Genomic DNA, 144,179 nt, shown 5'->3' with positions numbered 1-144,179 from the left:
TTTGGGGGAAAGTATTGATTCAGGAATTTTTCTGTCAGCTGTTTCCATGTCCTTATGCTGGCCTTAGGTTGGTTATTTAACCACCTCTTAGCTTGGTCTTTTACAGCAAATGGGAACAGTAATAATCTGTAGACATCCTGATCTACTTCCTTATCATGTACTGTGTCAGCAATCTGTAAAAACTGTGCCAGAAACTCTGTAGGTTCTTCCTGTGGAAGACCGGAATACTGGTAACTTTGCTACACCATGATAATGAGCTGAGGATTCAACTCAAAGCTACTGACTCCAATGGAGGGTATGCAAATACTACTCCCATATGAAGCAGTAGAGGGGTTAGCATATGACCCCAGAGTCCTCCTGGACTATTCATTTCCACTTAGATCCATGATGGAGAAAGGGAGATGATGTAAAATAGGGAAGAAATATTTTTATTTATTTAATTATTTATTTATTTCGAAAATAAATTAAAATAAAATAAATAAAAATGGGTGAAGATTTTCGAAAAATTGAGGAGAGAGAAAGTGGTTAGGAAGTTTTGAAAAATATATGATTTGAAAAGGGTTTTAAATTTCGAAAAAAAAAGAGAGAAAATATATTTTTGAATTTTAAGAGGAAAGAAAAAAACAATAGGATAGCACAAGATTTAAAATTTTTAGATCTAATGCTCCTTGTTTTCGAAAATTTTAGAGGGAAAACACCAAGGAACACCAAACTTAAAAATTTTAAGATCAAGACACACGGAAAACTCAAGAACACTTTGAAGAGTCACAAGAACACAAGAACATGAAGAAAGAACACCAAACTTAAAATTTTTAGAAAACCAAAACAAATTTTCGAAAATAAAAAAAATCAACAAGAAAACACCAAACTTAAAGTTTGGCACAAGATTTATTCAAAGAAAAATTATTTTTGAAAAAGATTTTAAAAATAGGATAGCCAATTACCAAGAACATAAGCACCATGCTCTAGCTAATTGAGCTATAAATTTAAAGTGTTTTAACAAGGTATAAATAATAAAAGACTCTAAACTAAAAAGAAAAATTTTTCCTAATCTAAGCAACAAAATAAACCGTTAGTTGTCCAAACTCGAACAATCTCCGGCAACGGCACCAAAAACTTGGGGCATGAATTGTAAATCACACTTTTTACAACTCGTACCAATAACCAGCAAGTGCACTGGGTCGTCCAAGTAATACCTTACGTGAGTAAGGGTCGATCCCACAGAGATTGTTGGCTTGAAGTAATCTATGGTTATCTTGTAACTCTTAGTCAGGAAAACAATAAAATAATTCACTTATCAAATTTGATTGCAAGGAATAAAAGGGCAGAACACAAATTATACTTGTATGCAATGATGGAGAATATGTTGGAGTTTTAGAGATGCTTTGTCTTCTGAAATTCTGCTTTCTTCTGTTTTCTGATTCACGCACGCACGTCCTCCTATGGCAAGCTGTGTGTTGGTGGATCACCATTGTCAATGGCTACCATCCATCCTTCCAGTGAAAAGGGTCCAGATGCGCTGTCACCGCACGGCTAATCATCTGCAGGTTCTCAATCGTATCGGAATAGGATTTACTATCCTTTTGTGTCTGTCACTACGCCTAGCACTCGCGAGTTTGAAGTTTGTCACAGTCATTCAATCCCTGAATCCTACTCGGAATACCACAGACAAGGTTTAGACTTTCCGGATTCTCTTGAATACTGCCATCAATCTAGCTTATACCACGAAGATTCCGATTAAGAGATCTAAGAGATATTCATTCATTCTATGGTGGAACGTAAGTGGTTGTCAGGCACGCGTTCGTGGAGGAATGATAATGATTGTCACGTTCATCACATTCATATTGAAGTGCGAATGGATATCTTAGATAGGAACACGCATGTTTGAATGGAAAACAGAAATACTTGTATTAATTCATCGAGACACAGCAGAGCTCCTCACCCCCAACAATGGAGTTTAGAGACTCATGCCGTCAAAGAGTACAAAGTTCAGATCTAAAAATGTCATGAGATACAAAATAAATCTCTAAAAGTTGTTTAAATACTAAACTAGTAACCTAGGTTTACAGAAAATGAGTAAACTATGATAGATGGTGCATAAATCCACTTCTAGGGCCCACTTGGTGTGTGCTGGGGCTGAGACTTAAGCTTCTCACGTGCATGGGCTGTTTTGGGCATTCAACGCCAGGTTGTAACCTGTTTCTGGCGTTGAACTCCAACTTGTAACTTGTTTCTGGCGCTGGACGCCAGACAGCAGCATGGAACTGGCGTTGAACGCCAGTTTACATCGTTTATCCTTGAGAAAAGTATGAACTATTATATATTGCTGGAAAGCCCTGGATGTCTACTTTCCAACGCAATTGGAAGCGCGCCATTTGGACTCTTGTAGCTCCAGAAATTCCATTCCGAGTGCAGAGAGGTCATAATCCAACAGCATCAGCAGTCCTTTTTCAGCCTGAATCAGATTTTTACTCAGCTCCCTCAATTTCAGCCAGAAAATACCTGAAATTACAAAAAAATATACAAACTCATAGTAAAGTCCAGAAATATGAATTTTTCCTAGAAACTAATGAAAATAAACTAAAAACTAACTAAAATATACTAAAAACTATATGAAATTAACCCCAAAAAGCGTATAAAATATCCGCTCATCACCAGGGATTAGAAAAGATTAACAATGATTAAGTAAATGGTAGTTTATATTAAGCATTTTTCTTTTCTTTGTTAAGCCCACTAACTGTTTGAGATTTTGTTTCACTAACTTTAACTTCACTCTAGCAATAGAGTGCCTTACTTGTATTGTTGGTTTGTGTGTGTTGTATGTCTGAAGCAAGGAGAAAAGTAGTCACTTCTTTTGATCCTGAAGACGAGAGAACCCTCCGAAGACTAAGAAGAGAAGCAAGAGAAAAGGGGATAATTGGTGAAGAGGATTTCAAAGGAGAAAACCAAGTCACGGAGGGCAATTTGCACAACCCTCCTGATGGAGTTGCTAACAACAATGGACCACCTAAAAGGGTGCTGGCCTCATACACTATCCCTGATCCAAGGCATTGTAGAAGCAGTATAGTCACTCCAAATGTCCATGCCAACAACTTTGAGTTGAAACCCCAACTCATCACTTTGGTACAGAACAATTGCTGCTATGGAGGGGGGCCTCTTGAAGATCCTAATAAACACTTATTTGTTTTTTTGAGGATATGTGATACGGTTAAGACAAATGGAGTACACCCAGACATCTACAAGTTGTTGTTATTCCCATTCTCTTTGAGGGATAAGGCAACTCAGTGGTTAGAGACATTCCCCAAAGAAAGCATCAACAATTGGAATGATCTTGTGAGCAAGTTTTTAGCCAAGTTCTACCCACCTCAAAGGATCATTAAGTTGAAGACAGAGGTCCAAACTTTCAGGCAAATGGAAGGGGAATCACTGTATGAAGCCTGGGAAAGATATAAGGCACTAATGAGAAGATGTCCACCTGACATGTTTAGTGACTGGGTTAAACTCCAAAACTTCTATGAAGGCTTAACTTTAGAAGCAAGGAGAGGATTAGACTACTCATCAAGAGGATCACTCAACATGATGAAGACTGCTGAAGAGGCTCAAGACCTCATTGAGGTTATTGCAAATAATCAATACTACTACTCATCAGAGAGGCATTATAACTCAACCCCAAAGAAGGGTATGATGGAGCTTGAAGGTGTTGATGCTATATTAGCACAAAACAAATTGATGCATCAACAAATCCAATAACAAATGGAAATGATGGCGAAGAAAATAGATGGTCTCCCATTAGCCTCAGTGAGCACAACAAGTCAACATTCAATTGAATGGGGCCAAGGTGAAGTAGGTAATGTTGAGCAGCAACAAGAACAAGTTCAATACATGCAGAATGCTTCAAATTCTTCTTAGAATGAATTCCATGGTAACACATACAACTCATCCTGGAGGAACCACCCCAACCTGAAGTGGGTGAGAATCAAAATCAATGGCAAAAGAACAACAACTCCAATCACTTCTGCAACACAAACAACCAAAATCATTCATCTAACAACACTAACCAATACAAGAAACCACAAAACACATATCAACCACCCCACAACAATTCACAAATTCACCAAAATAACTTCTCCACACCACCATTCAACTCATAAAATGCCCACTTCAATGCTTCTAACAACTTCCAGCCACAACAATCACACCCTATCATACCACCCATTGACCATCATGAAACCAGAATCTCAAGTCTTGAAGCAGCCTTGCAAGCCCTTACCCAAAACACACAGTCACTTGCCCAGACCACTCAAGGTTTAGCCAAGGGGCAGGAGACCTTGATCAAAGGACAAGAGATACATGAAGCAACCATGAGGAGCTTTGAACGGCAAGTGGGACAATTGGCCAAACAAGCTGAACAGCCAGCCAATGGTCTCCCAAGTGATACAATTTCCAACCCAAGAGAAGAGTGTAAAGCTGTGCAGTTAAGAAGTGGCAAAGTGGTGGGAAAAGATTCAAAGGACATCAATGAGGAAGCAATAAAGTCTGAAGAAGAGGAGAAGATAGACAACAGGAAGGATAAAATAGCATCAACCTCCAAGAAAGGCAATGTGACTTTGAAGCCACAACAAGAAGACAATAAAGAAGGTGTAAAGCCCTATGCACCCAAACTTCCTTACCCAACGAGGTTACACAAAGGAATAAGAGACCAACAATTCCCAAAATTCTTGAAAATCTTTAAGAAACTTGAAATCAACATTCTATTGGCCGAAGCTTTGGAGTAAATGCCATTGTATGCAAAGTTTCTTAAAGAATTGATCACCAAGAAGAGAAGCTGGCAGGAGAAAGAAACCGTGGTTCTTACTCAAGAGTGTAGTGCAATCATTCAAAAGGGACTTCCACCAAAACTCAAGGATCCAGGCAGCTTCCTCATACCATGAACAATTGGGAACATGGCCATTGATAAATCACTTTGTGACCTGGGAGCAAGCATCAACTTAATGCCCCCTACCATGTTGAAGAAATTGATGATAGAAGAGGTTAAACCTACAAGGATGTCACTCCAACTTGCTGACAGATCTCTCAAAATACCAAATGGAGTAGTGGAGAATCTCTTGGTGAAAGTAGGAAACTTCATATTCCCAACCGACTTTGTAGTCTTGGACATGGATGAGGAGGGGAGTAACTCGGTTAGTCTTGGTAGACCTTTTCTGGCCACTGCTAGAACAATCATTGATGTGGAGAAGGGGGAGATGATCTTCAGAGTACATGATGAGCAAATGGCCATAAATGTCTTCAAGGCAATGTAATACCCTACTGAGAAAGAGAATTGCATGAGGATTGATGTGGTGGATTCCTTGGTTGAGGAAATATTTGAAGCAAAGCATCAAGTGAATCAGGAGGAAACTCAAGACATACAAGAGCAAGAAGTGGAAGAGACACAAGCATCAGAGGAACCAACTGAAGTTAAGAAAGAAGGTGCACCACAACAAGAACTGAAACCTTTGCCCCCTCATCTTAAATATGCATTCCTTGGTGAGAAAGGATAATTTCCCAATGATCATCAATTCCACTTTGAATGGAGAAGAAGAAGAGAAGCTTCTTGTTGTACTAAGAGCTCACAAAGATGCATTGGGATGAACCACTGATGACTTGAAGGGCATAAGTCCTGCCATATGTATGCACAAAATTCTCTTGGAAGAGAATTCTAAACCAGTGGTACAACCTCAGAGAAGATTGAATCCCATAATGAAGGAGGTTGTTCAAAAGGAAGTGATGAAGCTATGTAAAGCTAGGATCATTTATCCCATCTCTGACAGTCCATGGGTGAGCCCAGTTCAAGTGGTACCCAAGAAAGGTGGCATGACTGTCATTGTCAATGAGAAGAATGAACTCATCCCACAAGAACAGTAACAGGGTGGAGAATGTGTATTGATTACAGGAGGTTGAATGATGCCATACGAAAGGATCACTTTCCTCTCCCTTTCATTGACCAAATGCTTGAAAGGCTAGCTGGCCATGCTTACTATTATTTTCTTGATGGATATTTTGGCTATAATCAAATAGTAGTTGACCCCATGGATCAAGAGAATACCTCCTTTACGTGTCCCTTTGGAGTCTTTGCATACAGAAGAATGCCATTTGGATTGTGTAATGTCCTAGCTACTTTTTAGAGATGCATGCTATCAATATTCTCAGACATGGTAGAAAAATTTATTGAAGTTTTTATGGATGGCTTCTCTGTTTTTGGTGATTCTTTCAATGCTTGCTTGCACCTTCTTACCCTAGTCTTGAAAAGGTGCCAAGAAACCAATTTGGTTTTGAACTGGGAGAAATGCCATTTCATGGTACCCGAAGGAATTGTTCTTGGCCACAAAATTTCAAGAAAAGGTATAGAGGTTGACAAGGCAAAAGTAGAGATTATAGAGAAACTTCCTTTGCCAACTAATGTGAAAGCTGTTAGAAGTTTTTTGGGACATGCTGGATTCTATCGAATATTCATTAAAGATATTTTCAAAATAGCAAAGCCACTCAGTAATTTACTGGTGGTGAACAACCCTTTTTCTTTTGATGAAGAATGTAAACATGCTATTGAGACTCTAAAAGCTAAGCTCACCACAACACCAATTATCACACCCCCAAGTTAGAAATTGCCTTTTGAACTCATGTGTGATGCAAGTGACCTTACAATTGGTACTGTGCTGGGGCAGAGGAAGGATAAGAAGCACCATGTCATCTACTATGCAAGCAAAGTATTGAATGAAGGTCAAAGAAATTACGCTACAACAGAGAAAGAGTTACTAGCCGTGGTATATGCTTTTGATAAGTTTAGGCAATATTTGGTTGGATCTAAAATTTTGGTTTACACTGATCATGCTGCTCTTAAGTATCTAATGTCAAAACAGGATGCCAAACCAAGGTTAATTAGATGGATACTGCTTCTACAGGAGTTTGACATTGAGATAAAGGACAGAAAGGGTAGTGAGAATCAAGTTGCTAACCATCTGTCAAGGCTGCCACAAGGAACAAGTCAAGACACCTCTCAACCAGTAAATGAAAAGTTTCCAGATGAGCACATCTTGCAAATTCAACAAAATCCTTGATTTGCGGACATGGCCAACTACAAAGCAGGAAGGAGTATTCCACAAGAATATACAAGGCAACAAGTCAAAAAGCTGCTGCACGAGGCTAAGTTGTTCTTGTGGGATGAACCATTCTTGTTCAAAAGATGCCCAAATGGAATGATTAAAAGATGTGTGCCAGAGGTGGAAATAAAGGACATACTATGGCATTGTCACAACTCAAGCTATGGTTGTCATTTTGGAGCTGAAAGGACTGCTGCAAAGGTCCTCCAAAATGGATTTTACTGGCCTTCTATCTTCAAGGATGTGAGAGAATTTGTGAGCCATTGTAATGAATGCCAAAGAATGGGAGGTTTGACAAAGAAGAATGAGATACCTCAGAAGTTTATCTTGGAGGTGGAACTCTTTAATTTGTGGGGAATAGATTTCATGGGACCTTTCTCTCCATCCTACACATTCAAATATATCTTGGTGGCAGTGGAGTATGTTTCGAAATGGGTAGAGGCAATAGCCACCACTACATGTGATGCTAATGTGGTATTGCAATTTCTAAGAAGAAATATCTTCACTAGGTTTGGAGTGCCAAAGGGACTTATAAGTGATGGGGGAAGCCACTTCTGCAATAAACAATTGAACTCTCTCCTCCATAAATATGGAGTAACCCACAAAGTGGCCACACCCTATCATCCGCAGACAAATGGGCAAGCTAAACTTACAAACAGAGAGCTAAAGAGAATTTTGGAGAAAACTGTGGGAGCAACAAGAAAGGATTGGACAAGAAAGTTGGATGATGCACTCTGGGCATACAAGATAGCATTCAAAACCCCATAGGAAGATCTCCATTTCAGCTAGTGTATGGGAAAGCATGCCATTTGCCTATAGAGCTTGAACACAAGGCTTTATGGGCCACAAAACTCTTGAATCTAGATGCCCAAGCAGCAGGAGAGAAGAGATTATTACAACTCAATGAGTTAGAGGAGTTCAGACTTGAAGCATATGAGAATGCCAAAATATACAAGGAAAGAGCAAAAAAATGGCATGACAAGAAGATTTCTCCAAGGACATTCGAACCAGGCCAAAAGGTGCTGCTTTTTAACTCTAGACTGAAGATCTTTCCTAGGAAGCTTAGATCCAGATGGACTGGTCCATACACCATCACAAGAGTATCTCCCCATGGTTATTTGGAATTACTTGATGAAGCCTCAAGAGAGACCTTCACAGTCAATGGTCATAGGGTGAAACTTTACCTTGGTGGCCCCTAAATCAAGGAAGAAAGTGTGCACTTGTTAACATAAGCAAGGGAGCTGCAATGTCAAGCTAGGGACAATAAACAAGCATTTCATGGGAGGCAACCCATGCACAGGACTTTTTTATTTTATTTTCATGCTTTAGTGATCAACAATAAGAGATTGCATCATATACATCTAAGGGAATAAGGATTGAACTAGCATAGGGTGTGTGTAAGACACTAAGTTTGGTGTGGCCAATCTTGAAGCATGTGCAAAAGTTATTTTTACAACACTTAGTCACAAATTAAGTTTGGTGTCCACACATACACGAAATGTTAGATTATGGAGCAAAAGTATAGTCATATCTTTTAGGCATATGACAGCAACCATTAGATTTCAATTTTTTTTTCTGTCTCTTTTTGCATTATGATTCCTTTGAAATTGTAGCATAAGTCAAAACATTACAAGAAATTTCAAGGCTTTTGTATTCTTTCTACAGGGAAGTGAAAGAAAGAAGTGATGGGAGAATCTTGGAAGGAGGTTCACGGACACACACACAAGAAAGGAGAAGTCACATGTGCCTTGGGTTTTGTGCATTGGGAAGAACACCTCAACATGCATTAGCTAAGAAGATTCATGCTTCCCATGACTTGATCGAACCATCAAGACTAATCCTCCATCATCAACATTGCTTTAACCCCCCACAACAACCATCAAACCTCACTTTGTCCTCACCCCTATATATATGCCACTTACCATCACCACACTTCATCAATTCACATCATCCAAAATCACACCCAATCCTCTCATCATCTTTGTTTAACAAATTTTGGCCTTGATCCTAAGAATTGCTAAGCAAAACTCATAATGCACTATTTCCCTTAGCCTACCTGAACCATTCTCCCTCTTCACTCCTCTTCACAATCACTTTCAAGCTTATATTTCTTACCTTGTGAACCTATCCCTCTAAGCTTCACTCATAAATATTTCTTGTATGCTTGAGGACAAGCATTCCTCTAAGTTTGGTTTTGGAAGATTCGGCCGTTGCAAGTGAGACTCAATGGCCTCATCATCAGGAGCTAGAAAGGGGAAAGACAAGCAACTGGTAGAGTAAGCCACATTTGATCAGAGAAGGTTCAAATCCAAACACAATGAATGCACCTTCTTTGGTTGGATGATAGGCAAAGATGTTGTCCCGGAGGTGCCTTTCAAGCTAAGAAAAGATGAATACCCCGAGATATAAAAAGTGATTAGAAAAAAGAGATGGGAGCTTCTCTGTGATCAACCTTAAATAATGAGTATGGTTCTCATCCATGAGTTTTATGCCAATGTCATAAGAGAATTTAACGATGAAGAGCCATACATGAGCTATGTAAGAGGGATGACTATTGACTTTAGCCCAGACACCATCAATAGGGTGCTAAAGACCAAGCCAAAACGGTTCAAACAAACTAGCTATGAAGAAAGGGTTGAACATGACGCAAGATGTGAGGATATGCTAAGTGATTTATGCAAGATAGGCACTGATTGGGTGATGGATTCACATAAACTCCCACTCAAGCTTAGAAGAGGTGATCTCACACCGGAAGCCAAGGGATGGCACGACATAGTGAGGAGATCATTAATCCCTACTTCAAACAACTCCGAAGTGACAGTGAATAGAGCAATAATGATCCACTGCATAATGAAAGGAGGGGAGATCAATGTGGGAGAAGTCATAGCCAAGAACATTGTTGACATCGCTGAAAAGGTCACACCAGATAGTTGGCTAGGATATCCTAGTACTATTTTGCGGCTATGTGAAGAGGCTGGAGTGCCACTTGAGGAGTTTGAAGATACTGACATAGTGTCCATTGGGAAGCCTATCACCAAGGAAAGATTGGAGTATGTCACCACAATCCAATTGGAGAGGCAGCCTCTAGCAAGAAGAAAGAAAAGGAGGGAAGCAAGACAAGAGGAGGAGCAAGAAGAAATAGAAGAACCAAATGCCTTAAACATGAACCAACTTTAATTTGCCTTAGAAGGAATCAATAAGCAATACTCAGAATTCAACAAAGCCAAGAGGAACAAGTTCAGCAACAAAGGGACCTTTGGCAATTGATGGATCAGCAAAGAGGAGTTCAAGCTCAATGGATGGATCAGCATAGGGAATTTCAAACACATATAATGGAACAACAAAAAGAACAATATACCAAAATGTATGAAGCCATTAACAACTCAACTGCTGAATACGAAAGATCCATGAACAAGGTAATGCAAGAACAGGTTCAGTTAAGGGAAGAGCAGGCTCGACAAAGGGAGCTCCTCCAAAGGATGGATGATAGACAAGACACCTTTCACAAGGAATACAATGAAAGCAGAATGTTCAGAGAGGCTAGACACGGAGATAGAGTTGAGTATGATATGTGCACTCAAGCAAAACTCAGTTACCTTTGTGGAACACTCCCAGTGCTCTACCCACAAATCCAAACATTTCAATAAGCACACAAGGTATTAGAAGAATAAGAAATCTCAAGGGTGAAATTCAATGTTCAAAGGCTAAAAGATAAAATGATAAGCTCAGGGATATGGAAAGCAGAAGACTCAACAACAAAACAACAAAACAACAAGAAGAAGTAAGAAAGAAGAAGAGGGAGGATCCGAAAGACAAAGGAAAGAAAAGAGAATCAAGCAAAGGAAAGGGGCATAAAGCTTAAAGGAGGTGAAGTTCTTTTTAGTACTTTAATAAATAAAGAAGATGTGTGTCTGAAACATGTTACACCTTCTAGGCTGTTTTCTTTTACAATATGCATTGTCATTCATGATGCTTACTCCATGTATCACTCATTTGCTTGGAATGTATGCTTGCCTTAAGTTTCTTTTACTTTCTAATGGAATAAAAGATGTGGTTTGAACAAAAACAGAGAGGGAATCTAGCTTAAGAAGAATAAGTAGGCCTCATGAAAGTGTTAGTATATATGTTTTCATTGTGAATAGATCAAGGCTCAAGATGATTAAAAGGGGTTAAGATGCTTTCTCACATAAGACTAGTTGGTTAGTGGTAATAAGACTCTAGACAGTAGAGATATAAAGATCCTTGACAATGAAGTAATACAAAAAAAAAAAAAAAACAAGAGCTAAGAAGAAAAAGAGAAACAAAGAAAAGAACAAAAAAGTGGACAGCTAGGCATCAATGACAGAATTTTGGATATGTGTCTGTGGTGATTGATGTTAGGGGATATACTTGGGCAAGTAAATCCGAGGGGTGCTTTGCCACCCGGTAACTTGAGTTAACTAACTCGGAATTATCGATTGAAAACTCACCATCAAGAGTAGCCCCATAACAGAACATTTAGCAACCCAAAGAGGTGCTGGACACCACTATCCAAATAAAACTTCAAGTTATATGCCTGTAATTGAATGTGTTAAGGAGAGAGGCTTGAGTTAATAAATCTTTTAGAGTGTTTCAACGCTTAACAACTTAAACCAATTGGTTTGGGATTGTTGATTGAAAGCTTATGCTAAAAAGCCACCTTAAGACAGGATTTTTAGCTCAATTGAAACAGATAAATCTTGAAAAAAAAAGAGAGGAAAAAAGAACAGTTTGAGGACTATATGATAAGGCAATGAAAAAAAAGGTCTAGTAAAGCTAGCCAAACTAGTATTGAAGCAAGTGTCTTAACTAGAAAATTTAAATGAGCCTTGATCATTTGCACTAAATAAATGACTACACTAATGAGGATGATGACACATTCCATGAAATAAGTCTTCTCTGTTATGACATTTAATTCTTGCATCTTAAATTCTCTTGTCAAAGTCTTCTACCTTTTGCTTGAGGACAAACAACATTTTAAGTTTGGTGTTGTGATGCATTAGCATATTTGCTATATTAGCTAGCTAGTTTAGTTAGTTTTAGCTTATTTTCATTCATTATCTTTGAAATAAACAAGCACTTTGATAAGTTTTACTCCCATGCATAAAAATACCAAGGACTAGGTTAATTGCAGCCAAATTCATGCAAATGATTCAAGAAATGCATAAATGAATGAGTATCAATGAATCTCTTGAAATTGATTGCATGGATTGGTAAGACTTTCAAGCAATTTCCCTTGTTAATGATAGGTGATGAAACAAGAAGGCATTGAAGCAAGAATAAAGCAAGCAAGTGGCTAACAACTCCTTCAAGAAGAGCAATGTGCACGTTGCTAACTTGAAGCTACATTGGAGTGCTTGGCAACAACGCCAAGAAGCAAACTGAGCAAGGTTTGGCTGGGAAATAAAGGTTGCTATGTTGCCAACTCCAGGATACATTGGCGTGTCCAATGATAACGCTAGGGAGCTTGGAGGGTGATATCAAGCCACTCGAGCACGTTGCCCACCCAGGATACATGGGCGTGCTTAATGGAAACGCCAGCAACATAGGCAATCTTGGAGGACTACCCACGTTGCCAAAGAGAGAAGAGGAAAGCGTGCTTAGCAACAACGTCTGAGGCAAAGGTTCTGGTCCAGGGAAGGAGCTCGAGCACGTTGCCAATGTGCTGATTCATTGGTGTGTGTAATGGCAATGCCAGGGAGCAAATCCTGGAAGGAGGCAGTCTGGAGAGCACGTTGCCAATGCTGGTCCTAGAGGCGTGTTCCACTAACAACGCCAGGCAACCACGGAGAGTATTTCTAAACCCTCAAGCACATTTCCAGCCTAGAGATACATGGGCGTGCTCTATGATAACGTAGCAAGCAAAGTTTGGAGCCATAAGGAAGGCTCGAGCACGTTGCCAACGCCAGGTTCTAAAGGCGTGCTCAATGGCAACGTTGAAGCAAAGCCTAGAGGAAGGAAGCAGCCCTGGAGAAGAGCTTGAGCACGTTCCTAACGCCGGGTTCCAAAGGCATGTTCTAAAGCAACGCCAGAAAGCAAAGCGTAGAGGAAGGAAGCAGCCCTGGAGAGAGCTCGAGCACGTTGCCAACCTGAGGATGCATTGGCGTGTCCAATGATAACACCAAGGAGGAAGCCTGGTCCTGGGAATGAGGCTAGCACGTTGCCAACGCCAGATTCTAAAGGCGTGTTTAATGGCAACGTTGCAAGCAAGGTTTAGAGCTAGAAGGCAGTCTTGGAAGGCAATTCCAAGCTTCAATCACATTTCCAACACTGGGTTCATAGGCGTGTGTAATGGCAATGCCAGGAAGCAAGCATGGAGCAAGGGGGCAGAGGCTGGCACGTTGCTAACGTGCTGAAAAGGAGCGTGTTCAGCAACAACGCCGGCGACCATGGAAGCCTGACTTCACCTTCTTCAATGATGCATAACTTGATCTAGGAAGATCCAATTGAGACGATTTCAATTGTATTAGAAAGAGGACAATCAGAGCTTTCCAACGATGTATAATAGTCTATAGTGAAGCAGAGGATTGAAGCTGAAACTAGGGGCAAATTTGAGCATCAAAAGTGAGTTCATGAAGGAGAGGGTCAAGTGTTTGGCAATAACTTGGGCCAGCAACGCCCAAGCTACCAGCCCAGGACAATCACAAGCATGTTACCAACGTGCTACAACACTGGCGTGTTTGCCAGTAACGCCATTCACTGGGCCAGAATTGATGAGAACAAGCTCTGCTCTCTCTGTTCTCTTCAAAGGCCAGTAAACTCCACTCTAATGAGCCAGCCAATTCAACAGGAAAAAGCCCAAATTGCTAACCCAATTAAGAACCTCTCAAAGAGTTTTAGGACTAGTATAAATAGGGATGAGTACTGTAATTTAGGGGGCTTGGACACTTTTACCTTTATACTAGTTTTAATTACTTTTACTTTTACTGCATTGGAAGAGAGGAGATACCAGAAAGCAATTTTGTTTTATTTGGACGTGAACTTTCAGTTTTAAGAACTTCTTCTTCTTCATTCTTCTCTACACTTAGTTTAATTTTTATCTTTGCAATTGTTGTTGAAATTGGAGCTATGATTCACTAAACCCCATTTTCATTAGGGGGAAAAGCTCTATTTATTTGAATGAATTGATAACTCTTCTTCTCCTTCTTAATTCAAGGGGTTCATCCAAGAGGAAAGTCTTGTTCTTCAAAGATTCAATCACCATCGAGAGAGGGGTTGAATCTATGTGAATTATGTGATGAACTTGAGAAAGGAGTCACATAATTCAGTTTAGAGTTCATTCTTTCATAATTTCCTTGATCAATACACTTTGGGTTGGTATGTGAGATGTAATCACCCTTGGTTGAGATCCTGGGAATTGTGTGGCTTGAAAGATTAGTTAATGAGCTTCATCTCTTCTCATGAACAATTAGATCACGAGAGTGGCAATTGATTGTGTTGATGAGAAATTGAGTTACCAAGAGATTGGAATTCAATTATTCACAATTTGCCATGGATCTATACCTATGATTGAGAAGGAAGTGATCATCATCAATTCATGAGAATTTACATCTCTAATCCCTAATGATCTCTTCCATCATTAATTCTCATTTCCTTTGTTCTTTAGTTATTTTTTAATACCCATTACCCAACTCCCTTTTACATTCAAGCAATTTAACGTTCCTGCTATTTAGATTCAGTTTTAATTACTTGCAATTTACTTCTCTGCCCTCTACAATTCAGCACTCTACTTTCTTGCAATCTACTTTTTATGTCATTTAAGTTTCTTGCAATCTAAGTTTCCATTATTTACTTTCAGTCATTTAATTCGCCTCAATTACTTTACTTCTTTAAATTTCTTGTCATTTAATTCCTTGCAATTTCTTTCAAGCATTCAAATCTCATGAAATCAAAATGATGTTTGCTTAACTAAAAAAACCATTTAATTAAAGTTGCTTAATCCACCAATCTCCGTGGGATCGACCTCACTCAGGTGAGTTTTACTTCTTGATACGATCCGGTATACTTGCCGGTTACGTGAGAATTATTAATTTTCACGTATCACTTTGCCAAGATCTTTGGAAGCTTCTTTACCTAGGTTGTCATCTACTTCTACATTTGAGTGGGTAAAAGTCATCTCTATTAGCTTTATTGTCCCACTTGAGTATGGCTTGCTTGAAACGGATGGTCAACTTAGGGAACTTTGTGGGATAAAGCATAAGAAAAGGATGTTTCGTGGTTGGCGTTGCAAATAAAGGCTCATTTTGGTTGACACATCAAAGATGAGATACAAAGGTTGGACTAGTGCTCAATTAGGTGGGTCTAGAAAGAGAATTTAGCACTTCATTGAGAATTCATCTTCCTTGTCACCCGGATGGATTAATGATAATCAACTTGAAGACGGGTGTAGAAAGAAGATATGGGATTCGGGAATACATGAGGATCAATTGTGGGAGCCCTTAGCTTGTGCGGAACTCCATCAAGACTTGGTAATATTAATTTTAAAGAATGGAGCTCATTGGAAGTCTAAGCATCGGTGGTTGTTCAAGGAAGAGTTCAAGCACAAGCCACCTTGATGAGGAGCTCCCATAAGTCCAACTTAAGGACAATAAATAAAAGTGCTAGGTGGGAGACACCCCACCATGGTAACATCTTTTCATTTTTTCTTCTCTTTTGTAAATATTAGTAAAATTAGTTTAATTTCATGTTTTGATTGGTTTGTTGAGTTTAGTTGGTAGTCTAGTATGTTAAATAAGGTTTTAGGGTGTTTTGGTAGCTGTTTGGAGGTTTGGAATGCTTGGTTTGGTGCAAGAACATGGAAAAATTTTGAAAAATAGAGCACCATGCCACGCGTACGCATGACCCCAAGTCTTTTGCCAATCGCGCACGCGTCACTCATGCGTACGCGTGGAATCCAAAATTTCCAATTTCCATACAAATTCCAGAGAGTTGTGCGAGTTTTCTGCTGGAATTGTGCCTTTCGCACAACACCATCCATGCATACGCGTCACCTCACGCGTATGCATCGCCTCTCTGATTTTCCTATCATGCGTACGCGTGACCCACGCGTACGCGTGACCTACGCGTACGCGTCACTCCCATTTCACCTCACCACGCGCACGCGTCACACCACGCGTACACGTGGATTGCCCTGTTTCACCATTCTTCTTTTCTCGTCTTCTTTCTATTTCTTTCCTTCTCCTCTCTTCTTCTCTTTTATTTCCCATTCTTCAACCATCATCCAATACTACCGTACACCATCAACCATTTGTTAGTTTAGTTAGCTAGCTAGTTTAGTTAGTTTCATTTTTTGTTGTTAATTTTTGTTTTCATGATAAGTGTTGGATTATTAATTTTATTGCTGTATATTACTGCTTATTACTAACTAAATGCTATTTTAGCATAATTGTTTTTGGATATTCATTGTTGGATTCTCTTGTTGAGGTTACAATTTATTACTTGGTTTTGAATTTTTCATGCTTAACCTTTGTGAACACCAAGTACATGAGAATTGTCTTTAACGAATGTTAAATCTTTTTTGAATCACATGATTTGGCCACCATGTGATTTGAACCCTTTTCTTTGATTAGGAAATTTCTTGATGGATGTTGTGTATTTATCTTAATGCGTTGTATTTCTTGACCATATGCATCCATATGTTATGCTTATGCCTTAATGACATGATTGACCATTATTTGTTTACTTATGTGTTCTACACATATTTGAAACTAGTCATTTTGGCATAATGTTTCTTTTGTAAAATTGGATTGGAAGCTCACCTAGGGATATCCTTTTGAATTTCTCAAGCTATATAGACCATGCTTGCTATGTGATTGACTTTTCACCTCTAGTTCTCTTTTACTACATTGCATAGCAATCATATTTCCCATCTTATGTCCACTAAGTGAGGTGAGCCCAAATTCAAAGTATGTCATCGATTGATGTGTAAGTTTCATATATCACTTGGTCCATTAAATTCTCTTGCACATCAATCAATGTCCATTCATTATCAAATTCACAATTGCTTGATTTAATTACTTGAATGCTCTCATGTTTTTTATTGCTTGTTTGGTTGTCTTACCCTACAAGTTTTCTTTGAAGTATTTCAAGCACACTAGAATGAGTGAAGTGCATGTTCCTTTTGTGCAATTGTGACATAGCTCTCTATGTTAATGTGTGTGTTCTAAACGGTGCCCAATTTGAAATTCACACACTACTATTCATTGATATCACACTAATTCACTCACTCAATTCTGGTGGTTTCTACCTCATCTAACAATTTACGTTTCCTTGCTTTTACATTTACTTTTCTCACTATCTTGCCTTCTATTTTCAGGATGAATCCTTATAAGCAAAAATGGAAGTGGGAGAAAGAACAAGCAGCAACCGGTTGATCCACCAGCTGAAGGTGGCAACTCGGCAAATCTTCATACCCTCTTGCTCATCTTTGAATGCACCGAGGACGGTGCAAACTTTCAAGTGTAGGGAGGTCGTTCGACCAATCGGCATTTTTGGGTGACAAATTTCTAATCCCAACACTTTTGCATTTCATTTTTAGGTCTTCTAGGATTTTTTGTCGCATTTTCTTGTTTTGCATATATATATAATAAGCTTAGTCAAATAATAAAATTTTTCAAGAAATCTATCTGTAGGGCATCCCAATTGATTTGAGTACAATTTTTTTTTCATCGAACTTGCTTGAATTATATATCGTGGATCATGTTTTTGAGCTAAGAACACAAGCATGTGAGATTTGAGTCTAATTGTGTGGTTACATCATATAACCACTTATTTTCATTCTTGTGTGTATTATTCTCTTTCTATGATTGTAATCTTTGATTTGTTTGATTCTTTATGTCCATTATTTTGTGTATGAATGTATTTATATGATTGAGGCCATCATTTCAATTAGCTCACTTACCCAAATAGCCTTACCTTTTATCTTTCATTGTTAGCCAACTTTGAGCCTATGATAAACCCACTTGTTCTTAATTTTAGCACATTACAAGCCTTAAAGCGAAAAACATTAAATATCCTTTACTTGGATCTTTGATTAGCTTAGGCTAGTGAGTGTGTATCATTCAAGTGTGGGAAAACTTGGGACATTAGTTGAGGTAAAAGGGTAGTTTTGTATTTCTATTGAAAACATTGGGAATTGGGTACATACTCATGTGTTAATTAAATATAAAACCATATGCATTGATGCTCTTGTGTATATTGTAGTTTGAAAAAAAATGAGAAAAACAAATAGGAAAATAAAAAGAAAAAAATATGTAGAAAAAGAAAAGAAAAAATAGAAAAAGAAAAAGAAAGAAAAAAAAGCAATAAAAAGGGGACAAAATACCCCAAAGTAAAGTTTAATAATAATCAATGCATATGAGTTGTGATAGTGATGCACGGAAAATTTGTCTCTCAACAAATCTCCCTTCGGCAAGTGTACCGAAGTTGTCGTCAAGTAAAAACTCACAATAGAGTGAGGTCGAATCCCACAGGGATTGATTGATCAAGCAACTTTAATTAGAAGAATGTTCTAGTTGAGCGAATCCAGGATTTAGGTTGAGAGTTGCAGAAAATAAAATGGCGGGAATGTAAATAACAGAAAAGTAAATGCTAGAATTAAAGTACTGAAAGTAAATGACTGAAAATAAATTGCAGAATTGTAAATGGGAATGGGGGATTTGCTCATAAAAGTAAATGGCAGAAATTAAAGAGAATGGGTAAGATCAGAGATGGGGAGTTCATTGGGCTTAGGAGATGTTGCAATTCTCCGGATCAAGTTCATTTTCATCTCTTCCTCAATCAATGCACTCATTGATCTCCTTGGCAATCTTAAGTGATTGAATTACAATTTCTTGCAATTCAATCTCTCAAATCTTGATCAATAGCCAATTCCTTGGTCAATTGCTCATGAGAAGAGATGAAGTATGGTCACTGATTATACCACATGCATTTCCCAAATCAAGTATTGAGAGGGTTATAGTCACATACCCATCCAAACCCAATTTGATCCAGCATGAGAAAGCATTTCTAGCTTGATCTCTTCATTCCTCTTTCAAGGTTCAAAAGAGATCCAAGTTTGAATAGCTTCTCTTCCAAGATAACTACTCAATTGGATGAAGATCGAAAGCTTTCAAGTAAAATCAAGAGGAAAGATAGAAGAAGAATAATGAAAATTAGTATTGATCCATCAAATTACAACAGAGCTCCCTAACCCAATGAAAGGGGTTTAGTTGTTCATAGCTCTTGAAAATGAAAACAAAGATGGAGAATACATCATAAAACTAGAATTTGCAAAGAAAGTAAAATACAGAGAGTAGTTCTCTTTTTCCCAGCCTCCAGAGCTTCTTTACAATTCAAAGCTACTCCTATATATACTACTCTTCTCAGCTTCTAGTTTACTCTTCAAGTCTTGAGCCTTTGGATCTTGAGTTTGAAGCAGTTCTTTTCTTCATTTGGGCTTGGCTTTACTTGCAGAGAGAAAGTGCTAAGTGGGCAGAGACTTCAGCTCAGGACGTTAGGGGTGTTAATATTTAGTGAGAATATAAGTTCGAGAACGTTAGTGACACTTAACATTGTCACTAACGTTCCAATGCACCCCTTTGCCTTACGTTAAAAGCCACGTTAACCGACCCACGTTAACTAGGTTAACGTGGCTTTTAACGTTGCCTTATTAATCCTTCGAGAACGTTAGTGACACTCAACATTGTCACTAACATTCCAGTGTGCCCCTTCTTGTTTTACGTTAAAGCCCACGTTAACCTAGTTAACGTGGCTTCTAACGTGGTCCTTGCCAACCTTCGAGAACGTTAGTGACACTCAACATTGTCACTAACGTTCCAATGTGCCCCTGGGTCTCACGTTAGAGTCCACGTTAACTAGGTTAACGTGGCCTCTAACGTAGCCATCTTTAGCCATCCCAACGTTAGTGACAATGTTGAGTGTCACTAACGTTGGCTCATCCTTCATTCCTCATCGTTAGCTTCCACGTTAACTAAGTTAACGTGGATGTTAACGTGACTCTTGGGGGTTGTGTGGTTGCTTCAACGTTAGTGACAATGTTGAGTGTCACTAACGTTGTTGACAACTCTTCATCCTTTACGTTAGTTCCCACGTTAACCAAGTTAACGTGGGAGTTAACGTGGTACTTTGCACCATAGGCCAACGTTAGTGACAATGTTGAGTGTCACTAACGTTGGCTTCTCTTCCCCCCTTAACGTTAGAGGTCACGTTAACTAGGTTAACATGGCTTCTAACGTGGCCACTTATGAGTAATTGCCAACGTTAGTGACAATGTTAAGTGTCACTAACGTTGGCTCATCTTCTCTTCTCCACGTTAGAGTTCACGTTAACTTAGTTAACGTGACTCTCTAATGTGGGCATTGATGGCTTTTTGAGAATGTTATTGGCAATCACTTTTCTCATTAATCTTGCAAGTTACCTCCCCTTTTCTTGCTTCCTTTTTGGTTCTGAAATCAAGCAATAAAGTGCATCAAAGCTCTAGTCCAAGTCATGAGTAATGCAACATAATATTTGTCACTAAACTTATGCAAAATCCTCATGAAATTATGTAAAATGCACAATGTATGCTTGAATCAAGGTATAAGTGAATATTTACCCAAAACTAGCTTATTTCCTAAAGAAATGTATGAAACTATCCTAAAAACAGTAAAGAAAAGGTCAGTGAAACTGGCCAAGATGCCCTGGCATCACAACACCAAACTTAAAGCTTGCTTGTCCCTAAGCAAGTACTGGAACAAGAGAATGATGAATGGAATATCCAGAGGAATGAGTCATCCTTGTGGAAGTCATATTACTGATTTTATGGTGGTTTCATGCATAGCAACTTAGGTTCATTCCATTACTGGCTTTCAGACCTTTATCATGTCCCTAAACACTTACTTTGTTTATATCTCATGAGACTTTTATTCATTGACCCTTTTATTGTTATTTCAAGGGTTATTTGTGTTATTTAGGCTAAGTGCTCTGTAAGGGGGCAACTCTTTAAGATAAGCTTTGATGACAAGTCATCTTAGCCTATTTTCACTAGTTTTTTTTACTTATTTTCGATTGATTTATGCACTTTCTTGAGCCATAAGCAAGCCAATTGGGTAGATTTCCATGTTTCCTTTGATTCAATCAACCATGTATGAATTAATGCAATTTCATGAGATTTTATGCTATAATTGTCATATATTATGAAAGAATAACAAACTCATGATTTTAAGCAAAGCTTTGATGTGTTTGGTTGATTGATGATAGGTGAAAAGAGTTTTGAAGAAGGTTGAAGGAAGAAGGAATGGCTAGGAGTAAGAGAGAACAAAAAGTTTGAGCCAAAGTTTGCCTCAAACTTTAGCTCAAACTTTTAAAAGAGTTGAAAACATACCAGAGAAAAAAAGCTTGAGCAAAAGTTTGCCTCAAACTTTAGCTCAAACTTTTGGAAGAATTGAAAACACTCCAGAGGAAAAAAGCTTGAGCAAAAGTTTGCCTCAAACTTTAGCTCAAACTTTTGGGAGAAAAGCTTGAGCCAACGTTTGCCTCAAACTTTTTGGCAAACGTTGGCATCACAAAATCAATACCCTGGAGGAAAAAGCTTGCGCCAACGTTTGAGGTCAAACTTTTGCTCAAACGTTGGTGCCACACTTGCACACCCTGGAGGAGAAAAGCTTGCGCCAACGTTTGCCTCAAGCTTTTTGGCAAACATTGGCGCCACACACATTTACAAGGGGGCCAACGTTTGAGCAAAAGTTTGACCTCAAACTTTGGCTCAAACGTTGGTAGCAGCAAGCTTAAGCAATCTGGTATAAAAAGTTTGAGTAAAAGTTTGCCTCAAACTTTTACTCAAACTTTTATGATTTCAACCCGGTTCACAATGGATCTTTCTCCAACTCCAAGAGCAATCAACCAAGGCCTTTATCAACCCAATTCCATCAAGAACAAAGGCCCAATTCAAGGCTTGAAGACCATTTGAAGAAAGTGTATAAATAGCTTAGGATTTAAGTTTTAGGAGAGTTTTTTTCCTTTTAGAACTTTCCGTTTTAGTTTTGCTGAGTGCTTTTGGTTTTAGAATTAATTTGAGTTTCTGAGTTCGGGGAAGGAGAATTGAATTCTCTTCCTCTTAGTTTTCTTGTTTTTAATTTCAATTACACTTGTCTTGAGTCTTGGGTGTTGAGAATTGGGGAAATTCTGTCTCAATCTCACCTTGAGATCTCATTCTGTTTCTTTTACTGCATCATTGGAGAATTGAGATTTACATTCAAGCTTTCTTCTGTTTTGATCTTTAATTTCTTGCAATTGAATTCCACATTTGGATCTAGGAAGGCATTGAGATCTAAACTCGGTTATCTAGTCTCTTGGGTCCTGAGATCTGGAGTTTGCATTTTAACTTCTCTGTTCAAAGCTTTTCAAGTTCATTTATATTTCCGTTAGAGATCCGGTTCAATTCAAGTCACCTTCTACTTGTCTGATTAATGCAATTTACTTTTCCTTGTTTAATTTCTGCAAATCCATTTCCCAATTCCCTTTATAATTCAAGCCATTTACATTTCTTGCACTTTAAGATTCTGCAATTTACATTTCTTGCAATCTAAGTTTCTGCAATTTACATTACTTGTTCTTTAAGATTCAGCTTATTTACTTTCTTTGCTCTTTAATTTCCTGCAATCTACCCTTCTCCCTTTACATTTCAAGCAATTTAGTTCCTGCAATCACAAATCACCCAACCAATACTTGATTCGCTTGACTAAATCAACCACTAAACTAAAATTGCTCAATCCTTCAATCCCTGTGGGATCGACCTCACTCCCGTGAGTTTTTATTACTTGATGCGACCCGGTACACTTGCCGGTTAGTCTTGGGTGTTTTGGAAATTCGTTTTTCCACAAATTTTCCCATCAAGCTTTCAGCCAACACTCCCGAACCAGTTGGTTCAAGGTGCTAGGTGTTGAAGCACCCCTAAGGACTTACTCCCTCAAGTCTCTCCCCCATACATACACACCACAGGCATATAGTTTATTTATTTTCTTTTCTTGAGACCTTGGTGTCCAGCACCTCTTTGGGTTACTAAATGCTCTGTAGTGAGGGTTACTCTTGATAATGGATTTTCAGCTGATAATCCCGGGTTAGTTAACCCAAGTTACCAAGTGATAAAGCACCCCTAAGAGCTTATTCATCCAAGTAGATCCCTCACACAGGAGCACCACAGACACTTGCCTCAAGGGTAAAACCATTGATGCCTAGCCTTATTGCTTACTCTTTTTCTTTTGTTTTTCACTTCCATTGTTCTTTCCCTTTTTTCTTCTTAGGATCTTGTTATTAACATAGTCTCATGAGTATATCCAAATTCAAGTATTCAGGATAGATAGTTGTCCTCCTAACCTTGTGGTTGAACCAACTTAGCTAACTTATGACTACCCCAAAGATTCATGAGTGCACTTCCACAATATGAACTCTACTCTGGTCTTTTAATAACATAATCATTCTCTTCTTCAATTTGATTCAAAAGGGACAAGCTTACAAGTAAATAAGGGAATGATGCAGTGACATTTAAACCAGAAATCATGGACCTATTTAGAAGGACGATTTAAAAGACAGAATTTTAAAAAGTTTAAACATAACATGGAAGCAGGTTCTATTTCATACAAGATCTTCCTTATTTAAAGCATATAAAACAATGGACTAAAAAGAACTCCACCACCTTTCATTCATGTGGATGTCCCTGCTCCCCTCCTTGCTTGTCCTCATTGTGTCTCTCTTGAATGCTTGTGCTTCCACTTCCTTTGCCTTTTCCAAGCAGCTTCTTCCAGAAACCACCATCTTCCATCTTCTTCTTGAGTGTCTCCTTTTGCTATTTCACCTTCCTCACTTCTTGTTCTACAAAATCTTTTTGGACCTCATCATATGTAAGGATGGCATAGTGTAGCTGATGCATATTACTGGTCATGTAGTTCAACTTGGCTTGAGTATTTACATAGAACTCCTCCCTATGTAGTTGCCTCCCTTCATTGAGTACACTGAACTTATTGAAAGTTTTCATTTGGGCTATCTGCCACTGGTTGAGTTCTTACAAGTACTTCTCTTGAAGTTCTTACCTCTCATTCACTTGGTTGATGGCTTGAGTGAGCCAGGAGTAGTGTTCCTGCTGCTGCTCCATTTGTTGTTTTTGCCATGCTTCTTGTTGGTTCAGCCAGTTGGTTTGAAGGTTCAGCATTTGCTCTTGTCCTTCCATATGTCTCTGTCCCAAATCTTCAATGGCTCTTAGAAGGTGAGTCATATTCAAGTTGGCTGGGTCATGATGCTCTTCTTGTTGATATTCTTCTTGATTAGCTTCTTCCTGGGCCCTTTGCCTTCCTATATGTGGCCTTCTTAGTTGCTGAGCCGGTGTGGTATAGACCATTCGCTCGAGTGTGACTGGCCTCCCTGGGTTCACCCAGTCTGGGCTGCTGTCCTCAAATATTACTTTGGCCTTGTTGCACAAGCGGAGGATGGTGCTGGGGTACCAAAGTCTGGCACCTGAGTCAGCTTTCTCAGCTGACTCTTGAATCCCTTCGGCAATGAGCTCATGCACTTTGATTTCCCCACCTTGCACTAAGCATTGTACCATAGTGGCTCGATTGATGTTAACCTCTGAATTATTAGCAGCTAGTAGGATGGACCTCCTTACAAGCTCAAACCACCCTTTGGCCTCAGGGTGAAGGTCTCCCCTTTTTATGAATTTTGGTCTCCCATCTGAATACCTCTCCCAGTCAGCGGCTATGACACAGATATCTGATGCTATTTCTGAGAGCTCATCCTTATCGGGGCTTCTACTTATCCTTGCCTGATAACTCTCCTCATCAAAATGAGGTGATTTCAAGTGAAGAGCTCTTGTTATGGCACTTGGGCTGAAGTCCACCTCCCTTCCTCTCACATAGCTTTTGAAGGTTGGGGCTTTGGTCTTATCCTCTCTAACTGCATTTGCATAGAATTCTTTGATGAGGTTTCCATTGATCTTCCCCTCTGGACTGGTGAGCAATTGCCACCCCCTCTGTTCGATTTTTCTCCAAATCTGTGGTGATTCATTGGCATTGATTTGGAAGATTAATTCTGGCAATATCCTTCTGGCACTTATCCGCTCAAATTCATGCTCATGAAAGGCAGTTTTGAATCTCTTGTCATCAAAAGGAGCACTCTCCATAGGCCCTTTCCTCTTTTGCCTCTTTGAGCTTGATGATGCCATGACTTGAATTGTTGTTTGAGGGGATTTGGGGCTTCGGATAGATGAAGAGTGGGTTGGTTAAAGTAATTTGTGATGAAGAGTTTAGTGTGCCAATAGAAGTATGGAGAGTGGGGATTTGGATGTGAGGAGTGAGCATGCACTAAGGTTCACTTATATAAGAAAATCATGAGTGAGTGAAGGGTGTGGATTGCATGAATGTTTACTAGATGGGCGGATGGGGTTGTATATGAAGGAAAGACAAGGATCATCACTTTAATGAGAGTGATTGGTTCGGTCTTCAAGGGTTTTCTTTCTCCAATGTTGCATGGCAGCGTTTCCCCATGCGTTTCCTCTTGAGACATATGTGTAGTGCTCTTCATTAAGTGGCGAAATCTCCCCCATTTAATTGTCCAATCAATCCCTTTTTATGCTTCTTTTCCTTTTCTATAAAGATTTGAAACAAGGAAATTAATATCATAAAAAAAATCTACGGCTGGAAAAAAATGAAAGAAAGGATTTGATTATTTGTTTATGAATTCCAACTAACTAACTAACCATTGGTGGGTCCTTATATGCATTTTGGTGGCACCATGGGGTGACACCAAACTTAGTTTGAAGCAATGTGATGAAAAGTTTTGTTCAAAGCTTCCAAGACTAGCATGCATCTTGGTTTGCTTTGAACACCAAATTTGTTCCCCACTATATTTTGCATAAGAAGATTTTCACCAATTGTTTGTTAAGTTTGGATTGAAGCTCATAAAGATTGACTTATTCATTATCATCTGAAAGCATATAAAACATGGGTTGCCTCCCATGAAGTGCTTCTTTAGCGTCACTAGCTTGACATTTTTCCTTCATCATGGTGGTTGGTAGTGCTTAAAGTCCTCCCCTCTTGCTGTGGACTTGTATCCATTGGTTGGATCAATAATCTCCACATGTTCCAGGGAAAGAACTCTGTTGATAGTGAAGACCTTGGGTAATTGAGATGGCACAGTAGGGAGATTAGGGGGAATATCTGGGAAGTAGGCTGAGACAACTCTATCCCCTGGAGAAAAGTCTTCCGTAGGGATCTTCTTGTTCTTCCACCCTCTTGGTACCTTCTTCTTTGTTTCTTTTGAGGTTGCCTTCTCCTTGGTGACCTCTTTTTCTAAAGGAGCTGTGGTGCTGTCTTCACCTGCCTCTAGAGGTTTAGGTTCCTCCAACTTTTCCTTGAGCTGTGACAATTGCTGTTTTTCTTGTTTGTCAGTTAAGGGGGTCTCAAAATGAACTGGCTGTGCTTCAGTGCTTGTTTCCTCCTTCAGTGTCTCATTATCATTTGTGCTTAGTTCCTTGTCCTCTTGATTTGTTTCTTGTGAGAGTTTGAAAACATTGAAGCTGAGTCGTTCATCATGGATTCTCAATATTAGCTCCCATTTCTCTACATCAATAAGTGCTCTGGCCGTAGCTAGGAATGGTCTTCCCAATATAATTGGATGAGTGTGACTCTCTTCCATGTCCAGAATGACAAAGTCTGTTGGGAGAAAGTACTTCCCAACTTTTAGCAACACATTTTCCACCACTCCTATTGCTTGCTTTTGAGTTTTGTCAGCCAGTCTGATAATGACATATGTGGGCATTATCTCATTGATCTGCAGCCTCTTCACCAGGGATAAGGGCAGTAAGTTGATGCTGGCCCCTAAATCACATAGTGCTCTGTCGAACATGTTTTCACCTATGGCACAAGGTATATGAAAACTTCCTGGGTCTCTTCTTTTTGTAGGCAACTCAGGTTGAATAAGGGCACTACATTCCTTGTTCATCACTATAGTCTGCCCTCCCTTGAGTGAGCTTTTCCTTGAAAGAAGTTCTTTCATATACTTGATGAATGCAGGCATTTGTTGAATTGCCTTGATGAATGGTATGTTCACATGCAGAGATGCAAACAAGTCTAAGAACCTTGAGTATATTCTTTTTCTCACAACACCATTGAGCAGTTGAGGGAATGGTGCATAGAGCTTCAGCAGCTCTTGTTGTGAGATTTCTGGTTCTTTGTGATCTCTATCCTCCTCCTTTGTTGAGTTGTCTTCAGGTTGTTTGCACACTTTGCTTTGCTTGTCTTCAATCTCTTGATCACTTGTAGTGACCATTTTGCAATCTTCCCATCTTACTTTCTTTGCTTCTCCCTTGGGGTTTTTCTCCGTGTCACTTGGGAAGCTATCAGTAGGTTTGGGAATCTTCTCAGCTAAATATCCCACCTGAAATTCCAGCTTCCTGATGGTCTCTCCCTGGTTCTTAATATTGGCTCGCACCTCCTCTTTGAACACCTTATTTTCTTGAATCTCTTGGCATATTCCTTCAAGTAAGGATTCAATCTTAGAGAGCTTGTCATCAATTGATGAGTGATTCGGAGCAGACGTGTTGTTTTGGTTTTGATAAGTATGTGGAGAAGTGTTATTGTAGGGGTGTTGAGATGTCCTCTGGGTGAATTACTTTTGATCTTGCTCACTTCTCCACCCAAAGTTCGGGTGATTTCTCTATCCAGAGTTGTAAGTCTTGGAGTATGGATCATAGTTTTTCCTTGGTGAATTCCCAATGTAGTTGGCTTGCTCCTGACTCCCCTCTGTTTCTTCATTCACTCCTTCTTGGATTGTTGATGAAGATGAGATTGCTTCTACTTGGTTCCTCTCCATCTTCTTGGTGAGGTCAGCCAGCTGCTGGGTAATGAGCTTGTTTTGGGCCAACAGAGCATCTACATTGTTTAGCTCCATCACTCCTCTTGTGTTCCCTCTTTCGGAAGCATAGAAGTAGTCGTTTTCTACTACTGTTTCAATAACATCTATGGCTTCCTCAATGGTCTTCTTCTTGTTCAAGGATCCTCCAGATGAATGGTCTACTGCCTTCTTTGACTCATAAGAGAGCCCTTCATAGAAAATGTGCAGCTGGACCCATTTGTTGAACATGTCAGGTGGACACCTCCTTGTTAAGTCTTTAAACCTCTCCCATGCTTCATACAGAGTCTCACCATCTTGTTGCCTGAAGGTTTGAACCTCAGCTCTCAGCCTATTGATTCATTGAGGAGGGTAGAATCTTGCTAAGAATTTGTTCACCACATCCTCCCAAGTTGTCAAGCTCGCCCTTGGGAAGGATTCCAGCCACTTGGCTGCCTTGTCTCTGAGTGAGAAGGGAAATAAGAGCAGTCTATAGGCGTCATGATGAACACCATTAGATTTCACTGTGTCACATATTCTCAGGAAGGTGGTCAAATGTTAATTGGGGTCTTCTTGAACACCTCCTCCAAACGAACAGTTGTTCTGAACAAGGGTGATGAGCTGTGGTTTAAGTTCAAAGTTGTTGGCATGGATTGTTGGATTTTGGATGCTACTTCCACAATTGCCTGGGTTTGGATTAATGTAAGAGCCCAAAACTCTTCTATCCTCCCCAGCATGATTTGCTCCACCTCCTCTGCCATGGTTGTGAGTCTCTTCTTCATGATGATTTTTCATGTTTTCTTCCATGTTTGGTTCAAAGTATTCCTCAAATTGTTCCTCCTCTTCTTCAGCACCAACTACTCGTTTTTCTTTTGCCTCCCTCCTTAGTCTAAGGAAGGTTCTCTCCGGTTCAGAATCAAAGGAAGTTGAAGCCCCGCTTCTTCTCCCTGTCATACAACCAACAAGCAGAGAAAATAGGTGCAGACAGTATTTGTGTCAGAATTGTTGTTAGTTGTGGGTGATGCAATATATCAAACAGTTAGTGGGTTAGCAAACAGAATTGAAAATAACAAAGAAAAAACAAAAGAGTAGAGGGAGAAGGGAAGAAGCATAACTAAAACAAAAAGTAAATCACTCAAACAGAAAATGAAATTCACAAAATAAAATGCTCAATCTAGTGATCTTCCAATCTAATCATTGTTGATGCACAATCAATTCCCGGCAACGGCGCCATAAACTTGATGCACGAAAAACTTGTCTCTCAACAAATCTCCCTTCGGCAAGTGTACCGAAGTTGTCGTCAAGTAAAAACTCACAATAGAGTGAGGTCGAATCCCACAAGGATTGATTGATCAAGCAACTTTAATTAAAAGAATGTTCTAGTTGAGCGAATCCAAGATTTGGGTTGAGAGTTGCAGAAAATAAAATGGCGGGAATGTAAATAACAGAAAAGTAAATGCTAGAATTAAAGTACTGGAAGTAAATGACTGAAAATAAATTGCAGAATTGTAAATGGGAATGGAGGATTTGCTCATAAAAGTAAATGGCAGAAATTAAAGAGAATGGGTAAGATCAGAGATGGGGAGTTCATTGGGCTTAGGAGATGTTGCAATTCTCCGGATCAAGTTCATTTTCATCTCTTCCTCAATCAATGCACTCATTGATCTCCTTGGCAATCTTAAGTGATTGAATTACAATTTCTTGCAATTCAATCTCTCAAATCTTGATCAATAGCCAATTCCTTGGTCAATTGCTCATGAGAAGAGATGAAGTATGGTCACTGATTATACCACATGCATTTCCCAAATCAAGTATTGAGAGGGTTATAGTCACATACCCATCCAAACCCAATTTGGTCCAGCATGAGAAAGCATTTCTAGCTTGATCTCTTCATTCCTCTTTCAAGGTTCAAAAGAGATCCAAGTTTGAATAGCTTCTCTTCCAAGATAACTACTCAATTGGATGAAGATCGAAAGCTTTCAAGTAAAATCAAGAGGAAAGATAGAAGAAGAATAATGAAAATTAGTATTGATCCATCAAATTACAACAGAGCTCCCTAACCTAATGAAAGGGTTTAGTTGTTCATAGCTCTTGAAAATGAAAACAAAGATGGAGAATACATCATAAAACTATAATTTGCAAAGAAAGTAAAATACAGAGAGTAGTTCTCTTTTTCCCAGCCTCCAGAGCTTCTTTACAATTCAAAGCTACTCCTATATATACTACTCTTCTCAGCTTCTAGTTTACTCTTCAAGTCTTGGGCCTTTGGATCTTGAGTTTGAAGCAGTTCTTTTCTTCATTTGGGCTTGGCTTTACTTGCAGAGAGAAAGTGCTAAGTGGGCAGAGACTTCAGCTCAGGACGTTAGGGGTGTTAATATTTAGTGAGAATATAAGTTCGAGAATGTTAGTGACACTTAACATTGTCACTAACGTTCCAATGCACCCCTTTGCCTTACGTTAAAACCCACGTTAACTAGGTTAACGTGGCTTTTAACGTTGCCTTGTTAATCCTTCGAGAACGTTAGTGACACTCAACATTGTCACTAACGTTCCAGTGTGCCCCTTCTTGTTTTACATTAAAGCCCACGTTAACTAGGTTAACGTGGCTTCTAACGTGGTCCTTGCCAACCTTCGAGAACGTTAGTGACACTCAACATTATCACTAACGTTCCAATGTGCCCCTGGGTCTAACGTTAGAGTCCACGTTAACTAGGTTAACGTGGCCTCTAACGTAGCCATCTTTAGCCATCCCAACGTTAGTGACAATGTTAAGTGTCACTAACGTTGGCTCATCCTTCATTCCTCATCGTTAGCTTCCACGTTAACTAAGTTAACGTGGATGTTAACGTGACTCTTGAGGGTTGTGTGGTTGCTTCAACGTTAGTGACAATGTTGAGTGTCACTAACGTTGTTGACAACTCTTCATCCTTTACGTTAGTTCCCACGTTAACCAAGTTAACGTGGGAGTTAACGTGGTACTTTGCACCATAGGCCAACGTTAGTGACAATGTTGAGTGTCACTAACGTTGGCTTCTCTTCCCCCCTTAACGTTAGAGGTCACGTTAACTAGGTTAACGTGGCTTCTAACGTGGCCACTTATGAGTAATTGCCAACGTTAGTGACAATGTTAAGTGTCACTAACGTTGGCTCATCTTCTCTTCTCCACGTTAGAGTTCACGTTAACTTAGTTAACGTGACTCTCTAACGTGGGCATTGATGGCTTTTTGAGAATGTTATTGGCAATCACTTTTCTCATTAATCTTGCAAGTTACCTCCCCTTTTCTTGCTTCCTTTTTGGTTCTGAAATCAAGCAATAAAGTGCATCAAAGCTCTAGTCCAAGTCATGAGTAATGCAACATAATATTTGTCACTAAACTTATGCAAAATCCTCATGAAATTATGTAAAATGCACAATGTATGCTTGAATCAAGCTATAAGTGAATATTTACCCAAAACTAGCTTATTTCCTAAAGAAATATATGAAACTATCCTAAAAACAGTAAAGAAAAGGTCAGTGAAACTGGCCAAGATGCCCTGGCATCAGATAGAAAAAAAAGGAAAATGCATGAGTGTGGAAAAAGTGAAGAATGGGTCGTTAGGCTTGTATTAGATTTTTATAGGTTGTTATATAGGTTAGGTGGGAAGCTTAAGTTAATCAAAGATTCAAATTTCAAGTCCACTTGACCAAATGCATCCTTATCTTGACCCTAGCCTCATTACAACCCATGGATAAGTCCTCATGATATTTGTATGCATGCATGAAATAATTGTTGATTGTTAGATGAAAAAAAATCTTGGAAAGCATGATTAGGAGAGAATTGAGTGAATCAACCCTATACACTTGAGTGACTAGAGCAGATACACATCCGGTGAGGGTTCGATTACTCAATAACATGTTTTCACCCATGATCATCTCTTTTTTTGCAAGTTTGTAAAATCTTTCAATAACTCAATTCAATTGTGGGTTTGATTTGATTGCTATTGCTTGAGCCCTTATGCTTATATTAGTTTTTCTTGGGAATTGATCTATTTTGACCAAGTAATTGCATCTATTTAGATAGATTACATATAGGTATATTGCATCTAGTTAGTTTGCATTTAATAAATGATGATACCCTTTGTCTCTTTCTTGGTTTAGCATGAGGACATGCTTGGTTTAAGTGTGGGGAGATTTGATAAATCCCAATTTTATGGTTTATCTTGTGCTTAATTTAGGGGATTTTATTAACTTTTCTCACATTTATTCAATAAAATTGCATAGTTTCATGACTTTCTCCTAATTTGTGCTTAAGAGTGAAAACATGCTTTTTAGGCCTTTAATTTGCTAATTTTAATTCACCTTTGATTCCACTAGATTCCTTGATGTGTTCGTTAGTGAATTCAAGTTGAAAAGGCTAAGAATGGATCAAAGGAGTGAAGAGAAAAGCATGAAAAACGGAGGATTCATGGAAAATCAAGGATTTGGAGTGCATACATCGACGCGCACGCGTGACAGACGCGCACGCGTGGATATGAAGTCGCATGGCGATACGTACGCGTGATCCATGCATACGCATGACCCATGCGTACGCGTCGCAGTTCGCATGTGACCTCATTAAAGTGAAAACACTGGCGGTGATTTCTGAGCTTCCCAAGCCCAAATCCAACTCATTTCTAAGGCTATTACATGATGAATTTAAGAGGGGTCAGGGGGGAAGCAATGAGGAAAGTTTTGATCATGCTTTAGTTAGTTTCTAGAGAGAGAAGCTCTCTCTTCTCTCTAGAATTAGGTTAGATGTAGATTAGGATTTTTTTAGATCTTGGTTCAATTCATGTCTTGATTTACTTTTTCTTCACAATTTCTTGTTCCTTTACCTTTCCTTTCCTAGTGTAGTATTTTACTCCTTGTATTTGTTTACTTTGTTGTTGATGCACTCTTGTTTCTTCTATTTTTTGTTAATGCAATTAATGTTTGATTTATTTTATTGTTTAATTGCTTTGTTGTTGTTAATTTTTTGCAATTTTATTTTGCCTTCCTTTTATGCCTTCCAAGTGTTTGATTAAATACTTGGAAGGATGTTAGAGTAGATTTTTGTGTTCTTGGCTTGGGATGGTAACTTAGGTGAACTTGAGTTGCTAATGTCCAAGCGATTGATAATTGGTATCCATTGACCCTAACTTCTACTAAGTTAATTAGTGAGGTGGCTAGGACTTATGGATTAGGATTGATGTAGCTCATTTGACTTTCCTTCACTTGTTAAAGGATGACTTAATGGGATTAATCCATACAATTATCATATTATGGTTAGTGACAAGGATAAAGATCCTTAACCATCAACCCTTGCCAAGACCTTTTTATTATTTGAGTTTCTTTTACTTTCTTATCATTTATGTTTCTTGCCCCTTATTCCAAAACCCCAAAGATATACAATCCATAACCAATAATAAGAACACTTCTGGTGCGTGGCAGAAGTTACGCCAATTAAGAGATTTTAAATAAGAGAACAGTGTTGCAAGTATAGCCCTTAACCAGCTAAAATCCACTTCACCAATTTAGAAAGGTGTCACAAAAATTTAGAATAAAAATACTGGGAGTATGAATCCGAGGTCGTCTCCCAACGAGTTGCGAGAAAGGATGCTAATTTATTAATTAGGAATTTTCTGAGAGAGTTTGAGTTTGGTTGATAAGCAATTAAATAATTTTAAATTAAAGCAATAAAAACTAAGAATGATTATTAATATTCTAGATAAAAAAGCCTTGACTGGGGGAATGATTAATTGGAAGTTCTATCCTTGTTGGGGTCTCTTAAGTATAGTATTAAAAAGGTTGTTGTTTTCACTTAGTTAACCCTTACTAAATAAAGGAAAGTCAAGTGATTGAGCTAACTCTTATTCGCAAATCCTAGTCCTCTCCCTTGGGAAGGTCTAGCGTTAGTAAATACAGAACTAGCCAACAATTTCCAATTAATCAGCACTTAAGCCTTCCAACTCAAGTGTCTCCTTTTAATCAACCCCATGTCAAGTATGGAGTCTACTCCATTGACATGAATATAACGCTCATAAAAATATAAGAAGACATGATGAATTAAATAAAAATAGGGATTTAAAATTAATAAAAAATAAAAGTAATTCTCTGCATTAACAATCCATGAAAATAATCCAATTACTACTCTAAGAAAGAATTAAGAATATGTTATAATAAATAAAAGAGTAAGTAAAGAAACAAACTATAATAATGTCTTCAACGGAGGTAATGACTTCTTCAATATCCAAAAGCATAAAACTAATTAACTATGAATGTAAAGAGAACCTAGAGGGGAAGTAATCCTCTCTAAATTCAGATCTAAAAACCTAAAACTATCCTAATGAGAATATGTCAATGTGTATTGATGTGAATCTGATCTCCCTTGAGTCTCTGCATGTTCCCTAGCTTTATTCTGTGTTTCTGGGCCGAAAACTGGGTCAAAACGCGACCGGAAATCGCCCCCAGTGTTTTCTGTTAATTCTGCAGATCACGCAGGTCACGCGTACACGTCAGTCACACGTTCGCGTCATTCAGCGATTTTTCTTGTCACGCATACGCGTCGTCCGCGCGTTCGCGTCATTCGTGCAGACTCCAATCCGCGCGTACGCGTCAGGCACGGGCACGCGTCGCTGCAATTTTTTCCATTTCGCGCGCTCGCGTGAGCCATGAGCGCGCGTCAGCATTCGCTGGTCATCTCCTTAGTTTCTTGTGTTCCTTCCATTTTTGCAAGCTTCCTCTCCATTCTCTAAGCCATTCCTGCCCTATAAAGCTTGAAACACTTAACACACGGATCACGGCATCAAATGGTATAAAGGAGAATTAAAATATACTAATTAAAGATCTCTAGGAAGCAAGTTTTCAACCATTAAAACAATACTAGGAAGAAATTATAAAATCATGCAATTAGTATGAATAAGTGGGTGAAGACTTGATGAAACCATTCAATTAAACACAAGATAAACCATAAAATAGTGGTTTATCAACCTCCCCACACTTAAACATTAGCATGTCCTCATGCTTAGCTTTACGGATATAAAATAAATGAGTAGGGAAAAGTAAGACTCATGCAATGTAATGTAATGCACCCTATGTATATGAATGCAACTATATGCTTAAATGATTTTGTCTACTTGGTTAAAAATAAATAAGTTCTTTCAAGACAAAAATAGATCAAATTCCACTAACTCAAATTATACAATAAAAGCAAGTAAACTCGTAGGAAGACAGCTTATGAAAGCAGGAAACATAGAATTAAGCATTGAACCCTTACTGATGGTGTATATGTACTCTAGTCACTCTAGTGTATAGGGTAATCACTCTAATCTTCTCTAATCATGCTTTCTAAACTTTGTTCTTCACCTAACCAATCAACAAGTATTTAATGTACCAATGCAAACATCATGAGGTCTTTTCAAGGTTATAATGGGGCCAAGGTAAAGGTGAGGATATATATGGCTAAGTGAGCTATAAATTGAATCCTTGATTATCCTAAGCTACCACCAAACATACATACTCTATTTTCTTCTTAGATCATCCTTAACTACCCAAAATTCTCCCACTTTTGTTTTATATACTCATGCATCAACTTTTCTCTTAACTTGTATCACATATGCATTGATTTTTATTGAACTTAATTTAGCATTGGGGAAATTTTGTCCCCTTATTTATTTATCTAATTACTTATTTATTTGAATATTTTTGGATTTTTTATTGAAGCATAAAAATAAACATAACATTGCCAATGCACATGGATTTTTAATTTTTCTAGTTTCACATGAGTAGGTACCCAAATTCCCAACATTATATCATGACACATTCCCTTATTAACCCATGTTCCCACAGTTTCCCACACTTAATTGATACACACTTTCTATCTTAAGCTAACCAAAGATTCAATTTGGGGTATTACTTATTTTTCCATTTAAGGCTAGTAATGTGGTAAAATATAGAACAAATGGGATCAAAAGGCTCAAAGTGGCTAACAAAGGTAAATGGAAGGATAGGCTATTTAGGGTAGGTGAGTTAATAAAATAATGGCCTCAGTCATATGCATGCATATAACACATTAAATATTGGACATATAGGATGGAACAAAATATAGATTACAATCATAGAGAAGCAAACACACAAGAATAAAATATTATGGTTAAATAATGTAACCATGTCATTAAGCTCAAGTCTCACAAGTTGTGTGTTCTAACTTTTAACTATGTTCCAAATACAACTCCCAAACAAGTTTAACACAAAAATTTTGGTTTAAATTAGTGAAATTTATCAAAAATATGGTCTTAAAAAGAAACTTATTATTTTTCAACCAAATAGAACATGCATGCAAATAACCTATTACTATGCTATCTATCCTATCCTAAACAAAAGAAAAATTAATAAATATTCTATTTTATTGGTGCTAAGAAAAAGAAATTACCTCCGAAAGTCAGGTACTGACCGACCTCCCCACACTTAAAGCTTGGCACCGTCCTCGGTGCCATCAGTCAGGAACAAAGGGAGGCTGGTAGCAGCATCTCCACAATCGGAATTGTCATGGCTCCCTGTGCTGGTAAATGAAGTAGAGTCTGGGGTGTCTGGGTCTTCTTTAGGTGGGTGGTGACCAACAAGCAGCTCCTTGAGGTATGTAAATCGGCGCTTGTTATGGTTCTCCCTTTGCTTTCCTTTTCTGTCAATCTGGTCTAATCTCTCAATTATCTGATGGAGCAGTTAGTTTGTTGAAGGTGCTTGTGATGTGGAAGGAGTAGGAATATCTTCGGCCAGTTCTGCAGGCCGGCTAGTAGTGGCTGCTGGAGGTCTGATATACTTCCCATTAGGGACTATCTGATCATCTCGTGGAATCATGGCCTTGGTGTCCCCAGCTCTGTAGGAGACTCCGGCTGCTGAGACTAGATCTAAAACCAAAGCGGGAAAAGATAAGTTGTCTGCAATCTGTACATGTCCCATAGCATGCCGAATGTGTCTTGGTAAATTGAGGTGCTGGTCTGTAAGGATACACCAGAGTAGAACAACCATGTCTGCAGTGAAGGAGGACTCGTGAGTGCTCAAAAAGACGTAATGGGACATAATCTGTGCCCATACTCGAGCCTCCAAGGTGAGTGCTGAAGCCAATATGGTCTTAGGTCGAGATCGATGGTATCCATAGATCTATTTGCTACAAGGTTGTGCTATAACTCTGAGAACGGCGTCCCAGTCAAATTGGTATGTCTGGCGTTTGAATGAGGCTTCTTGGAATGTGTCCAATCCTTCTGGAGCAGGGGGAAGATCTAAAGCTCGTTGAATAGCCTCTTCTGTTATGGAGACTTGTTTCTGACGAACATAGACAGATTGCATGGTTTGCATGTGAAAGTTGGAGTAGAATTCTACTACCCATGAAAGATTTACCTGCCTTGGCTGTCTCCGTAGGAATCCCCAATGTCTTCATTCAATTTGCAGCTCAACAAATTCAACAATGTTAGTCGAGAGGATGAGAAGATATTCGTTATTATAATTCCTCTCAGTCAGGATAGGGAACATCTGCTCATAGTAGCGGTTAGGGAACTGCGCAGTGTCCTTTGCTGGGAAAGCTTTTTCTTTTTTATCGACCTTGACGATCCTCTTGATTTGTTTTGTTGAGGGCTTTACTGCTGTGGCTCCAGACTTCTTGGGTACCACTTGTACTGGACTGACCTATTCACTGTCTGAGATGAGGTAAATGATATCTGCTTCAAGTAACCTGGTTACTTCTTTCTTGACAACTTCTAAGATGGTGGGGTTCAATCTTCTTTGGGGTTGACAGACAGGTTTTGATTCCTCTTCTAAATATATTCTGTGCTTACAAACTTGAGGACTGATGCCTACTATATCCACCAAGCTCCATCCAATTGCTTTCTTATGTTTTTTCAGCACACTAAGCAGTTGCTCCTCCTGTTGAGAAGTGAGTTCCCTTGCAATGATGACTAGGAACTTCTAATTATCCTCAAGGTAAGCATACTTGAGGTGTGGAGGGAGGGGCTTCAATTCCAATTTCAGCTCATGGCTAGGTTCTGGATCATCCGGGGCTAGTGGTAATGGTAAAGTGTCTTCATTATGTTCAGAGGGTGTCCCCACACTTGGACCTTGCTCCATGTGCTTCTCTTCTAATTCTTCTTGGTGAACTTCAGCTATAGTTTCATCAATGATGTCACACTAGAAGATAGAATGATCTTCCGGTAGGTGCTTCATAGCTTCATTTAAACTGAAACTTACTGTTTTGCCATCTATCTCAAAGGAGTAAGTTCTTGAGAATGCATCCAGCTTGAACTTTGAAGTTTTCAGGAATGGTCTTTCAAGCAGGATTGATGATGGTCTTCCTGAGTCATTAGGGGGCATTTCCAGGATATAGAAGTCAATGGGAAATGCGAGCCCCTTAATGCTCACTAATACATCTTCAGCAATTCCAACTACTGTAATAATACTTTTATCTGCTAACACAAAACGAGTTGCCGACCTTTTTAAGGGATGGAGCCTTAAGGTATCATATATAGACAATGGCATTATACTAACACACGCTCCTAAGTCATACATGCAATCAGAAAATATCACACCTCCAATGGTACAGTTAACCATGCATGGACCTGGATCACTACATTTTTCAGGTATACTTCCCATTAAAGCAGATATAGAACTACCTAAAGGGATAGTTTTTAATTCATTAATTTTATCTTTATGAATGCATAAATCTTTTAGAAACTTTGCATATTTAGGTACTTGCTGAATAACATCAAAAAGGGGAACAGTTACCTCAACCTTTTTAAAAATTTCTACCATTTTGGGATCAAGTTCCATCTGCTTTCTGGACTTCCTTGCAAGGTGTGGGAATGGGATAGGGGTGGTGCCACTTGCAGCTTCTGTATCCTTTGGTACTCTATTCCTTTGCTTTGCTACTTCTTCTTCAACCTTATCTTGTACTTTATCTTCCTCTTCAGCATCTTCCATTTCATCATCTTCTACTTCCACTGAGTCTTCAATTGGGGCGTGTTCTATTGGGCTTGGCTCCTCCTTATTCCTCTCTGGCAGTGTGGTTCCGGACCTCAAGGTGATGCCATTGATGCCTCCACTGGAGCTTAAAGGTTGGTTAGTGGAAGTAGGTAATGAATCTATCTGGGCGGCGAGAGCTTATAAAGTAGCATTCAGACCATTTAAAGTAGAGTTCAGTGTAGTCTGTATGTCTTGTTGTCCTTGTGCAAGAGAACAAAGCATCTCGTCATTTGATGAGAAAGTAGGATAAGTGATCTGTGGTACTTGTTGCTGGTTATGCTGGGGTCCTTGTGACTGTCTTAAGTGAGGAGCTCTGTAAGGTTGGTTCTGATTCTGCTGTCTGTTGTTGTTATTCCACCTCTGGTTTCTACTGTTGTCTCTGCCTCCTCTGTTATAGTTGTCCCTCCAGCCATGGTTGAAATTATCTCTCCAACTTTGGTTGGAGTTGTCTTGCCATCCTTGGTTATAGTTTCCTCATTGGTTGTAATTGCCGCCTTGTTGGTTGTATCCTTGATTCGGGTGGTCATAGAAGTTATGAGTTGCTGCCACAGTATTGTCTTCTTGTTGGAGCTGCGGGCATTCATTAGTATAATGACTATAATCAGCACATATACCGCATACTCTTTGGGGAACTAACTATTGGCTCTATTGTGGTGGGGAAGGCTGAGCTTGTTGTTGTTGATTCAACTGTAATTGCTTCAGTAGGTTGGTCATTTCACATATACTCTGTGTAGGAGCAGAAGTCTCAGTGCTAGAGAAAAATTCTGCAACAGCTTTTGAATGGCTATTCCTGTGCCTGTGATTCCTGGTGGACTCAGCTAAGTCGTTGATCAATTGCCATGCTTCATCTGCGGTCTTGTACTTCTTCAGAGAACCATTACTAGCACCATCTAGTGTAGTTTTATCCCGAGGCTTCATTCCTTGAGTAAAATAGTTGATCAACACTAGTCTGTCAATCATGTGGTGGGGGTATGCGTCCAGAAGGTTCTTAAAACGCTCCCAGTACTCATAGAGAGTTTCTGATTCACCTTGAACAATGCATGAGATCTCTTTCCTTAGTCTGTCAGTAACTTCAGCTGGAAAGTATTTCTCCAAAATTCTCTCCTAAGCATATCCCAGTTAGTAATAGTCGCTTCAGGTTGGGAGTAGTACCACTCCCTCGCCTTTCCTTCAAGAGAAAATGGGAAGGCAGTTAACAGAATAGAAGTTTTATTCGCACCCTGACGCCTAACAGTAGAACAGGCTGTCTGGAAATCTCTGAGTTGCTTGATGGGCTCCTGAGCAGGTAAGCCATGAAACTTGGGCATTAAGTTGATTAGTGCAGTCTTTAGTTCGAAATCTGCAGCCAGAGTTGTGTGATGCACTTGATACGGCTGCATTGTAAAATCTGGGGCTCTAGCTTCCTGGAGAGTAATCCTCCTAGCTTCTGCCATTCTATCTGCACGTGAATTAACTAAATCAGTAGTAAAGGAGCTTGTTTCGCTCTCAGATGGAGGTTTAGATTCGCCCTCAAATGAGACTGGTGAATTGATAACAATCACTTCACCACCCTCAGAGGCTAACCGACGTCGAGCTCGCCTAATACGTGGAATAGTTCTTTCAATTTCAGGATCAAACGTAGCTAAGCTCGGATCAGGCAGTGAACGCGTCATTCAATGAAAGAAACATATAGCTCATGGTAATAAAATAAAAATAAAATATGCAAATAAAAATAAAAATATGTACACTAATTAATAATTTAGCACACAATTACAACTTCCCGGCAACGGCGCCAAAAACTGGTGCGGGGCAGAAGTTAGGCCAATTAAGAGATTTTAAATAAGAGAACAGCGTTCCAAGTATAGCCCTTAACCAGCTAAAATCCACCTCACCAATTTAGAAAGGTGTCACAAAAATTTAGAATACTGGGAGTATGAATCCCAGGTCGTCTCCCAACGAGTTGCGAAAAAGGATGCTAATTTATTAATTAGGAATTTTCTGAGAGAGTTTGAATTTGGTTGATAAGCAATTAAATAATTGTAAATTAAAGCAATAAAAACTAAGAATGATTATTAATATTCTAGATAAAAAAGCCTTGACTAGGGGAATGATTAATTGAAAGTTCTATCCTTGTTGGGGTCTCTTAAGTATAGTATTAAAAAGGTTGTTGTTTTCACTTAGTTAACCCTTACTAAATAAAGGAAAGTCAAGTGATTGAGCTAACTCTTATTCGCAAATCCTAGTCCTCTCCCTTGGGAAGGTCTAGCGTTAGTAAATACGGAACTAGCCAACAATTTCTAATTAATCAGCACTTAAGCCTTCCAACTCAAGTGTCTCCTTTTAATCAACCCCCATGTCAAGTATGGAGTCTACTCCATTGACATGAATATAACACTCATAAAAATATAAGAAGACATGATGAATTAAATAAAAATAGGGATTTAAAATTAATAAAAAAATAAGAGTAATTCTTTGCATTAACAATCTATGAAAATAATCCAATTACTACTCTAAGCAAGAATTACGAATATGTTATAAATAAATAAAAGAGTAAGTAAAGAAACAAACTAGAATAATGTCTTCAACAGAGGTAATGACTTCTTCAATATCCAAAAGCATAAAACTAATTAACTATGAATGTAAAGAGAACCTAGAGGGGAAGTAATCCTCTCTAAATTCAGATCTAAAAACCTAAAACTATCCTAATGAGAATATGTCAATGTGTATTGATGTGAATCTGATCTCCCTTGAGTCTCTGCATGTTCCCTGGAAAATTGGGTCAAAACGCTGCCCGAAATTGCCCCCAGCATTTTCTGTTAATTCTGCAGATCGCGCAGGTCACGCGTACGCGTCAGTCACGCGTACGCGTCATTCAGCAATTTTCCTTGTCACGCGTATGCGTCGTCTGTGTGTTCATGTCATTTGTGTAGACACCAATCTGAGCGTACGCGTCAGGCACGCACACGCGTCACTGCAATTTTTTCCATTCCGCGCGCTCGCGTGAGCCATGCGCGCGCGTCAGAATTCACTGGTCATCTCCTTAGTTTCTTTTGTTCCTTCCATTTTTCCAAGCTTCCTCCCCATTCTCTAAGCCATTCCTGTCCTATAAAGCCTGAAACACTTAACACACGGATCACGGCATCGAATGGTATAAAGGAGAATTAAAATATACTAATTAAAAATCTCTAGGAAGCAAGTTTTCAACCATTAAAATAATACTATGAAGGAATTATAAAATCATGCAATTAGTATGAATAAGTGGGTGAAGACTTGATGAAACCATTCAATTAAACATAAGATAAACCATAAAATAGTGGTTTATCAACTTCCCTGCAATTTCTTGAGAGACAACCCAAGGTTTAAATACTTCGGTTATTTTTATTGGGGTTTGTACTTGTGACAAACAAAATTTTGATTGAGGATTGTTTGTTGGTTTAGAAACTATACTTGCAACGAGATTTCATTGAGAAATTCTATACCGACGAAATTTCTCTCATCAGTAACCTGAGATAGGTGGATTGGGCTTGAAGGATTGGCCCAAGCGTCAATGGAGGGTGGTCTCGACTTGTTTACGATCGGGAGTTGCCGTCCGATTTGTGTGTTTTGGAGAATGGGGGGTGGTACCTGCAAAGACACTCCGATGCCTAAGTTAGCAAAAGGGATAAGCAAGTTTAGAGTATATTGGAACTTAGTTTTACATGAGTGTGTCAGTGTATTTATAGTGGTGATCTAATAACCACCGTTGGAGTAGTTCCACTTCCGAAGGTGGATAACCGTCCCTTTATCTTAGGGTTGTTGAGATATTGCTTCTGGAAGTGGATGAGAGATTTTAGGAGGTAGTTACTTATTTGAATAAGTGCTATCTGCCAGCTCATCTCGTGTCCGACTTCTTTGGGGAGGGACTTCTATCGAACCCGACCTCTTTCCTGGGAGGTCGGTTAGGTGGTAAAGACCAACCTTTAGATTGGACCTTTTTGACTTGTTTGAGGCTGGACCATAGTGTTAGGGCAGGACATGAAAAAGAACTATATTTTTTGTTAATATATTATTAAAATCACTGGTTTTTGGAATTTTTTACTAAATGAAATTCAATCATTATAAAAATGATATTTCTAATACACAATTATTTTGGCTCATTTTATTCATAGCTTGTAGTCTTGTACAAAGTGGTATTGTTGATATGTTGCACATATTAAGTGTTTGTTTGGATGCCATTAAATCGATAAAAAATATTATTTTTTAATGTAAATTTTTTTTTATTTTTTAGCGTGTTTGAAAAATTTTTAATAGTAGAAATAAAAGCACTAAATAGTAAAAAAAAATATTTTTTGAGAAGCTACAATTTACATTTTTTTTAAAATATTTAAAAAAATAGATATTTTTCACATAATAAATAAAAAAAATATTTTTATCTTATTTTATCTAATAATAATTGATAAATAAATAAATCTTTTTATATGAGATGACCAAACATAAAATATTTTTTATTTCTATAAAAAATATTTTAAAAATATTTTCTTTTTTTTTAAATCTTTTTTAAAAATTAAATCCTAAGAGCCCTTGGTTATATTTTAGTAATTAGTAAATAGTGACTAGTCTACTTAATATACTAAAATTGGGTTTTCTCCCAACTAATGAAGGTGAGGTGTCGATCTTTTGTGATTCTGTTTTTCCTCCAAAATGAACTTTCCTATTCTCTATTCTAAATTATTTTATAAAAAAAATATCTTTATTATAATTATATTATAATTAATATTTAATGAATAATATATAATTATACTAATTTAGGAACATATCTTCGTTATAATTATATCAAATCAATATTTAATACATTATTAAACTACTTATCAATTATCAATTAAAAATATTTTTAATCATTTTAATAATAATAATAATAATAATAATAATAATAATAATAATAATAATAATAATAATAATAATAATAATAATAATATATGATAATGATAATTACCTGTGATATCATTTATTGAAGAAAATATAACATAAAAAAATTATTTATTTAAAATATTATTTATTGTATATAATTTATAAAAAAATATATTTCAGTTTTGTTATTGATTAGAAGATAACCTATTTATATTTTGATTAATTTTATTTATTATTATTATTATATTTAATTTACAGAAAGATAAATTAATAACCATATTATTATTTATCAATATATTAATATTGATAATGATTACATACAAATTATTTAATATTTAATATTTTTATATTATTTATTTTTTATATATTTTTTTATATTTATAAATATTTTTTATTATTTTTATATGCTATATGTTTATCCCACTATTTAAAATTTCTAGATCCGTCACTACTTTTGAGCGTGTTTCTTAATTTATTTTTTATAATTCATTGAATACAATTTATTACAGTAAATTCATTATATCAACTAATTGATTTCATTAGATATTTAAATATCACATGATTTATTATAATTCATATCAATCAAATAATTGTAATTTATTATATCAATTATTTTAATTCATTAATTTATAAGGTACATAATAGCATAGATGATTTGTTACTTATAACGATTAAATACAATAAATACAGATTAATTTAGTTAAAAAAATTATTGTCTCATATGTTTTCTTATTATTTTTTTAATTTATTAAATCCAATCAATTATAATAAATTAATTATATCAACTAATTAATTCAATGAATTATTTCCTAATTTATTTTTTTGAATTCAATAAATCAAATAAAATCAATTATACTAATTATTTGTATCAACTAACTGATTTGATTAATTCTTAAAAAATATTTTTATTTAATTTATTTTATTTATTTAAATACATGAATTATAACTGATTAATTATTTAATTTTATTACGATAAATATTAAATTCTATTCCGAATATAAAAATATAAAATTTTATTCCTTCCATTTTTATTTTACCACTATAAAAGACCATATATGCTAGAAGAAAATATAATTTATTTACCAATTACTTTTTCATTAAGTAACTTTTACTACAATTCTTTTTCTTCCTATGAGGCGTCGTCGCAAGAAGTCAACTATCGTGGATACAAACCACCACACACTCTTCAACTCCCGTGCTCATCATTCAGAGCAATATATGATATGTTATCCATGAAGCATTTATAGACCATGGTGTTATCATGTATGCATAAATAAAAAAATTTTCGTAATTAAGCTTAAGTCATTTACCTGTTTGTGTGGTATATTATAGTGTGAAATTACTTTTAATTTGTGTTGTGCAATGATATTATGGTTTAATTTAAGCTTTTGTTTTAGAACTGTCTTATGATTTTATCTCATCATTTTCTATTAGATATCAAGTTGATATATTTTTATTTATTATTATTGAAACAGATGTGATACAAAATTTGTAAAAAAAAATAAAACTCTCACACTCAATTTATTTTATTGTAGTCTTTTATCTCTTCTATTTCTTTTTATTTTCTTCTTATTCATTTTATTTTTTTTTTAAATATCATATAATTTATTATAATTTATACCAATTAATTATTATAATTCATTATATCAATTAGTTTAATTCATTAATTTATAATATGCATGATAAAATAGATTATTTGTTACTTATACGTTTATTCTTCTAAAATCTAAATCTGAATAATTATATTTTTAGTTTTAGTTATGAACAAAATATCTACTTATAATATACTAAAATTTGGTTTTCTCCCAACTAATGAAGGTGAGGTGTCGATCTCTCGTGACTCCGTTTTTCCTCCAAAATGAACTTTCATATTCTCTATTCTAAATTATTTTATAAAAAATATCTTTATTATAATTATATTATAATTAATATTTAATAAATAATACATAATTATACTAATTTAAAAACATATCTTTATTATAATTATATCAAATCAATATTTAATGCATTATTAAACTACTTATCAATTATCAATTAAAAATACTTTTAATCATTTTAATAATAATAATAGTAATAATAATAATAGTAATAATAATAATAATATATGATAATGATAATTACTCGTGATATCATTTATCGAAAAAAATATAACATAAAAAAATATCTTTTATTTAAAATATCATTTACTGTATATAATTCATAAAAAAATATATTTCACTTTTATTATTGATTAGAAGATAACCTATTTATATTTTGATTAATTTTATTTATTATTATTATAATATTTAATTTACAGAAAGATAAATTAATAACTATATTATTATTTATCAATATATTAATAATGATAATGATTACATAAAAATTATTTAATATTAATATTTTTATATTATTTATTTTTTATATATTTTGATATATTTATAAATATTTTTTATTATTTTTATATGCTATATGTTTACCTCCACTATTTAAAATTTCTGGATCCGTCACTACTTTTGAGCGTTTTCTTAATTTATTTTTTATAATTCATTGAATACAATTTATTATAGTAAATTAATTATATCAACTAATTGATTTAATTAGATATTTAAATATCACACGATTTATTATAATTCATATCAATCAAATAATTATAATTTATTATATCAATTATTTTAATTCATTAATTTATAAAATACATAATAGCATAGATGATTTGTTACTTATAATGATTAAATACAATAAATACAGATTAATTTAGTTAAAAAAATCATTGTCTCATATGTTTTCCTATTTATTTTTTAATTTATTAAATTCAATCCATTATTTCCTAATTTATTTTTTTGAATTCAATAAATCAAATAAAATCTATTATACTAATTTGTATCAACTAACTGATTTGATTAATTCTTAAAAATATTTTTATTTAATTTATTTTATTTATTTAAATACATGAATTATAACTGATTAGTTATTTAATTTTATTGCGGTAAATATTAAATTCTATTCCGAATATAAAAATATAAAATTTTATTCCTTCCATTTTTATTTTATCACTATAAAAGATCATATATGCTAGAAAAAAATATCATTCATTTACCAATTACTTTTTCATTAGGTAGCTTTTACAAGAATTCTTTTTCTTCCTATGAGGCGTCGTCGCAAGAAGTCAACTATCGTGGACACAAACCACTACACACTCTTCAACTCCCGTACTCATCATTCAAAGCAATATATGATATATTATCCATGAAGCATTTATAAACCATGGTGTTATCATGTATGCATAAATAAAAAAAATTCCGTAATTAAACTTAAGTCATTTACCTGTTTGTGTGGTATATTATAGTGTGAAATTACTTTCAATTTGCGTTGTACAATGATATTATGGTTTAATTTAAGCTTTTGTTTTAGAACTGTCTTATGATTTTATCTCATCATCATTTTCTCTTAGATATCAAGTTGATGTATTTTTATTTATTATTATTGAAATGGGTGTGATATAAAATTTGTAAAAAAAAAATAAAACTCTCACACTCAATTTATTTTATTGTAGTGTTTTATCTCTTCTATTTTTTTTTTATTTTCTTCTTATTCATTTTATTTTTTTAAATATCATATAATTTATTATAATTTATACCAATTAATTAATTATAATTCATTATATCATATAATTTAATTCATTAATTTATAATATGCATGATAAAATAGATTATTTGTTACTTATACGTTTATTCTTCTAAAATCTAAATTTGAATAATTATATATTTAGTTTTAGTTATGAACAAAATATTATTAATAATAAATGATAATTAACCACTCATACTTTTAATCAAAGTGTTTGGATGATTTTTATATTTATTAATATTAATTATTGATTATTTTTCGTCAATAAATTGTATTATAATTTTATGTTAGTTCATAATTGATTAATGATTAATATTCATGAAGTTATGTTATTCTAAATTTTATATTTTATAAATATTTTATTTAGATGTATTTTAAACTTAAAAATGTATTATTTTTAATAATATCATACTTTTACTTTTTTTAATTATTCTAAATGAATATTTATCAAATACTAATTAAAGCCATCCTTCTATTTATTTTTACTAATTTATTATCTAACTATTATATAAAATTAAAATCGTATTAATGAATTTAATATTAAAGTTAATTTATATTTTTATTTAGAGTGTTTTTCGATTTTTTTAGTCTAATCAACCAAAACTATTCAATTATAAATAGTCATTTCTATCTTATTTTATATTATTAACTAATTAAAATTACTAAAATTTAATAATACAATTCTATTTTATATTTTTATATTTAGTTCAATCCATCTAAGCTATATAATAATTATTTTAATTTTTATATTTTATAATATAATACTACATACATTAATAGTAAAATAACATAGTAAATTTTCATGTTTTAATATTAAATATAAAATTAATACGTACAAAAATTTTTAAGCTTTTAAATCAATACGAATCATTGTAAATAATACTTATTTATGGCATAAACAAAGAAATACAGAATCTTAAGTTTAGCATTTAAAAATTTAGGAACATGTTATATGTACAAATGTAATTGCATAGTATTATTTTTTTAATGGTGTAGACCAACCACTCTAATTTTATTTCACAGTCAAATTTAAAAAAAAAGTCGTAATTTTAAAGGTAGTCAGAAAAAACAACAAAATTAATAAAAATAGTTAACTTATATTATTTTATTAATTTATTTAATATATTAAATTATTTTTATTTATATTAAGATTAATTTTAAATATTTTAAAATAAAAAGTATAATTAATTATAATTTGCATCTTAAATTATGTTGAGTACATGATATTCTATTGTGCTGCTAAAAGTAAAAATGAGATAACAAAGATAATTTTATCTCTTAATTCAGTATATTTATTTATATTTTATACTTTTTTTAAGATTAATTTTGTACGGTGTTGGTATATTAAATAAAAATACCTGTTATAATAACAAAAAATAAAATAAAATTTCAATCAATAATTTTTTATTCTTTACGTTGTTTTTTCAATTATATTTTAGATTTTAATTTATTACTAAAAGGTAGTGAAATTCTATTGATACTGAAATAAAGTTACAAAAAGGTCCATAGGGTAGAATAAGTAAAATAATGTGATACCCACATTACAACATCCAAATGAAACAACCTAAGATCTAAAATGTTTATCTTTCTCTTTCTCACCGTCTATTATATTATCGATTCTATTATATAAAAATCGATTTTTTACATTTAATGATAGAGTCAACGTAGCATATTTCTGAGAGTGTTTCTTAATTTATTTTATTTAACTCATTAAATACAATTCATTATGATGCATTAATTATATCAACTAATTGATTTGATTAGATATTTAAGTATCACACAATTTAAAATTATGTATATTGATTTGATTTTTATGATATATAAATTTAAGGAATAAATTAAAATAATACAACTTATTATTTATTTAATTTGAATATAACAAATACAAAATTAATTTAGTCAAAAGTTTATTATTTTCTAATCTTCTATACATAAAAATGACAAAGCAAAATTGTAAAAATAATCTTTTTATCGTTTTTGCTATTTTAATTTTATTTTCTTTGTTTTTTTTATGTGTAATTTTATTTTACATTAACTTTGTGTATTTAATAACAAAATATACTCATATTAATTCTATTATATAATAATATATTTTTCTCCTATGTTAGTTAAAGAATTTCAATAATTATCAACTACATCTAATAGAATGACTGAGAAGTGAGAACTACGACAAGTTAAACCCAGATTCAAAAGGCTGAAACGAAGGAAAGAAAACAGTGGATATATGATTAGAGAAAAATATATAATAACGAGAAATATACTAAAACTGAATTTTTCTTCCAACTAATAAAAGTGAGGTGTCAATTTCTCATGAATTCATTTTTCCTCTAAAATAAAATAACTATTTTCTCTTCTAAATTTATTTTAGAAAAATATATTTATTATAATTATATTACAATTAACATTTAACGAATAATGCATGATTATACTAATTTAGGAAAATATCTTTATTATAATTATATAAAATCAATATTTAATACATTATCAACTAATAAAAGTGAAGTGTCCATTTCTTATGAATTCATTTTCCCTCCAAAATGAAAGCACTATTCTCTCTTCTAAATTTATTTTAGAAAAATATCTTTATTATAATTATATTACAATATTACAATTATATTACAAGTAGCATTTAATGAATAATGCATAATTATAGTAATTTAGAAAAATAAAATAAAATCCAGTAATTTATCTTTCGACTGCACACGTATGTAGAATAACTTTTAAGAAGGAGTCACGTATAGTAAATACGGTCGATGATTGTAAAACTGTATACTAACATTGATATAATATTATTTCAGGTATATGTTTTGTAGGTATCAAAGAAAAGTGTTGAGTTATTTTTTAGTGGGTTTAAATTATTTATTGTTTATTAGAGACTTTTGTACATTATAATTCTCTAATAATTTATTATTTATTTTGAGCTGATTTTGATATGTTTTTACTTGACAGTAAAACAACATATAAAAAATTATTGGTGAGTTTAAGTATTATTAAGTTATTTATAGTCACATTGAGTATATATGTTTGATTTATTAAAAAAAATAAATTACTAAAACTAATTAATAACTATTTTAGAATTAATATATTTAATACTAAATTAAAAAAAATAAACAATACATAATATATTATATTTTTATTAATCAAATTATTATAATTTAAATTAATCTTAACAAAACAATTTAAAATTATAATTTTAATTTTATCACTCACATGGACGCGCTATTACACTTGTTACTAGTAATTGAGAGATATATTAGACAGGTCAATGGAAGATCTTGGCTCGCTCTCTCAAATCTGAGTTGGGTTATTCATTGAATCATTGTTGCTCCAACTCTCTAAACGAGAGAGTGGTTGGAGAAAGAGGGAGAGATGCTGGACAACGCTCAGGCAGCGATATTACCCCAAGCAGCGGAATCGGGCACTGTGGTCAAGCGCTACGCTCCTCCTAATCAAAGGTATTATTGATTATCTGAATCCGAATCCTTTTCCGTTTCCCTTTTCTTTTCCCATCTCATTTCTACTCATTCTTCTTTCAGGAACCGTTCTGCCAACAGGCGCAAGTCTTCTGGTTAGTTCACTCCTTCTCCCCATTCTTCATTGCTTTTATTTATGTCATTTGAATTCCTCCTAAACCAGCTCATCTCATCCAAATTGTAGCCTAGATAGCCCCTTCATTCTAATTATGCACATACCTCCTGAATCCAGATCATAGTTCCTTCCCTCTCATTTGCCCTGCTTTCCATGGACCATCATCTCCACCAACACCATAAAAGGACTCCCTTTTCTTTTTTTTCTTCAGACACGCATCTCTTCTTTATACCAAAAAAAAAAAAAAAAACTTACTGGTTATATATCCATGAAACAAGTCACGGAAGCAAAATCAGGACAAAGTCACGGCTCAGAGACTGAGTTTAACTAGTAACAAAATCTCACCAGAATTATCGTTTTTGTGCCAGAGTGATTCCCTTGTAGCATTTTAGAATTTCTTAACATGATATTTTATGATCTGCCTTTTCCATTTGTAAATTATGTTCGGCTCTCTGTCACTTGGGAGAAAGAAATGAACGTTTAATCATGAACTTGTTAATTCATTCCAGAGTACACAAGAAATGAAACATAAAAATGAGCGTTTTTATTGCCTTTTTGTGAAAAGATACATATATTTTCAACGTGAAACTGGAGTTTTTGTTGTCAAATTTCACCAACTGTTCTTTTGCTTGATTTCTCAGTACCGCAACCGAAAAGAAAAGAAAGAAAAAGTCAGTTGCTACTTGACCTCTTGATCTTCCCTAAAGAAATATTTCTACAATTAACCATCCTGATTAAATAGTTGGGGAGGAACATAGATTCTACCTGGCAAATGAGTTTGATGTCTCTGATATTCGAGAAAAGGAGGTCTATAATTCGGGTTTTGTTGGTGTATTCAGGCTTGTAAAATTGTGTTAATGAAGTCATATTGAGGGATGGTCAATTTGCAGTTAGTACAAAATATCAATGGGAAACCAGTGGCTGCTGTGAACAATACCTTTAGGTCTTAAAAGTTAGAATGTTTAGGTTTTCAAAGAATTCGTGTATAATCAAACCAGAAATAAACCACAACTTCTGGTGAATATTTAATGCTTTGTACCATAGAAAGTTCTGTGCATTTGATAAAATTGAAAGATCAAATTTATTTGGATTATAGAGGAAGAAATTGACCTAGGCATTACATGTCAGTGACAAATGCTTCCCTTTCTAGTAGCTGTGGTTTCCTTTGAAATTCCTTCATTAAGGTACTTACTTTTAGTGGTGTAAAGAACAAAAGTCTTAAAAAGGACAATTACTAGCGTTAGTTACAGTCTTCAGTGTATGTAATTCATTTTCATTTTGTGAGAAATGCAGACCTCACAATGTATTTGCTTCCAGTTCTGGTTTTGTTTGGTTTCTTTCTAATTTATAGATGTTGATTGGCTCCTGTTAGATCGGCTTGATCGAGCAAACAGTGCAGGAAATGATTCAGAAAAGAATCAAAATGCTTTGCCAAGAAATGCTCATGTTCCAGATCAGGGAGATATTGGTTGCTACAGTCTTGTTAATGAGAATCATTATTCAAGATTCATAGCTCTAGAAGGGTGTAGCTGCAGTGCTGCTTCCCAGCTTCTTAACGATCGTATGTTTACATCTTGTTCTCAGTACTTGTTCCTGTGGACTTGTGTCTGTTGATTAATTGCATATTCGTTTAATGTTGTGCTTTCTATATTCCTTAAGTTATTAGAATAATCCTTTAAGAAATGACATTCAGCTTCAATTGGCATACATTGCTTTGAGATACTCGGATTTAAAGGGATATATCAATCACATTGGTTTCTTTGAAATTGTTGATGGCAAGGGGATATGTAAAAAAGAGAGCGAGCCCTGTGAACAAGCATCCCACCTCACCCAAAAGGTGTGATGTAGGAAGCCAAACCTGATAATTTTATCAGCATCAGTGGTTGATTCCACTGCTTGAACTCATGTCTTGAAGTCACACAGAGACAACTCAATTATCGATTTCAAGTTTTATCTAATATTTTTGCTCATTCATTCTTGTGGATTTTGGAAATGCTATTGCCATCCCATTGAGTTAGTTCCTTCAAGATGGTTTATAGTTTTCACTTAACAACTGCATAGGCAAAGAAATCTAGAAATTGCTTTGTGGATATTGAATATATACTTTGATTTAACTGTCAACCCTATGGTTTATGCATACATGGGCCCATTTGCATATCTTTTTTCTTCTTCTTCTTGACATTAAAAGTTCTATGATTCATTTATCCATGATACGTAATATAAATTTATTGGATTACAAAGGGAAAGGGAGGAGGAAAGAAATGTCTGGTGGTGGTGAGGTTTCGAATGGGCAAGATTTGTTCATTTAGTTTTATGAGTCCACTATGTCCATATCCTTGGTTAACAGTACTTGTTATCCGTTGGCTGTAATTTTTTCCAGGTTGGTCAGCTGCAATACAGTCATACAATAATGCCAAAGATTCATCTGGTGAGTTGGCAACCTTCAATGCTGACAAGCTTTTCCTTTTATGAATGTTTTCTACTGTTTTTAATATTTGATGATATGGAACTCAAACTAGTTGAGTAAATCCCAGTCTTGGAATCGTAAGTTTTGCATGATTTGAACTCAATCATAAGCGATATTATGAATTGACTTGGACTAACTACTGTAGTAGACCGATTCTTTTTAGCACATTTGGCAGGCAGTGTCTTGTGAGTTTAATGTATTTATTGCCCCAAAAATCGCATAGTCGTATGTGTTGTATTGGCTACCCTTGTTAGGAGAAATACAGCATGCCAATGACAAGGTGTAGTTCATGCTGAGGATTCATTAAGTGGTGGATATTCATTATTATTTAATTGAAGAATTCCTCTTTAAGCAGCCTCTAGGTGTTATCTCTTTCTTTTGGTTTTCTATATTTCCATATTTTGTTTATGCATTTTTGTCGCTTTTGTGAATCTGGACAATTCCTCGGTAAGATCAAGTGATAATCAGTTTATGTTCTACTTCTGTATACAAACCAAGTAGTATGGCCATGTGATGTTGCTTTCTAATTTTCATTTCTTCCAACTTTGATATATCAGAAAAGCCAGAAATGTATTCGGGTGCTACATCATCAGTGTGGACTCAGTTCAGACTCCCTCATCAGGTAAGCTTTGTACTAATCTCATCCTCCATCTATCCATCCATCAATTGATATCTTGGTATATTTCCTTTCAGATTATGTCCCCAGGTCCTTCATCTTTTGGTTCACAGCTGGACTTCCTGGGAGAACTTCGCCGCCAAATGCATCGTGCAAATCCTAATCCTGGTTTCAGCCCGTGATGGCTGACTTGGATCATTTAATAAGTAGTTGACTGGGTCCCTTAAGAGCACTTGGCTGCTCAGGTACATGCTCTTGTTTGTCAAACTGTTTACATGTTTCGCGGTATATGTAGCTCGATGATATAAGAATCTATGCGCCACTCTGTAAATTCCATTCAGGATTCATATTTACTATGCCTTCGAAGAATGAGTTCCGTCGTTTTTGACTTTTCGCTGTATAACGTAAGCAACTTCAATATAATATGAATTAAATTATTCCCCAAGTCTAGAGTTTCTTTTCAAATTTATAATTAGGTTTTTAAATTTGTAATTAGGTATCTGACCTTAAAGTTATAAAAACATTTTTTTTTTATAAAAAAAATGTTCCTAAAATTGTCGTTGTGCACTAAAATCGTCCCTGAGATTGATAAAAGTGCACTATGTTAGTTCTGACCCAATTTCCATTAATGACGTGATGATATGACTTGATGACGTCGGCTGTTAGTGATATGCGTCACTCCACAATTTGGCCACGTGTAATTGTATGATGATGTGATGACCAGTGACACGTGGCATGCTGATGTGGATGGTTGTGTCATGTGTCACAATGTTATTTGGCCACGTGTCGCAACAGGATTCGTCCACATGTCTATTATGTCATCATTGTAGATGCACTAAATTAGTCTCTTACTTTGCATTAAGTGAACTTTTAGTCCCTGAAATTGAATGTCGTGCACTAAACTAGTCTCTTTACTAGTTTTTTCTCCTTTTTCTTTTTTGCAAATTTAAAATTCTCAATATCTTTAAATGTATCAATTTCAATTTTATTTTTTCACATATTATTCAAATACAAGTGCTTTTATAAAATTTTTTTTCTTGCAGATACCCCTAACTGCCGTCTTAGAGTTAACGTAAAGGCATTTCAAGCGCTCTCACTACCATTTACACACAAAAGAAACGTGTATTTTACAAGAACAAAAAAAATGTTTATTTTAATTATCGATTTCTTGTTAAAAATACATTTTTTGATGAAAAATGTGTCTAATCAATCATATAATTCTTTTTTTATAGTAACATATTTATAAAAAAAACGTTTTTTTTATGAAAAGATGTGTCTAATCAATCATATAATTTTTTTTTACAATAACATACTTATATATTAAAATTTACTAATGTTAAATTATTATTGAAAAAACTTATACAATTAAAACTAAAATTTTAAATTTTTTTATGAAAGAACTTGTATTTAAACGATTTATAAAAAAATAGAATTGAAATTAGTGCATCTAAATATTGAAAATTTTAAATTTAAAAAAATAAAAAAAATTGGTGAAGGGACTAGTTTGGTGCACGACATTCAATTTCAAGGATTAAAATGAGTCACTTAATTCGAAGTGAAGAACTAATTTGGTGTATCTATAATGATGACATAATGGACAACACGTGGACAAATATTGTTGCGACACGTGGCACAAACGGACGACACATAGCATAACCATCCACATCAGCATGCCACGTATCATTGGTTACCACATCATCATACTATTACACGTGGCCAAACTATGGAATGACACATGTCATTAATAGTACACGTCATCAAGCCATGTCATCACGTCGTTAATGAAAAATGGGTCAGGGACTAACATAGTAAACTTTTGTCAATCTTAGGAACGTAATTAATGCAATTGAAATATCAGAGACGATTTTAGTACAAAATGACAATCTCAGAGATTATTTTGAGGTTTAACTCCAACTATATCTTTTACGTTAAATATGGTTCATCTAAGGTCCTCAAGATTTTTCCCTCTCACCTTATGTTTTTGTGTGAACGCAATTGAAGTGCTTGTATCTTCGGCAATGACAATTTCCTAAATCCTAAACACACATGCGAAGCACCATTAAGTGACAGCACAATAGAATGGTTGTTAATAAGATTTTGAAAATTGAATCTGTCGTAAAACTATTGTTTTAGTTACTAGTTCAAAAGATTCAATTGTTGTTTAATTAAAACAATTAAATTATAATAAAATAACATATAAAATTGTTCCGGCCCAGCCCAGCTAGGTCGGAGTTTGGGATCGGACAAATCGCCGACCCAACATTGCACCTTACCTGAACCAAGGACGACCCGCGTAGGGCTGGCAATATATACCCTACCCATGGGTACCCGATCCGGACAACCGTTCGGGTAGGGTTGTCTACCCTACCCGCTGCGAGTAGGGTAAGGTAGGGTGCAAATTTGCTTGCGAGTAGGGTAGGATACGGGTTTAGGGTAAAAATTATTATATGATATATATGTAAAAATTATATGATATATATGTAAAAATTATTATGTAGTGAAGAAAGTAAGTATTGTCCTCACAATCTTCTTCTTACAAAAACTTGAAATAATCACTAAGTTAGTTGATGATCATATTATTTGTAATTTTATATTGAATTTCCTTACTATTTTATTGTTTTTAATTTTAATTTGAACTTAGTTTTTTATTTTCTATTTTATTAATATGTGTGAAATTTGGAATGGTTGAATTTTATATTTATTTGAATATTTTTTTGTTTCTGTGGGTAGGGTCGGGTAGAGTAGGGTTTAGAACTTTAGGGTGCGGGTAGGGTTAGGGTTGAGAGATTCTCAACCCGCGGGTAGGGTAGGGTAGAGTTTTAAGAAAGTTTTCAACCCACGGGTAGGGTTAGGATAGAGTCTAAACCCTACCCTACCCTACCCTACCCATTGACAGCACTAACCCGCGTGCTACCTCCCTATCTGCGTGAAACCAGCCAGCTGGAGGAGGGAAACTTCCTGGAAGGTGGATCTACTCCTGTGGGACCCACCCTAGTAGCAGGTATATATGGAGAGGGCCCTACCCTTCTTCACAGGTACATCACCAAAACCCTACTTTTTCTGTCACCTTGTACGGATCCTGACTTGAGCGTCGGAGTCCCTTTTACAGGTGGCTCCCTCACTTATCGTTCCATCAACTCGGGAGGTCGCGAGGCTCCAACCTTCCCCATCTTCAACGTCAGCTCGGGGGATCCGCTCACACACCAATAACCCAAACCCAGGTCCCCTTTTTTACCACCACACACATAGCATCTCCGACCTATTCAAAAAATAACGGATTGAACAAAAATAAATAAATAAAAAATATAAATACCAATAACTAAATTATATTCTTATTATATTAGTTAGTACGTTACATTATGTTAGTGTTATATTATAACGATAGTCATTTGACTAAAATCTTTTGCCAATTTATAATTTTTTAACTTGAATTAAAATTATTAAGTATTTGAAAATTTGAGTATTTTTTAAAATTATTTTTTTCTTTTTAAATAGAATATATCTTCTAGCATATATTTATTTTAGATTGTATTAATTTATCTATATTAGTATTTTAAATACATGTATACATTATAATAAAAATAAAAAAGAAACTAAAATAAATATTACAACAAAAAGAAATCTTAATAAAAGAGAAAAAATAATTTGTTGGGCTCAAATAGCTAGTTCAACTCCAACATAAAAGTGAAATAATAGGTCATGGATTCCTTACTTCTACATTTTTGTAGGAGTATCATTAACCTTTATGAAAATAATTACAAAATGTACTCTTTTTTTTTTCGAAAAATTTACTAATTAGATTTTGACCCCTCCAATTATTAGTTTATAACTTTTTTTCCTTTTCCTTTCATTTTCAGATTCAAAGGCATTCAGAGAAGAGAGGTCTGCTAGGGTTTTTCTCTCTTTATCAATTCCTGCTAGGGTTTTCAATCCCTGTCTTTCTCTCTTCCGCTTCCCCTGCTGCAAATCTCAATATCTATTCCAATAGTTTCTAGTAAGCCTGATAGATTTGGAACATTACAACCATATTGCTAATAGCGCTCTTTTCGTTTTTCGTCCCATCATCTGGTCACCGCCGAATGATGGCAACTAGGCCTGAAAGTCTTTCTCTCCGAACTTGCTTTTGTCCAAGGCTTCTAAACCTTCGATGAGGTGAAGGCACGTATTTGGATCTGACCTTCTTAGTATATAACTACACCTCAAACCAAGTATATCCTCGCTGTCGTAACCTGCGCCCGCCGCTGCGCAACCTGCCGCCACCGTGCAACCTGCCGCCGCCGCGCAAGACGCTACCTCAACACTTGGAGGTTAGTTAATCATTATTTTTTTCTCAATAGTCAAGAAATTTAATTATGCTTGCAATAAAAACTTAGAAATCTATTCAGTATTTTCACTGAAAATAATTTTATTTGTATATGTATCTGGTCACTACCTCTATGGTAAATACTAGATAGAGCAGCACTATCTAATCTAGTGTAGTAGATGTAGATCAACTCAAACTTTTATGAACAGAAAAGAAAAGAAAGTTGTGGAGGCACGTGAAGTGCCATCAACTTTTGTGTATGTGTTGTGGCCAATGGCAGTGAAGGGTGTCTTTTGGATGCTTGCTTTTCTAGCTGCATAAACGGGTAATTATTGGAGAAAGAGAAATGTGATGCGTGACAATGTAAAATTGACCTCACCATTGTTTGATATTATTCATTTAATGTTTTATTATAATGCTGTTGAATGGTCCTTGTTGCTAAAACATTATTATACTTTACTGCTATTACTGTTGTAATCTGTAAGTGATTAATCTTTGTTGAATGAGACTTGATTAGTAAGCTGAGTTAATTGGAATTTCTAAGGGGGGACAAAATCTAAGATAGCAGTAGCTTAGGCATGGTGGATGAACTCAATAAACTATTTATACTCAAATTGGTTTGGAATTTTGGTTTGGTTCGAGAAATCAATTCATTTTAAAATGTAATCAAACTAAACCATTTGGTTTGGTTGCTACTCAATTAGAACATATGATCAGCCATACCAAAACAGTTAGATCATATGATCAAAATGTGCTTTTCATTTCTAGAACTCCAATTGTAGTGGCAAACCACAAAAGGAAGCTCACAAAATGGCTTACATGCTTTTTTGAATACTCTCTATGAATTTTCACAGAACAATCACTGTTTCTGATGACAGAGTCTTCATAGCTGGTGGGAAAGCTCTTCCCTTTGGGCACTTTCAAGTAGGCTACTCGAAGAAAGATTAAGGACTAATTTAGGGCTTTATTCTCTATATTTTCAATGGTGCATAAATTGGCCTGATTAAACCATCTAATAACCCATCGGAGAAAATTATTTCCGTTAATGATTTTTTTTATTTGCATTGTATGAAAAGTTTTTTATTTGTGAAATTTATCATCACGATGTGAGATTGTGGATCATATAAAACTTTTCAAATACACCGGTGGATTTTAAAAGAAATATGCTAATCCCCTTTTTTCATGTTACCATGCTTGTATTGCTTAGGCTCCACTTAGAGGTTTTGCATAGTTCTTTGTCATTTATTGGTCAAAGGACAATATAAGTCCATGAATTGAGAAAATTCCCTGTATCTATATACTGGTTAGTCGTGTTCTGCTGTTTGGTCAATAACTCTTGTTTTTCTGCAGTATGAGTTATATTATATTGATCATTCAGATAGCATATGAGAATATAATAGCTTTTGGAGCTAATTTATAAGGGTTCTAATCTTTTAAATATCAAATAGGTGTTCTACTCTGACTTAATTATGCCGTGGATTTAATCTATTCGTGAATGACAAAATTCTATTCACAGAGAATTTTTGAAAAGCTCATGAGTAATGTTGTTGATGCCTAGGAACTGGACTTAAAAGGAGCTGTGTATGTAGCAATACTTGAAGTGCTTTTATGATTTCAGTATCTAATTTATAATTGAAGTTTGGTGTTTAAGTGTTGTTTTGTATATATCAAGTGCACCCTTATGACTCTGTTGAATCTTATATCAATTGCTGCTCTAAAAAAAATTAAGACTGTTGAAATTAAAGCTTTATCAAATTGAATTTAAGATTTCTGTTGTGATTGAATTTGTTTGTTTGCCATGCACAGAGGTGACCACATAGTAAAGATAATTGATTGTGAAATTGGAAGTTGCGTAAAGGTGCTAGGTGGTCATAGAAGGATTCCTTGGGTGGTAAGCTTGTAATCTGGCTTTCCATAGTAATTTATTGGATCTATGCCATTACTTTCTTTTGGTGCTTATTGTATAGAATGAATCCTCCAGCATGAATTTTGATAAGATATGCATTTAGGAAGTGACAATTCTATGAAATTCAGCACCAAGTTTTCATTATTATCCATCAAAACCATTGGTTGCTATTCAAATTGTGTGGTTTTTTAATGTTTTGTTATTTGCTTACTGTATCCTAAATTGGTATTTGAATAATTTGTTCAAGTGGTTAGTAGTTGAGTTCAAGTTGTTAGTATCTGAATACTGTATTATGAAAGTATGGGTTGAATCGAAAAAGAGATTTCCTTCAATTCAGTGTAGACATCTAAAATTAAATTGTATTCATTGTAATTAAGCATGATTCTCATGTTAACATAAGGAAACAAATGTTGGAAACCTACTCTGTTAGTTATTTAATATTTTATGTTTAGCCTTATATGTTCACTTAATAGTTTCCTACTCCTCTGAAATAGTTAAATTTATATTTTTCCTTCATTGCTTTGTATGTAAACAATGCTTCACCAATTAAATATCATATAATTGTGTTTGTTATGGACTTTAGGTCTCGAGTACTTCCCCTGATGCACGTATTAGATAATAAGTTTAGGTTATAACTTCAAGTCAAAAGCCGCATTTTAAACTTTTTATCTTGTTTTGCTACATAGCTTAGGTCTTTATTGGACATTCAAATTAAGTTATTACACATAAGTTGCTTTCACACAAGAGTTCAATTAAGTAATTTAACTGACTCTTAAATAAAATTGGAAGAGAGAAAAATGATGGTCCTGCTTTTTTAGTTGCATGTATCACTTAGGATTTGATTTTTCTTCTTTGTCAAAGAGAAAATGGCAGAGATGAATTGATGCTTTGACGACTGAAGGAAAGTATGCTCATATGTATCCGAAATCATTGGTGACCATTACAATGCTGTGGCACCTTGGCAGAATGCAATGTTGTACTTCTGATTACATGCCTTAATTTTTTTTGAAGGATCACAAGTTTGAGTTAATTTTTATGCTTTTTATTGTTATCCTAAAAGGAAAAAAAATTCTTGGATTTTTTTTCTCTTTTCTTTATTCTTTGCCTCCCCTTCCTATCCGTCTCCGGTAATTTAAACGTGGAGTTTGGCCATGAAAGTAGAGTTTGTTTCGGAACATACATATATAGAAATGAGTGAGGCTTACATGTGTACATTATTTGTTTTTGTTTTTTTATCATATACATTTTTATTGTGATAAACTTGTAAGTTCCAGAATCCAAACTACTTGTGATTGTGATGTTAATTTTTATATTTTTTTGCCCCTATGTTTCTTGCATTATAAGTACAACCACGTACTTGAAAGCAAACACATCATTCTCTTAATACACTATCAAGTACCAGTGCTGCGATGCAACTCTTTAAGGTGTTAACAACTTTGATAAGAGAAAAGAAAGGAACGAAAAAGTTCAACAAATTTCATTGACAATTTACTTTTTAAAAGAAATGTATTTATGAGTTTTTATTATTCTCAAATGCTATAACAAGGGCATCAGCCCAATGAATTCAGTGCATGCCAAAAGGTGCTTTTAATAAAATTAACATTGGGAGAGTACTTCTTTATCAAGTTGTATCTTATTTATTATTTTTTATATAACACAATAAATAAATATAATATTATAATTCAATGATTAAATATAAGAGATAAATATAAAAAAGAAAAAAATAGCTAAAGCATTCCAATTCTTTTTATATATAAGCATATATTATCTTCTTCTTTTACGAAAAAATTATCTTAGATTTAGGATAAATAAAATTTTAACATGAAAATAAGGGGAAAAAACTCCTTTTTTTGTTGATTATGGAAATTTTTTGAGTATTTTTAATTAGGTTTTTATATATTTTTTTAATAGAATTCTTACACTACTTTTAATTTTATAATTAGGTCATCAGAAAAGAAAAACTATATAACCGTATAATGAGCATGATTAGTGAACAAATCATTATTATCTAAATTTCAATATTTCAAGTAATTTTGTTGTTTTAGTTGTGAATATATATCTAAATTCATAACCTATATATTCCCGTTAATAATATCAGGGCCGAAAAATTTAAAAACTCCTACTAACAATATTGTTCTTTCTTGTTTACAATTGATCCAATGTCTTTGGTAGCAATTACCATCTTTTTTTGTTGGTGCTTTATTGTGCAAGATTATGGATGATCAATTCATATTTGAAGTGAGTCAATTCCTAATGCTACCACAATCATACCTGTCTAAGTTGAATTTGAATCATATGCACTGTAATTATATCTATCAGAAATATATAAACAGAACCAAATCCATATGCACACATACAGAACCAAACCAACCACCATAACAGGTATTATGCAGGGGTAAGAACCTCTACAGTATGGACAATGATCATAATGAACAGGAAAAAATTAAATTCAATTCTATGCTACTATGAACTTTAAGACACTAAAATTATAGCATTTCATCAGAATCCAATAGTCCACAAAGCATGTGAACACATACTTCTATTCTTACTAGAGAAATGTTCTCTGTACTCAACCTTTTCCTATACACCAAGCCAACTTATTCTTCTCTACCATAAGAGTAAATCCGCTCGGCGTGTGAGGGACGACGATTACATATAACACAACTCCTCTTATTTTCCTCGAAGAAGTATGACCATTACGAACATACAACTCGTCATTAAATCTAACACTGCACATTAATGAAAACACTACTACTGACCATTGTTGTGGTTTATTTATCTTAGCCTAGATTAGGCACAGTGAAATGCTCATCATCTATTTCACCTAAGACTTCAATCCTAGGCTTTTTGCTAGACATGTAATATTTATTAGTGGCTTTAAAAGTGTATGGTGCAAGAGTGCTAGTGTGTGACACAGGAAGCTGAGGAACTTCAGCTGCAGCTAGTGTTTCCTGAGGAAACTATTCACCAAAGATACCAACATCTGCTAGCCATTCCAACTCTCCAAATTCGTCTGCTTGTTTCTGAACATATATAAAAAAAGAATAACAGTAAATTACCAAAAAAGAAAAACATTGATATCATGAAATAATAGCATTGTAGGAATGTCAAAATTAAGTGGCTATTCGACTTTGTTTTTCCTTACCATTGCCCTCAGCTAGATAGATGTTGTGCAGGTATATGGTTCAAACTTTAGACTTCAAAGATGATCTTATTTTAAAACATAAAAACCAAATTGGAATGAAGACAGTGCATGTTAGTACTACAGATGAAGTAAATATTTATACTTCACTGTTTAAGTACAATTCTCAAATTTAAAAAATTTTCAATCACTGAAAACTTTTAAAAGAACTTTTTTTTGTTGAGTTAACATGAATTATGATGATTGCTGATAAACCCCATTTTTAGGGTTTATCTTGTGTTGAATTTAGAGGGTTTTGTCAACTTTTCTCCCATGTATTCAATGAAATAGTATAGTTTCGTAAATTCTCCTTTAATTGTGCTTAAGAGTAAAAACATGCTTTTTAGGTCTTAAAATAGTGAAATTTAATTCACCTTAATTCCATTAGATGCCTTGATATATTTGTTAAGTGATTTCAGGTTTATGAGGCAAAGATTAGATTGAGGGAATAAAGAAAAAGCATGTAGAAATGGAGAACTCATGAAGAAATGAAGGAATCGCAAAGCTGTCAAGCCGACCTCTTCGCACTTAATCGATCATAACTTGAGCTACAGAGGTCCAAATGTGGCGGTTTCAGTTATGTTGGAAAGCTAACATCCAGGGCTTCAAAATGATATAAAATTTGCCATAGTTGCATCGCGTTTAGGGACGCGTACACGCACTATACGTGTACACGCCGATGTTGCACGTGACTCACTAAAGTGCAACTCGTGGCCAGTGATTTCTGGCGCATTTTGGGCCCAATCCAACTCATTTCTGATGCTATTTAACCCAAGGATTGAAGAGGGATGAGACACCTAGTCATCATTAGTTTAGTTTAGATTAGTTTTGGAGGGAAAGTTTAGGCTAATCTCTTCTTAGATCTAGGTTTAATTCATGCTTTGATTTACTTTTCCTTTATAATTTCTTGTTTCTCTACTCTTCCTCTCTCTAATTTTGTATTTCAATTCTTGTAATTCTCTACTTTCATGTTGATGCACTTTTGTTCTTTCCTTTTCCTTTTAATGCAATGCATGTTTTGATTTTCTTTATTGTTCATTTGGTTTGTTATTGTTTAATTCTTTGCAATTGAGTAGTGTAGATTTACTTTTCTTGCAATTTTACTATGCTTTCCTTTTATACCTTCCAAGTGTTTGATAAAATGCTTGGTTGGATTATAGAGTAGAATTTTATGCTCTTGGCTTGGGAAGGTAACTTAGAAACTCTTGAGTTACTAATGTCCAAGTAATTGATGATTGGGAGCCATTAACTCTAGGTCTCACCAATTGAATTGGTGGAGAGCTAGGACTTATGGACTTGGATTGGTATAGCACACTTGACTTTCCTTTACTATTAGTTAGGGGATAACTTAGTGGGATTGATCCTTGCCAATTCTCATGTTGTGGTTAGTGATAGGGATAGAGATCCTTGACCACCAAACCTTGCCAAGACCTTTGTAGCTATTAGTTTACTTCCTTGCCATTTATCTTTCATGTCTTTTATCAAAACCCCAAACATAACTCACAACCAATAACAAGAATACTTTATTGCAATTTCTAGGGAGAACGACCCGAGGTTCCAATACTTCGGTTTATAATTTTAGGGGTTTGTACTTGTGACAAACAATCTTTTGTATGAAAGGATTATTTGTTGGTTTAGAAACTATACTTGCAATGAGAATTTATTGTGAATTCTATACCGTCAAAAAATCCGTTCATCAATTGACTACTGCATGGTATTGTCCTAGATGAAAAGTTAAATGAGGTAAACTTATGAGGACATGAAAAGAAATGTTATGTCCTAATATATATAGCAAAATCACTCTTATCATCCTATCTCTTCTATGCAACTAAAATTTCAAAATAAAGCTACCTTACTTTCTCTGGTGATCCAAACTCTGGTAAATCCAATAGTTGATCAACTGCCCAAAAGCTAGGGGGAGTGAAGCTAGGCGATTGCTGAGAAGGGACTTTCCTTGGAACTTATTGCGCAGCTGGATTAGATGGTTCCAAGTGGCTTTTCTCATCACTTTTGGAGCAGTCATTAGAACCCAAAGCCACCCGGATTCCAGTAGCGAGAAACCGCTGGTGGTTCGCAGAAAGGCTGCCAGCTAAATGAATTGGTTCATCACAATCCTTACAGAAGAGTGCTCTGTCTTCGACATCGAATATGAAAGCTGGCTTATCCTGTAGTTATAAGTAGGAGAACGGAGAGAACACAATTAGCAAGATTTATTTTAGTTAACAAGATCATGCATGATGAACAAGTAGCTTTTCATTTGGGATAAAAACCAGTTGTCAAGCAACATTTTCACCACTCACTCAGCAGAAACTATACACTATTTATCAAGATGGTGTTTTCTGTTTTCGTTTCATGTTTTACCACTTCTTCCTAGAGTCCTAAAAACTGAAAGCAGAAACAGAAAACAAGAACAAAAGCCAAACAAACACTAAGAATTTCACATGGTAACCTTGAGTCTGTTGGGCACAAAATTATGTGAAATCACGTAGTATTTTCTAACAAGCTCACATGAAAAAGTTGCAATGTTTTTAAATATCAACTAACTTCTTTCAAAAACTTTGCTTTTAATATAAAAAAATGCAAGATTTGCATTGGCATAAAGAAATATCGAAGACTTTAGACAGTATAAGCTGTCTGGAATATGGAATCAAATTAAAAGTTACAAAATCGCAGTCTTTACCTTGAGATGTGATCAAGTTGGATGGAACTACCTCCATAATGGCTTCAACAAAATCAACCAGGAATCCCCAACTTGATGACTTTCAAGGCATCATCATCGCACAGGTTCCCATGAAAAGATCGCACGAATAAAATCACAACAATAATAGCAAATTAACCACCAAGATTTAATTAGGGAAGGCTGCAAAAGTAAGGAGACAGGGAAACAGATTATCAGCAAAGCATTTGCTATGCAGCCAAAAAACTGGAGAACATACAGAGTTAGAATTGCTGTTATTGATAAACCACTATTTTATGGTTTATCTTGTGCTCAATTGAGTGGTTTTTATCAATTCTTCACTCGCTTATTCATACTAATTGCATGATTTTACATTTCCTTCTTGATTTTGTGCTATGATTGAAAACATGCTTCTTTGGCCTTATATTTGCTAAATATTAATTCCCTTTTATACCATTCGATGCCGTGATATGTGTGTTAAGTGATTTCAGAGATTACAGGGCAGGAATGGCTCAGAGGATGGAAAGGAAGCATGCAAAAGTGGAAGGAATACAAGAAATTGAAGGAACTGCAAAGCTGTCAGCCCGACCCTCTCGCACTAAAACGGTCATAACTTGAGCTACAGAGGTCCAAATGATGTAGTTCCAGCTGCGTTGGAAAGCTAACGTTCGGGGCTTCGATTTGATATATAATATGCCATAGTTTCTTTGACGATAAGTGACGCAAACGCGTGATCCATGCGGACGCGTCGCAGTGGCGAAAAACCAGCGTGTTTGAATTTGAAACCAGCGAATTCTGGGCTGTTTCTGACCTAGTTCTTGGCCCAGAAAACACAGATTAGAGGCTATAAAGTGGGAGAATGCATCCATTCATCAAAAAAACTTATCATACATTCACAATTCAGAATTTTAGATTTAGATGTAGATTTTAGAGGGAGAGGTTCTCTCCCCTCTCTTAGGATTTAGGATTAGGATTCCTCTTAAAGGAATTAGGATTTCTTCTTCTCAAATTCCAGCTTTAATATTCCTTTTATTTATTTTCTCAATTTAGTTTATGAACTCTTTATGTTTGGATTGATTTTCTTTGATTAATGCAATTTGAGGTATTTCAGAATTATGATTGCTTTCCTTTATTTATCTAAATAATTTAGATTTTTCCCTTTTGGCTTTGGTTGATTAATTGGTAACTCTTGAGTTGTCAAACTCATCGTGATTGATAATTGTTATCTTTGCTGATTGATTTAAATTCCTATAACTCTAGTCTTTCCTTAGGAGTTGACTAGGACTTTAGGTGTTAAATTGATTTATCCACTTGACTTACCTTCATAGTTAGAGGTTGACTTAGTGGGGAGCAAAATATAATTCTCATCACCATTGATAAGGATAACTAGGATAGGACTTCTAATTTTCATACCGTGCCAAGAGTTTTATTAGCTATTGATTTATTAATTCCTGCAATCTATTTTTCTCATTCAAATCTTTTTTAAAAACCCAAAAATACTGTTTTCCATAACCAATAATAAATCGTACTTCCCTGTAATTCCTTGAGATACGACCCGAGGTTTAAATACTTCGGTTATAAATTTTATTGGGTTTGCTTAAGTGACAACCAAAACTTTTCTACGAAAGGATTCTCTGTTGGTTTAGAAACTATACTTACAACGCGATAATATTTGTGAAAATTCTTTACCGATAGAAAATCGGATCGTCAAAAAATGGCACCGTTGCCGGGAAATTGCAAACGTGTGCCTTACTATTGGTTATTGTAAATATTTACTTTTAAATTGATTTTTTTTTCAAAAAAAAATATTCAGATTTTTATTTTAAAATTTTTTATCTTATCTTATTTTAGTTTTAAATTTCAAAATTCAATTTTTTTCCAAAAAAAAAAATCATATCTTTTTCAAAAATCTTATCTTATCTTATTTCAAATTCAAATTTCAAATTTCAAATTTCAAATCTTTTCTCTTATTTATTTTATTTTCCTTTGCTTGTTTATTTGTTTTTATTTTTTATTAGCTACTATGAATTCTCACCCCTTTGGCTATAAGTTTGGTTACAATCATGTTACAGGAAGAGGAGATTACAATGAAAGCTTAGGTCATGGATGGGACAATCAAAGATGGGAGGAGCCACAAGAATTTGATCAACCCTCTTGGCGAAAACCACCTCCAAGGCACTATTAACAACCATTCTATGATGCGCACCAAGATAATGGTTATGGTGGACCTCTTCATGACAATCAATACCCATCACAAAAAACCTATGAACCTCCTCCTCCACGTAATTTTGAACCACCATACTCACAAGCCCCTTACCACCAAACACCACCATATGACCCTAACCTATATCCACCACACCAACCACCATATGAACCACACCCAAAACCACCAGCTCAATATTCACCATCTCCATATCCTTATTAAGAAGAACCACCTTCCTATTATGAACCCTTTCTCCAAAATAATGAACCCTCATATCCACCCCAATCTCCAATGGATTACATCCTTCGTGGTCTTCTTTAAGGGCAAGCGAGGATGAAAAGGGATGTACTGGAATTAGCGACTACCTTAACTGAGGTAGTAAATCAATTAGCTTCCCAACATCTGAGCACTCAAGGAACCCCCACGGTTTTATCTGGAGAATCTACTGAAGAATGTAGCATGAAGGAGACACTAGAAACTCCGGTGGACAGTGAGCAGCACGACTTTGTATTGGAACAATTGGAGGAAGCCGTGATCGTTGAAGAGGAAGAAGTAGTTGAGGACTTGGGAGATGCGGAACCTCTATGGGAAACTCAAGTCATAAAGCCTCCTTCTAAGACGTTTGCAATTGATGTTGAGGAGGGTGTACAACCTCCAAAGCATATCATGGTTGAAGACTTTGAAGGGGATGATCAAGAGATGGATTCAATCATTAATGAATTCTTATCTACATTTGAATCCTCTCCCATTGGACTTGACATGGAGATTAAAGAAGAAGAAGCACAACCTCCTATGCCCTTGGTGAGCAATGAAGAAGAGATTGAATTGGAAGAAAGCTACCAAGAGGAAGAGTTTGAAATTGAAGAAGCTTGTAAAGAGGTGGAAATTGTCAAGGAAGAACCCAAGGGAATGGAGCTGAAAATCACCTTACCACAGTTGCTGGAGACCTCTTCCCCAAAGCCATCACCATCCATCCCTTCATTCAAGTGGGTAAATCTCTCATCTCTAAGCTTAATTAGCTCACTTGAATATGCTTTGCTTGAAACAGATGGTCAGCTTAGAGCTCTTTGTGGCTTTAAGAGTAAGAGGGAGATGGTTAGTGGTAGGAGTCGTCATGCAAGATTCAATATGGTGGAAAGCTCAAAGTTTAAATGCAAAGGTTGGTGTAAAGCTCAACTGAATGGGTCTAGGAAGTTGTTTGGCCGCTTTAGTGAGAATTCAGATTGCCTGCCACCCGGTTGGAACACTAATGATCAACAAGAAGACGGGTGAAAAAGCAAGGTTTGGGACCCCGGAATTCAGTCTAGCAATCAACATTGTTGGGGCCTTGTCACTTGCTTTGACTTGCTTGAAGGCCTTATACGCCTAGTTTGGAATTCCGGAGGATATTGGAATTGCAAACATTGGTGGGGATTCCTGGATCAGTACAAGCACAAGCCACCATGATAAGGAGCTCACCAAATGTCCAACTTAAGGACTATAACTAAAAGTGCTAGGTGGGAGACAACCCACCATGGTATATTCGTTCCTTTTTATTCTTAATCTTATTTTATTTCATTTTTACTAGTGTTCATTCATAATTTCTGCATATTCACCTGCATTTTGCATTTGCATATGCATATTGCATAAAAAAATAAAATGCACGCGATGCGTAAGCACCGCTGACGCGTCCGCGTCACAAGTGCATTAGGAAGAAAAGAAAAGTGAACAGAGAGTCACGCGAGAGCGTGGCTGGAGGCGTTCCTTAGGCACAAATATGCCCACGCGACCGTGTCGCTGGTGCGCAGAAATTGTGATGGTTCCATTCCTTGGTAACGGCGCTAAAAACTCAATACGCACGTTCATAATCTTAGTTCTTTGTCACAACTTCGCACAACTAACCAGCAAGTGCACTGGGTTGTCCAAGTAATAAACCTTACGTGAGTAAGGGTCGATCCCATGGAGATTGTCGGCTTGAAGCAAGCTATGGTCACTTTGTAAATCTTAGTCAGGCGGATTCAATTGATTATAGAGATTTAATAATTAAAAGATAAATAAAATATAAAATAAAGATAGTGATACTTATGTAATTCATTGGTGAGAATTTCAGATAAGCGTATAGAGATGCGTTCGTTCCTCCTGAACCTCTGCTTTCCTATTATCTTCATCCAATCATTCATACTCCCTTCTATGGCAAGCTGTATGTTAGGCATCACCGTTGTCAATGGCTACATCCTGTCCTCTCAGTGAAAATGGTCCAATGCGCTGTCACTGCATGGCTAATCATCTGTCGGTTCTCGATCATATTGGAATAGGATCCATTGATCCTTTTGCGTCTGTCACTACGCCCAGCACTCGTGAGTTTGAAGCTCGTCGCAGCCATCCCTTCCCAGATCCTACTCGAAATACCACAGACAAGGTTTAGACTTTCCGGATCTCAAGAATGGCCGTCCATGGATTCTAACTTATACCACAAAGATTCTGATTAAGGAATCCCAGAGATACTCATTCAATCTAAGGTAGAACGGAAGTGGTTGTCAGGCACGCGTTCATAGTTAATGATGATGACTGCCACGATCATCACATTCGTATTGAGGTGCGAATGAATATCTTAGAATCAGAATAAGCTTGAATTGAATAGAAAAACAATAGTACTTTGTATTAATTCATGAGGAACAGTAGAGCTCCACACCTTAATCTATGGTGTGTAGAAACTCTACCGTTGAAAATACATAAGTGATGAAGGTCCAGGCATGGCCGAGAGGCCAGCCCCCAAACATGATCTAAGGATCAAAAGACAATCTAAAGATGTTCCAAAAGATGTAAATACAATAGTAAAAAGTCCTATTTATGCTAAACTAGTTACTAGGGTTTACAGAAATGAGTAAATGATGCAGAAATCCACTTCCGGGGCCCACTTGGTGTGTGCTTGGGTTGAGCATTGAGCTTTACACGTGTAGAGGCTTCTCTTGGAGTTGAACACCAGTTTGTAACCTGTTTCTGGCGTTTAACTCCACTTTGCAACTTGTTTCTGGTGTTTAACTCCAGAATGCAGCATGGAACTGGCGTTGAACGCCAGTTTGCGTCGTCTAAACTCGGGCAAAGTATGGATTATTATATATTTCTGGAAAATCCTGGATGTCTATTTTCCAACGCAATTGAGAGCGTGCAATTTAGAGTTCTGTAGCTCCAGAAAATCCACTTTGAGTGCAGGGAGGTCAGAATCCAACAGCATCTGCAGTCCTTCTTCAACCTCTGAATCTGATTTTTGCTCAAGTCCCTCAATTTCAGCCAGAAATTACCTGAAATCACAGAAAAACACACAAACTCATAGTAAAGTCCAGAAATATGAATTTTATTTAAAAACTAATAAAAATATACTAAAAACTAATTAAATCATACTAAAAACTATGTAAAAACAATGCCAAAAAGCGTATAAATTATCCGCTCATCACAACACCAAACTTAAATTGTTGCTTGTCCCCAAGCAACTGAAAATCAAATAGGATAAAAAGAAGAGAATATACTATAAATTCTAAAATATCAATGAAACTTAGCTCCAATCAGGTGAGCGGGACTTGTAGCTTTTTGCCTCTTGAATAGTTTTGGCATCTCACTTTATCCATTGAAGTTCAGAATGATTGACATCTATAGGAACTTAGAATTCAGATAGTGTTATTGATTCTCCTAGTTCAGTATGTTGATTCTTGAACATAGCTACTTTATGAGTCTTGGCCGTGGCCCTAAGTACTTTGTTTTCCAGTATTACAACCGGATACATAAATGCCACAGACACATAACTGGGTGAACCTTTGCATATTGTGACTCAGCTTTGCTAAAGTCCCCAATTAGAGGTGTCCAGGGTTCTTAAGCACACTCTTGTTTTTGCTTTGGACCTTGACTTTAACCGCTCAGTCTCAAGTTTTCACTTGACACCTTCATGCCACAAGCGCATGGTTAGGGACAGCTTGGTTTAGCCGCTTAGGCCAGGATTTTATTCCTTTAGGCCCTCCTATCCACTGATGCTCAAAGCCTTGGATCCTTTTTATTTATCCTTGCCTTTTGGTTTTAAGGGCTATTGGCTTTTTGCTCTTGCCTTTTGGTTTAAAGAGCTTTTGGCTTTTTCTGCTTGCTTTTTCTTTTTCTTTCTTTTTTTTTCGCTATTTATTTATTTTTTTCTTTTCTCTCTTTTTTTTCTGCAGGCTTTTGTATTCCCTTCTTTTTCTTGCTTCAAGAATCATTTTTATGATTTTTCAGATTATCAAATAACATTTCTCCTGTTCATCATTCTTTCAAGAGCCAACATATTTAACATTCATAAACATCAACTTCAAAAGACTTATGCACTGTTCAAGCATTCATTCAGAAAACAAAAAGTATTGTCACCACATCAAAATAATTAAACTAGTTTCAAGGATGAATTCGAAACCCTGTACTTCTTGTTCTTTTGTAATTAAAACATTTTTCATTTAAGAGAGGTGATGAAGTCATAGGACATTCATAGCTTTAAGACATAGACACTTAAACACTAATGATCATCTAGTAAAGACACAAACATAATTAAACATGAAGCATGGAAACCGAAAACAGAAAATAAATAGACAAGGAGATTAAGGAATGAGTCCACCTTAGTGAGGGTGGCGTCTTCCTCTTCTTGAAGGACCAATGGTGCTTTTGAGCTCCTCTATGTCTCTTCCTTGCCTTTGTTGCTCCTCCCTCATAGCTCTTTGATATTCTTTAATTTCATGGAGGATGATGGAATGCTCTTGGTGTTCCACCCTTAGTTGTCCCATATTGGAGCTTAATTCTCCTAGGGAGGTGTTGATTTGCTCCCAATAGTTTTATGGAGGAAAGTGCATCCCCTGAGGCATCTCAGGGACTTCATGGTGGGGAATTTCCTCATGCTCTTGCTGAGGTCCATGATCTCTTGTTTGCTCCATCCTTTTCTTAGTGATGGGCTTGTCCTCTTCAATGAGGATGTCTCCCTCTATGTCAATTTCAGCCGAATTGCAGAGGTGGCATATGAGGTGAGGAAAGGCTAACCTTTCCCAAGTGGAGGACTTGTCAGCCACCTTGAAAAGTTCTTGAGGTATAATCTCATGAACTTCTACCTCCTCTCCAATCATGATACTATGGATCATGATGGCCCGGTCTATAGTAACTTCAGACCGGTTACTAGTAGGAATGATTGAGCGTTGAATGAACTCTAGCCATCCCCTAGCCACTGGTTTGAGGTCATGCCTTCTTAATTGAACCGGCTTGCCTCTTGAGTCAATTTTCCATTGAGCTCCTTCTACACATATGTCTATGAGAACTTGGTCCAACCTTTGATCAAAGTTAACCCTTCTTGTGTAGGGGCATGCGTTCTCTTCCATCATTGGCAAGTTGAACGCCAGCCTTACATTTTCCGAACTGAAATCTAAGTATTTCCCCTGAACCATGGTAAGCCAATGCTTTGGATTCGGGTTCACACTTTGATCATGGTTCCTAGTGATCCATGTGTTTGCATAGAACTCTTGAACCATTAGGATCCTGACTTGTTGAATGGGGTTGGTGAGAACTTCCCAACCTCTTCTTTGGATCTCAAGTCGGATCTCCGGATACTCATTCTTTTTGAGCTTGAAAGGAACCTCAGGGATCACTTTCTTCTTGGCCACAACTTCATAGAAGTTGTCTTGATGGACCTTTGAGATGAATCTCTCCATCTCCTATGACTCATAGGTGGAAGCAATTGCCTTCCCTTTCCTCTTTCTAGAGGTTTCTCTGGCCTTAGGTGCCATAAATGGTTATGGAAAAATAAAAAGCTATGCTTTTACCACACCAAACTTAAAATGTTTGCTCGTCCCCGAGCAAAAGAAGAAAGAAAGTAGTAGAAGAAGAAGAAAATGGAGGAGATGGAGGAAGAAGATGTATTCGGCCAAGGAGAAGAAGAGAGGGTTGTGTTGTGTGAAAATGAAGAAGGAGTGAGGGGTTTATATAGGAGTGAGGGGGGTGTAGGGTTCGGCCTTTTGGTCTTGGTTAAGAAATCAGTAACTCAGGAGTTATCAAACTCAAACATGATTGATAATTGTTATCTTTGCTAATTGAATTGAACTTCAACAATCCCAATCTTTCCTTAGGGATTAACTAGGATTTGAGGATCTAACTAATTAGTCACTTGAATTTTCTTTACTTTAAGTAAATACTAACTGAGTGGAATTAAGATTCAATCTTCATCATCATTGATAAGGGTAACTAGGATAGGACTTCTAATTTCTCATACCTTGCCAAAAGTTTATTCTATAGTTATTTATTTACTTTACAGTCTTTTACTTATTTCAATTGCAATTTAAATTACTCGCTCCTCATCTTCAAAACCCCGATTTACAATCTCCATAACCGATAATAAGAACATACTTCCCTGCAGTTCCTTGAGAAGATGACCCGAGGTTTAAATACTTCGGTTATCAATTTATTTAGGGGTTTGTTACTTGTGACAACCAAAACGTTTGTACGAAGGAATTTTTGTTGGTTTAGAAACTATACCTACAACACGACTGTCTTTATAAAATTCTTTACTGGCAAAAATCCTAACGTCAAAGAGTCCTCTGACTTACAGAAAAGCATTATAGCTAAGTATCCCAGGAAAGCACTCTCAGTGATCGTACCACCATCTATCTGACTGCCTCTCTACAACAGATTCTTACATAATCATTCTCATTATCATCATTCATTATCATTCTCATTATTCATCATTACTTTCACATTCTTATACAGTACCTCTTTCTTTCTTTGTTCAATCATACTGTACAAACTTTACATCTTTCAATTTTACAATATCCTGGCTCAAACCATTTCTCTTTATCATATTACTCTTTGTATCTCTTTACTTTACTCTGGTTACTCTGTGCTCTGTGTTACTTTATTTTGCTCTGATTACTCTTTTCTCTGCTTAACGTATGTATTTAAAGCTTATGTAAATTTCGATATGAATAGTTAGCCTGTCCCAAGTATAGGTTCATTAAGTCTATACTGAAACAGTTTAACTTTTTATATTATACCTAACCCTGGGTGCAACTCAAGAACTAACTATGTTGCCCTAGTTCGTTAGCTAGTCTCTGTTTGTTTTTTTGTCATTAAAATTTTACAGACTTTTTCTTTGATTTTTATCTTTTCTTCAACTTTTTATCTTTTATTTATCTTTGCCTCAATAATATGTTCTTACCACTCCCTAAGTGTTTTATGAAGGTAATTATGAAATTCTGTGCTTAAAGTTGTCTTTCTAAAGCTTTTACAGAAAACTGCCTTTTCCATATTATTTTATTATTTTTATTAAAATATTATTTTTAATTAAATATTATTATTTAATATTTTATTATTCTTTATTATTTTATCATTAATTTTCGAAAATTACCTTACCTTTTACTTTTAACCTTTAAAATTTACTTTTTACTACCAGTAACTTTTAATATTTCTACTTTAACCACCTTAACTTTCAAAAATTACTAAATAACCCCTTAAACACCAAAATTTTTACTTCCTTGCCCTTTTAAGGATCTAAAGCCCGTTCTTCATTGTTCTTCATCACACTCAAAGTGTTATTCATGTTTGATGAGCGGATAATTTATACGCTTTTTGACATTGTTTTTAGTATGTTTTTAGTAGGATCTAGTTACTTTTAGGGATGTTTTTAATAGATTTTGTGTTAAATTTACATTTCTGGACTTTACTATGAGTTTGTGTGTTTTTCTGTAATTTCAGGTATTTTCTGGCTGAAATTGAGGGACTTGAGCAAAAATCAGATTCAGAGGTTGAAAAAGGACTGCTGATGTTGTTGGATTCTGACCTCCCTGCACTCAAAGTGAATTTTCTGGAGCTACAGAACTCGAAATGGCGCGCTTCCAATTGCGTTGGAAAGTAGACATCCAGGGCTTTCCAGCAATATATAATAGTCCATACTTTGGCCAAGAATTGATGACGTAAACTGGTGTTCAACGCCAGCCTTCTGCCCAAATCTGGCGTCCAGCGCCAGAAAAGGATCCAAAACCAGAGTTGAACGCCCAAACTGGCACAAAAACTGGCGTTCAACTCCACAAATGGCCTCTGCACGTGCAACACTTAGGCTCAGCCCAAACACACACCAAGTGGGCCCCGGAAGTGGATTTATTCATCAATTACTTACTCATGTAAACCCTAGTGACTAGTTTATTATAAATAGGACCTCTTACTATTGTATTAGACGTCTTTTTGACCATCTTTGGTCTCAGTTTTAATCCATTGTTCATCTTTGGATTACCCTATGATCCTTTGATCACGTTTTAGGGGGCTGGCCATCTCGGCCATGCCTGGACCTTCACTTATGTATTTTCATACGGTAGAGTTTCTACACTCCATAGATTAAGGTGTGGAGCTCTGCTGTTCCTCAAAGATTAATGCAAAGTACTACTGTTTTCTATTCAATTCTTCTTATTTCTCTTCTAAGATATCCATTCGCACCCAAGAACGTGATGAAGGTGATGATTATGTGTGACGCTCATCATCCTTCCCCCTTATGAACGCGTGCCTGACAAACACTTCTGTTCTACATGAATTAAGCTAGAATGAGTATCTCTTAGATCTCCTAACCAGAATCTTCGTGGCGTAAGCTAGAATGATGGCAGCATTCAAGAGAATCCGGAAGGTCTAAACCTTGTCTGTGGTATTCTGAGTAGGATTCAATGATTGAATGACTGTGACGAGCTTCAAAATCGCGATTGCAGGGCGTTAGTGACAGACGCAAAAGGAGGGTGAATCCTATTCCAGCATGATCGGGAACCGACAGATGAATAGCCGTGCCGTGACAGGGTGCGTGAGCATAAGATTCACTGAGAGGAGGGGATGTAGCCACTGACAACGGTGATGCCCTTGCATACAGCCAGCCATGGAAAGGAGTAAGACTGATTGGATGAAGATAGCAGGAAAGCAGAGGTTCAGAGGAACGAAAAGCATCTCCATTCGCTTATCTGAAATCCCTGCCAATGAATCTACATAAGTATCTCTATCCCTTTTATTGTTTATTTTAATCTAATAAAATATCATGTTTAAATCCGCCTGACTGAGATTTGCAAGGTGACCATAGCTTGCTTCAAGCCAACAATCTCTGTGGGATCGACCCTTACTCACGTAAGGTTTATTACTTGGACGACCCAGTACACTTGCTGGTTAGTTGAACGGAGTTGTGTCCACACATACATAGAGCCACAATGAGGATTCAATACAATTATATATTGTTACTCTCACACAAGTACAAAGAACATGGAACACAATTTCGTGCACCAATGTTCTTCATAAATTCTTCAGATTCTTTCTCTGTTTTTACCCGTTTTTCAGTCTTTTCAGCAACCGATTTTTACTATAATTGATAATAAATTAGCAGCCACTAAAACCCCATATTTTTTACATGATTTCAACACAAATTGAACCTCAATTTAAGCCTAGGATTTCGTTTTTCCATCAGCCCTCAAGAACAACATTCATAGCTTAAATATCATCAAATTTCATCAAAATTTCAACAAACTTTCACCAAGAATAACTCATATAAGAAATCAATTTCAAGCATAAACAAACCATATCATAATCATACATCTCAAACACAATCAATCAAGATTAAATTTGTCACACCCTACCTGGTTTTGCTGCTCGTAATTCAGTTAGACTTTCAGGTGGTCCTTTAGCATTTTTTCCTCCTAAATCACATCAAGAACAACTTTAAATCCAAAAACCCTCAACTAACCAAATCTCCCTCAGAACGTTAGGAGGTGATTTATAACCTTAGACTTGCTGGAAAGTCACGTTTCTTGGCCCTCAAGTCAAGTTAAGCATGATTCCTAAGGAAGAACATCAAGAAAACACATGTTTAAGCATGTTTCCTTGAAAACCGAATTGAAAGGGGAAAGGAATAGCCATCTCACCTTATTTCCAGCCTTGATAAGTTACATGGTTATGTAGAGGAAGAAGAGAGGATCATTTTGGTGAAATCGGAGTTTTGATTTGAGTTTTGGTTCAGAAGAAATCAAGCTTTGAAGATTAAGTGTTCATGAAGTTTTCTCTCTTTTCTCTCCTTTCAATTTCGGCCAAAGGGAGTAAATGACCAGCCTTGGAGTGTCTTGGGGGTGTAAGGTGAGTTGTGATTGGTTGGCTTGGAGGTGGGTTAAAATAATATTAAAATATCTCAGGTGTATAACTACTAAAACTAGATGTATCGGAACACTTGTAAAAACATCTCTAAAAATTATTTGCTGAGCTACTAGCATAAATGACACTAGTAACATATTTATTATGAGAATAGAACATGTATGATGAGACCTTAGCATTGCTAAAGTCATTAGAGAGTGCTGGTGCTAAGCTGCACTAGTAAACTGTGAACCCGGTTAAACTGATTTCCTGTTTTTAACTAAAATAGACCAAGTAACCTTATAATATCATTCAAGCATCTTATAATACTAATATAATGATAATATTATACTATTATATCTCTTCTCTCATGAGTCGAGTCCGGTTCGTCAAACTGAGACTATTTACGAAAACTAAAATCAGAACTCCTAACCGATACGGTTCAAAAACTAGGTTCTTCGCGATTGCGTTGTCGGGCTTGTCTCAAATAAGGTCCTGAGTTAAAGATAATATAATGACAATGAGGATTGAGATGCTTGATGATACAGAAGAGGTGTTTCCTTTACTGATCTTTCGGAGAAATCCGTGTCTTCAGAAAAGATCTCGCGTACTCGAAAATTAGGGTTGTTACACTTGCTGCACTCCACGCACTCTGCTTGGATGGCTGTGCGTATGCACAGGTAGTTGTGCACACGCACACATCTCTGAGCTCACTCCTTTGATTTCTCTTGCTTCCTCCTCTTTGCATACTCTTCTTCCATTTTCTCCAATCCATTCCTACCTTACATACCTGAAAGAACTCACCAACAATATCAAGGCATCGAATAGAAGGAAAATGGAATAAAATAGATTAAATTAGGTTTAAAAGAGCATATTTTCATGATCAAGCACAAATTGGGAGGAGAGATCAAAAGCATGCTATTCAAGGGAGTAAGTGTGAGTTTATGTAATGAAAATCCATTCAATTCTAACCAAAAATCATCATCAAATATGGATTCATCAACTTGCCTTCCCAAGCATCATCCAATGGCTTTGTGATGAGGCTGGAGTAGAGAAGGTTATTCATGAAACACTGGTGGAGCAATATAAACCAATCATTGCAAGGAAGATGGAGAAAGTGGTGGCCATCAACCCACTACAAAGAGCCAGGAAACACAGGGCTCATGTGCAAGAGCCACAAGGGCCACCACAACAAGAAGAAGTTTATGTACAAGCACCATTTCCATAGTTCCAAGCACAATTTCCAGAAGGCTTTAATTGGGAGGAGATGCAAGGAAACATTCACCAAATGCAAGGGAACATCAACCACATGCAAGAAGACATTACTCAACTTAGGGAGCAACAAAAGCAATGGGAGAAAATGCAAGAGAGTATCCAGCAACTCCAAGGAAGTGTGGAGTGCATGAAGGTGCAGCAAGGCCAATTTTACTGGGGAGAAATGCAAGGCAGCCTCAACAAAATCATGGAGCAAAATCAAGTACAGTAGAGGAACCTTGCTAAATTTAGGTCCCTCTCTGAGGCTAGGACCACATCAAGGAGACAATATAACATAAACACACAAGCAAAGATGAATCACTTGTGTAATGTGGTAGCCACTCTCAACCCCAATTATCCAATATTCATGCAAGGTATGGAAGAGTTGAGTGCAAGGTAAGAAGAGATACTAACCAAGCACAAAGAGGATGAAAAGGACCTATATGAGGAGGTTGGGCTTTTGGAAGCCAAGGGATACCCCTACACAAGAAAGAGCTTTCCAAGAAGAAGGATGGTGATGGGTCCTCCAAAAAGAAGGATAAGGGAAAGGGACCTATGCATTGAAAGCTGCTCAAGGATACAAGGTTGTTGAGTCCCATGGTTGAAAATTTACTCTCTGAATTTCTGCTTGATAGTTTGTATTGATATGTTAGTTGTTGTTAGTTCTTCTATGTTTTAGAGTCTTTCTATGAGTCCTTTAAATTTCTGTTTTTAAATTGAGAAAGAAAAGGTCCTTTTATCAAGTTTTCATCACATCAATAATAAAAGTAGTTGTTTTCAAAAGAATCAATGATGAGTTGTTGCAAAAACAAGAGGAAGAGACTAAGACCCAAGTGGGATAATTCAAAATTTAGAGAAAAGGAACAAAGTATGGAATCATGAATGAAAATCTAAAAGTAAGTAGACCATAATGTACACTTGGACATAGAGGACACAACAAGTAGAGGCCAAAGATGACCCTTGAATATCCATAGAACCAAGGAGTAGTTAGCAAAAGACCCAAGGCTTTGAGCATTAACTACTAGGAATTAAGAAAGAAACAAGTAGCTCAAAGAGCCAAGATCCTAGTATATGCTTGTGGTGAAGATGTGTCAAGAAGAGAGACCTGAGCAAGTAAATTCTTAGGGGTATTTTAACACCTAGTACCCTAAAACCAACTAGTTTGGGAGTGCTAATTTAAAGCTTAACCTAAAGGGTCGTCTTGAGACAAAACACCTAGAGTCGTGGTCAATCAAAGAAACAAAAAGAAGAGGAATGAAAAGAAAGAACAATCAAAGAAAAATAACTAATCTTACTACTTCAAGGTGACAATCAATAGAAAGGGCTCTTAAGGCAAGCACTTAAAAGAGATCCTCAAAAGTCTAGGAGTTCATTGTGATATGATAATAACAAAGTTCATGCATGAATTGATTTTTGGCCTATATTTCTAATTGAGAATGCATCTTTTCAGGGTCAAGTCTCGATCAATTAAGAACAATTCACATTGATTTGCTTGGGGACAAGCAGAACTTAAGTTTGGTATTGTGATGACTTGCATCATCTACCTCTTTTTCTTATCTAAAAGGACCATAGAAATAGTGAAATCTAATCCAATTAATGCAATTTCATGAACTAAATGATGAATTTTATGGTACATTGCTTTGAAAAGAGTTTTGCTTGAATTTCAGGTGAAAAGAGCAACAAAAGAAGAAGGAAGCAAGAAAGAGGAGCTGGGCGTGTGTGCTGGGCATGCCACTTGGTGCAAATACGAACAAACTGAATGGGCGTTGCACACCAGCCAATGGGCATGGCATGCCAGTTAACAAGTCAAGAGAGCAGAGTGAAAGAAATTCAGTGGGCGTGGCATGCCAGCTAATGGTCATGGCACACTAGTTATCAGTTCCAGAGGAGAGTCCATGAAGCTTTCAATGGGCGTGGCACGCCAAGGTGGTGTGGGAAATCGTGATTCACACTTTTCACAACTCCGCACAACTAACCAGCAAGTGCACTGGGTCGTCCAACTAATACCTTACGTGAGTAAGGGTCGATCCCACGGAGATTGTCGGCTTGAAGCAAGCTATGGTCATCCTTCTAAATCTCAGTCAGGCGGATTCAAATGGTTTTGAGGTTTTGATAATTAAAAGATAAATAAAACATAAAATAAAATAAAGTTAGTTATGTAATTCATTGGTGGGAATTTCAGATAATCGTCTGCAGATACTTTGTTGTTTCTGAACCTTTGCTTTCTTACTGCCTTCTTCCAATCATGCATGCTCCCTTCCATGGCAAGCTGTAGGATCCTCTCAGTGAAAATGGTCCTTTACGGTTTCTGCACGGCTAATCAACTGTCGGATTTCTCGTCTCGGATGAAAAATACCAGGTACAGCTACCGCATGGCTAATCATCTGTCGGTTCCCACTAGCGTCGGAATAGGATCCATTGACCCTTTTGCACACTATCACTTGCGCCCAACATTCGCAGGTTTAAAGCTCGTCACAATCATCCCTTCCCAGATCCTACTCGGAATAACACAGACAAGGTTTAGACTTTCCGGATCCTAGGAATGCTGCCAATAATTCTAGCCTATACCACGAAGATACTAATCTTATGGACTCAGTCGGTGTATTAGATATCCAAGAGAGTATACTCCAGCTGTCGTCCAATGACTACGTTGAACATCATGTAGACCGCTTTGTGGTTGTCAGGAACGCGGATCTTGGCTAAGCGAGTAACGAAGATTGGGTGATTGTCACGGGTCACCCCTTCATTCTGACTTAACTGAATTAAGTACGAGAGTATATCTTGGAGAAGAAGTAGGCGTGAATTGAATAGAAAATAGTAGTAATTGCATTAATTCATGAAGAACAGTAGAGCTCCACACCTTAATCTATGGGGTGTAGAAACTCCACCGTAGAAAATACATAAGTGAAAAGAGGTCTAGGCATGGCCGTGAGGCCAGCCTCCAAACGTGAAAAGATGATCAAAGTTACATATGATTCCAAAGATATAAAATAAATCTCTAAAAGTAGTTTTTATACTAAACTGGTAACCTAGGTTTACAGAAAATGAGTAACTAAGTACAGATAGTGCAGAAATCCACTTCCAGGGCCCACTTGGTGTGTGCTTGGGTTAAGAATTGAAGCTTTTTCGTGCATAGGCTGTTCCTGGAGTTAAACGCCAGCTTTGTTGCCAGTTTGGGCGTTTAACTCCAATTCTGGTGCTAGTTTGGGCGTTTTACGCTAAGATGTTTTAGGCTGGCTTTGGATGCTAGTTTAGCCCATCAAATCTCGAGCAAAGTATGGACTATTATATATTGCTGGAAAGCCCAGAATGTCTACTTTCCAACACAATTGAGAACGCGCCAATTGGGCTTTCGTAGCTCCAGAAAATCCATTTCGAGTGCAGAAGGGTCAGAATCCAACAGCATCTGTAGTCCTTTTTTAGCCTCTGAATCAGATTTTTTCTCAGGTCCCTCAATTTCAGCCAGAAAATACTTGAAATCATAGAAAAACATACAAACTCATAGTAAAGTCCAGAAATGTGATTTTTAGATAAAAACTAATAAAAATATAATAAAAAGTAACTAAAACATACTAAAAACTATGTAAAAATAATGTCAAAAAGGGTATAAATTATCCGCTCATCACAACACCAAACTTAAATTGTTGCTTGTACCCAAGCAACTAAAAACAAAATAGGATAAAAAGAAGAGAAAATACAATGAATTCCAAACTTATCAATGAAGATTAGCTTCAATTAGATGAGCGGGACATGTAGCCTTTTTACTTTTGAACAGTTTTGGCATCTCACTTTATCCTTTGAAGTTCAGAATGATTGGCATCTATAGGAACTCAAAATTCAGATAGTGTTATTGATTCTCTTAGTTCAGTATGTTGATTCTTGAACACAGCTACTTTATGAGTCTTGGCCGTGACCCTAAGCATTTTGTTTTCCAGTATTACCACCGGATACATAAATGCCACAGGCACATAACTGGGTGAACCTTTTCAGATTGTGACTCAGCTTTGCTAGAGTCCCCAATTAGAGGTATCCAGAGCTCTTAAGCACACTCTTTTTGCTTTGGACTACGACTTTAATCACTCAGTCTCAAGCTTTTCACTTGACACCTTCACGCCACAAGCACATGGTTAGGGATAGCTTGGTTTAGCCGCTTAGGCTAGGATTTTATTCCTTTGGGCCCTCCTATCCATTAATGCTCAAATCCTTGGATCATTTTTACCCTTGCCTTTTGGTTTAAAGGGCTATTGGCTTTTTCTGCTTGCTTTTTCTTTTTTTTTCTTTTTTCTTTTTTTTGCATATTTTTTTCTTTTTTTTTCGCAAGCTTTGTGTTTCACTGCTTTTTCTTGCTTCAAGAATCAATTATATGATTTTTTAGATTATCAATGGCATTTTTCCTTTTCCATTATTCTTTCAAGAGCCAACAATTTTAACATTCATAAACAACAAATTCAAAAATATGCACTGTTCAAGCATTCATTCAGAAAGCAAAAAGTACTGCCACCACATCAAAATAATTAAACTAATTTCAAGATAGAATTCGAAATCATGCACTTCTTGTTCTTTTGCAATTAAAAACATTTTTTCATTTAAGAAAGGTGAAGGATTCATAGAACATTCATAGCATTAAGACATAGACACTAGACACTAATCATCATGTAATAAAGACACAAACATAGACAAAACATAAAGCATAAATTTCAAAAAATAGAAAAATAAGAACAAGGAAATTAATGAACGGGTCAACCTTAGTGATGGCGGCTAGTTCTTCCTCTTGAAGATCTTATGGAGTGCTTGAGCTCCTCTATGTCTCTTCCTTGCCGTTGTTGCTCCTCCCTCATGGCTCTTTGGTCTTCTCTAATTTCATGGAGGAGGATGGAATGCTCTTGGTGCTCCATCCTTAGTTGCCCCATGTTGGAACTCAATTCTCCTAAGGAGGTGTTGATTTTCTCCCAATAGTTTTGTGGAGGAAAGTGCATCCCTTGAGGCATCTCAGGGATTTCATGATGAGGAACTTCCTCATGCTCTTGTTGAGGTCCATGAGTGGGCTCTCTTGTTTGCTTCATCCTTTTCTTAGTGATAGGCTTGTCTCCTTCAATGAGGATGTCTTCCTCTATGACAATTCCAGCTGAATTGCATAGGGTACAAATGAGATGAGGGAAGGCTAACCTTGCCAAAATGGAGGGCTTGTCTGCCACCTTGTAGGGTTCTATGGATATGATCTCATGAACTTCTACTTCCTCTCCATTCATGATGCTATGGATCATGATAGCCCGGTCTATTATAACTTCAGACCGGTTGCTAGTAGGAATGATAGAGCGTTGGATGAACTCCAACCATCCCCTAGCCACGGGTTTGAGGTCAAGCCTTCTTAGTTGAACCGGCTTGCCTCTTGAGTCTCTCTTCCATTGAGCTCCTTCTACACAAATGTCCCTAAGGACTTGGTCTAACCTTTGATCAAAGTTGACCCTTCTAGTGAAAGGATGAGGATCTCCTCTCATCATTGGCAAGTTAAATGCCAACCTTACATTTTCTGGCCTGAAATCCAAGTAATTTCCCCGAACCATTGTGAGCTAATTCTTTGGGTTTGGGTTCATACTTTGGTCATGGTTCCTAGTTATCCATGCATTAGCATAGAACTCTTGAACCATTAAGATTCTGACTTGTTGGATTGGGTTGGTGAGAGCTTCCCAACCTCTTCTTCGAATCTCACATCAGATCTCCGGATATTCACCCTTTTTGAGCTTGAAGGGGACCTCAGAGATCACCTTTTTCTTGGCCACAACTTCATAGAAGTGGTCTTGATGGACCTTTGAGATGAATCTCTCCATCTCCCATGACTCAGAGGTGGAAGCAATTGCCTTCCCTTTCCTCTTTCTAGAGGTTTCTCCAGCCTTAGGTGCCATTGATGGTTATGGAAAAATAGAAAAGCAGAGCCTTTTCCACACCAAACTTAAAAGGTTTGCTCGTCCTCGAGCAAAAGAAGAAAGAAAGGAGTAGAAGAAGAAGAAATGGAGGAGATGGAGGATAGTAAAGGTTTCGGCCAAGGGGGATAGTAGTGTGTATGATGTGTGAAATTGAAGGTAGTGAGGAGGGGTATTTATAGGGTAGGAGAGAGGGGGAATTCGGTCATGAAGGGGTGGGTTTGGGAGGAAATGGTTTGAATTTGAATGATGAGGTAGGTGGGGTTTATGATGGATGGATGTGAGTGGTGAAGAGGATATCGGGAAGAGGGTAAGATTTGATAGGTGAAGGGTATTTGGGGAAGAGTGTTAGGAAAGGTGTGAAGAGGAGAGAAGAAGAGGTGGGGTAGGTGAGGATCCTGTGGGATCCACAAATCCTGAGGTGTGAAGGAATTCTGCTCCCTGCACCATTCTGGCATTCAAACGCCCACTGTGTGCCAATTCTGGTGTTTAACGCCAGCTCTGCTACCTTTCCTGGTGTTAAACGCCAGTCTGCTGCCCCTTTCTGGCATTTAATGCTAGGTAGATGCTAGACACCCATTTCTGGCGTTAAACGCCTAGAGTGCTGCCGATTCTGGCGTTTAACGCCCAGAATGCTGCAAGGCTGGGCGTTAAACGCCCATTCTGCTATCTTTACTGGCGTTTAAACGCCAGTAAGTTTGTCCTCCAGGGTGTGCTATTTTTGATGCTCTTTTTCATTTTGCTTTAATTCTGCAGTTGTTTTTATGACTTCACATGATCATCAACCTAAAGAAAACATAAAATGACAATGGAATATAAATAAATATAATTAAATAACATTGGGTTACCTCCCAACAAGTGCTTCTTTAATGTCAATAGCTTGACAGTGAGCTCTTAGAGAGCTTCACAGAGACTCAAAGCTTGATGATGGCCTTCCAACACCAAACTTAGAAGTTGAGTGTGGGGGCTCTGTTTGACTCTATACTGAGAGAAGCTTTTCATGTTTCCTCTCCATGGTTACAGAAGAAGATCCTTGAGCCTTAAACACAAGGTAGTCCTCATTCAATTGAAGGACTAACTCTCCTCTGTCCACATCAATCACAGCCCTTGCTGTGGCTAGGAAGGGTCTTCCAAAGATGATGGATTCATCTTCTTCCTTCCCAGTGTCTAGGATTAGGAAATTAGCAGGGATGTAAAAGCTTTCAACCTTCACTAAGACATCCTCTACAAGTCTATAAGCCTGTTTCCTTGAATTGTCTGCCATCTCTAGTGAGATTCTTACAGCTTGTACCTTAAAGATCCCCAGTTTCTCCATTATAGAGAGTGTCATGAGGTTTATACTTAAACCAAGGTTACACAGAGCCTTCTTAAAGGTCATGGTGCCTATGATACAAGGTATTAAGAACTTTCCAAGATCCAGTTTCTTCTGAGGTAATTTCTGTTGAACCAAGGTATTTAGTTCATTAATGAGCAATGGAGGTTCATCCTCCCAAGTCTCATTACCAAATAACTTGGCATTCAGCTTCATGATTGATCCTAAATACCGATCAACTTGTTCTTCAATAATATCTCCATCCTCTTTAGAGGAAGAATACTCATCAGAGCTTATGAATGGCAACAGAAAGTTCAGTGGAATCTCTATGGTCTCTATATGAGCCTCAGATTCCTTTGGTTCCTCATTAGGGAACTCCTTAGTGGTCAGTGGACGTCCGTTGAGGTCTTCCTCACTAGAAATCACTGCCTCTTCCTCCTCTATAGGTTCGGCCATGTTGGACATATTGATGGCCTTGCACTCTCTCTTTGGATTCTCTTCTGTATTGCTTGGGAGAGTACTAGGAGGAGTTTCAGTAACTCTTTTACTCAGCTGACCCATTTGTGCCTCCAGATTTCTAATGGAGGACCTTGTTTCATTCATGAAACTGTGAGTGATCTTAGTTAGATTAGAGACTATGGTTGCTAAGTCAGAGAGGCTCTGCTTAGAATTCTCTGTCTGCTGCTCAGAAGATGATGGAAAAGGCTTACTATTGCCAAACCTATTTCTTCCACCATTATTATTGAAGCCTTGATTAGTCTTCTATTGATCCTTCCATGAGAAATTTGGATGATTCTTCCATGAAGGATTATAGGTGTTTCTATAAGATTCTTCCATGTAATTCACCTCTTCCATTGCAGGATTCTCAGGGTCATAAGCTTCTCCTTCAGGGAAAGCTTCTTTAGTACTGCCTGATACAGCTTGCATTTCAGTCAGACTCTGAGAAATCTTATTGACTTGCTGAGTCAATATTTTATTCTGAGCCAATATGGCCTTCAGAGTATCAATCTGAAGAACTCCTTTCTTCTAAGTTGTCCCATTATTCATAGGATTTCTGTCAGAAGTGTACATGAACTGGTTATTTGTAACCATTTTAATGAGTTTCTGGGCTTTTGCAGGCATCTTCTTCAGATGAAGAGATCCACCAGCAGAGTGATCCAATGACATCTTGAACAATTTACACAGACCATCATAGAATATACATAAGATGCTCCATTCTGAAAGCATGTCAGAAGGACACCTTCTGATCAATTGCTTGTATCTTTCCCAAGCTTCATAGAGGGATTCACCTTCCTTCTGTCTGAAGGTTTGGACTTTCACTCTAAGCTTGCTCAACTTTTGAGGTGGAAAGAATTTGGCTAAGAAAGCATTAACCAACTTTTCCCAAGAGTTCAGGATTTCTTTAAGTTGTGAGTCCAACCATGTCCTAGCTCTGTCTCTTACAGCAAAGGGGAAAAGCATAAGTCTGTAGACCTCGGGATTAACCCCATTGGTCTTAACAATGTCACAGATTTGTAAGAATTCAGCTAAGAACTGATGAGGATCTTCCAATAGAAGTCCATGAAACTTGCAATTCTGCTGCATTAGAGAAACTAATTGAGGCTTAAGCTCAAAGTTGTTTGCTCCAATTACAGGAATTGAGATGCTTCTTCCATAGAAGTTAGAAGTGAATGCAGTAAAGTCACCAAGCATCTTCCTTGCATCTCCACCATTGTTGTTATTTTTGGTTACCATGTCTTCTTTTTTGAAAATTTCTGTTAGGTCCTTTCCAGAGTGTTGTGCTTTAGCTTCTCTTAGCTTCCTCTTTAGAGTCCTTTCAGGTTCCGGATCAGCTTCAACAAGAATATTCTTATCCTTGTTCCTGCTCATATGAAAAAGAAGAGAACAGAAAAGAATAGGAATCCTCTATGTCACAGTATAGAGATTCCTTTATGTGAGTAGAAGAATGAAAGAATAGAATGAAGAAGGGAGAAGAAGAAGAATTCGAACACAGAGAGGGAGTGGGTTTGAATTTTTAAGAAGAAGGGTGTTAGTAAATAAATAAAATAAATAGAAAGAGATGAGAGAGATAAGAGATTCGAATTTTAATTTAAAAGAAGAAAAAAATATTTTTGTTTTTAATTTAATTATAAGTTAGAATTTGATTTTATTAAAAGAAATAAAATAAAATTAGAATTTAAAACAATTAGTTAATTAAAAAGAATTTTGAAAAAGTTGTTAGTTAGTTTTCGAAAATTAGAGAGAGGAAAGTAGTTAGGTAGTTTTGAAAAAGATGTGATTGAAATAGAAAACTTTTTAAAATCAAACTAAAAGTCAAGTAGTTAATTGAAAAAGATTTGAAAATCAATTTTGAAAAGATAAGAAGTTAGAAAAGGATTTTGAAATTAAATTTTGAAAAAGATATGATTGAAATTTATTTTGAAAAGGATTTGAAAATGAAATTAAAAATATTTGATTTTTGAAATTAAAGTTGATTACTTGACTAACAAGAAACTAAAAGATATGATTTTATAATTTAAAGATTGAACCTTTCTTAATAGGCAAGTAACAACTTGAAAATTTTTTACTCAAAATATTAAATGTTAGCAATTAATTTGAAAATCATGAAATAAAAATAAGAAAAAGATTTTGAAAATTAATTTTGGGATTTTTGAAAACATGAAAGAAAATTGAAAAAGATTTGATTTTGAAAAAGATTTGAAAAGATAGAATTTTTTTTTATTTGAAATTTTGACTTGACTAACAAGAAACAACTAAATTTTAAAACTTTTGACTAAATCAACCCAAAATTTCGAAATTTATGAGTAAAATAAGGGAAAGATATTATTTTTTATTTTTGAAGTTTTAATGAGAAGAGAGAAAAACAACGAAAAGACACAAAACATAGGAAATTAAGATCAAAACAAAAATTGCATGCAAAAACACTTTGAATGTCAAGATGAACACCAAGAACACTTTGAAGATCATGATGAACATCAAAAACATATTTTTTGAAAATTTTTAAGAAAAGAAAAACATGCAAGACACCAAACTTAAATTTTTTTTTTTTAAACTTTAGACACTAGTAATTCAAGAATGCATATGAAAAACAAGAAAAGACACAAAAACAAGAAAATTTAAAGATCAAACAAGGAAAATCATCAAGAGCAATTTGAAGATCAAGAAAGAACACATGATGAATTTTCGAAAATTTAAAGAAAATTAAAAGCATGCAATTGACACCAAACTTAAAATTTGACACTAGACTCAAACAAGAAACACAAAATATTTTTGGTTTTTATGATTTTATTAATTTTTTTTTTGTATTTTTCGAAAATTATTTTGGAAAAAGAAATAAAGAGATACAAAATTTTTAATAAGAATTCCAGGAATCATGCAACGTTAGTCTAAAGCTTCGGTCCAAAAGAATTAGACATGGCCAGATGGCTAGCCAAGCTTTAAGTGAAAGCTTCGGTCCAAAAGATTTAGACATGGCCAAATAGCCAGCCAAGCTTTAGCATAAAATATACAAGCATGTCAATGAGAAGTGGAAGCCTCAGTCCAACAGATTAGACATGGCTTCACAGCCAGCCAGGGTTCAACATATCTCATGATACTCTAGAATTCAGTCTTAAAAATTCTGAAGAACACAATTTTTTTTATTTTTTTTTTGAAAATAAATAAAAAAATAAAGCTTAAACATAAAATAAAATTACCTAATCTAAGCAACAAGTTGAATCGTCAGTTGTCCAAACTCGAACAATCCCCGGCAACGGCGCCAAAAACTTGGTGCACGGAAATTGTGATTCACACTTTTCACAACTCCGCACAACTAACCAGCAAGTGCACTGGGTCATCCAAATAATACCTTACGTTAGTAAGGGTCGATCCCACGGAGATTGTCGGCTTGAAGCAAGCTATGGTCATCCTTGTAAATCTCAGTCAGGTGGATTCAAATGGTTTTGAGGTTTTGATAATTAAAAGATAAATAAAACATAAAAAAAAAAAATTTACTTATGTAATTCATTGGTGCGAATTTCATATAAGCGTCTGCAGATGCTTTGTTGTTTCTGAACCTCTGCTTTCCTACTGCCTTCTTCCAATCATGCATGCTCCCTTCCATGGCAAGCTGTAGGATCCTCTCAGAGAAAATGGTCCTCTACGGTTTCTGCACGGCTAATCAACTGTCGGATTTCTCGTTTTGGATGAAAAATACCAGGTACAGCTACCACATGGCTAATCATCTGTCGGTTCCCACTAGCATCGGAATAGGATCCATTGATCCGTTTGCACACTGTCACTTGCGCCCAACATTCGCAGGTTTGAAGCTCGTCACAGTCACCCCTTCCCAGATCCTACTCGGAATACCACAGACAAGGTTTAGACTTTCCGGATCCTAGGAATGCTGCCAATAATTCTAGCCTATACCACCAAAATACTAATCTCACGGACTCGGTCGGTGTATTAGATATCCAAGAGAGTATACTCCAGCTGTCGTCCAATGACTACGTTGAACATCATGTAGACCGCTTTGTGGTTGTCAGGCACGCGGATCTTGGCTAAGCGAGTAACGAAGATTGGGTGATTGTCACGGGTCACCCCTTCATTCTGACTTAACTAAATTAAGTACGAGATTATATTTTGGAGAAGAAGTAGGCGTGAATTGAATAGAAAACAGTAGTAATTGCATTAATTCATAAAGAACAGCAGAGGTCTATGGGGTGTAGAAACTCCACCGTAGAAAATACATAAGTGAAAAGAGGTCTAGGCATGGCCGTGAGGCCAGCCTCCAAACGTGAAAAGATGATCAAAGTTACATATGATTCCAAAGATATAAAATAAATCTCTAAAAGTAGTTTTTATACCAAACTAGTAACCTAGGTTTACAGAAAATGAGTAACTAAGTGCAGATAGTGCAGAAATCCACTTCCGGGGCCCACTTGGTGTGTGCCTGGGCTGAGCATTGAAGCTTTTTTGTGCATAGGCTGTTCCTGGAGTTAAACGCCAGCTTTGGTGCCAGTTTGGGCGTTTAACTCCAATTCTGGTGCCAGTTTGGGCGTTTTACGCCAAGATATTTTAGGATGGCATTGGACGCCAATTTAGGCCATCAAATCTCGGGCAAAGCATGAACAATTATATATTGCTGGAAACCCCAGGATGTCTACTTCACAACGCAATTGAAAGCACGCCAATTGGGCTTCCGTAGCTCCAGAAAATTCATTTCGAGTACAGGAGGGTCAGAATCCAACAGCATCTGTAGTCCTTTTTCAGCCTTTGAATCAGATTTTTGCTCAGGTCCCTCAATTTCAGCCAGAAAATACCTGAAATCACAGAAAAACACACAAACTCATAGTAAAGTCCAAAAATGTGATTTTTAGATAAAAACTAATAAAAATATAATAAAAAGTAACTAAAATATATTAAAAACTATGTAAAAACAATGCCAAAAGGGTATAAATTATCTGCTCATCACAAGGCCAGGCGTGGCACGCCATCTATAAATTCCAGAGAAGGAACAACAAGCTTTACTATGGGCGTTGTAACAACCCTGATTTTTGAGTATGCGAGATCTTTTTTGAAGGCACGGATTTCGCCAGAAGATCAGAAAAGGGAACACCTCTTCTATATCAACAAGTATCTCAATCCTCATTGTCATTATGTCATCCTTATGCTAGAACCTTTTCTGAGGCAAGCTCGATAACGCGGTCACGAAGAACCTAGTTTTTGAACCGTATCAGTTGGCAGTTTTGATTCTGATTTTCGTAAATAGTCTCTGTTTGACGAACCGGAGTCGATTCATGAGAGGAGAGAGATAATAGTATAATTTTCTCATTATATTAGTATTAAAAAATGCTTGAATGATATTATAAGGTTACCTAGTCTGTTTTAGTTAAAAACAGAAAAATTGGTTTAACCGGATTTACGGTTTACTGGTGCAGCTTAGCACCAACACTCTCTGATGACTTTAGCAATGCTAAGGCCTCATCATACATATTCTATTCTCATAATAAATATGTTACTAGTGTCATTTATGCTAGTAGCTCAGAAAATAATTTTTAGAGATGTTTTTACGAGTGTTCTGATACATCTAGTTTTAGTAGTTATACACCTGAGATATTTTAATATTATTTTAACCCACCTCCAAGCCAACCAATCACAACTCACCTTACACCCCCAAGACCTCCAAGGCTGTCTCATTTCATCATTTTGGTCGAAAATAACAAGAGAGAAAAGAGAGAAACTTTCATGAACACTTAATCTTCAAAGCTTGATTTCTTCTGAACTAAAACTCAAATCAAAACTCCGATTTCACCAAAATGATCCTCTCTTCTTCCTCTACATAACCATGTGACTTATCAAGACTGGAAATAAGGTGAGATGGCTGTCTCCCTCCCTCTTCAATTCGGTTTTCAAGGAAACATGCTTAAACAAGTGTTTTCTTGATGTTCTTCCTTAGATCTCTTGCTTAGCTTGACTTGTGGGCCAAAGATCTTTGATTGTGAGGATAACCTTCCTAAGATGCTGCTGAAGTTCGTTTAGTTGATGGTTTAGAGTTTTAAAGTTGTTCTTGATGTGTTTTAGGAGGAAAAAGTGCTTTAAGAACACTTCAAAGAGTAACCGGATTTGGAGCAGCAAATCAAGGTAGGGATTGACGAATTTAATCTTGATTGATTGTGTTTGAGTTGTGTGATTATGATATGGTTTGGCTGTGCTTGAAATTGATTGTTTGTATGAGTAATTCTTGTTGAAATTTTGGTGAAAATTTGATGAAATCAAGCTATGAATGTGCGTTCTTATGGCTGCTGGAAAATGAAACCCTAGAGCTTAAATTGGGGTTCAATTTGTGTAAAAATCATGTAGAAAGGATGGGGTTTTAGTGGCTGAGAATTTATTTTGAATTTTGGTAAAAATCGGTTCCTGAAAAACGGGTGAAAACAGAGAAAGAATCTGAAGAATTTACGAGGAACACGAAGAACACTTTGAGTGTGGTGAAGAACATTGAAGAACACCTTTTAGATCTTAAAAAGGGCAAGGTTGTAATTATTTTGGTGTTTGAGGGGTTATTTGGTAATTTCTGAAAGTTAGGGTAGTTAAAGTAGAAATATTAAAAGTTACTGGTAGTAAAAAGTGAATTTTAAAGGTTAAAAGTTAAAGTGGGGTAATTTTCAAAAATATATTAATAAAATAATAAATAATAATAAAATATTAAATAATAATATTTAATTAAAAATAATATTTTAATAAAAATAATAAAATAATACGAAAAAGGAGTTTTCTGTAAAAGCTTTAGAAAGATAACTTTAAGAGCAGAATCTCATAATTACCTTCATAAAACACTTAGGGAGTGGTAATAACATGTTAGTGAGGCAAAGATAAAAGAAAGATAAAAAGTTGAAGAAAAAATAAAAGTCGAAGAAAAAGTCTGTAAAGTTTTAATAACAGAAAATCAGACAGAGATTAGTGAACGAACTAGGGCAACATAGTTAGTCATTGAATTGCGACTAGGGTTAGGTATTATATGAAAAGTTAGACTGTTTCAGTATAGACTTAATGAACCTATACTTGGGACAGACTAACTATTCATACCGAAATTTACATAAGCTTTAAATACATATGTTAAACAGAGAAATCAGAGCAGAGTAGAGAAACACAGAGAATAGAGTAATCAGAGAAAAGTAAAGAGATACAGAGAAAAGAGTAACCAGAGTAGAATAAAGGGATACAGAGAAAAGAGTAATCTGTTAAAGAGAAATGGTTTGAGTTAAGATGTTGTAAAAGTAAAAGCTGTAAAGTTTGTACAGTATGATTGAACAGAGAAAGAAAGAGGTACTGCATAAGAATGTGAAAATGATGATGAATAATGAGAATGATGATGAATGATGATAATGAGAATGATTATGTAATGATCTGCTGCGTGAAGGCAGTCAAATAGATAGTGGTACGACCACAGAACGTTTTCCAGTGTTACACAGCTATTGAGAGTTGTACCTGCAACTGATAACCTGGGATCACTTGCAGAGGATATTAATTCATACACAGCTAGAATGCTGCACCTGTAAGGCAAGGATTGCTTACAGAGAATATGATTTCATACACGGCTAGAATGTCGCCACCTGTAAGGTAGAGTTTGCTTACAGAGGATATGACACATACGTCGGTTAGTGAGAACTGTACCTATGCTGACTGGAAAACCATACCCGTTTCAGCTGCTTCGGGTTACGTCGGGAGCGGGTAGAAACCGACAAATGAGCTCATTAACTGCGCTAGGGCTAGACATGCATCATACTTGGTTGTGCATTTCCTTTGTTATGATTGTGGTATGAATGTATGCTTTCCTTGTTTGTATTCCATTCTCTGCGCTTGTGTTATTTTCTTGTATTGTTCTATTTGTGTTCTGCTATCTATTTTCTCTATCTTCTCTACTTATCTGTGTTTTCTAATTACTGCTTCTTTGTATTTTGCTAATAGTCTGCTAAACAACATAGAATTAATGAACTTAACTAATAACCCCGGCCCTACTAAGAACTCCCTAGTTCTAACCCCTTCTCTCTCCCTTCCCCCTTCCGATGGAAGCATGAGTTTCCTTCCGTAATTCGCTGATGATCGTACGCAAAAAAAGGATTCCGCTCTAGGTAGTCTTCTGAGTCTAGAGTGAACTCCGTTTCTGTTTATATGTATATACTGTGAGACCAGCCAACATCTGCACCCCGTTCGTATGCGCACTTTAGCCTAAATCCTGTGTACGAGACTCCTGTTGTGTGGCTACTTGATGAAGTACCAGAGAGACATTATATGGCAATGTCTGACCGTGCAAAAGAGTAGTAGATGATGTTCTACCTTTTGCTGATGTTCCACCTGAGTTGATTTTTGAAGACTTAGAACGTACTTTCCCTCGCTCTAGTAGTTTAGAGGGACTAGGTGAGTATAGAGTCTAGGCTAGCCTGGGTACCAGCTTAGGCACTTCTTGAATAGGTCAGGGCCTAGGATGTTACATGTATATATATGTATATAGTTATTATCTAGCTATATCTAGGGGTGTTCTAACTAAAAGTCTATACTTACATAAAAATTGGATCACTGAATGTTGTTGACTGCTTGTGATGTATTTATGTGTGGTTGTTTATAACTGTTTTATCTATTATCAGTTGTGAATTGATTATGAATGATTCCGCCTATTAATCCAAATGTTTTCAAATATATATATATATATATATATACCCCGCAAATTAACTACATTTTTAACAACGAATCAGGCTCATATGATAAATAATAGATAATAATTAGGAAGACAAATTAGAAGCACTCAGTTTCCGGTATGATCTAGACATACTAAAAATTGGGTCGTTACAATTTGGTATCAGAGCAGTTCGTTCCCAATAGAGCCTGGGGAGTGGACTGACTATACTTCATTGCATACTCTGCTTGTGTGTCTCATGCTGTTAGGGTATCTTCAAGATACATTTGGCATGAATGTCTATGAGTGCTCATTTTGGGAATGATCGTGTCTAACTTGAGATATTAAGACTGATCACCTTAATATTGATTGTTTGGTGCGGATAAGACCTCAATGACTATGAATAGGCATGGTTTAATCGAGTTCCGAACGACAAATTCGTGTGAGGCACAACTATTCTTATAGCTGTTATGATCTCCATGGCCATGGCTATGTGATATTTAGATGCTGTAAGGAACGAACTGATATCTTTGTCAGGATGGCTTGAAGGAAATAGACTGCCTGAAGGTGGATTCTTGCATGCGGCTGAAATTTTAAAGGCAAACTTTTCTTTTAGGAGGGTAGAATGTAACAACCCTGATTTTCGAGTATGCGAGATCTTTTCTGAAGGCATGGATTTTGCCAGAAGATCAGTAAAGGGAACACCTCTTCTATATCAACAAGTATCTCAATCCTCATTGTCATTATGTCATCCTTAAGCTAGAACCTTTTCCGAGGCACGCTCGATAATGCGGTCACGAAGAACCTAGTTTTTGAACCGTATCAGTTGGCAGTTTTGATTATGATTTTTGTAAATAGTCTCTGTTTGATGAACCGGAGTCGATTCATGAGAAGAGAGAGATAATAGTATAATTTTATCATTATATTAGTATTAGAAAATGCTTGAATGATATTATAAGATTACCTGGTCTGTTTTAGTTAAAAACAGAAAAATCGGTTTAACTGGGTTTACGGTTTACTGGTGCAGCTTAGCAGCAGCACTCTCTGATGACTTTAGCAATGCTAAGGCCTCATCATACATGTTCTATTCTCATAATAAATATGTTACTAGTGTCATTTATGCTAGTAGCTCAGAAAATAATTTTTAGAGATGTTTTTACGAGTGTTCCGATACATCTAGTTTTAGTAGTTATACACCTGAGATATTTTAATATTATTTTAACCCACCTCCAAGCCAACCAATCACAACTCACCTTACACCCCCAAGAACTCCAAGGTTGTCTCATTTCATCATTTTGGTCGAAAATAACAAGAGAGAAAAGAGAGAAACTTTCATGAACACTTAATCTTCAAAGCTTGATTTCTTCTGAACTAAAACTCAAATCAAAACTCCGATTTCACCAAAATGATCCTCTCTTCTTCCTCTACATAACCATGTGACTTATCAAAACTGGAAATAAGGTGAGATGGCTGTCTCCCTCCCTCTTCATTTCGGTTTTCAAGGAAACATGCTTAAACAAGTGTTTTCTTGATGTTCTCCCTTAGATCTCTTGCTTAGCTTGACTTGTGGGCCAAAGATCTTTGATTTCCTGCACGTTTAAGGTGAGGATAACCCTCCTAAGATGCTTCTGAAGTTCGTTTAGTTGATGGTTTAGAGTTTTAAAGTTGTTCTTGATGTGTTTTAGGAGGAAAAAGTGCTTTAAGAACACTTCAAAGAGTAACCGGATTTGGAGCAGCAAATCAAGGTAGGGATTGACGAATTAAATCTTGATTGATTGTGTTTGAGTTGTGTGATTATGATATGGTTTGGCTGTGCTTGAAATTGATTGTTTGTATGAGTAATTCTTGTTGAAATTTTGGTGAAAATTTGATGAAATTCAAGCTATGAATGTGCGTTCTTATGGCTGCTGGAAAATGAAACCCTAGAGCTTAAATTGGGGTTCAATTTGTGTTAAAATCATGTAGAAAATATGGGGTTTTAGTGGCTGAGAATTTATTTTGAATTTTGGTAAAAATCGGTTCCTGAAAAGACTGAAAAACGGGTGAAGACAGAGAAAGAATCTGAAGAATTTACGAAGAACACGAAGAACACTTTGAGTGTGGTGAAGAACATTGAAGAACACCTTTTAGATCTTAAAAAGGGCAAGGTTGTAATTATTTTGGTGTTTGAGGGGTTATTTGGTAATTTCTGAAAGTTAGGGTGGTTAAAGTAGAAATATTAAAAGTTACCGGTGGTAAAAAGTGAATTTTAAAGGTTAAAAGTTAAAGTGGGGTAATTTTAGAAAATATATTAATAAAATAATAAATAATAATAAAATATTAAATAATAATATTTAATTAAAAATAATATTTTAATAAAAATAATAAAATAATGCGAAAAAGGCAGTTTTCTGTAAAAGCTTTAGAAAGATAACTTTAAGTGCAGAATCTCATAATTACCTTCATAAAACACTTAGGGAGTGGTAATAACATGTTAGTGAGGCAAAGATAAAAGAAAGATAAAAAGTTGAAGAAAAAATAAAAGTCGAAGAAAAAGTCTGTAAAGTTTTAATAACAGAAAATCAGACAGAGATTAGTGAACGAACTAGGGCAACATAGTTAGTCATTGAATTGCGACTAGGGTTAGGTATTATATGAAAAGTTAGACTGTTTCAGTATAGACTTAATGAACCTATACTTGGGACAGACTAACTATTCATACCGAAATTTACATAAGCTTTAAATACATACGTTAAACAGAGAAATCAGAGCAGAGTAAAGAAACACAGAGAATAGAGTAATCAGAGAAAAGTAAAGAGGTACAAAGAAAAGAGTAACCAGAGTAGAATAAAGGGATACAGAAAAAAGAGTAATCTGATAAAGAGAAATGGTTTGAGTTAAGATGTTGTAAAAGTAAAAGCTGTAAAGTTTGTACAGTATGATTGAACAGAGAAAGAAAGAGGTACTGCATAAGAATGTGAAAATGATGATGAATAATGAGAATGATGATGAATGATGATAATGAGAATGATTATGTAATGATCTGCTGCGTGAAGGCAGTCAGATAGATAGTGGTACGACCACAGAACGTTTTCCAGTGTTACACAGCTATTGAGAGCTGTACCTGCAACTGATAACCTGGGATCACTTGCAGAGGATATTAATTCATACACGGCTAGAATGCTGCACCTGTAAGGCAAGGATTGCTTACAGAGAATATGATTTCATACATGGCTAGAATGTCGTCACCTGAAAGGCAGAGTTTGCTTACAGAGGATACGACGCATACGTCGGTTAGTGAGAACTGTACCTATGCTGACTGGAAAACCATACACGTTTCAGCTGCTTCGGGTTACGTCGGGAGCGGTAGAAACTGACAGATGAGCTCATTACCTGCGCTAGGGCTAGACATGCATCATACTTGGTTGTGCATTTCCTTTGTTATGATTGTGGTATGAATGTATGCTTTCCTTGTTTGTATTCCATTCTCTTCTCTTGTGTTATTTTCTTGTATTCTTGTGTTTGTGTTCTGCTATCTATTTTCTCTATCTTCTCTACTTATCTGTGTTTTCTAATTACTGCTTCTTTGTATTCTGCTAATAGTCTGCTAAACAACATAGAATTAATGAACTTAACTAATAACCCCGGCCCTACTAAGAACTCCCCAGTTCTTACCCCTTCTCTCTCCCTTCCCCCTTCAGATAGAAGCATGAGTTCCCTTCCGTAATTCGCTGACGATCGTACGCAAAAAAAGGATTCCGCTCTAGGTAGTCTTCTGAGTCTAGAGTGAACTCCATTTTCTGTTTATATGTATATACTATGAGACCAGCCAACGTCTGCACCCCGTTCGTATGCGCACTTTAGCCTAAATCCTGTGTACGAGACTCCTGTTGTGTGGCTACTTGATGAAGTACCAGAGAGACATTATATGGCAATGTCTGACCGTGCAAAAGAGTAGTAGATGATGTTCTACCTTTTGCTGATGTTCCACCTGACTTGATTTTTGAAGACTTAGAACGTACTTACCCTCGCTTTAGTAGTTTAGAGGGACTAGGTGAGTATAGAGTCTAGGCTAGCCTGGGCAGCAGCTTAGGCACTTCTTGAACAGGTCAGGGCCTAGGATGTTGTATGTATATATATGTATATAGTTATTATCTAGCTATATCTAGGGGTGTTCTAACTAAAATTCTATACTTACATAAAAGTTGGATCACTGAATGTTGTTGACTGCTTGTGATGTATTTATGTGTGGTTGTTTATAACTGTTTTATCTATTATCAGTTGTGAATTGATTAAGAATGATTCCGCCTATTAATCCAAATGTTTTCAAATATATATATATATATACCCCGCAAATTAACTACATTTTTAACAACGAATCAGGCTCATATGATAAATAATAGATAATAATTAGGAAGACAAATTAGAAGCACTCAGTTTCCGGTATGATCTAGACGTCGTTACAATTTGGTATCAGAGAAGTTCGTTCCCAATAGAGCCTGGGGAGTGGACTGACTATACTTTATTGCATACTCTGCTTGTGTGTCTCATGCTGTTAGGGTATCTTCAAGATACATTTGGCATGAATGTCTATGAGTGCTCATTTTGGGAATGATCGTGCCTAACTTGAGATATTAAGACTGATCACCTTAATATTGATTGTTTGGTGCGGATAAGACCTCAAGGACTATGAATAGGCATGGTTTAATCGAGTTCCGAACGACAAATTCTTGTGAGGCACAACTATTCTTATAGCTGTTATGATCTCCATGGCCATGGCTATGTGATATTTAGATGCTGTAAGGAACGAACTGATATCTTTGTCAGGATGGCTTGAAGGAAATAGACTGCTTGAAGATGGATTCTTGCATGCGGCTGAAATTTTGAGGGAAAAATTTTCTTTTAGGAGGGTAGAATGTAACAACCCTGATTTTCGAGTATGCGAGATCTTTTCTGAAGGCACGGATTTTGCCAGAAGATCAGTAAAGGGAACACCTCTTCTATATCAACAAGTATCTCAATCCTCATTGTCATTATGTCATCCTTAAGCTAGAACCTTTTCCGAGGCAAGCTCGATAACGCGGTCACGAAGAACCTAGTTTTTGAATCGTATCAGTTGGCAGTTTTGATTCTGATTTTCGTAAATAGTCTCTGTTTGACGAACCGGAGTCGATTCATGAGAGGAGAGAGATAATAGTATAATTTTATCATTATATTAGTATTAGAAAATGCTTGAATGATATTATAAGGTTACCTTGTCTGTTTTAGTTAAAAACAGAAAAATCGGTTTAACCGGGTTTACGGTTTACTGGTGCAGCTTAGCACCAGCACTCTCTGATGACTTTAGCAATGATAAGGCCTCATCATACATGTTCTATTCTCATAATAAATATATTACTAGTGTCATTTATGCTAGTAGCTCAGAAAATAATTTTTAGAGATGTTTTTACGAGTGTTCCGATACATCTAGTTTTAGTAGTTATACACCTGAGATATTTTAATATTATTTTAACCCACCTCCAAGCCAACCAATCACAACTCACCTTACACCCCCAAGACCTCCAAGGCTGTCTCATTTCATCATTTTGGTCGAAAATAACAAGAGAGAAAAGAGAGAAACTTTCATGAACACTTAATCTTCAAAGCTTGATTTCTTCTGAACTAAAACTCAAATCAAAACTCCGATTTCACCAAAATGATCCTCTCTTCTTCCTCTACATAACCATGTGACTTATCAAGACTGGAAATAAGGTGAGATGGCTGTCTCCCTCCCTCTTCAATTCGGTTTTCAAGGAAACATGCTTAAACAAGTGTTTTCTTGATGTTCTTCCTTAGATCTCTTGCTTAGCTTGACTTGTGGGCCAAAGATCTTTGATTTCCTGCACGTTTAAGGTGAGGATAACCTTCCTAAGATACTTCTGAAGTTCGTTTAGTTGATGGTTTAGAGTTTTAAAGTTGTTCTTGATGTTTTTTAGGAGGAAAAAGTGCTTTAAGAACACTTCAAAGAGTAACCGGATTTGGAGCAGCAAATCAAGGTAGGGATTGACGAATTAAATCTTGATTGATTGTGTTTGAGTTGTGTGATTATGATATGGTTTGGCTGTGCTTGAAATTGATTGTTTGTATGAGTAATTCTTGTTGAAATTTTGGTGAAAATTTGATGAAATTCAAGCTATGAATGTGTGTTCTTATGGCTGCTGGAAAATGAAATCCTAGAGCTTAAATTGGGGTTCAATTTGTGTTAAAATCATGTAGAAAAGATGGGGTTTTAGTGGCTGAGAATTTATTTTGAATTTTGGTAAAAATTGGTTCCTAAAAAGACTGAAAAATGGGTGAAAACAGAGAAAGAATCTGAAGAATTTAAGAAGAACACGAAGAACACTTTGAGTGTGGTGAAGAACATTGAAAAACACCTTTTAGATCTTAAAAAGGGCAAGGTTATAATTATTTTGGTGTTTGAGGGGTTATTTGGTAATTTCTGAAAGTTAGGGTGGTTAAAGTAGAAATATTAAAAGTTACCGGTGGTAAAAAGTGAATTTTAAAGGTTAAAAGTTAAAGTGGAGTAATTTTCGAAAATATATTAATAAAATAATAAATAATAATAAAATATTAAATAATAATATTTAATTAAAAATAATATTTTAATAAAAATAATAAAATAATGCGAAAAAGGCAATTTTCTGTAAAAGCTTTAGAAAGATAACTTTAAGTGCAGAATCTCATAATTATCTTCATAAAACACTTAGGGAGTGGTAATAACATGTTAGTGAGGCAAAGATAAAAGAAAGATAAAAAGTTGAAGAAAAAATAAAAGTCGAAGAAAAAGTCTGTAAAGTTTTAATAACAGAAAATCAGACAGAGATTAGTGAACGAACTAGGGCAACATAGTTAGTCATTGAATTGCGACTAGGGTTAGGTATTATATGAAAAGTTAGACTGTTTCAGTATAGACTTAATGAACCTATACTTGGGACAGACTAACTATTCATACCGAAATTTACATAAGCTTTAAATACATACGTTAAACAGAGAAATCAGAGCAGAGTAAAGAAACACAGAGAATAGAGTAATCAGAGAAAAGTAAAGAGGTACAAAGAAAAGAGTAACCAGAGTAGAATAAAGGGATACAGAAAAAAGAGTAATCTGATAAAGAGAAATGGTTTGAGTTAAGATGTTGTAAAAGTAAAAGCTGTAAAGTTTGTACAGTATGATTGAACAGAGAAAGAAAGAGGTACTGCATAAGAATGTGAAAATGATGATGAATAATGAGAATGATGATGAATGATGATAATGAGAATGATTATGTAATGATCTGCTGCGTGAAGGCAGTCAGATAGATAGTGGTACGACCACAGAACGTTTTCCAGTGTTACACAGCTATTGAGAGCTGTACCTGCAACTGATAACCTGGGATCACTTGCAGAGGATATTAATTCATACACGGCTAGAATGCTGCACCTGTAAGGCAAGGATTGCTTACAGAGAATATGATTTCATACATGGCTAGAATGTCGTCACCTGAAAGGCAGAGTTTGCTTACAGAGGATACGACGCATACGTCGGTTAGTGAGAACTGTACCTATGCTGACTGGAAAACCATACACGTTTCAGCTGCTTCGGGTTACGTCGGGAGCGGTAGAAACTGACAGATGAGCTCATTACCTGCGCTAGGGCTAGACATGCATCATACTTGGTTGTGCATTTCCTTTGTTATGATTGTGGTATGAATGTATGCTTTCCTTGTTTGTATTCCATTCTCTTCTCTTGTGTTATTTTCTTGTATTCTTGTGTTTGTGTTCTGCTATCTATTTTCTCTATCTTCTCTACTTATCTGTGTTTTCTAATTACTGCTTCTTTGTATTCTGCTAATAGTCTGCTAAACAACATAGAATTAATGAACTTAACTAATAACCCCGGCCCTACTAAGAACTCCCCAGTTCTTACCCCTTCTCTCTCCCTTCCCCCTTCAGATAGAAGCATGAGTTCCCTTCCGTAATTCGCTGATGATCGTACGCAAAAAAAGGATTCCGCTCTAGGTAGTCTTCTGAGTCTAGAGTGAACTCCATTTTCTGTTTATATGTATATACTATGAGACCAGCCAACGTCTGCACCCCGTTCGTATGCGCACTTTAGCCTAAATCCTGTGTACGAGACTCCTGTTGTGTGGCTACTTGATGAAGTACCAGAGAGACATTATATGGCAATGTCTGACCGTGCAAAAGAGTAGTAGATGATGTTCTACCTTTTGCTGATGTTCCACCTGACTTGATTTTTGAAGACTTAGAACGTATTTTCCCTCGCTTTAGTAGTTTAGAGGGACTAGGTGAGTATAGAGTCTAGGCTAGCCTGGGCACCAGCTTAGGCACTTCTTGAATAGGTCAGGGCCTAGGATGTTTTATGTATATATAAGTATATAGTTATTATCTAGCTATATCTAGGGGTGTTCTAACTAAAAGTCTATACTTACATAAAAGTTGGATCACTGAATGTTGTTGACTGCTTGTGATGTATTTATGTGTGGTTGTTTATAACTGTTTTATCTGTTATCAGTTGTGAATTGATTATGAATGATTCCGTCTATTAATCCAAATGTTTTCAAAAAAAAAATATATATACCCCGCAAATTAACTACATTTTTAACAACGAATCAGGCTCATATGATAAATAATAGATAATAATTAGGAAGACAAATTGGTAGCACTCAGTTTCCGGTATGATCTAGACATACTAAAAATTGGGTCGTTACAATTTGGTATCAGAGAAGTTCGTTCCTAATAGAGTCTGGGGAGTGGACTGACTATACTTCATTGCATACTCTGCTTGTGTGTCTCATGCTGTTAGGGTTTCTTCAAGATACATTTGGCATGAATGTCTATGAGTGCTCATTTTAGGAATGTCCGTGCCTAACTTGAGATATTAAGACTGATCACCTTAATATTGATTGTTTGGTGCGGATAAGACCTCAATGACTATGAATAGGCATGGTTTAATCGAGTTCCGAACGACAAATTCGTGTGAGGCACAACTATTCTTATAGCTGTTATGATCTCCATGGCCATGGCTATGTGATATTTAGATGCTGTAAGGAACGAACTGATATCTTTGTCAGGATGGCTTGAAGGAAATAGACTGCTTGAAGATGGATTCTTGCATGCGGCTGAAATTTTGAGGGCAAAATTTTCTTTTAGGAGGGTAGAATGTAACAACCCTGATTTTCGAGTATGCGAGATCTTTTCTGAAGGCACGGATTTTGCCAGAAGATCAGTAAAGGGAACACCTCTTCTATATCAACAAGTATCTCAATCCTCATTGTCATTATGTCATCCTTAAGCTAGAACCTTTTCCGAGGCAAGCTCGATAACGCGGTCACGAAGAACCTAGTTTTTGAACCGTATCAGTTGGCAGTTTTGATTCTGATTTTCGTAAACAGTCTCTGTTTGACGAACCGGAGTCGATTCATGAGAGGAGAGAGATAATAGTATAATTTTATCATTATATTAGTATTAGAAAATGCTTGAATGATATTATAAGATTACCTGGTCTGTTTTAGTTAAAAACAGAAAAATCGGTTTAACCGGGTTTACGGTTTACTGGTGCAGCTTAGCACCAGCACTCTCTGATGACTTTAGCAATGATAAGGCCTCATCATACATGTTCTATTCTCATAATAAATATGTTACTAGTGTCATTTATGCTAGTAGCTCAGAAAATAATTTTTAAAGATGTTTTTACGAGTGTTCCGATACATCTAGTTTTAGTAGTTATACACCTGAGATATTTTAATATTATTTTAACCCACCTCCAAGCCAACCAATCACAACTCACCTTACACCCCCAAGAACTCCAAGGTTGTCTCATTTCATCATTTTGGTCGAAAATAACAAGAGAGAAAAGAGAGAAACTTTCATGAACACTTAATCTTCAAAGCTTGATTTCTTCTGAACTAAAACTCAAATCAAAACTCCGATTTCACCAAAATGATCCTCTCTTCTTCCTCTACATAACCATGTGACTTATCAAGACTGGAAATAAGGTGAGATGGCTGTCTCCCTCCCTCTTCAATTTGGTTTTCAAGGAAACATGCTTAAACAAGTGTTTTCTTGATGTTCTTCCTTAGATCTCTTGCTTAGCTTGACTTGTGGGCCAAAGATCTTTGATTTCCTGCACATTTAAGGTAAGGATAACCTTCCTAAGATGCTTCTGAAGTTCGTTTAGTTGATGGTTTAGAGTTTTAAAGTTGTTCTTGATGTGTTTTAGGAGGAAAAAGTACTTTAAGAACACTTCAAAGAGTAACCAGATTTGGAGCAGCAAATCAAGGTAGGGATTGACGAATTAAATCTTGATTGATTGTGTTTGAGTTGTGTGATTATGATATGGTTTGGCTGCGCTTGAAATTGATTGTTTGTATGAGTAATTCTTGTTGAAATTTTGGTGAAAATTTGATGAAATTCAAGCTATGAATGTGCGTTCTTATGGCTGCTGGAAAATGAAACCCTAGAGCTTAAATTGGGGTTCAATTTGTGTTAAAATCATGTAGAAAATATGGGGTTTTAGTGGCTGAGAGTTTATTTTGAATTTTGGTAAAAATCGGTTCCTGAAAAGACTGAAAAACGGGTGAAAACAGAGAAAGAATCTGAAGAATTTACGAAGAACACGAAGAACACTTTGAGTGTGGTGAAGAACATTGAAGAACACCTTTTAGATCTTAAAAAGGGCAAGGTTGTAATTATTTTGGTGTTTGAGGGGTTATTTGGTAATTTCTGAAAGTTAGGGTGGTTAAAGTAGAAATATTAAAAGTTACCGGTGGTAAAAAGTGAATTTTAAAGGTTAAAAGTTAAAGTGGGGTAATTTTCGAAAATATATTAATAAAATAATAAATAATAATAAAATATTAAATAATAATATTTAATTAAAAATAATATTTTAATAAAATAATAAAATTATGCAAAAAAGACAGTTTTCTGTAAAAGCTTTAGAAAGATAACTTTAAGTGCAGAATCTCATAATTACCTTCATAAAACACTTAGGAAGTGGTAATAACATGTTAGTGAGGCAAAGATAAAAGAAAGATAAAAAGTTGAACAAAAAATAAAAGTCGAAGAAAAAGTCTGTAAAGTTTTAATAAGAGAAAATCAGACAGAGATTAGTGAACGAACTAGGGCAACATAGTTAGTCATGGAATTGCGACTAGGGTTAGGTATTATATAAAAAGTTAGACTGTTTCAGTATAGATTTAATGAACCTATACTTGGGACAGACTAACTATTCATACCGAAATTTACATAAGCTTTAAATACATACGTTAAATAGAAAAATCAGAGCAGAGTAGAGAAACACAGAGAACAGAGTAATCAGAGAAAAGTAAAGAGATACAGAGAAAAGAGTAACCAGAGTAGAATAAAGGGATACAGAGAAGAGAGTAATCTGATAAAGAGAAATTGTTTGAGTTAAGATGTTGTAAAAGTAAAAGATGTAAAGTTTGTACAGTTTGATTGAACAGAGAAAGAAAGAGGTACTGCATAAGAATGTGAAAATGATGATGAATAATGAGAATGATGATGAATGATGATAATGAGAAAGATTATGTAATGATCTGCTGCGTGAAGGCAGTCAGATAGATAGTGATACGACCACAGAACGTTTTCCAGTGTTACACAGCTATTGAGAGCTGTACCTGCAACTGATAACCTGGGATCACTTGCAGAGGATATTAATTCATACACAGCTAGAATGCCGCACCTGTATGGCAAGGATTGCTTACAGAGAATATGATTTCATACACGGCTGGAATACCGCCACCTGTAAGGCAGAGTTTGCTTACAGAGGATATGACGCATACGTCGGTTAGTGAGAACTGTACCTATGCTGACTGGAAAACCATACCCGTTTCAGCTGCTTCGGGTTACGTTGGGAGCGGGTAGAAAACGACAGATGAGCTCATTACCTGCGCTAGGGCTAGACATGCATCATACTTGGTTGCGCATTTCCTTTGTTATGATTGTGGTATGAATATATACTTTCCTTGTTTGTATTCCATTCTCTGCGCTCGTGTTATTTTCTTGTATTCTTCTTTTTGTATTCTGCTATCTATTTTCTCTATCTTCTCTACTTATCTGTGTTTTCTAATTACTGCTTCTTTGTATTCTGCTAATAGCCTGCTAAACAACATAGAATTAATGAACTTAACTAATAACCCCGGCCCTACTAAGAACTCCCCAGTTCTTACCCCTTCTCTCTCCCTTCTCCTTTCAGATGGAAGCATGAGTTCCCTTTCGTAATTCGTTGACGATCGTATGCAAAAAAAAGATTCCGCTCTAGGTAGTCTTCTGAGTCTAGAGTGAACTCCGTTTCTGTTTATATGTATATACTGTGAGACCAGCCAACGTCTGCACCCCGTTCGTATGCACACCTTAGCCTAAATCCTGTGTACGAGACTCTTGTTGTATGGCTACTTGATGAAGTACCAGAGAGACGTTATATGACAATGTCTGACCATGCAAAAGAGTAGTAGATGATGATCTACCTTTTGCTGATGTTCCACCTGACTTGATTTTTGAAGACTTAGAACGTACTTTCCCTCGCTTTAGTAGTTTAGAGGGACTAGGTGAGTATAGAGTCTAGGCTAGCCTGGGCACCAGCTTAGGGACTTCTTGAACAGGTCAGGGCCTAGGATGTTGTATCTATATATATGTATACAGTTATTATCTAGCTATATCTAGGGGTGTTCTAACTAAAAGTCTATACTTACATAAAAGTTGGATCACTGAATGTTGTTGACTACTTGTGATGTATTTATGTGTGGTTGTTTATAACTGTTTTATCTGTTATCAGTTGTGAATTGATTATGAATGATTCCGTCTATTAATCCAAATGTTTTCAAAATATATATATATATATATACCCCACAAATTAACTACATTTTTAACAACGAATCAGGCTGATATGATAAATAATAGATAATAATTAGGAAGACAAATTGGTAGCACTCAGTTTCCGGTATGATCTAGACATACTGAAAATTGGGTCGTTACAGGCGTGGCACGCCAAGGCCAGGCATGGCACACCAACTATACATTCCAGAGAGCATTCTTGAAGACCCACAAGGGGCGTGGCAAGCCAGGCTGGGCGTGGCACGCCAACCCTATCATCTACAGGGGGGTGGCATGCCAGATTGAAGGCATGACACACCCGTTCAACTAAGCAGAGGAGAGTGGAAGTTTCAACACAATGGGCGTGCCACTAGATGTTTGAGGCATGGCACACGAACCTTGTTCATATTCTAGTCGTGCCACTTGAGATTGAAGGCATGGCACGCCAGCACAAACCTCCAAGGAAGAAGATCAATGGGCGTGCCACTTTGGATTTTAGGTGTGGCACGCCAAGGCAATATGAACAGGGGCGTGCCACTTGATGACTAGGGCATGGCATGCCAAACTTGCTCGCATGAGGGGCATGCCACTTGAATACGGGGCGTCGCACGCCAGTTCACTGGACTAGAGAAGGTTGATCTTGCATTAATAAGGGCGTGGCACCTGAGCGTGGCACGCCAATTCAACTCTCCAGAGAAGACAATGAAGGCCTTATTGAGGGTGTGGCACGCCACTGCTGGGTGTGGCATGCCAAATATATTTTCTAGAGGAGAAGGCTGAAGAGTCCATTAAGGGCGTGGCACGCCAGTTCTGGGCGTGCCACGCTAGTTCAAGTTTCCAGATAGGAAGAAGGGAGAAGTCACAATGGGCGTGCCACTTGAGCTCGAAGGCGTGGCACGCCAAGCTAGCTAAACAAAGGAGGCGTGCCAGTTGGAAGCTAGGCATGGCACGCCAAGCCAAGCTGAGAAGCTGGGCGCGGCACGCCGCTCACACGTCAGGCACATAGTTCATTTTAATGAGTTTTTCTTTTATTTTCAATTGTAATTTTCTTTTCCTTTTTGTATTTTTCATTTTCTAGTTATAGGAGTAGTATAAATACCTCCTGGAAGTACTGAAAAAGGGGATGGTTGATCAGTTGATTAGTGGGATTGGCTAGTGGTAGTTTTACTTCACTTCATCTTCTTCCATCTCTTGTACTTTTCTCCAAGCTATAAGTAGCTAAACTCCCTCTCATTGGGAGAGGGAGCTCTATTGTACTTGATGCATTAATGATAGTGAATTTCTTCTTCTCTTCGTCTTCTCTTTGATTTGCTTGAAGGAATTTTGTTTATCAAGTCTAGTGTTCAATCATCTTGGAAAAGAGGTTGAATGCAATTTGGGTTTCATGGGAACCTTGGAAAAGGAAACATGGAACCATGCTTGAAATCCCTTCTCACACTTGAGTAGATCTGGGTTTTGGGATTGGATACGGTGACATGAAATCCACCCACCATTTGGATCTATGAGGATGTGTGGTATAATCAGGGACTAAGCTTATCTCTCTTCATGAGCAATTAGACCAAGGAATTGGCTGATTATCAAGATTTGAGATATTGAAACACCAAGTAATTGGGGTTCAATCAATCATGATTGCCAAGAGGACAATGAGTTGTGTGATTGAAGAAGAGATGATCTAGATTTGATCCAAAGAGAGCAACATCTCCTAATCCTAATGAATTTCCCCTATTCTTATCTTTCCTATTCTTTATAGCTTTCCTTACTTTCTGCCATTATCCATTCCCCATTTACAATTCAGTCATTTATGTACCAGCACTTTAAATTCTTGTCATTTAATTTTCTGCACTTTATAGCTTTCCTTTATCTTTAAGTCATTTACATTTCTGCTATTTAGAATTCTGCACTCAACAATTCTTATCAATTAGCTTGACTAATTCACCCATTAATTAAAGTTGCCCAATCTATCAATCTCTGTGGGATTCGACCTCACTCTACTGTGAGTTATTACTTGATGACAATTTGGTATACTTGCCAAAGATGGATTCATTATAATTGATATAGTGAATTTGTACACCATCATGCCGCCAAGAAACGCCGCTGCCGCCGCTAAGATCCACTGTCGGTATCCACTGTCGGTAATGGTTTTAAGTTGGTTTTTGTTTCCTTTGAGTTTCTGGGAGCTTTATCATCACTGCATGTTTGTTACAGTTGCGATCGCCAGAGTTCTGGTCGCCGCTGTCTCTTGGGCTGGCTACTGGGGCTGCTGCCAAACCGGTTCAGTGATCGCCGCTATTTTGTTTTCTTATTACAATAAGTATTTATGTTTCGGAAATTCCTGCGTTAGTATTCTGTTATGGTTAGTTATAAACTCTGAGGTTCTTGTAACATAGGGTCGTGTTCTGAGCATTGCATGTCACTTTTAAGTTGCTATGATTACTGCGAAAGTGATCAGGGGCTGAGGTTTTGGTTGCTGTTGGTTTCAGGCTGAGAGAAAAGAGTTCTGTTGACGCGGTTGGGTTATGGTTTTGAATTGTCGAGGTAGGGGCTTTTCTAAATGCTTATTTATTTAAAATTTGAATTTTTATAAATAGATATGATGTGCAAAATGCATTTCTGGTGATTATGTAAGTTTTATGAATTGTCTGATTTGTTTTGGTTGAATATAGTTGTCTGTTTGATTGAAATATGGTCTGATTTTGTTAAATTGGAAATTTTTAAATAGTCTGATTTGAAATTATTTTAATATTTGAAAGTCTGAGTTTTGTTTTATTGGAAACTGATTTGGTCTTGAACCCGTTGGAAAGGGTTGATGATTGGTTTGGTTGGGACCCGAAAAGGGTGGCAAAGTCCAAGTTTTAGGGGAGATGCTGCCGAAATTTCTATAAAATCCGAGTCTTTGTTGAAATGTTATTTTGAAAATAACGAATTATGTTTGAACTTATTTATTAGGAAAATTATTATATTTTTTTTTAAAAGTAATTCATTTAAGAAAAGAATTATGTTTTAAAGTCGATTTAAATAAGAAAATACTTATGTTTTGGAATTTGATTAAATAAGCAGAATTTGAGGAGTTCTAGTGGATTTAAAAAAGAACTTGAATTTCAATCAATGATAAACCCTGATTTCGTGATTTATCTTGTGCTTATTTTGGGGGATTTTGTCACCTTTTCTCACATTTATTCAATGAAATAGCATGGTTTTGTAATTCTCCCTTGAATTTTGCTTAAGTATAAAACATGCTTTTTAGGCCCTAAATTGGTGATTTTAATTCACTTTATTTCCATTTGATGCCTTGATGTGTTTGATGAGTGAATTCAGGTCCATAAGGCAAGTATTGGATGGAAGAAATGAGGAGAAAAGCATACAAAAAGGGAGAATGCATGAAGAAACAAAGATTGGGGATGCACCAAAGGACGCGCACACGCACTAGGCGTGCACGCGCAAAAGCAGTTTCACCTATAGACGCGCACGCGTACACGCCGCATCTGCGCGGGTTGAGAATTTTCCAAGCGACGCGCACGCGCACATGGCGCGCACGCGCCGATACGCTCACGTGGCCCACTTGAAGGCAAAATGCTGGGGGTGATTTCTGAGCTGCCCAGGCCCAAATCCAACTTGTTTCTGAGTGTATTTCATGCAGAATTGAAGTCCAAGCAAGAAGAGAGCAATTAGTTTAGCCAACATGAGCCTTTAGTTAGTTTTCTAGAGAGAGAAGCTCCCTCTTCTCTCTAGAATTAGGTTAGGATTAGGTTAGACTATTTTAATTTCATGTTTGATTACTTGATCTCATCTTGTTTCTTTGATAATTTCCCATCTCTACATCTTGACTCTCTTAGTTTTTATGTTAATTTCTCATTTTGCTCTCTTTTGTGATGATGATTCATGTTGGATTTGTTTACATTTAATGCAATTTTGATGTTGATGTTTCTTTGATTGATGAATTGAGTTGTGATCTCCCTTTCTTGCAATTAATAGTGGTAAATTTTAGTAGCCTTGCAATTTATGATGTTGACTTTTATTGCATTCTAAGTGTTTGATGAATTGCTCTCTTTAGTTTTTGAGTAGTTTTGTCAACTTTTGGCCTAAGCAAAGGGACTTGAGTGATCTTGAGTTTTTTGTAATGGGTTTCGTGATTTGAGAACCCTGGATGATCAATTTGAAGCCCATTGACGCTAACCCACTACTAAGCCAATTAGTAGGTAGGTTAGGACTTAGGGGTGGATGTGATCAAGCCTGTTTGACATACTTCAAGTCTAGGAGTAAATGTTACGTACTTAAGGCTTCGAGAAGTAGACTTAATGGGTTGGTCTCTCATAATTATCAATAATTAGTTTGTTAACTAGGATGGTGATCTCAAGTACCCAAGTCTTAGCCAAGAGTTCTGTATTTTGCTTTCTTTACTTACTTAATCAGTTTACTTTCTTGTCATCTCATAAACAAACCCCCCTCCCCTCCCACCCCCCATTTTTCTACCCCATCATAGCCAATACGCATGCATTACATTGTTTCTTAGGGAGACGACCCGGAGTCCAAATACTCTGGTTAAAAATTCATTGGGGTTTGTTACTTGTGACAACCTAAATTTTTGTATGAAAGGACTATTGTTTGGTTTAGAAACTATACTTTACAATGAGAATTCATTAGTGGAATTCTAGACCACACAAAAGTCGCGTTCATCAAAATGGCACCGTTGCCGGGGATCCAACGGTGTTATGTTATTGGCTATTGTATATATTGTGAATAGCTTGAACTTTGGTTTGTTTACCAGTTTTCTACTAGTTAGGATTTTATTTTCTTTATTTTTTTATTGCCCTTTGTTTTTATTTTCTCTTTCATTATTAATTCTCATCTTTTTGGCTATGAGTGTAGTTTAAACTATGTTGTAGGAAATGGAAGCTCTAATGAGGATATGCATCAGGGATTTGAGAATCAAGGATGGGAGGAACCTCAAGCTTATGAACAACCTTCATGGCAACAACCTCCTACGAACTCTTATGGGTATAATTCTAATCCTAATGTATACCAGTCCAATGTGTGTGATGACCCTTATTGTGGTTGTCAACCACAATCATCATATGCATGTGACCCCATTCCTCAATATAGCCACACATCATACTCACAAGCCTCACACCACCATTCCACTCTACATGACCATAACTCATACACACCACATCAACCACCATTCGAATCATATATAGAACAACCATCATCCCAATACCGATATTCCCAAGAGCCACAATTTCCACATATACCACCTCAAGAACTCCACCAATATGAACCACCTTCCGAGTACAACAATCTTTCCTTAACCGATGAATTCTCTCTCCCACCACCACCCCCGACAAAGCCTTCATGTTAGAACTGAGAGACCTTGAATCTCGCATCTTAAGGCGGCAAGAGGAGGATGAAACTAAGTTTAAGGAGCTAAGAGCAAAGATAGCTAGCATGGTAGAAGCCGTAAATCGCCTAACATCTCACCTAAGTTTATGCACCTTAAGTACGCCCATTGTTAAATGTGGAGAAACAATCAAGGAGCTTAGTGAGGATATGAACTTGAAACTCCATGGTGAGGAAGGAGAATTGAAGCAAGAAGGACAACAAGAGGAGAAGATAGAGATTAGCGAACAAAAGGAAGTAGTGGATACGTTGAGCACATAAAGGAGTCCTGAATTGAAGAAACCTTTTCCAAGAAGTTTGGAGGAGATGTTGAAGAGAAGAGTAACGTTGCGGAAGTAAGCAAAGAGTTGAAGGAAATTGATCAAGAAGTAGGTTCCATCACTAGTGATTTTTTGCCCATGTTGATCAATCCCCTTGACAATCTTATTGAACCCTTCCCTAGTGGATTAGAAAGCAAGGTTGAGGAAGACTTGAAACCTCCAAGGCCTACTGAGGATGAAGAACTGGGAGAAGTATTCCATGCAACAAGCGCTTCTATCTATGATGATTCCGAATCAACATATGATCCTTTCGAGTTTGAAGAGTCCTTCCCCAATTTGACTAGACTTGATGATGAAGTAGATTTCACTATACCTCCTATCTATGATGAGAGTGATGGGGAAGAAGAGTGTGATCTTGAGGAAGCTTGGCATGAGGAGGAACTTAAAGAACCTTGCCAAGTGGTGGAAACCTCTAGAAGAGGATGGACGGGAGTAGAGCATGCTTTATCAAGATCTTTGGGAACTCCTCCACCTAATTCATCATCCAATCCTTCACTTGAGTGGGTAAAACTTCTAACTCTCAACTTTATTATCCCACTTGAGTATGGTTTGCTTGAAACGGATGGCCAACTTAGGGCGTTTTGTGGAATTAAGCGAAAGAGGAGGATGTTTAGTGGTTGGCGTTCTAAATCTAGGCTCATTATGGTGGGAAGCTCGAAATTGAAGAGCATGGATTGGTGTAATGCTCAATTAAATAGGTTTAGGAGAGTAGTTTAGTGCTTCCATGAGAATTCTGCTTTCTTGTCACCCAGACAAAGTCAAGGCAATCAACTAGAAGATGGGTGCGAGGACAAGATATGGGATCCTGGACTATCCTATGATAGTCAATTTCGGGAGCTCACGTCTTGGAGAGGACCTCACCAAAGCTTAATGAAAAAGGTTGGAACTTCTAACAACCGATTGAAGGACAAGCACTCTTGGAGGTTCAAGGATGGATACAAGCATAAGCCACCTTGACAAGAAGCCTCCCAATGTCCAACTTAAGGACTTAAACTAAAAGTGCTTGGTGGGAGACACCCCACCATGGTAAACTCTTTCCATTCTCTTGTAGATATAATGAATGAATGAATTGGGTTCCATTATATATAGTTTCTTTACTTCTTGGTATATTTTTCTTTGCTTACTAAGGTGTTTATACATTCTATGCCTTAATAAGGGATGAATCTTTGAATTGAGTGTTTGCTTGAATTGTAAGTTTTCTCAAGTTGTTTGGAAAAACCCCCTAAGTTTCAAAATGTGCTTAATCTTGCACTTTAGCTAGTTCTAGAGTCTTAGAGAAGGATGGAAAGTTATGAGGTCTTTTGATGCTCATTAAAAAAAAAAGAGAGAGAGAGAAAAACCCAAGCCACGCGCAAGCGTAAATCACGTGCGTGCGTAGGCTGCTCATCTCAACTATCTGGGCCAAGGACTAGAGAGTTGTGCCACTTTTGGGCCAACTCTGTGTCTCAACTCACGCAGACGCACAATGTACGCGTCCGCGCCACTCCCTGTTTCTTCATACACGCGTTGGCGTACTTCGCGCCTTCGCACCCATTCAATAAGCTCATACCATCCACGCAAACACGCACAGTGCGCGCGTGCGTCGATGCGTTTTAGCATCACCCAGGCCAAAGGACCCAAGAGTTGTGCCAACTCTGGGCCTCTTTTGTGCCTCTGGCCCAGCATACTTGTGCGGACGTGCACCGTACGCGTTCGCGCCAACCCCTAATTCTCCCATTTATGCGTAGGCGCGTACGGCGCTTCCGCGCCAACCCTTAATTACCTCCACCCACGCGGACGCGCATGGTGCGCGCACGCGTGGATTCGAATTTTTACTTACCCCAGAGTCGCGAAGCCCTAGCGCATTCGCGCAATAGTCCTCTTCACCTCCAACGTTCCGTTTCTCTCCATCTTCAACCTCTCACCTCTGAGCAACCACCACCGGCTGCCCTCCGGCGAGCGACCCGCAACCATTGCCACCACCATTACCGCCCAACCCCCTCTTCCTCTCTCCCTCTCTTCCACTCAACGCTCTCTATCTCTGCCTTCTCTTATAGCCAGCCTCAGTGCCGCCCCCAAGCACTACCGTGACCACCATTGTCGTCGATGGCGAGCTCTACGGTGACGTCGAACAAACGCACCACTTCATCTTCCCTTCAGTTGCCCCGTTCAGTTTCTGCATTCCAGGTTCCATACCCCCCTATTCTGCATCCTTTTTTACTACTTACTGTTAATTACATTAGTTTAGTTAGATTATCTTAGTTAGTTAGTTTAGTTTGATTTAGGTGGTTAGCGAATCTGGGCTGAGTAGTGGATTTAGGCTTGTTTGAATTTCTGCTGTTATGTGAATTTACTCTGTTTCATTGCTTTGCTTTTGCTGTGTGTTTATCGTGCCTAATGCTATTGCACACTGCTTTGATGCTATTCTGGTGCCATGCTGAAATCCAGTTTATCTGTATATTGTGTGAGGAAGGAATGCTTTCGTAGCATGCTAGTTTGGTTTGAATCGTTTTTGATTAACTGCTGCAAAAATATTGGCTCATTTGTTTAATTCATATGAATTCATACCTAGTGTTTGTGCTTTTGCTTTTCAATGAACTCATATGGAATCTAATTTGACTATTTGAATTTGGAAAATAGCCAATTTACTGCTGAAATGCTGCCGAATTTTTCTTAACCATAGTCCTTGAACTGACTTTATTTGATGGGTGTAGCAACTTCTAGTTGATGATTTCTGTTTAATTAGAATTTTGTTACCTAATTGGTTGTGGAAAATCTTCAGGAACAAGTTTTGGTCTTGCTTATACTCTTTGCTTGTTATGCATGATGATTTGCGTATAGGCATTGAATGGTTTGAATGAATTTTCTAATTGACCATAACTTATGATTTCCTTAAAATTTTGTGCCTCTTTTGCATAGACACACAAGTTTGAATGTTCTAATCTATGTGACCAAATAGTTCATTGTGTTCATACGTAGTCTCATTAAGTCACATAGACCATGAGGTTTCCAATTCATATTTGAACTTGTGACTTGTATGCATTGTTAGGATTCGTGTTAAATGTGCTTGATTTACTTGTTTCTCAAGGTCCTGATTTCACCAACACAAATTCATTTGATACTAGTGATCCTTGCATTGATTGATGGTTTGTTCCATATTATCTGCTTTCTAGCTATATCATATTTCATCATCAATGACTTGTTACATTTCATGATTGTGAACGTACTTACATCCCTGTTTTGTGCATTCCTTTCGAATTGAGTTAGTAACCACCATATCATTAATTTTCAAACTGATTTCTAACTTTAACCTATTTAACCGAGTAACTTCTTTTGGTTTTTAACTTAACTCTTTAGATAATTCTTTTGGATATGGTGCTTCCTAAGCTTAGTGAACAAGTAATGTGCAAGATATGGTTTGAATTCTTGGTTTGAAATTCGGTTTGAATTCTGAATTATGTTTGCTTGCATTCCAAGAAATCTCCTTTCTTTATTCACTTCATGAGTATGCTTTATACCTATTTGGCTATCTGCTTACATTGTGTCATCTCTGTTTTTCAGGATGTCAGATAGAGGAAAAGCTATAGCCACCACTTCCAAAAAGAGGAAGCATTCCAAGACCTCTACCCCCCACCATATGCTAACTATGCCAAGAATCCGCTAAATGAAGAAGACAAAGAAAATCAGTTACTTCCGTCCACTGATTCAATCAAATTCCCCAACCTCTACTGTGAGCTACGCTTTTCCCGTTATACAAAGAAAAATCTGAACAGTGAAAGGGAGCTAAATCTTCCCAATGACGTGAGGCGTGCCATAAACACCTATATTTCGGAGTTGGGATTGGATTTCATTGATAGGGACCTAGGAAGGATTAACATCTCATGGGTTAAGGAGTTTTACTGTAACTTCTTCCGAGTGAACTTGGATTCAATGCACGTAAGGGGTAGAGAGATTATGATCACTGAGGAGGCTATAGGGGATGCACTGCTTTGCAGAGTTGGTACTCCGGACACTTGTGCCTACCAGCAGGCAGAGGTGGCTATCCTCTCCATGACTTTTGACTATGAGGTGCTTAAGCGCGTGATTGCTACACCAGACGCTCCCTGGGTGATGGATTCGAACAACAAGAAGCCTAAGGGGATGCTATCTGCATATCTGTCTAGGGAGGCTAGGACCTGGCAGCAGATATTTGCCCACTACGTCCTGCCTACCACTCACTTCCCAGAAATTCCGATGGATATGCTAATTCTGATTGGGTGTGTCATGGAAGGGAAAGAGGTGTATTTCCCCCGGCTGATTAGGCATAGCATGTGGAGAGCTCATATCCGCGGCTTGCTACTGACGTGGTGGAAATTGGCGAGTCAAGAATTGTTATAAAATATGCGTTGCAAGTATAGTTCTTAACCAACCAGAAATCCGCTTATCAATTTAGAAGGGTTGTCACAAAAATTAAAATTAAAATACTGGGAGTATGAATCCCAGGTCGTCTCTCAACGAGTTACAGAATGGTGAGCTATTTTATTAATCAGATATTTTCAAAAAGAGTTTGAGTTGAATAAACAGGAAATTAAATTGGGGAAATTAAGTAATTTAAATAAAAGCCTTGACTGGGAGTAGATTTGTTGGAAGCCCTATTCTTGTTGCAGTACTCTCAAGATTAATTGATAATTGAAGGTTGTTTTGTTTAGTTATCCCTTACTAGGTAAGGGAAAGTCAAACAAGTTGGAGTGCTATTTCTATTCATAAGTCCCAATCCGCTTACTTGGAAGGACTGGCGTTAGTGACTAGATGGCAATCCAACAATAAACCCAATTATAGTTTCTCTTTTGAGCATTCCAACTCAAGGGTTCCTTTCAATCAACTCCCCATCAAGTTAGGGAACTACTCGCTCATTGTGAATGTAGAACTCATAACATAGGAAAGGGAATTAAAGAAAGACATGATAAATAAAACTCAAAGGAATCAATTAAAAATAAAAGTAACTCTTGTATTAATAAATTCTAAAATAATCCAATAGTAAAATTGAGTAAATTAAAGGACATGGAAGAGTAAAGCCAAGTAAAGAAAACGAACTAGAATGACGAAGTCTTGATGAGGTAATAACTCTTCTCAATATCCCAATGCAAAGAGCAATAGAAATAAAAATCCTAAGAACTATGAATGTGTAGAGAGAAAACCTAGAGGAGGAGTAAAACTAGATTTAAAAACTAAAAACTATGTAGAATGAATGTTGTTTTTGGTTTCCGCATGTTCTCTGGCTCTAGTCTACTTTTTTGAGCCGAAAACTGGGTCAAAACAGGGCCCAAAATCGCCCCCAGCGAATTCTGCAGATTATGCAGATCGCGCACGTCACGCGATCGCGTCATTCCTGCGGACGCGTCATTCGGCGTTTTGCTTTGCCACGCGGGCACGTCGTCCACGCCTCTGCGTCACTTGTGCTATTCCAATCCGTGCGGTCGCGTGAGCCATGCGGCCGCGTCACTGCGATTTCCTCTCTTCCGCGCGGTCGCGTGAGCCATGCGGCCGTGTCACTTCTCGCTGGTCATCTCCTTAATTTCTTGTGTTCCTTCCATTTTTGCAAGCTTCCTTTCCAACCTCCAACTCATTCATGCCCTATAAAGCCTGAAACACTTAACACACAGATCACGGCATCGAATGGAATAAAGGAGAATTAAAATACATAATTAAAAGTCTCTAGGAAGCAAGTTTTCAATCATGTAATAATTTTAGGAAGGAAATATAAATGCATGCTAATCATATGAATAAGTGGGTAAAGATCACGATAAAACCACGCAACTAAACACATTATAAACCATAAAATAGTGGTTTATCAACCTAACCACACTTAAACATTAGCATGTCCTCATGCTTAGTTAAAGGAGATAAAATAAATGAGTAGGAACATGTAAAACTCATGCAATGCAATGCAACCTATATATATAAATGCAAATATATGATTCTTGTCCACTTGATAAATAGTAAATAAGCTCTTCAAAATAATTACAAATCAAATTCCACTAATTCAATTCTCATGCAGTAAGAACAGATAAAAATGCAAGAAGATAGCTCATGAAAGAAGGGAACATAGAATTTCAAGCATTGAACCCTCACTGATGATGTATGTACACTCTAGTCTCTCTAGTGTATAGGGTGATCACTCTATCCTTCTCTAATCATGCTCTCTAATTTTTGTTCTTCTCCTAACCAATCAACAACATTTAATACACCAATGCAAACATCATGAGGTCTTTTCAAGGTTGTAATGGGGCCAAGGTAAGGGTAAGGATACATATATGGCTAAGTAAGCTTATAAATTGAATCTTTAATTAACCCAAGCTTTAACATAACCTATATATATATATTCTTTATAACTTTAGAATTCATACCTAGCTACCTAGAATTTCCCTTTCACATTCCATACTCATGTATCAACTTTTATTTTAATTTTATCATACATGCATTGACCTTTGAATTCTTAACTTAACATTGGGGTAATTTTGTCTCCTTATTTATTTATTGAATATATATATATATATATATATATATATATATATATATATATATATATATATATATATATATATATATATATATTCATAAGCATAAAAATAAACATAGCTTATCAATGCACATAGATTTTTAATTCTTATAGTTTCACATGAGTAGGTTTCTAAATTTCCATTATATTATCATGACACATTCCCTTATTATCTTTTGTTCCCACAATTTCCCATACTTAATTAACACACACAATTCTATCTTAAGCTAACCAAAGATTCAGTTTGGAATATATAATTGTTTTTCCACTTAAGGCTAGTAATGTGGTAAAATATAGAACAAATGGGATTTAAAGGCTCAAAGTGGCTAACAAAGGTAAGTGAAAGGGTAGGCTTAATTTGGATAAGTGAGCTAAACAATTAATGGCTTCAATCATATGCAAACATATAAATATAATAAATATTGGACATATAGGATGAAACAAAATATAGATTACAATCATAGAGAAGTAAACACACAAGAATAAAATAATTATGGTTAAATAATGTAATCATGCATAAAGGCTCAAATCTCACAGGTTGTGTGTTCTTTAGCTCAAAAATCATGTTCCAAATACAACTTCAAGAAAATTTAACATAAAAATTTTAATTAAAGTTAGTGAAATTTTGTTCCAAAAATAGAGTCTTAGAAGAAACTTATTGTCTTTTCAATCAAGTAGAACATGCATGCAACTAATCTATTACTATGCAATTTATCCTATTCTATAAAAGAAAAACTAACTAAATATCCTAATTTATTGGTGTTTAGGGAAGAGAAATTACCTCCGAGAGTCAGGTACTGACTGACCTCCCCACACTTAAGGCTTTGCACCGTCCTCGGTGCCATCTGTCAGGAACAGGGGTGGGCTGGTAGCAGTATCTCCACAGTCGGGACCATCATGGCTCCCTGTGCTGGTAAAGGAAGTGGAGTCCGGAGTGTCTGAGTCCTTGAATTTTCCCATGATCAGCTCCTTGAGGTAAGTAAATCGGCGCTTGTTACGGCACTCTCTCATCTTAGCTTTGTGTTCCTACCGATCCAACCTTTCGAGTATCTGATGGAGCAGTTGGTCTGTGGTAGGTGCTTGTGGTACTGAAGGAGGAATGTCTGCAGCCGGTTCAATAGGCTGGCTTGTAGTGGCTGCTGAGAGTCTGATATATTTCCCATTAGGGACATATTGATCATCCTGTGGAAGCATGGCTTTGGTGTTCCCAGCTCTGAAGGAGACTCTGGCTGCGGAGACGAGATCTGAGACCAAGGTAGAAAAAGGTAAGTTGCCCGTAATTTGTACGTGTCCCATGGCATTCCGGATGTGTCTTGGTAGGTTCAGAGGTTGGTCAGTAAGGATGCACCATAGTAGAACGGCCATGTCCGCAGTGAAGGAGGACTCGTGAGTGCTCAGAAAAACGTAATGGGACATGATCTGTGCCCATACGCGAGCCTCCAAGGTAAGTGCTGAAGCTGAGATTCCCTTAGGGTGGGTACGATGGTATCCGTAGATCCATCAGCTGCCAGGTAGTGCGATAACTCTGAGAATGGCGTCCCAGTCAAATTGGTACATCTGGCGCTTGAGTGCGGCTTTTTGAAAGGCATCCAAACCTTCTGGAATAGGAAGAAGACCTAGAGCTCTTTGAATGGCCTCTTCTGTAATAGGGACCTGCTTCTGACGAACAAAGACAGACTGCAGGGTTGGCAGGTGGAAGTTGGAGTAGAACTCGACTACCCAAGAAAGATTGACCTGCCTCGGCTGTCTCTGTAGGAAACCCCATTGTCTTTGTGCAATTTGTGGCTCAACAAAGGTAGCAATATGGTTTGGGAGGAGAAGAAGGTATTCGTTGTTGTAGCTCCTTTATGCCAAGATGGGGAACATCTGCTCACAGTAGCGATTGGGAAATCGCGCAGTATCCTTTGCTGGGAAGGCTTTTTCTTTATCATCAACCTTTATAATCCTCTTAAGTCTCTTTGTTGAGGGCTTTACCGCAGTTGAAGAGGGTTCTGCCACTAGTGCTCTTTTTGTTCCTCTTCTTGCTGTTGATTTGGGAGTAGCTTTCTCTTTTCCTTTCTTGGTGGCCATTCTGAAAAAGGGAAGAGAAAGTAAATTAAATTCAAAGAGATAGAGCAAGGAAGAGAACGGAAAAGGATGGTTATGAATGCACATTTAAAGGTAAATGATGTTAACTCATGGTCATGACTATATGTGAAAAGTCATTAATGGAAAATAGTTAGTGCATATGACGACAAGTGAATGCAAGGTGTTTATTGACATGCTGGCAAAGGCATGAGTAGCATAGATCAAGCATCACTTGTAATAAATCATCACATTTGTATTGACAATTATTTTTAACGAATAAAATATAAAAGGGGTTTTGTGAAAAATGGGCATTTAATAGTAGAATAGAATAACGTAGAAAAGTGCATAATGCCATATGGGCTTTTTCACAAACACATAGCATGCATGGTGGAATAATGTATGGAAAGTATGAAATTGAACATGCAAGCAACCCTTTAAAAAGTAATATATAATTGCCAAACAAATTTAGAACAATCCACAAGCATATAATGAGAAATAATGACTCAAATAAATTTCTAACACCAAGTAAAAAGGAAAAAAAAGAAAAAGAAAATATGAATAATGAAAGTAAAAAGAAAAGAAAAGAAGATAGCATATAAAAATAAGAAGAAAAATAGAATAGTAAGGAGAGGAGAAGAAAATAAAACCTTGTTAGTGGAGGTGAGAGAGAGAGAGACAGAGAGAGTAGAAAGTGAGAAAGAAGGAAGAAGGTAGAAAGAAGAAAGAAGGAGGGAAAAAGATAAAATAGGATTTGGGGAAAAGAAAAGATAAGAGAAGTGACAAATTATGGAAGCCGTGCGGCGCAAGCGACGCGGCCGCGTGGGGCACACGGTCGCGCGAATTGCGCTTAAACTGATTGACGCGGTCGCGTCGGTCACGCGGTCGCGTCGGTCACGCGGTCGCGTGACCCGTTTTATGCCACTGGCGCGAGGGCATCCTCGCACTCGCACAACTCTCTGTTCAAAGTCATTAATTGCCAAATATTGGGTGACGCGATCACGTGGGGCATGTGATCGCGCGAGTGGTCATGAGAAGGATATGACGCGGTCGCGTCGGTCACGCGGCTGCGTGGAAAGAATTTGTGCGTTCAGCACCAATCCAGCACCACTTTAGCACAACTTTCGGTCGTACACCCTTTTGACGTCGAATTCCAGGGCACGCGGCCGCGTGGGTGACGCAGTCACGTGGGAGGCCAATGTTCCCACTCGACACGGACGCGTCGGCGACGCCGTCGCGTGGGGCAATTTGTGCCATTGGCACGCCTCCAGCCACGCTCTTGCATGACTCTGTTCATTTTATTAATTCCTCCCGTCTCTTGCGACGCGGACGCATCAATGATGCAGTCGCGTCGCGTGAAATTTTTTTTTTTAGATAAAAATAAAAGTATGTAAATGCAGATGCACGAAATGTACTAATAAAGAGAAGAGTTTTTAAATAGAAAAACTAAGAATAAAGAAAAGAACGATCATACCATGGTAGGTTGTCTCCCACCTAGCACTTTGCTTTAACGTCCGTAAGTTGGACGCTCCATTAGCTCAATCTTCGGCTATGTGAGGATCTTCCAAGAGGAAGATCTCGAGCTCCTTGTTTTTCTGCATCCTCTCTCCATGTTATAGCTTTAAACGATGTCCATTAACTTTGATAAGTTCAGAGCTTGAAGGATGGCTTAGGTGATAAACTCCGTATAGTTCGGCCTTCTCTACTCTGTATGGACCTTCCCATCTTGATCTCAACTTACCTGGCATGAGCCTCAGTCGAGATTTGTAAAGGAGGACTAAGTCCCCAAGTTGGAACTCTTTTCTCTTAATGTGCTGATCATGTACAGCCTTCATCTTCTCCTTGTATAGTCTTGAGTTCTCATAAGCTTCTAGGCGAAGGCTTTCCAATTCTTGCAGTTGCAATTTCCTTTCAGCTCCAGCTTTCTCAATTCCCATGTTGCACTCCTTTACTACCCAAAAGGCTTTGTGCTCTACTTCAACAGGGAGATGACAAGCTTTTCCATAGACTAAGCGGAAAGGACTCATCCCAATGGGTGTCTTGTATGCGTTTCTGTACGCCCAAAGTGCATCTTGTAGCCTGGTGCTCCAGTCTCTTCTATGAGGTTTGACTATCTTCTGCAGGATACGCTTTATCTCTCGGTTTGACACCTCGGCTTGCCCATTAGTCTGAGGATGGTATGCTGTTGCAACCTTATGAATTATTCCATGCTTCTTCATTAATCTTGTTAGTCTCCTGTTACAAAAATGGGTGCCTTGATCGCTCACAATTGCTCGTGGTGATCCAAAGCGACAAATAATGTGGTTTCTCACAAAGGAAACAACAGTGTTAGCATCATCAGTGCGAGTAGGAATTGCTTCCACCCATTTGGAAACGTAATCCACAGCTAACAATATATAAAAATAACCATTAGAATTTGGAAATGGACCCATGAAGTCAATGCCCCAGACGTCAAAAATTTCACAGAAAAGCATAATTTGTTGAGGCATCTCATCCCTCCTGGATATATTACCAAATTTTTGGCATGGGAAACAAATCTACAAAATTTAGCAGCATCTCTAAAAAGTGTAGGCCACCAGAATCCATAGTCTAAGATTTTTCTAGCTGTTCTTTGAGGGCCAAAATGTCCTCCACTTTCAAATGAGTGACAGGCCTCTAAGATGGACTGGAATTCTGATTGAGGCACACACCGTCTAATTACCTGGTCAGCGCCACATCTCCATAAATATGGGTCATCCCATATATAATATTTAGACTCGCTTTTCAGCTTGTCTCTTTGATGCTTAGAAAAGTTTGGAGGAAAGGTGCGGCTAACTAGATAATTAGTTACAGGTGCATACCAAGGGATTACCTCAGATACTGCTTGCAGGTTATCGAATGGGATATTATCAGCTATAGAAGCGGGGTCATTTGTAATGTGCTCGAGGTGACTCAAATGGTCTGCCACTAAATTCTGGTTACCACTCCTATCCTTAATTTCTAAATCAAATTCTTGTAATAGCAGTATCCAACGTATAAGCCTTGGTTTGGACTCCTTTTTAGCTAATAGATACTTTAGAGCTGCGTGGTCTAAGTACACTACTACCTTCGTACCAAGTAAATAGGCTCGGAATTTATCCAGAGCAAAAAATAGCAAGAAGCTCTTTCTCAGTAGTTGTGTAATTGGACTGTGCGACATCTAGAGTTTTAGACGCATAAGCAATAACAAAAGGATCCTTACCTTCACGCTGAGCCAATGCTGCTCCTACTTCATGGTTGAAAGTATCGCACATTATTTCGAATGGCTGGTTCCAGTATGGTCCTTGGTGCACGAAATTGTGATCTCTGGTAATGGCTTATTAGGTCAGATACTCTGATCTAGTTTTACAGTCTGTCACAACTTCGATACAACTGACAAGCAAGTGCACTGGGTCGTCCAAGTAATACCTTACGTGAGTAAGGGTCGAATCCCACGGAGATTGTTGGATTGAAGCAATCTATGATTATTTTGTAAATCTTAGTCAGGAAGTCAATTATGTTTATCAGTTGAATTGCAAATAAACAATAGAGCATGGATTAAAGGTTACTTGTTATGCAGTAATGGAGAATATGTTGGAGTTTTGGAGATGCTTTGTCTTCTGAATCTCTGCTTTCCTCTGTCTTCTTGTTCACGCACGCACGTCCTCCTATGGCAAGCTGTGTGTTGGTGGATCACCGTTGTCAATGGCTACCTTCCATCCTTCCAGTGAAAACTACGCTCATGCGCTCTGTCACAGCACGGCTAATCACCGGTTGGTTCTCGATCCGGTTGGAATAGGATTTACTATCCTTTTTGCGTCTGTCACTAACGCCCAGCCCTCAGGAGTTTGAAGCTCGTCACAGTCATTCAATCCTTGAATCCTACTCGAAATACCATAGACAAAGTTTAGACTTTCCGGATTCTCATGAATGCCGCCATCAGTTCTAGCTTATACCACGGAGATTCTGATTAAGGAATCTAAGAGATACTCATTCAATCGGATATAGAACGGAGGTGGTTGTCAGGCACACGTTCATGGTTTGAGGAAGGTGATGAATGTCACAGATCATCACCTCCATCACAGTTAAGCGCGAATGAACATCTTAGATAGGAACAAGCGTGTTTGAATGGAAAACAGAAATACTTGCATTAATTCATCGAGACACAGCAGAGCTCCTCACCCCCAACAATGGGGTTTAGAGACTCATGCCATCAGAGAATACAAAGTTTAGATCTGAAATGTCATGAGATACAAAATAAGTCTCTAAGAGTTGTTTAAATACTAAACTAGTAGCCTAGGTTTACAAAAATTGGATAAACTATGATGGATGATGCAGAGATCCACTTCTGGGGCCCACTTGGTGTGTGCTAGGGCCCACTTGGTGTGTATTGGGGCTGAGACTTAAGCAATTCACGTGCAGAGGCCATTTGTGGAGTTGAACGCCAGTTTTTATGCCAGTTTGGGCGTTCAACTCCAGCTTTTGATCCTTTTCTGGCGCTGGACGCCAGAATTGGGCAGAGGACTGGCGTTGAACGCCAGTTTACGTCATCTATTCTTGTGCAAAGTATGGACTATTATATATTGCTGGAAAGCCCTGGATGTATACTTTCCAACGCAATTGGAAGCACGCCATTTCGAGTTCTGTAGCTCCAGAAAATCCACTTTGAGTGCAGGGAGGTCAGAATCCAACAGCATCAGCAGTCCTTTTTCAGCCTGAATTAGATTTTTGCTCAGCTCCTTCAATTTCAGCCAGAAAAATACCTGAAATTACAGAAAAACACACAACTCATAGTAAAGTCCAGAAATATGAATTTTTCCTAAAAACTAATAAAAATAAACTAAAAACTAACTAAAACATACTCAAAACTATATGAAATTATCCCCAAAAAGCGTATAAAATATCCGCTCATCACAACACCAAACTTAAACTGTTGCTTGTCCTCAAGCAACTAGACAAATAAAATAGAAGACTAATAGGTTGAGAAGCAATAATATCTCAGAGTTTTTGAATGAAGCTCAGATTCTAATTAGATGAGTGGGGCTAGTAGCTTTTTGCTTCTGAACAGTTTTGGCATCTCACTTTATCCATTGAAGCTCAGAGTGATTGGCATCTATAGGAACTCAGAATTCAGATAGTGTTATTGATTCTCTTAGTTCAGTGTGATGATTCTTGAACACAGCTTCTTTATGAGTCTTGGCCGTGGCCCTAAGCACTTTGTTTTCCAGTATTACCACCGGATACATAAATGCCACAGACACATAACTGGGTGAACCTTTTCAGATTGTGACTCAGCTTTGCTAAAGTCCCAATTAGAGGTGTCCAGAGTTCTTAAGCACACTCTTCTTTTTGCTTTGGACCTTGACTTTAACCGCTCAGTCTCAAGTTTTCACTTGACACCTTCACGCCACAAGCACATGGTTAGGGACAGCTTGGTTTAGCCGCTTAGACCAGGATTTTATTCCTTTAGGCCCTCCTATCCACTGATGCTCAAAGCCTTGGGATCCTTTTTATTTGCCCTTGCCTTTTGGTTTTAAGGGTTATTGGCTGTTTGCTCTTGCCTCTTGGTTTTAAGAGCTTTTGGCTTTTTCTGCTTGCTTTTTCTTTTTCTTTCTATAAATTTTTTTTTCTGCAAGCTTTGTTCTTTGCTGCTTTTTCTTGCTTCAAGAATCATTTTTATGATTTTTCAGATTATCAATAACATGTCTCATGTTCATCATTCTTTCAAGAGCCAACATATTTAACAGTCTTAAACAACAAATTCAAAAGACATATGCACTGTTCAAGCATTCATTCAGAAGACAGAAAGCATTGCCACCACATGTTACTAATTAGAATTTTTCTTATTAAAAACTCAAAATTTTATTACCTCTTATTCAAAAGATCTACTATTTTATTCATGTTTGCTGATGATGAGAAAAATAGACTATAACTTAATTGGGGATAAAATCAAACTAGACGCTAATTACTACTAATGATCATGTAATGAAGACACAAACATAGATAAGCACTTAACATAGAGAAAACGAAAAACAGAGAAAGTAAGAACAAGGAACGAGTCCACCTTAGTGATGATGGCATTTCCTTCTTGAGGCACCAATGATGTTCTTGAGCTCTTTTATGTCTCTTCCTTGCCTTTGTGGCTTGATTCCTAGTGATTTTTGGTATTTCTATCCTCAGTTGCTTCCAATAATTATGTGGAGGGAAGTGCATCCCCTGAGGTATCTCTTGATTTGCAGCCACATGTTCTACCACTGAGCTATAGATCCTTCACATAATTGTGATGTCCACACCAAACTTAGAATGTTGCTCGCCCTCGAGCAAAAGAAGAGGGAATAGATGAAGAAGAAGATGTGGAAATAAAAAACTAGGATTATGAGGAAGGAAGGTGGGGATCCTGTGGGGTCCACAGATCTTGGAATGATCCTGTGAGGTCCACAGATCTTGAGGTGTCAAGGCATTTTCATCCCTGCACCAATTTGGGCATGCAAAATGCCCTTGCACACAACTCTGGGCGTTCAGCGCCAGGTTGGTGCCCATTTTGGGCGTTCAACGCCCCTTTGCTGCCATTTCTGGCGTTGAACGCCAGAACCATGCTTGTTCTGGGCGTTCAGCGCCAGAACTATGCTCTGTTCTGGCGTTTGAACGCCAGACAGATGCTCCTCCAGGGTGTGATTTTTTTTTCTTTTTTTTTTGTTTATTTTGTGACTCCACATGATCATGAACCTAAGAAAACATGAAAAACAAATAAAAATCAGAATTAGATAAACATTGGGTTGCCTCCCAACAAGCGCTTCTTTAATGTCCGTAGCTGGACCTTGCTGAGCTTTTAATCTAGCTTCAGCCTTGAGCATTCTTGCTCAATGTTGCCTTCTAGATAATGCTTGATTCTCTGTCCATTGACAAGGAACTTCTTATCAGAATCACTATCTTGAAGCTCCACATAACCATATGGTGATACACTTGTAATCACGTATGGTCCCCTCCACCGGGATTTTAGTTTCCCGGGGAATAGCCTGAGTCTAGAGTTAAACAATAGAACCTTCTGTCCTGGTTCAAAGATTCTAGATGACAGCTTTCTGTCATGCCACTTTTTTTATTTTTCTTTATATAGCTTGGCATTTTCGAAAGCTGTGAATCTGAACTCCTCTAGCTCATTTAGCTGGAGCAATCTTTTTTCTCCTGCTAATTTGGCATCAAAGTTTAGGAATCTGGTTGCCCAGTAGGCCTTATGTTCCAGTTCCACAGGCAGGTGGCATGCCTTACCATACACGAGTTGGTATGGAGAGGTCCCTATAGGGGTCTTGAATGCTGTTCTGTAAGCCCACAGAGCATCATCCAAGCTCCATGCCCAATCCTTTCTACAGGTATTTACTGTCCGTTCCAGGATTCTTTTTAATTCTCTGTTAGAGACTTCAGCTTGCCCATTGGTTTGTGGATGATATGGAGTGGCCACCTTGTGGCGAATTCCATACCGAACCATGGCAGAGTAAAGCTGTTTATTGCAGAAGTGAGTGCCCCCATCACTGATTAGTACTCTAGGGACACCAAACCTGCTAAAGATATGTTTCTGGAGGAACTTCAGCACTGTTTTAGTATCATTGTTGGGTGTGGCAATAGCCTCAACCCATTTTGATACATAGTCAACTGCCACCAGAATATAAGTGTTTGAGTATGATGGTGGGAAAGGTCCCATGAAGTCAATTCCCCATACATCAAACAACTCTATTTCCAAGATTCCTTGTTGAGGCATGGCGTAACCATAAGGCAGATTACCAGCTCTTTGGCAACTGTCACAATTACGTACAAACTCTCGGGAATCTTTATAGAGTGTGGGCCAATAGAAGCCACATTGGAGGACCTTGGTGGCTGTTCGCTCACCTCCGAAATGGCCTCCATATTGAGATCCATGGCAATGCCATAGGATTCTCTGTGCTTCCTCTCTGGGGACACACCTACGGATAATTCCGTCTGCACATCTCTTAAAGAGATAGGGCTCATCCCACAAGTAGTACTTTGCATCAGTAACTAATTTCTTCTTTTGTATTCTATTGTACTCCTTGGGTATGAACCTTGCAGCTTTATAGTTTGCAATATCGGCAAACCATGGTGCTTCCTGAATGGCAAATAGATGCTCATCAGGGAACGTCTCAGAGATCTCAAGAAAGGGGAGGGACGTCCCTTCCACTGGCTCTATCCGGGACAGATGATCAGCTACTTGGTTCTCTGTCCCTTTTCTGTCTCTTATTTCTATATCAAACTCTTGCAGAAGCAATACCCATCTGATGAGCCTGGGTTTTGAATCCTGCTTTGTGAGTAGATACTTAAGAGCAGCATGGTCCGTATACACAATCACCTTTGATCCTACTAAGTAGGATCTGAACTTGTCAATGGCGTAAACCACTGCAAGTAATTCCTTTTCTGTGGTTGTGTAATTTTTCTGGGCATCATTTAAAACGCGACTGGCATAATAAATGACATGCAGAAGCTTGTCATGCCTCTGTCCCAATACTGCGCCAATGGCATGATCACTGGCATCACACATTAGCTCAAATGGTAATGTCCAGTCTGGTGCAGAAATGACTGGTGCTGTGACCAGCTTAGCTTTCAGCATTTCAAACGCCTGCAGGCACTCTGTGTCAAACACAAATGGCGTGTCAGCAGCTAGCAGATTGCTTAGAGGTTTTGCGATTTTTGAAAATCCTTTATAAACCTCCTATAGAATCCTGCATGCCCCAGAAAGCTTCTGATTGCCTTAACATTGGCAGGTGGTGGTAATTTTTCAATTACCTCTATTTTTGCTTGATCCACCTCTATTCCCTTGTTTGAGATTTTATGCCCAAGAACAATTCCTTCAGTCACCATGAAGTGACATTTTTCCCAGTTTAAAACTAGGTTGGTTTCTTGGCATCTTTTTAGAACAAGTTTCAGGTGATCAAGACAGGAGCTGAATGAGTCTCCATATACTGAAAAGTCATCCATGAAGACTTCCAGAAATTTTTCCACCATGTCAGAGAAAATAGAGAGCATGCATCTCTGGAAGGTTGCAGGCGCATTACATAGCCCAAATGGCATCCTTCTATAAGCAAACACTCCGGATGGACATGTGAATGCTGTTTTCTCTTGATCCTGGGGATCTACTGCAATCTGGTTATAGCCTGAGTAGCCATCCAAAAAGCAGTAATAATCATGACCTGCTAGTCTTTCTAGCATCTGGTCTATGAATGGTAAAGGAAAATGATCCTTTCTGGTGGCTGTATTGAGCCTTCTGTAGTCAATACACATGCGCCACCCTGTAACTGTTCTTGTAGGAATCAGTTCATTTTTTTCATTATGAATCACTGTCATGCCTCCCTTTTTTGGGACGACTTGAACAGGGCTCACCCAGGGGCTATCAGAAATGGGATAAATAATCCCAGCCTCTAGTAATTTGGTGACCTCTTTCTGCACCACTTCCTTCATGGCTGGATTTAGCCGCCTCTGTGGTTGAACCACTGGTTTGGCATTATCCTCCAATAGGATTTTGTGCATGCATCTAGCTGGGCTTATGCCCTTAAGGTCACCTATGGACCACCCAAGAGCTGTCTTGTGTGTCCTTAGCACTTGAATAAGTGCTTCCTCTTCCTGTGAATTTAAAGCAGAGCTTATGATCACTGGAAAAGTGTCACCTTCTCCCAGAAATGCATATTTCAAGGATGGTGGTAGTGGCTTGAGCTCGGGTTTAGGAGGTTTTTCCTCTTTCAGAAGAAAGTTCAGAGGCTCTTTCATGTCCCCTGAATCCTCCAAATCAGGCTGAACATCTTTAAAGATGTCTTCCAACTCTGATTCGAGACTCTCAGCCATGTTGATCTCTTCTACCAAAGAGTCAATGAGATCAACTTTCATGCAGTCTGTTGATGTGTCTGGATGCTGCATGGCTTTGACAGCGTTCAACTTAAACTCATCATCATTGACTCTCAGGGTTATTTCCCCCTGTTGGACATCAATGAGGGATCGTCCAGTTGCTAGGAAGGGTCTTCCTAGAATGAGAGTAGCACTCTTGTGCTCCTCCATTTCCAGCACAACAAAGTCAGTAGGAAAGGCGAATGGCCCAACTCTGACAATCATGTCCTCAATCACGCCTGATGGGTATTTAGTGGAACCATCAGCAAGTTGGAGACATATCCGGGTTGGTTTAACTTCATCAGTTAAGCCAAGCTTCCTGATAGTGGATGCAGGTATCAGGTTGATGCTTGCCCCAAGATCGCATAAGGCTGTCTTGGTGCAATCACCTTCCAACATGCATGGTATCAGAAAACTCCCAGGGTCTTTAAGCTTTTCAGGAAAGCTTTTCAGAATGACTGCACTGCATTCTTCAGTGAGGAGAACTCTTTCTGTTTCTCTCCACTCCTTTTTATGACTCAAGATCTCTTTCATGAACTTGGCATAAGAAGGTATTTGCTCAAGTGCCTCTGCAAAAGGAATCTTTATTTCAAGAGTCCTTAGATAATCTGCAAAGCGAGCAAATTGCTTATCCTGCTCCTCTTTTCGGAGTTTTTGAGGATAAGGTATCTTGGCTTTATATTCCTCAACCTTAGTGGTTAAAGAAGCCTTTTTAGAGGGTTTGTTATCAGCACTTGTGTGTGTCTGATCCCTCACTGGCAATTGAGTACCAGAGTCAGAAGCTGGAGTGACGTTAGACGTTAGCTCACTGTCTGTTCCTGGCGCCTGAACGCCAGAAATGTGCCCATTTTGGGCGTTCAACGCTGGATTCTGCCCCATTTGGGCGTTCAACGCCAGATTCTTGCCCATTTCTGGCGTTGAACGCCAATCCTGCCTTGTTTTTGGCGCTGAACGCCAGTTTTGGGCATGGTCTGGGCGTTCAGTGCCAGCCTTCCACCCATTTTCTGGCGTTTTAGTGCCAGAATTATTTTTCCCTGGGCTCTTACTGTCCTCAGGGGAATTTTTGGTGGGTCGCTCATTTCTTGAATTTTTGATGCCTTGAGGTGGGGTATTTAATGTTTTCCCACTTCTTAATTGAACTGCTTGGCATTCTTCTGCTATTTGCGTTGATAGCTGCTGCTTTGTTTGCTTAAACTGTTCGTCCATATGTATATTAGCTATCCTTGTCTCCTGTAACCTGTCTTTGAATTCAGCTAGCTGCTTTGTTAGAAAATCTAATTGCTGATTGAATTCAGCAGCTTGTTTTACAGTACTGAATTCAGCAGTTACTGTTTTAACCTCTTCATTCATGGAAGGGTTGCTGCTTAGATACAGATGCTGATTCCTGGCAACTGTATCAATGAGCTCTTGAGCTTCTTCAATTTTCTTTCTCATATGGATAGATCCACCAGCTGAGTAATCTAAAGACATCTGAGCTCCTTCTGCAAGCCCATAGTAGAAGATGTCTAACTGAACCCACTCTGAAAACATTTCAGAGGGGCATTTTCGTAGCATCTCTCTGTATCTCTCCCAGGCATCATAAAGAGATTCATTATCTCCTTGTTTAAAGCCTTGGATGTCCAGCCTCAGCTGTGTCATCCTTTTTGGAGGGAAATATTGATTCAGGAATTTTTCTGTCAGTTGTTTCCATGTCCTTATGCTGGCCTTAGGTTGGTTATTTAACCACCTCTTAGCTTGATCTTTTACAGCAAATGGAAACAGTAATAGTCTGTAGACATCCTGATCTATTTCCTTATCATGTACTGTGTCAGCAATTTGTAAAAATTGTGCCAGAAACTCTGTAGGTTCTTCCTGTGGAAGACCGGAATACTGGCAACTTTGCTGCACCATGATAATGAGCTGAGGATTCAACTCAAAGCTACTAACTCCAATGGAGGGTATGCATATGCTACTCCCATATGAAGCAGTAGAGGGGTTAGAATATGACCCCAGAGTCCTCCTGGACTGTTCATTTCCACTTATGTCCATGATGGATATATGGATATAACTTGGACTGATTTATCTTTTTATTTATTTTATTTTATAAGAAATAAATACTTAAATAAAATAAAATAACTAAAAAGAATTTGAATTTTGAAATAAATTTTTTTTAAATAAAAATTAATTAGTAAAAAAAACGAAATTTTTGAAAAAGAGGGGAAATATTTTCGAAAATTAGAGAGGGAGAGAGTTAGTTAGGTAGTTTTGAAAAAGTTAAGAAACAAACAAAAAGTTAGTTGGTTAGTTGCAACAAATTTTGAAAAGATAAGAAGTTAGGAAGTTAGAAAAGATATTTTGAGAAGATATTTTTGAATTTAGTGAGGAGAGAGAAAAACAATAAGATAGTACAAGATTTAAAATTTTTAGATCTAATGCTCCTTGTTTTCGAAAAATTTGGAGGGAAAATACCAAGGAACACCAAACTTAAAAATTTTAAGATCAAGACACAAGGAAAACTCAAGATCACTTTGAAGACTCACAAGAACACAAGAACATGAAGAAAGAACACCAAACTTAAAATTTTTTGAAAACCAAACCAAAATTTTCGAAAATCAAAGGGAAATCAACAAGAAAACACCAAACTTAAAGTTTGGCACAAGATTTAATAGAAAAAATGTTTTTGAAAAAGAAGGTTTTGAAAAGAATATAAAAGACTCTAACCCAATTACCAAGAACACAGATTGACGCTCTAGCCAAATGAGTTATGGGACCTTCAAAAATTTTGAGAAAGATTATTTTTGAAAACACCAAACTTAAAGTTTGGCACAGGATTTAATAGAAAAATTATTTTTGAAGAAGGTTTTTAAAAAATTATGATAGCCAATTATCATGAACATAAACACCACGTTCTAAATAACTGAACTATAAGTTTAAAGTATCTTAACAAGGGATAAATAATAAAAGACTCTAAACAAAAAAAAAAGAAAGATTTTTCCTAATCTAAGCAACAAAATAATCCGTCAGTTGTTCAAACACAAACAATCCCCGGCAACGGCGCCAAAAACTTGGTGCACGAAATTGTGATCTCTGGTAATGGCTTATTAGGTCAGATACTCTGATCTAGTTTTACAGTCTGTCACAACTTCGATACAACTGACCAGCAAGTGCACTGGGTCGTCCAAGTAATACCTTACGTGAGTAAGGGTCGAATCCCACGGAGATTGTTGGATTGAAGCAATCTATGATTATTTTGTAAATCTTAGTCAGGAAGTCAATTATGTTTATCAGTTGAATTGCAAATAAACAATAGAGCATGGATTAAAGGTTACTTGTTATGCAGTAATGGAGAATATGTTGGAGTTTTGGAGATGCTTTGTCTTCTGAATCTCTGCTTTCCTCTGTCTTCTTGTTCACGCACGCACGTCCTCCTATGGCAAGCTGTGTGTTGGTGGATCACCGTTGTCAATGGCTACCTTCCATCCTTCCAGTGAAAACTACGCTCACGCGCTCTGTCACAGCACGGCTAATCACCGGTTGGTTCTCGATCCGGTTGGAATAGGATTTACTATCCTTTTGCGTCTGTCACTAACGCCCAGCCCTCAGGAGTTTGAAGCTCGTCACAGTCATTCAATCCTTGAATCCTACTCGGAATACCACAGACAAGGTTTAGACTTTCCAGATTCTCATGAATGCCGCCATCAGTTCTAGCTTATACCACGGAGATTCTGATTAAGGAATCTAAGAGATACTCATTCAATCGGATATAGAACGGAGGTGGTTGTCAGGCACACGTTCATGGTTTGAGGAAGGTGATGAATGTCACAGATCATCACCTCCATCACAGTTAAGCGCGAATGAACATCTTAGATAGGAACAAGCGTGTTTGAATGGAAAACAGAAATACTTGCATTAATTCATCGAGACACAGCAGAGCTCCTCACCCCCAACAATGGGGTTTAGAGACTCATGCCATCAGAGAATACAAAGTTTAGATCTGAAATGTCATGAGATACAAAATAAGTCTCTAAGAGTTGTTTAAATACTAAACTAGTAGCCTAGGTTTACAAAAATTGGATAAACTATGATGGATGATGCAGAGATCCACTTCTGGGGCCCACTTGGTGTGTGCTAGGGCCCACTTGGTGTGTGCTGGGGCTGAGACTTAAGCAATTCACGTGCAGAGGCCATTTGTGGAGTTGAACGCCAGTTTTTATGCCAGTTTGGGCGTTCAACTCCAGATTTTGATCCTTTTCTGGCGCTGGACGCCAGAATTGGGCAGAGGACTGGCGTTGAACGCCAGTTTACGTCGTCTATTCTTGTGCAAAGTATGGACTATTATATATTGCTGAAAAGCCCTGGATGTCTACTTTCCAACGCAATTGGAATCACGCCATTTCGAGTTCTGTAGCTCCAGAAAATCCACTTTGAGTGCAGGGAGGTCAGAATCCAACAGCATCAGCAATCCTTTTTCAGCCTGAATTAGATTTTTGCTCAGCTCCTTCAATTTCAGCCAGAAAAATACCTGAAATTACAGAAAAACACACAACTCATAGTAAAGTCCAGAAATATGAATTTTTCCTAAAAACTAATAAAAATAAACTAAAAACTAACTAAAACATACTCAAAACTATATGAAATTATCCCCAAAAAGCGTATAAAATATCCGCTCATCAGTCCTCTCACAATTGGAGCTTGAGTCAGGGCGATCTTCAGCTTATCAAATGCTTGTTTGCAATCTTCACTGAACTCGAACTCAATATCCTCCTGCAGTAGTCTGGATAAGGGAAGTGCTACCTTACTGAAGTCCTTAATGAATCTCCTGTAAAAACCTGCATGGCCAAGGAACGAGCAGACTTCCCTCACAGAAGAGGGGTAAGGTAAACTAGAAATAACATCCACCTTTGCTGGATTTACAGAAATGCCAGTATTAGACACAACATGTCCTAGTACAATCCCTTGTTTAACCGTAAAGTGACATTTTTCAAAATTTAATACAAGGTTTGTATTGACACATCTATCTAATACTCTAGATAATCCATCTAAGCAAAGGCTAAAGGAATCGCCATAAACACTAAAATCATCCATAAAAACTTCCATACAGTCCTCAATAAGATCAGAGAAAAGACTCATCATGCACCTTTGGAAAGTAGCTGGTGCATTACACAAGCCAAAGGGCATTCTCTTGTAAGCATAAGTCCCAAAAGGACACGTAAAAGTAGTCTTTTCCTAATCCTCAAGAGCTATATGAATCTGGAAATAACCTGTATAACCATCTAAAAAGCAATAATGTGATTTACCTGACAGGTGATCCAGCATTTGATCAATGAATGGAAGAGGATAGTGATCCTTACGGGTTGCTTGGTTGAGGCGTCTGTAATCAATGCAGACCCTCCAAGCGTTCTGTACTCTGGTTGCTATAAGCTCTCCATGCATTCTTCACTGTAGTGACTCCAGACTTCTTTGGCACTACTTGTACTGGGCTTACCCATTCACTGTCTGAGATAGGATAGATGATATCTGCCTCTAGTAGTCTGGTCACTTCCTTCTTGACAACCTCTAAGATAGTGGGGTGCAGTCTTCTCTGGGGTTGACGAACGGGCCTTGTTCCCTCTTCTAAAAATATTCTGTGCTCACATACTTGAGGGTTGATGCCTACTATATCCACCAAACTCCACCCAATTGCCTTCTTGTGCCTCCTCAGCACACTAAGTAACTACTCTTCTTGTTGAGAAGTGAGTTCCCTTGCAATGATAATTGGACACTTTTGCTTGTCCTCAAGGTAAGCATATTTGAGGTGTGGAGGAAGGGGTTTCAACTCTAACTGCTGCTCATGGTCAGGCTCTGGATTGCCTGAAGCTAGTGAAAATGGCGAAGTACCATCATTGTCGTTCAAGAGTGTCCCCACACTCGGACCTTGTCCTGTGTGCTTCTCTTCTAACTCCTCCTGGTGAACTTTAGCTACGGTTTCGTCAATGATGTCACACTGAAAGATAGAATGATCTTCTGGAGGGTGCTTCATAACTCCATTCAGATTGAAACTTACTAATCGGCCATCTATTTCAAAAGAGTATGTTCCTGAAAAAGCATCCAATTTGAACTTTGATGTCTTCAGGAAAGGTCTTCCAAGTAGGATTGATGACGGCTTCTCTAAGTCATTTTGGGGCATCTCCAGAATATAAAAATCAATGGGGAATGTGAGCCCCTTAATGCCCACTAATACATCTTCAGCAACTCCAACCACTGTAATAATGCTTTTATCTGCTAACACAAAACGAGCTGCCGACCTTTTTAAGGGAGGGAGCCTCAAAATATCATATATAGACAAAGGAATTATACTCACACATGCTCCTAAATCACACATGCAGTCAAAAATTATCACACCACCAATAGTACAATTAACCATACAAGGACCTGGGTCACTACACTTTTCAGGTAAACCTCCCATTAAAGCAGATATGGAACTACCTAAAGGAATAGTTTCTAATTCATTAATTTTGTCTTTATGTATACATAAATCTTTTAGAAACTTTGCATATTTAGGTACCTGTTGAATAACATCAAAAAGAGGAACAGTTACCTCAACCTTTTTGAATATCTCTACCATTTTGGGATCAGGTTCCAGCTGCTTCCTGGGCTTCCTTGCAAGTTGTGGAAATGGAATGGGACTGGTGTCTTCTGCAGTATATGCGCCCTGTGGTGCTTCCTCCTGTGGTTGAACTTCTTCTTTTTCAGCTATGTCCTGTATGTCCTCTTCCTCTTCAACATCTTCTATTTCCACTACCTCTTCAGCTGAGGCGTGTTCTGGTGGCTTGGCTCCTCCTGATTCCTCTCCTGCAGTGTGGTTCCGAACCTGAGGGTGATGGCATTAATGCCACCCTTTGGATTGAGTAATGGTTGAAAGGGGATTCCACTGGAGCTCATAGGTTGGTTATTGGAGTTATTCATTGATCTAATCTGTGAGACAAGAGCTTGCAAAGTAGCGTTCAGACCATTTAGAGTGGCATTAATGTTATTTTCCATGGTCTGTTGTCTCCAATCAATGGATTGTAGTAAATCATCAATAGAAGATGAGGAAGGATAAGTAATTTGAGAGGTCTGCTGTTGGGTATTCTGTGGTCCTTGGGATTGTCTCAAGTGAGGTGCTCTATAAGGCTGGTTCTGGTTCTGCTGCCTGTTGTTGTTATTATTCCACCTTTGATTTCCCTGATTATCTCTGCCTCCTCTGTTGTTGTTGTTGTCCCTCCAATTCTGATTAGAATTGTCTACCATCTATGGTTGTAATTGCCACCTTGATTGTACCCTTGGTTGGGGCGGTCATAGAAGTTATGAGTGGCTGCCACGGTGTTGTCTTCCTGCTGGAGCTGCGGATATTCATCAGTATAGTGGCTATAATCAACACAGATTCTGCAAACTCTCTGTGGGACTAACTGTTGGCTTTGCTGTGGTGGAGAAGGTTGAGCTTGCTAAACTTGTTGTTGATTCAATTGCATCTGCTTCAGCAAGTTAGTCATTTCACAGATACTCTGAGTTAGAGCAGCAGTCTCTCTGCTAGAGGATACTTCTGCAACGACTTTTGAATGGCCTTGTTTCTGCCTGTGATTCCGAGTAGATTCAGCTAAGTCACTGATCAATTACCAAGCCTCATCAGTGGTCTTGTACTTTTTCATAGACCCATTGCTAGCACTTTCCAATGTGGTCTTATCTTGGGGCCTCATGCCCTGTGTGACGTAACCGAGTAACACTATCTTGTCAATCATATGGTGGGGGCATGCTTTCAGAAGATTATTGAAGCACTCCCAGTATTCATAGAGAGTCTCAGATTCATCCTGAACAATCATGGAAATGTCTTTCCTCAGTTTATCAGTAACTTCAGCTGGAAAGAATTTTTCTAAGAATTCTCTTCTCAATTTATCCCAGTTGGATACAGTTGCTGCTGGTTGAGTGTAGTACCACTCTCTTGCCTTCCCCTCAAGAGAAAACGGGAAAGCTTTCAGCAAAATTGAAGTTTCATCTGCACCATCACGCCTGACAGTAGAACAGGCTGCTTGGAAATCTCTCAGGTGCTTAATAGGCTCTTGAGCAGGCAAGCCATGAAACTTGGGCATCAAATTGAGCAGTGCGATCTTTATTTCAAAGTCTGTAGCCACCGCTGGGTGATGCGCTTGAAATGTTTGCATTGTAAAATCAGGGGCTCCAACCTCCTGGATAGTAACTATCCTAGCTGCTGCCATGTTACCTGCATGTAAATCAACCAAATCAGTAGAACGGGGGCTGGTTTCTTTCTCAAGTGACGTTTCAGATCCGCCCTCAGAGAGGACTAACCGACGCTGAGCTTGCCTTATTCGTGAAATAGTTCTTTCAATCTCAGGATCGAATACTGGCAAGTTTGGTTCAGGAAGTGAACGCGTCATCTAACGAAAGAAACAAGCAGCTCATAGTAGCAAAATAAAATAAAATGCAAATAAATAAAATCCAATCAATAACTTTAGCACTCTATTGCAACTCCCCGGCAACGGCGCCAAAAATTGACGTGGTAGAAATTGGCGAGTCAACAATTGTTATAAAATATGCGTTGCAAGTATAGTTCTTAACCAACCAGAAATCCGCTTATCAATTTAGAAGGGTTGTCACAAAATTTAAAATTAAAATACTTGGAGTATGAATCCCAGGTCGTCTCCCAACGAGTTGCAGAAAGGTGTGCTATTTTATTAATCAGATATTTTCAAAAAGAGTTTAAGTTGAATAAACAAGAAATTAAATTGGGGAAATTAAGTAATTTAAATAAAAGCCTTGACTGGGAGTAGATTAGTTGGAAGCCCTATTCTTGTTGCAGTACTCTCAAAATTAATTGATAATTGAAGGTTGTTCTGTTTAGTTATCCCTTACTAGGTAAGGGAAAGTCAAACAAGTTGGAATGCTGTTTCTATTCACAAGTCCCAATCCGCTTACTTGGAAGGACTGGCGTTAGTGACTAGATGGCAATCCAACAATAAACCCAATTACAATTTCTCTTTTGAGCATTCCAACTCAAGGGTTTCTTTCAATCAACTCCCCATCAAGTTAGGGAACTACTCGCTCATTGTGAATGTAGAACTCATAACATAGGAAAGGGAATTAAAGAAAGACATGATAAATAAAACTCAAAGGAATCAATTAAAAATAAAAGTAACTCTTGTATTAATAAATTCTAAAATAATTCAATAGTAAAATTGAGTAAATTAAAGGACATGGAAGAGTAAAGCCAAGTAAAGAAAACGAACTAGAATGACGAAGTCTTGATGAGGTAATAACTCTTCTCAATATCCCAATGCAAAGAGCAATAGAAATAAAAATCCTAAGAACTATGAATGTGTAGAGAGAAAACCTAGAGGAGGAGTAAAACTAGATCTAAAAACTAAAAACTATGTAGAATGAATGTTGTTTTTGGTTTCCGCATGTTCTCTGGCTCTAGTTTGCTTTTCTGGGCCGAAAACTGGGTCAAAACAGGGCCCAAAATCGCCCCCAGCGAATTCTGCAGATTATGCAAACCGCGCACGTCATGCAATCACGTCATTCATGCGGACGCGTCATTCGGCGTTTTGCTTTGCCACGCGGGCGCATCGTCCACGCCTCTGCGTCACTTGTGCTATTCCAATCCGCGCGGTCGCGTGAGCCATGCGGCCGCGTCACTTCTCGCTGGTCATCTCCTTAATTTCTTGTGTTCTTTCCATTTTTGCAAGCTTCCTTTCCAATCTCCAACTCATTCATGCCCTATAAAGCCTGAAACACTTAACATACAGATCACGACATCGAATGGAATAAAGGAGAATTAAAATACACAATTAAAAGTCTCCAGGAAGCAAGTTTTCATTCATGTAATAATTTTAGGAAGGAAATATAAATGCATGCTAATCATATGAATAAGTGGGTAAAGATCATGATAAAACCACATAATTAAACACATTATAAACCATAAAATAGTGGTTTATCAGCTACCGTTTCCTACACTGGTTACTAGTTTAGCTGAGCTAGCTGATGTCCTGTGGGAGGACGATGATGCGACACCACCACCCCCAAATGACGACGATAAGGAAGTTACTATTCTATGGGGTGGATGGGTGCAAGAGAAGCCCCCGACCAGACATCGTTCTCGGGCTAGAGCGGTAGTTGAGGCAGCAGGACCCTCTTCCTCCACAGCAGCCACAGCATCCTTGCCACCACCACCACCAGCACCTAAGCCGACTTATCTGTAGTGCAGCACCTTCTTCGCTTCATGGTGCGCTTCGAGCGTCGTGTCATACGACGTCTTGACCGCATAGACCAGGTATTCGTATCACAGGGCATTGAGCTCCTTCCATTTCCAGACTCTCCCGCTTCTGACGAGCAGGACCAGGAGGAGGAGCATAGTGAGGAGCCGACACAGCAAGAGGTACCACCAGAGACGCAGACCACCACTGAGGCCCAGCAGACTCCTGAGGTCCAGCATGACATTCCAGAGCCATAGCCAGTACCTGAGCCACAGCCAGTACCACCTCCAGTCCCACAGCCCGAGCCTGAGCATGAGCCACAGCCTGGGGCGATTGTTGACCCCCATCCTGAGCTTCAGTAGTAGCATCGAGGACGATGCTTGATTCTAAAGTGTGGGGAGGTCACCGTTCGTGACCGGTGTTTACATTTATGTGGTGAACTTTCAGACAACCATTTCTATTCGCTACTACTTTATTTTGTTTTATTCCGCACTTTATGTTTTGGATCATTTTGGGATTACTGTACATATTTGCTATTGTGGATACTCTTATTTTGGTTGATGCACACTCTTAGTGTGTATATATATATATATATATATATATATATATATATATATATATATATATATATATATATATATATATGTTTTGCATCTTAGTGTTGATTGTGATTAGGAAATTTTTGGATTGCTAAAAATCTAGTCAACCCTTTTTATATAAGAAATGTATTTTGATTGAAAAAGGGTAAACTAGCAAAAATATTTTTTTTA

The 144,179-nt window shown here is 37.1% G+C and overlaps 2 protein-coding genes, 4 non-coding genes and 1 pseudogene across 6 annotated transcripts; 6 read left to right on the top strand and 1 right to left on the bottom strand.

Annotated features, from left to right (window-relative positions):
• Positions 1-4,943: 4,943 nt before the first annotated feature.
• LOC107607245 (uncharacterized) lies at positions 4,944-5,300 on the top strand. Its single transcript, XM_016309218.1, has one exon. It carries the CDS (start codon positions 4,944-4,946, stop codon positions 5,298-5,300), a length of 357 nt encoding a protein of 118 aa, XP_016164704.1.
• A 22,963-nt stretch (positions 5,301-28,263) lies between these two features.
• Positions 28,264-28,367, top strand: LOC148552755 (small nucleolar RNA R71). The gene has a single exon (XR_015892785.1). It is a non-coding gene; the product is annotated as a small nucleolar RNA R71 (small nucleolar RNA).
• Positions 28,368-39,975: 11,608 nt separating this feature from the next.
• Positions 39,976-40,083, top strand: LOC148552754 (small nucleolar RNA R71). Its single transcript, XR_015893889.1, has one exon. It is a non-coding gene; the product is annotated as a small nucleolar RNA R71 (small nucleolar RNA).
• A 10,655-nt stretch (positions 40,084-50,738) lies between these two features.
• LOC107609127 (uncharacterized) lies at positions 50,739-54,606 on the top strand. The gene is made up of 6 exons (XM_016310972.3): positions 50,739-50,945; positions 51,027-51,058; positions 52,451-52,639; positions 53,459-53,506; positions 54,103-54,167; positions 54,239-54,606. The coding sequence occupies exons 1-6, from the start codon at positions 50,860-50,862 to the stop codon at positions 54,341-54,343; spliced, it is 525 nt and encodes a 174-aa protein (XP_016166458.1). The 5' UTR covers positions 50,739-50,859; the 3' UTR covers positions 54,344-54,606.
• Positions 54,607-62,918: 8,312 nt separating this feature from the next.
• Positions 62,919-114,381, bottom strand: LOC107608200 (B-box zinc finger protein 24-like; annotated as a pseudogene).
• On the top strand, positions 88,250-88,357 carry LOC148552753 (small nucleolar RNA R71). The gene has a single exon (XR_015893705.1). It is a non-coding gene; the product is annotated as a small nucleolar RNA R71 (small nucleolar RNA).
• Positions 114,382-140,934: 26,553 nt separating the features above from the next.
• On the top strand, positions 140,935-141,042 carry LOC148552752 (small nucleolar RNA R71). The gene has a single exon (XR_015893313.1). It is a non-coding gene; the product is annotated as a small nucleolar RNA R71 (small nucleolar RNA).
• Positions 141,043-144,179: the final 3,137 nt, after the last annotated feature.

This window comes from Arachis ipaensis, chromosome B7, assembly GCF_059453495.1.
Source record: "Arachis ipaensis isolate K30076 ecotype BB chromosome B7, ASM5945349v1, whole genome shotgun sequence".
Classification (NCBI taxonomy): Eukaryota; Viridiplantae; Streptophyta; class Magnoliopsida; order Fabales; family Fabaceae; genus Arachis; species Arachis ipaensis.
Note: the sequence above shows the minus strand (reverse complement) of the source record. Positions and strands in the feature narration are given on the sequence as shown.

Bases quoted from the DNA above. Each gene is read 5' to 3' on its own strand.
- LOC107607245 (XM_016309218.1), top strand. From the start codon at position 4,944: ATGGCCATTGATAAATCACTTTGTGACCTGGGAGCAAGCATCAACTTA.
- LOC107609127 (XM_016310972.3), top strand. From the start codon at position 50,860: ATGCTGGACAACGCTCAGGCAGCGATATTACCCCAAGCAGCGGAATCG. The intron at 52,640-53,458 runs GTATGTTTACAT...AATTTTTTCCAG, and splicing joins TTCCCAGCTTCTTAACGATC to GTTGGTCAGCTGCAATACAG. The intron at 54,168-54,238 runs GTAAGCTTTGTA...ATTTCCTTTCAG, and splicing joins AGTTCAGACTCCCTCATCAG to ATTATGTCCCCAGGTCCTTC.